General features: G+C 55.2%; 7 protein-coding genes and 1 pseudogene across 18 annotated transcripts; 3 read left to right on the top strand and 5 right to left on the bottom strand.

The window, feature by feature from the left end:
- The first annotated feature begins 3,770 nt into the window (after positions 1–3,770).
- CIST1 (colon, intestine and stomach enriched 1) lies at positions 3,771–5,358 on the top strand. Its single transcript, XM_064280970.1, has 3 exons — positions 3,771–3,903; positions 4,940–5,100; positions 5,203–5,358. The coding sequence occupies exons 1-3, from the start codon at positions 3,873–3,875 to the stop codon at positions 5,248–5,250; spliced, it is 240 nt and encodes a 79-aa protein (XP_064137040.1). The 5' UTR covers positions 3,771–3,872; the 3' UTR covers positions 5,251–5,358.
- An 8,277-nt stretch (positions 5,359–13,635) lies between these two features.
- Positions 13,636–31,261, top strand: PDE4C (phosphodiesterase 4C). Its single transcript, XM_064279908.1, is given in 19 exon segments — positions 13,636–13,659; positions 13,756–13,961; positions 15,951–16,036; positions 16,833–17,164; positions 17,166–17,226; positions 17,229–17,514; positions 24,905–25,096; positions 25,850–25,886; positions 25,970–26,105; positions 26,620–26,732; positions 26,812–26,905; positions 27,502–27,665; positions 27,853–27,951; positions 28,382–28,546; positions 28,626–28,725; positions 29,144–29,298; positions 30,107–30,229; positions 30,455–30,637; positions 30,862–31,261. Coding segments are annotated over 19 exon segments (2,946 nt in total). The 3' UTR covers positions 31,252–31,261.
- A 2,225-nt stretch (positions 31,262–33,486) lies between these two features.
- Positions 33,487–39,946, bottom strand: LOC100664473 (small ribosomal subunit protein uS17-like; annotated as a pseudogene).
- A 144-nt stretch (positions 39,947–40,090) lies between these two features.
- RAB3A (RAB3A, member RAS oncogene family) lies at positions 40,091–46,889 on the top strand. Its single transcript, XM_003413019.4, has 5 exons — positions 40,091–40,241; positions 41,340–41,567; positions 42,826–42,944; positions 44,203–44,327; positions 46,061–46,889. The coding sequence occupies exons 2-5, from the start codon at positions 41,340–41,342 to the stop codon at positions 46,249–46,251; spliced, it is 663 nt and encodes a 220-aa protein (XP_003413067.1). The 5' UTR covers positions 40,091–40,241; the 3' UTR covers positions 46,252–46,889.
- A 52-nt stretch (positions 46,890–46,941) lies between these two features.
- Positions 46,942–50,743, bottom strand: MPV17L2 (MPV17 mitochondrial inner membrane protein like 2). The gene is made up of 5 exons (XM_010593228.3): positions 50,557–50,743; positions 49,216–49,386; positions 47,957–48,033; positions 47,676–47,804; positions 46,942–47,560 (listed from the first exon to the last, which is right to left on the bottom strand). The coding sequence occupies exons 1-5, from the start codon at positions 50,741–50,743 to the stop codon at positions 47,531–47,533; spliced, it is 594 nt and encodes a 197-aa protein (XP_010591530.1). The 3' UTR covers positions 46,942–47,530.
- Positions 50,744–56,131: 5,388 nt separating this feature from the next.
- Positions 56,132–59,713, bottom strand: IFI30 (IFI30 lysosomal thiol reductase). Its single transcript, XM_003413261.4, has 7 exons — positions 59,569–59,713; positions 58,101–58,283; positions 57,936–58,010; positions 57,697–57,789; positions 56,683–56,835; positions 56,433–56,486; positions 56,132–56,348 (listed from the first exon to the last, which is right to left on the bottom strand). The coding sequence occupies exons 1-7, from the start codon at positions 59,680–59,682 to the stop codon at positions 56,286–56,288; spliced, it is 735 nt and encodes a 244-aa protein (XP_003413309.1). The 5' UTR covers positions 59,683–59,713; the 3' UTR covers positions 56,132–56,285.
- Positions 59,714–62,811: 3,098 nt separating this feature from the next.
- PIK3R2 (phosphoinositide-3-kinase regulatory subunit 2) lies at positions 62,812–73,607 on the bottom strand. Its single transcript, XM_023552218.2, has 15 exons — positions 73,229–73,607; positions 70,129–70,221; positions 69,703–69,753; positions 69,476–69,607; positions 69,171–69,387; positions 68,531–68,622; positions 68,263–68,371; positions 68,016–68,114; positions 67,632–67,812; positions 67,418–67,543; positions 66,109–66,251; positions 65,656–65,832; positions 64,847–64,918; positions 64,442–64,612; positions 62,812–64,160 (listed from the first exon to the last, which is right to left on the bottom strand). The coding sequence occupies exons 1-15, from the start codon at positions 73,548–73,550 to the stop codon at positions 63,953–63,955; spliced, it is 2,193 nt and encodes a 730-aa protein (XP_023407986.1). The 5' UTR covers positions 73,551–73,607; the 3' UTR covers positions 62,812–63,952.
- A 3,011-nt stretch (positions 73,608–76,618) lies between these two features.
- MAST3 (microtubule associated serine/threonine kinase 3) lies at positions 76,619–115,292 on the bottom strand. Of its 12 annotated transcripts, XM_023552229.2 has the most exons (29): positions 107,055–107,339; positions 106,732–106,821; positions 97,103–97,191; positions 96,949–97,021; positions 96,760–96,780; positions 96,195–96,273; positions 95,583–95,740; positions 95,377–95,452; positions 94,899–95,108; positions 94,715–94,816; positions 94,071–94,203; positions 92,616–92,674; positions 91,825–91,910; positions 91,242–91,450; positions 90,557–90,695; positions 88,477–88,609; positions 88,139–88,304; positions 87,292–87,393; positions 86,350–86,472; positions 85,485–85,594; positions 83,858–83,994; positions 83,151–83,395; positions 82,300–82,506; positions 81,752–81,981; positions 81,193–81,315; positions 80,132–80,268; positions 79,830–80,011; positions 78,596–79,011; positions 76,619–78,410 (listed from the first exon to the last, which is right to left on the bottom strand). In XM_023552229.2, the coding sequence occupies exons 1-29, from the start codon at positions 107,099–107,101 to the stop codon at positions 78,408–78,410; spliced, it is 3,885 nt and encodes a 1,294-aa protein (XP_023407997.2). In that variant the 5' UTR covers positions 107,102–107,339; the 3' UTR covers positions 76,619–78,407. The 12 variants fall into 12 exon arrangements, with proteins under 12 accessions (XP_023407997.2, XP_023407992.2, XP_023407994.2 ...); XM_023552224.2 differs by lacking the exons at positions 106,732–106,821; positions 107,055–107,339 and adding exons at positions 109,369–109,400; positions 115,244–115,292 and having other exon boundaries at positions 76,619–79,011; XM_023552226.2 differs by lacking the exons at positions 106,732–106,821; positions 107,055–107,339 and adding exons at positions 109,369–109,400; positions 115,244–115,292 and having other exon boundaries at positions 76,619–79,011; positions 96,949–97,018.
- Between the last annotated feature and the right edge of the window lie 1,271 nt (positions 115,293–116,563).

The following is a 116,563-nucleotide window of genomic DNA, read 5'->3' as shown; positions in this document are numbered from 1 at the left end:
ACACAGAAACAGTTCTCCTCTACCTCCTTCTGGTCATTCTCCAGCAGCTCACGAGCATCTACTCTGCGCCGGCTGCTCAGTAGGGCCTTGTCTAACACCACCTCCTCCATCAAGGCCCACCCATTTTCCCCAATTTGCTTTAAAAGTTCAGTTAGGCAGACTTCTGGCTTGCCTTGCCCCCTGAGTCATGTTTATTTCAAGAGAAACCTCTAGTGGTTTGGATTTTTCCTCAAATGGTGGTGGGAGGCAGTTTGGGAAAGCTGGCCTTTTAGTCCCTGGCTCCTTGGAGGTCCTTGAAGGGCCCTCTACCCACCTTCCCAGTCACCTCGGGTCAGACTCTCTACTGCTCTGAATGTCAAGTTGCCCATCTGTAAAATGGGGATGAAGTCAGGCCAAAACTCCACGCCCCTTCTAGACTCATCTATCATCCCCAAAGGGCCGGGGGGACTGGACAGAGAGATGCAATTGTGGGGGGAGTTAGACCCAGCCTCTCCTGGGCTAGGTGTTATTTCCATATTTCTGGTGCCTAGAGCAGATCAGATGAGAAAGGAAGCACAAAGGTCAGCCAGGGCGGAGGGAGCAGGAGTAGGGCAGGTAGGGCAGGGAGCAGCTGATCAATGGATGTGTGAGCAGCTGAGGTGCCCAGTGGCCCGGAAACTGGGTAGGAAATAACTGTGGGAGGTGGCCCACAGAGTATTTACCCACCTCAGCCCAGCCCCTAGGCTCCATGCCTAGAACTGGGTGGGAGCCAGGGAGTGGCCAGAGTGAGGCAGAGAGGTTCCAGAGCCACAATCCACTGATGTCCTCCCAGTGCCCAGGCCTCTGTGCCCCCTATTAAATCTCTGAGTTTAACCTGAGGACTGTCCAGATGGCTGGATTCAGACTCCTGGAGACCCCATGTGTGTCAACAGAACTATATTTCATAGGGTTTTCAGTGGCTGATTTTTCAGACATAGATTGCCAGGCCTTTCTTCCGAGGCTCCTCTGGGTGAACTTGAACCTTCAACCTTTTGGTTAGCAGCCGAGTACTTAACCGTTTGCACCATTCAGGGACTAAAGATTAGGGCTGACCATTCGCCCCAGCACTGCATCTGCTTCCCCCTCTCTGGGAGCTCAAGATAAATCTGTGCAGCTAATCTTCACTGTGGAACCCTGGTGCTGCAGTGCTTAAGAGCTTGGTTGCTAACCAAAAGGTCAGCAGTTTGAATCCACCAGCCGCTCCTGGGAAACCCTATGAGGCAGTTCTGCTCTGTCCTATAGGGTTGCTATAAGTTGGTATCGACTTGATGACAACAGTTTTTTTTTTAATCTTTACTGTGCACCTACTGGAAACCCTGGTGGTGTAGTGGTTAAGAACTATGGCTGCTAATCAAAAGATCCGCCGTTCGAATCCACCAGGCACTCCTTGGAAACTCTATGGGGCAGTTCTACTCTGGTCTATAGGGTTGCTATGAGTCAGAATTGACTCGATGGCAGCAGGTTTGGTTTTGGGTGCACCTACTACCTGCTTGACCCGGGTGAGCTCTCAGAGGCCCCGACTTCCCATGAGCTCCTTCTGCAGAAAAGGAAACTGAGTCCTAGATGGTATAAAAGATTTGGCTGGTGTACCGCCTTAGTTGCTGCTATCCCCCATGTCCCCATATGGGGTTAAGGAGGGCTTGACCTGACTTGAGGAAGCCTCAGTTTCCCACTGAGCACTCACATGGTGTCCTAATAGGGAAAGAGGTGACAAGAGAGAGGCAGGGACCTGCCCCAAGGCACACAGCACTAGAGTTCTCACCTGTAGCCTGTTCCTAACCATCTACTCCCTGCCCCCTTGATGTTTTCTTTCCAGATGTTACTTCATCAGACCTGTTAAGCCAGAGCAGAACTTTCAGCCCTGTGCCCTCTTCCCCCTCTAGCCACATCTCCCCAAGTACAGGGGAAACACCTACCACCCACCCTAGCACCCCCGGTTCAGGGGAACTCTCCACCCACTTGATCCCCTCAAGTTCAGGGACAGCCCCCACCTCCCCACAACAAGAGACAATCTCCCACCCTAGCTCTGGTCCCCCCAGTTCTGAGCTCCCCTCCACTTCCCACTCCAACTCCCCAAGTTCTACCTCCTTGGCCCTACCCTGGAGCACCACTCCTTTCAGCCCTGAAACAGAGACCCCCTCCATGCTCTCGGATACCAGCTCCAGGACTACCGGTAAGTACCAGGAGATTTTGGAGGTGGGAAGTGGGGCGGGGGGGGGGGGGGGGGGACGGTGATCCTTGCACGGGGTGCCAGACTGCAGTTCTTGGAGCGGCCACCAGGGGAGCCACAGAACTGGGAATGTGCTGGGATACCCCTCCACCCCTTTCTAAAGCTCTTTCCATCTTTATTTCACACACATTTATTAAGTGCCTAGTGTGTGCCAGGGCCTGGCCAGGCACAAGAGAGACAAAAATCCCTGCTCCTACAGCAAGTCAGATAATAAATGAGTCATTTACATACAGTACTTGTTTCTAAAAGAGCAAAATAGATCAAGATAAGGGGTCAGAGTGAGGGTGTAAATGATTTGACAATTTTAAGATTAGTCATTTGAAGGAGGTGAAGGAAGGAGCCATGCAGGTATCTGAGGCGAGAGCAGCCCAGGCAGAGGGCACAGCCTGTGCAGAGGCCCTGAGGTGGGAATGTGTCTGGTGAGTTTGAGGAAAAGTGAGGAGGCCGGTGGGGTTCAAGATGGGGGCAGTGAGGGTAGGGAGGATGCAAGATATGAACCATGCACCATCCAGGGACTGAAGATTAGGGCTGACCATTCGCCCCAGCACCGCACCTGCTCCCCCTCTCTGGGTGAAAAAAAATTTTTTTTGCTCAAGATAAATCTGTGCAACTAATCTTCACTGTGGAACCCTGGTGCTGCAGTGCTTAAGAGCTTGGTTGCTAACCAAAAGGTCAGCAGTTTGAATCCACCATCCGCTCCTGGGAAACCCTATGAGGCAGTTCTACTCTGTCCTATAGGGTTGCTATAAGTTGGTATCAACTTGATGACAACAGTTTTTTTTAATCTTTACTGTGCACCCACTGGAAACCCTGGTGGTGTAGTGGTTAAGAGCTATGGCTGCTAATCAAAAGATCCGCCGTTCGAATCCACCAGGCACTCCTTGGAAACTCTATGGGGCAGTTCTACTCTGGTCTATAGGGTTGCTATGAGTCAGAATTAGCTCGATGGCAACAGGTTTGGTTTTGGGTGCACCTACTACCTGCTTGACCCGGGTGAGCTCTCAGAGGCCCCGACTTCCCATGAGCTCCTTCTGCAGAAAAGGAAACTGAGTCCTAGATGGTATAAAAGATTTGGCTGGTGTACCGCCTTAGTTGCTGCTATCCCCCATGTCCCCATATGGGGTTAAGGAGGGCTTGACCTGACTTGAGGAAGCCTCAGTTTCCCACTGAGCACTCACATGGTGTCCTAATAGGGAAAGAGGTGACAAGAGAGAGGCAGGGACCTGCCCCAAGGCACACAGCACTAGAGTTCTCACCTGTAGCCTGTTCCTAACCATCTACTCCCTGCCCCCTTGATGTTTTCTTTCCAGATGTTACTTCATCAGACCAGTTAAGCCCGAGCAGAACTTTCAGCCCTGTGCCCTCTTCCCCCTCTAGCCACATCTCCCCAAGTACAGGGGAAACTCCTAGCACCCCCGGTTCAGGGGAACTCTCCACTCACTTGATCCCCTCAAGTTCAGGGACAGCCCCCACCTCCCCACAACAAGAGACAATCTCCCACCCTAGTTCTGGTCCCCCCAGTTCTGAGCTCCCCTCCACTTCCCACTCCAACTCCCCAAGTTCTACCTCCTTGGCCCTACCCTGGAGCACCACTCCTTTCAGCCCAGAAACAGAGACCCCCTCCATGCTCTCGGATACCAGCTCCAGGACTGCCCGTAAGTACCAGGAGGTTTTGGAGGTGGGGAGTGGGGGGCGGGGGCGGGGGGCGGTGGTCGTCGCACGGGGTGCCAGACTGCAGTTCTTGGAGCGGCCACCAGGGGAGCCACAGAACTGGGAATGTGCTGGGATACCCCTCCACCCCTTTCTAAAGCTCTTTCCACCTTCATTTTACACACATTTATTAAGTGCCTAGTGTGTGCCAGGGCCTGGGGACACCACCAGGCACAAGAGAGACAAAAATCCCTGCTTCTACAGCAAGTCAGATAATAAATGAGTCACTGACGTACAGTACTTGTTTCTAAAAGAGCAAAATAGATCAAGATAAGGGGTCAGAGTGAGGGTGCAAATGATTTGACATTTTTAAGATTAGTCATTTGAAGGAGGTGAAGGAAGGAGCCATGCAAGTATCTGAGGGGAGAGCAGCCCAGGCAGAGGGCACAGCCTGTGCGGAGGCCCTGAGGTGGGAATGTGTCTGGTGAGTGTGAGGAAAAGTGAGGAGGCTGGTGGGGTTCAAGATGGGGGCAGTGAGGGTAGGGAGGATGCAAGACATGAACTATGCAGAGGCCTGGCATTTTGAGGGAGTCTACAAAAATCATTGTTATTTAAAATAATATACTGTCAGCAGTCCAAAATGTTCAAAGAAAAGCGCAAGTGTGAAATAAAATGACCTTTTACCTACAATCACAATATAAACCATCTCCCCAAAGTGCCAAATGTCTCATTCACCATCAGAATATCGCTGCCTTTAGAAACTGAGCTCTAGATTAGATTTTTCTCCCTTTGTGAGAACTCCTGAGAATGCCCAACAGCTGCAGAGAAAACACAGCAGACTAAGTGAATTCCCTGTAGACAAATATGCTCAAAAGCCAAAGGACAAATATGTGCTTTAAAAAGGTCACAGCAGAAATAGGAAAGGGAAGTGAGCATGGCTGACGAGAAGGGGTTTACAGGGCTCTGGGTCCTGGTGGGTGTATCAGTCTTGAGAGCAGGGCCAAGGTGGGTCCGGTGCTGACTCAGGACTCCTCTCCCCAGTTCCAGGTGACCCCAAGGTCCCTGAGTCACACAGAAATCCAGGCGTGGTGGTGGTGGTGTGCCTGCTGGTGTCTGTCCTGCTTATTGGTTCCGTGGTGCTGGCCTTGAGGCGTTGCCACCAGGGGGAGGCCGAGTTCCAGAGGCTGGATGAGGTGTCCATGGTGAGGAAGAGGCTGGGTTGTGCGCTCCCAAACATGGCAATCCTCTGCTGCAGAGCTCACTAGTGCCTGAACAATGCCCCCTTGTGTGTGTTCCTCCTGCAGGAAACCATGAACGAGAGGTCTTCCTTTGCCCACCACCCTCCGAAGTGATCCTCATGGGGCTGACAGAGAAGGGGACATGGATGGGGCTGGGGTCCCTGGGGGAGGGGTGGGGCCTATAATAAATCACCCACTGCTCGCCCGAGCCTCCTGAGTCATGGATGCATGTAACAAACATTTATTGAGTGCCTGCTGTGTGCCAGGAACCATGCTGAGGTCTCTGCCCTCACAGAGCCCCCTGTCTTGAGAACCAGAGGGCTAAAGGAGATCATGTCAGGAGGCGCCAAGGGTCACAGGGCTATGGTTTGGGGCTGTGACTGGATCACAGGGATCCCTGTGTCCATGCTGGCCAGGAGGGCAGGGAGGCCTCCTTGAGGAGGGGATGTTTGGGCCAAGACCTGGAATTTGAGAACGAGGCATGCTGGGGAGGGTGTTCCAGAAGAGGACACAGCGTGTGCAAAGGCCCTGCAGTAGGGCGGTTATGGGCTCTGTGTGAGTGTGATTGTAACAGGGTGAACTTGAGGGTGAGTGGAGGACCCCTGGGGCTGTGGAGAGGAGTGTGGGCTTTATTCCAAAGGTGATGGACTCCATGAGGGGGGTGGGGTTCAAGCCAGCAAGTACTAAGATATGTTTGATCTTCTTAAAGCCTTTGGGAGGACAGACAGCTCCATGGAGACAGGTGCAGTCTGTGCAAAGACTATTGTTAATTGCCGTCAAGTTGATTAGACTCTTGGTGACCCCATGTGTACAGAGGAGAACTGCCCCACAGGGTTTTCTTGATCACCAGAACTCTTCCGCAGAGCTGCGGGGTGTGCTTGAATTGCCAACCTTTCAGTTAGCACTCGAGCACTTAACTGTACCACCAGGGCTCCTGTGCAAAGACTGGGAGGCAGAAAAGCACCAGAGCTCCCAGGAGGCTGGATCCATCCCTCTGAAATATCCCGAGGGTAGACCGGGGGCCCCACTCTCCTCCCTCCCATGAGACAGGTGGGGAAGCTGAGGCCAGCGGAGAGGCAGGCCCATGGCTGAGGACACTCAGCAGATCAGTGGGCTCTTCCCTGGTGCCACTCCTCAACCTTTCAGACTTCTTCAGTAGAGGTGGAAACTGAGGATCCAGGCTGTGTCTCTGTCTTACACCCTATACCGTTTCTCAATGTCTCATGCCTAGGGCTTCCCATTTCAGGGCTAGGTTTACCTGGCTGTGAAATGGGTGCTCAGAGAGGGCCACAGGGTCATGCTCACCCAGCCAGTTGGGGCCAAAGCCCCCCCGACTGAGAGTCATGAGCTCTGATGGCCCTTTGGGTGGCGGGGAGGCGGGGGAGAGGGGACACAGGGCCTCCCAGGCAGGCAGCTGCATGGGTGAAACATTAACTCACAGTAGCGCAGGCAGTGGGGAGGCAGCAGCCACAGGCCCCTTTCTCCTTGGAAGGGACTTTCTTCTCCCCCCTCCCTGCCAGCTGCTCCTCCTGGCCCCTGCCCCTCAGGGTCTGAAGGCAGCTCCAGAAAGGGCTGTCCACTTGCCTGGGGCAGCACAGCCCAGGTGGTGAGGAAGATTTCTCAGGGCTCCTGGGGACCCCCAAAGGATCATCCCCACTCTCCCTCAGCCACATCCCATGAACTCTGTGTGCTACATGTGACCCAGACCCTGAGTTGGGAAAATCTTCCCCCCTTCTATCTGCAAAGCCAGCTCCACCTCTGTCTCCATTTCTCTTCCTTTCTTATATCTCTGGTGGTGAAGTGGTTAAGAGCTACAGCTGCTAACCAAAAGATCAGCAGTTCGAATCCACCAGCTGCTCCTTGGAAACCCAATGGGACAATTCTACTCCGTCCTATAGGGTCGCTAGGAGTTGCAATCGGCTCTGTGGCAATGGGTTTGGTTTGTTTTGGTATACTTATATTCAAAACCACCAAGAATTAGATCCATACAGTGGAACATTAACCAACCCCTTGCCCTCGAGTTGATTCTGACTCATGACGATCACGTGTGTGTCAGAATAGAGCTGTGCTCCATGGGGTTTTCGGTGGCTAATTTTTTGGAAGCAGATTGCCAGGACTTTCTTCCTCAGCACCACTGGGTGTGTTCCAACCACCAACCTTTAGGTTAGTCCAAAAATAAAAGCAAACCCATTGCCATTGAGTCGATTTCAACTCATAGTGAGCCTATAGGATGGAATAGAGCTGCTCCATAGAGTTTCTAAGGAGCACCTGGTAGATTTGGACAGCTATTGCCCTTAACCCCTATGCCACCAGGGTTTCCTTTAGGTTAGTATCCAATTGCAAACCACTTGTACCTCCCGCAACAGCCCTAAAAGGGAATGAAGCTCTGATACATGGTGTAACATGGATGAATCTCGAAAACATGATGCTCATTGAAAGAAGCCAGACACGAAAGGATAAATATTGTATGAACCCGTTCACATGAAATGTCCAGAACAGGCAAATCCATAAGACAGCAGATTAGCGGTTCCCTAGGGCTGTGGGAGGGGGACAGGGAGTGACTGCTAACGGCCATGGGTCTCCTATGGGGTGATGAGAATGTTCTGGAATTATACAGAGGTGGTGGTTGTGCAACATTGTGAATATACCACTGAATTGTGCTCTAAAATGATTACTTATGTGAACGTAACCTCAATTTTTAACAAGTTGAAACAAACTCAGGAACAAGTAACACTCACACCCCTCGGGTTCCCCCCATGCTCCTCCCAGTCCCCTTCATGCCCTCCTGGTCACCACCCACCCCCTGGCTGGTGTCCCCCAGGTGGATTGTGGACTGTGTCTGGGCCTGGCGCTCAGAGAGTTAAGGGGCTTGGCTGGAGGGGAGGGGACCTGGACTTCCCTGTCAGGCAGGTCCAGCCCCACCTCCTCCCTGCTCCCTGGGAGGTCACACTCAGCAGGGCTCAGTGGCCCCGGAGTACCAAGCCTGCTCAGCCTCACAGGGTTTGTGTGAGTTGGGGGTTCTCAAACAGTGGGTTATGGTCTCACCTGCCCCAGGCAGGGGTACCTGAAACTGACAGAGCTGGCCTGGGGGGTTGATAGGTCCCCTATGGCACCTGGACCAGAGGTCCCCCTTTCTGGGGTCCCCAATGCAGCTGAGTGGAGAGGGAGCTTTGGGTGGGGGAGTGTGGGTGGACACCTGGGCTCCCTATCCTGGGAAAGAGGCCCCACCCCGGGAGATGTCTAGGGGAGGGCCCTCTGAAATGTCCTAGATGAGAGTCCCAGGCTCTGGTCAAAGCTGCAGGGCCCTGCAGTGAGCTGCCCTCATGGCGGGTACCAGAGGGGTGTAGATGGGCTCAGGGCCCTGGGGATTTCATGTCTGCCTCCTGCAGATCCAGACACGCCCACGGCATGCGGCGCAGCAGAACAGCTCACTCCTTCCTGCTAAGTGAGGTGAGCAGCAGTGGTTGGGCTGTGGCCAGTGGAGTGGTCTTCCCTCAGCCCAGGCCATGGGGTAGGGGGCCCTAGGATCCCCCAATGCTTAGAAACACCCAAAGCTACTTGAGGACCAGCTTATTGCTGTCATTAGTTGCTGTCAGGTGGACCCCGACTCCTGATGACCCCATGTGTGCAGAGAACTATTCCATAGGGTTTTCAAGACTGTGACCTCTCAGAAGCAGATCACCAGGCCTACCGTCCACGGCACCTCTGGGTGGGTTCAAACTGCCAACTTTTCAGCTAGTAGTTGAGTGCTTAACCATTTGCACCACCCAGGGACTCTAAGGACTAGCCTAGAGCTGGGGAAACTGAGGCCCAGAGAGACCCAGGTGTCCAGCCCAGAACTATGGCTGCTACCTTTGGAGGCTGGGGACCCCTCAGTGGAGCCAAGGCCTTTGATCTCCCAAAGAGGCAGCCTGGGTGCCCCAGCACAGGGCAGGGAGGGGGAGAGGTCCCATTGTACAAACTGAGGCAGGAGGAAAAGACAGGATCCAACATAGATGCTAACAGGAGCTGAATTAGAATTCCAGGCCGGTCACCTCTCTGGGACTCAGTGTTTGCCATGTGAAAAACGGCCTAAAATTGTGTGAACTGAGAGGCCCTAGGCCTACTGCGGCTGGCCAAGAGATTATAGAACAAAGACTATCTAGCTGCTGAGTGCCCCCCCGCACAGAGGTGTGACCCCTTCCATGTTAACTGAGTTCGTTAACACCTACCCCTGTCTAAGAAAGAGGACAAAGATGAAGATATCCCCAGTTTACAGATTAAGAAACTGAGGCACAGAATGGCTAGCCCTCTCCAAAATGAGTGAACAAGTGCATTTGAACATGGGCCAGCGGGACCCCAAGTCCCTGCTCTGAACCTCACCCACTGCTCCTCCACCTGCTCCCCCCAGAGCTGGCACTGTCCTCCCCGCTTTTTCCTCTCTAAAGTGGGTGGGGGGCACTGACCAGGCAGCCCCATGACCCCAGCAGGTGCTTCCCACTCTGAGCTGCACACCCTCCCCTCTAAAGTGGGGATGACCTGGCACTCCCCCAGAATTTGGTTTGCGGCTTCAGTCATTCCACCAACGTGTGCCCAGCACCTACTGTTTGCCAGGCTCTGTGCTGGGCGTGGGGGTCCCAGGGACCACACAGTGATATGACAGGCCCCGCCCACCCACTTGGGGCTCATGCATGGGAGAGGGAGAGAGAGATGTTAAAGAAAAGGAAGGAAGTGAGGAGTGGCTGGAGTGACTCTAGCTGGGCTGGGGGGGAAGGCATCCTCTGAAGGGTTCCCTCAGAGCCGGAGAAAGGATGAAAGCAGAGAGCTGGGGGAAGTGTTTCCAGGCAGTGGGCACAGCCTTGCAAAGGTCCTGCAATGGGAAGGAGCCAGTGGGTTTGAAGATTAGCAAAGAGGCTGGTGGGGCTCTAGAGAGGGTGAGGAGTGATGGAGGGAAAGGAGAATGGGCAGTGGGAAGGGGCTGGGCCACACAGGGCCTCAGGGGAGGTGAGAAGTCTGGGCTTTGTTCTAGGGGCATTGGGAGCCATGGGAGGTTGAGGCTCAAGTGAGGGGCAGATTTCAGGTTTGTCTTGGAGACAACACTTGGGGTGCAGACAGGGCCAGCACACTCAGCATCTGGGATGAGCCAGTGGACATATCAGCTACCGTCAGAGGGGGCTTCCCTGCCTAGGGCCCCCTGGCAGCCTTCCGTCCCCACCTCAGCCCCTCCCCAAGGAAAGCAGTTTGTCTAGAGAGACAAGTTGATTGACAAGAGCTGCTGCTGAGAGGCCTGGAGGGCCCCCCATCCTCCCACCTGCATTCAGTTCTGAGTGCCCTCCAAATCCACCCTGCTCTGAAGAAGAGAGGCCGCCAGGCTGTGTCCTTGGCAGCTGGGGCTCCCTGAGGCACCCCTTGGTCTGTGCTTACCCTAAAACCAACAAACCCACAAGTCCAGGTGCAAACCCAGCTGCCTCCATGGGTTCCCCTGGGAGTGCCATGACATTGAAGCTTCTCCCAAACCTGGCCCCGGATCTTCCCTGTTCAGGTAATGGCGACCTCACCCACCTGCGCATGTAGGTGATGTGTGACTACTAGTTATCTCGACAAATTATCCATCATGTTGTTGTAGCTGCTGTTGAGTCAGCCCCGACTCATGGCGACCCCACGCACAACAAAATTAAAAGCCTCCTGGTTAGGATGTAGGCGTCATCCCCACGGTCAGTTATGGACTGGATCCTTGTGATCATAGGGTTTTCACTGGCTGATTTTTGAAAGTCAATGACCAGGCCTTTCTTCCCAGTCCGTCACTCTGGAAACTCTACTGAAACCTGTTCAGCATCACGGCAACACACAAGCCTCCCCTGACAGTTGGGTGATGGCTATACATGAGGTGCTTTGGGCGGGGATCAAGCCGGGTCTCCCATATGGAAGGCGAAAATTCTACCACAGAACCACCACTGCCTCCCAGTCATCCATGATAACTACTGGTTACCCCTGAGTCCTCTCTCCCTCACATCCCATGGCCACGTCTCATCTCTCAGCCCCTAAAACACATCCCAAATCCACCCACTTTTCTCCATGGGCCCCACAGTGTCCCAGCTGCCAACAGTCCCTACCACATGGAACTTCTTAAAATTATAAAGCAGGTCACATCCCTCCCAGCTCTCAACCACCTCTCAGAATCAAATCGCAACTCCATACCCTACTCCTCAAACCACTGTCCTGTCCCTCCACTGTCCCCTCCCTCCACTCCATCCCAGCCTCCCTCCTGTTTCTCCACCTGCCAGCTCATTTCAACCACATTGCCTTTGCACGTGCTGTGACCTCTGCCCATGATGCTTTTTTTCCCAGCACTCTCTCACTGGTTTCTTCTCTTTCAGGTCCTAGCTCAAAGTCAACTCCTCAGACACACCCCAACTGCTTTCACCAACATTATACAGCCCATACATGGTTTCTAGCATCATGTGGACTACCTTTGTGTGCTTGTTGTTATTTGTACCTTCTGCCTCACCCACCAGCTTGGGAACATGTGTGGTTGGGCTGGGCCACTCCATTCATGGCCATACTTCCAGTCCCCAGGCCAGTGCCTGACCTCCCCAGGGTGATCAGCAATGTTTGTTGATTGAATAAGTGACCAGAGGTAAGCTTGGCCAAGGAGTTTTCTCATCTGGGACTCAGTTTCCCCAGCCAGAAAACAGGCAGGTGATATCTTGGTAGGTCTCCCACTCTGGGAGGGGCCACCAACCCACACCCTCGCTCCCTCTGTTTTCCTACACATTTTCTCAGCTGCCAGAACCCTGTCCTTGGGGATGTCTCAAATCAAGGACTGAGATTTCTGCATTAGAATTCAGGCACCCCTGGGAGAGGGTGGGGACAAGTCATGCTCAAATGGGAGCTAGTCAAGTATCCTGAGTCCTAGAAGTATCCAATACATGCAAAGAGCTGAGTAGGGCATGGCCACTGGCTTTGGGACACTCAGCAGACCCTTTCAGCCTCTCTGAACCTCAGTATCTTCCTCTGTAGAATGGAGTAAGAGAACCCACCCCACAGGGTAATGAGTGAGCCAGGAGTATGTAGGGGCTCAATTTATGTTCATTCCTTCCACTCTCTCCTACCCTTGCCCTGGCTCTGGCCCTGATTAATGAAGTTACTTTGGATCTCAGTTTCCCCCTCTGAATGTTCACAGTTCTGTGGTGGAGACAAATTTATTTGGGAGGCCGAGAGGCAGGACAGCTGAAGGCTGGACTGCTCCTCTGAGCCCTGCCTCTTCCATTTCCCTCTTTGTCTCCTCTGCCTGTCCCTCCCCCTCCCTCCCCCAAGGCTGTGGGTTCTAGGTTTGTGCTAGCTCTCCAGGTCAGCACCACGGAGAGCTCCGAGCCTGCAGCTTGTCCATGTGGACTCCACTGTTTTATTATCAACAACCCCATGGAATCAGTGAACATCCCCATTTCTCAGATGGGGAAACCGAGGCATACTTGCCCTAGACCTCATGGCATGGATTGAACCCTGATCTGTTGGGCTGGAGATCTCATGTTCCCTACTCATCAATTTAATCCCAATTCTGTTTGTTTCTAAAGTATTTTGAACACTTGGTATTTGCAAACACCAGCTCATTTAAATTCTCCATTCAGTCCTTCCTTCAAGCAGTTAGGCACTGTAGTTCAGAATCCAGAATCCCAGCTCAACCATTTGCCAACTACAACCTTGGACAAGTTGCTTCACCCCTCTGAGCCTCAGTTTCCTCATTTGTAATATTGTACCCTGGTGAGGTAGTTAATCCACAGCAGACCCTAAAACAGCACGTTTGAGGAGTGAGTGTGCAATAGATATTAGCTATTATTGCTGTCACTGTCACTGGTGTTCATTTATTTGTTACATGCTATACTCGATGGCATTGGGTTTATATATTTTAATAAATGATATGCTATAATATAATATTATAGAATACCACTACAGTGCATATTGTTGTTACAGTAAATAGTATTTAATATCACGTAACGGAGGCAGTGGTGATTCAATGGATGGTGGAATTCTCACCTTCCACGCAGGAGACCCAGGTTCCTGCCCACTGCCCCTCATGCGCAGCCACCATCCATCTGGCAGTGGAGGCTTGCATGTTGCTATGATGCTGGACAGGTTTCAACAGAGCTCCCAGGCTAAGATGGACTAGGAAGAAAAGTCTGGTGACCAGCTTCCAAAAATCAGCCAGTGAAAACCCTATGGATCACAAGGGTCCGATCCACAACCAATAATGGGGATGGTGCAGGACTGGTCAGTGTTTCATTTTGTTGTGCATGGGGCTACCGTGAGTCAGAGATCGACTCGATGGCAATAACAGCAACATCATGTAAGTTATAAATAACAAGTATATTATTTACTGGTTGGTTAATAAATATTCCTTCAGTGCCTACTGTGGGCCAGGCAGTATTCATACCCCACGAGTTTGAGCTCAACATTCCCATTTTGCAGATGGGCAAACTGAGGCTCAGAGAGGTAAAGTCACTTGGAGGAAGCAGGACTAATATGCAGCTGTCTCGACTGGTCCAGGTATCAGGGTAGGGTATCTCAGAGCCTCACATTTCCCAGGATCCTAGGGGGTCCTATGCCTGGGAAGTGACTTCTGCCTTGACTGTGTCTCCCTAGCGAACCTGGGAGTCAGCAGATTCTGGCTCGGTCCCCGTGAGCCCCCTTGGTGCTGGTGTTATCCGGAGACGTTTCTCAGGGACTCCCTTGCTGCCACCGCTGTCAAACCGCCTCGGGCCCCCAGGTGAGGTTGAGCCTGATGCCCCTGTCCTGTTCACCATCGAGGCTCAAGGGCCAGAGTGGAGCCACGGTCCAGCCCCAGGCAGGTGAGGAGGCAAATGGGGATGAGGGCTCTGGTCCCGGGAGAAGAAGATAGGTAGATAGATGCTTAGGCATATTATAGATAGGTGATAGATAAATACAGTAGATAGAAGATAGATAGATGACAGCCTGACACATAGATAGACAGACAGATGCCATTGAGTTGACTCTGACTCATGGTCAGAATGAAATGTTGCCTGGTCCTTCATCAGCCTCACAATCACTGGCATTTCCATCGTTGTGGTTGTTGTGCCAATCCATCTCACCAAGGGTCTCCCTCATGCTCACTAGCCCTATACTTCACCAAGCACAATGTCCTCCACCAGCTGTTGATTCCTCCTGATGATGTGTCCAAAGCAAGGGAGTTGGACAATGTTCTGTTGTGACCCATAGGGCTTTCATTGGCTAATATTCTGAAGTAGATCACCAGGCCTTTCTTCCTCATCTGTTTTAGTCTGGAAGCTCCACTGAAACCTGCCCACCATGGGTGACTCTGAGGGTATTTGAAATACTGGTGACATAGCTTCCAGTGTCACAGCAACATGCAAGTCAAATAGGTGGTGGATCTCTTATCTGAATCTTTTTCTCATTTGTTCAGAAAGCATTTATAGAGCACCTACTGTGTGCCAATCCCTGTCCTGGGTACACAGCCATAGACAAGTAGGTGCACTCTGTGCAGTCAGATTCATAACTAGATGGTGACAGCCCAGAGTCATCCAACTGTGATGGGGAGATATCAAGGCACTATAAAGGCCAGGGAAGGCTGCCTGGAAAAAGTGGCATCTATGCTTTGCATGAACGATAAAGTGAAGTCAGCTGTGAGGATGCAGGGAAGGGTATGCCCACAGAAGAAACAGAGTGTGCCAAGTCCCAGGCTCAGGAGGATCAAGTGTATGAGAAGCTGAACATAGACCAGTGTGGCTAGGGGGTGGGAAAGGAGGCCGGGGAGGCGGGCAAAGGCTGGACCACACAGGACCTCATGGATCACAATGAGGAGGGCTTTCAGGGGAACGAATTGATCCAACTGGCATTTTTAAAAATCTCCATGGCTATTGTGAGGAAAATCAGCTGTCAGGGCTGGGGCAGGAGTCTTAGGAGACCAAAGAGGAGGCTTGGGCAGTGTCAGAGCCTGGAGATGCTGGTGTCTGAGGTAGGACGGGAGCCAGGGGCTGGAGAGAAGTGGGCAAATTGGGGGATTATTTATGGAGTAGACACACCAGGTGGTGGTGGACACCAGGAAGGGATGCGGGAAAAGGGGGCCTGTCATGGACAGCACCTAGCCATGACATTTCACATTTGATATCTCCTTGCAATGGTGCCAAGAGGTGGAGACACCGTCATTATACCCATTTTCCAGAAGGGAAAACTGAGGCTCAGACAAAGGAAGTAGCAGAGCCTATGTCCCAAATCGCCTCCCACTCTCAACTCTGTGGGCAGGGAGACAGGGGAATGAGAGGGAAGGTCAGTGGGGACTGAGCCACACACAAAAAAGACAGAGAGGAGCTGCTGTTTTCCAATCACACAGCAGGGTGTGGCAGTACTGAGGCTTAAGCTTCTTCCATCTGTCTCCCTGGCCCGCACAGTTTTCATTTCTTTAGCCTAGGGGCAGGGCTGGGACAGGGGACAGGCAGTCTTCATGAGAGGCACTGCTCCATGCCTCTGTCCTGGCTTGGGGCCGGTGGCGGGGTGGCGGGGGGGAGGTTCTAGCAATCCTTAGTGTTCTTTTCCTGTGTGTAGATGTATCTTCACATGGTGTCTGCCCTGTGTGTCTCTCTGTGTCTTTCTGCTCTTTTATAAAACACCACTCAGAAAGGATAGATTAGGACCTGCTTTACTCTGGTATGATCTCACAAACATAACAAACCAAAACTCCTGTTTCCCAACAGGGTCACATTCGCAGGTATATGGGTTAGGACTTCAACAGCTTTTGAGGGGACACAATTTAATCCATAACACCCCCTATGAGCCCCAAATACCTCCCTGTCCCCATCCAGAATCCACGGTGGCCAGAGTGGCCACTGCCAAGTTGTGATCCAGTCTGACTTCCCTCTGCCCTATACCCACCTGCCCAGCCCTACCGGTGTCCAAGTCTACTTCTATATTCTAGATAGAAAACATTCTCCCCCTGGCCCACTTCCGAGGAAATTACCCCCCTGGACCAGAATGCCCGGTCGACAGGCACTGGAGTTTCCAGAACTGAGGAAGGGAGGGGCAGGCCTGGAGTTTGAGGGCCGGAATCGTGTCTGCAGGGTGGGGCCAGGGGAGTCACAGGGTGTTTGAGAATCTGCCATTTCCACTGAAGATCTGGGCGTTGCTGTGGTTATAAAAGGGTGGGTGGGGGTCTCCATGGAGCTGTAGCTGCTTGTCCTGAGCTTCCACAAAAGGTGGGTTCTCTTCTTACCAGCCCATCTCCAACCCAGAAGCACCCCGGGAACAGGTGAGGAGGGTCTTAGAAGCAGAATTAGGATGCTTAATAGAGAGATATGACTTCTCCTCCCCACACATCCCCTCCCTCACGGATGACTCCTCTGAGCCCCAGCCAGCCTCTGTGTGCCCACCCCATGCATGGGAGGTTCCCACCATAGTCCTCCCCATTTCCCTATCCTCCGGAATCCCTTTCCTGCATAGAAGGGGGTCCCAAGGAGACCCCGTCTAGGGGTGAACCTACTCTCCTGGGCTTGGCAGAGACTCCGCCATCTATGTCTACCTCCGAAGACCAGAGCCCTTAACTCTGCTTCCAGATCCTCCTTGCCGCTGTCACTGGGGAGGGTTAAGGACCCGCCACTGTTCACCTCTCAGCTTTCAGCATCTCCTGGGCGGACAGCGCCCTGGTCTGGGGGTGTGTCGAAACCCCTGTCTCTCTGCGCAACCTTCAGCATCAGCCGGGCCCGGACAGCTTCTCGCTGTCGCAACTACTCTGATCCCCCTGAACCTTAGAAGCTTCTCTTTCAGCACCAGAGAGAGGGACAGCGCCGCGGCGCTTGAGGGGGGTCTCCTGAGCCCCTGCCTTCCTGCCCCACATTCAGCCAAAACCGGAGGGCAATTTCTGCCTCTACCACCTCAAGCCCTTCTCTTGAGCCTCTTCCATTCTTGGCCCTGCGGGGGGGGGTGGTCTTCCCAGCCCCTGCCTGCCCCATCCTTCCACCCCTGCCACCCTTCAGCACCAGCCGGGTACGGACAGCTCCTAGGTGTTTTTCCTACCTTAATAAGCCCCTTATTCTACCTTCTCCCGGCTTAGCATCTCCATCGCAGACAGCCCCTCACTGTCGCCCGCACCCCCGCCCCTGGTCGGACCCAGGCGGCTCCGAGCCCTCCTCGCCCCTCTCCCCTCCTCTGGCTCATGGAGACCCCCGGGGTCGGCGAAGGGGCGGAGGCATCCACCGGGCTGAGCAGTGCTCGTAGCCGCCAAGGCACAGCCAGGCCGCCGAAGCACCTGTGGCGGCAGCCCCGGCGCCCCATCAGCATCCAGCAGCGCTTCCACTCGGACCCGGACAAGTCGGTGCGCCGGTCCGGGCTGGAGAAGTCGCGGCGTTCCTGGCCCAACTCCTTCCCCAGGCGGTAGGGAGCATGGGGGAGGGGCGCGCGGGGCCTGGCGGGAGTGGGGGAGGGTCCTGGCTTCTCGGGGGGCGGGGGCTGTCTGCGCTGAGGCCGGCGCTTTGGAAGAAAAGGCTGTTTCGAGGTGGGGTGGGGGCCATGGCTGTTTGAGTCTGAATGACCCAGGGGTGCCCAGGTGTGGTTGGGTCCGAGTGTGTGTGTGTGAATGTCCACAGCTGGCTGCATCTCTGGGGGTGACCAGGCGTGTTTGGGTGTGCGCCTCGTGTGTCCTCCCCCCCACAGTTGTGGACGTGCCTTGGGTGTGTGTCCACTGGCGGTGCTCATGAGTGTGTGGCTGGGCAGGACTGCACTCTTGCTGACCCAGTTGGATGTCCGAGGGTCCCCTGGACCCTAGAGTGCCCACGGGTGTTTGTGGGGGATCATAGCCACTGTGAACATCTCGGGTGATCCTGGTGTGGGGGTATGGGAGGGTCAGGACAGGCTGTCCCGTGCTGAGGGGTGGAGCCTCCCCTATGGCGTGTCCTACCATCCTCCACAACCCCTCCCCCACACTTCCCTGTCTCTCCCACACGCTCCCCTCGGCTCACTCGTGATAGGAAGAGGGGAAGCCCCTTGGGGAGCCAAAACACCGGATGTTTCTTCCAGTAAGAAAGAACTGGAAGCGGGGAGGGAATGGAAAAGCAGGCTGCTAAGGCGGGAGAAGGGGGAGGAGCTGCTCCTGCATTTTTCAAACTGGCCATGGGGATGAGACAGAGACAGAGGAGACGCACAAGAGAACAGGCAGGGGTGGGGGCAGATGTGGGGGTCTCCAGGTGCTAGTGGGTGCTTGAGGACAAGATGGGGTCCAGGAGCCCCAGACCCTCCTTGGGTGAAAATGCAGCATCAATTCAGGCCAGACCTGGAGTCCTGCGTTCTAGTCCAGGCTGGGTGACCTTGAGTGAGTCACTTCCTTCTCTGGACCTTGCCCGCCACCCCCATCGTTGGTCCATGAGCCTCCCAGGGCCACTGGCTTCTTATCTGATCTGCAAACCTGACTGAAGTTCCCCCACCCAGCCCTTCACAGCCCTGGGAGGTGGTCTGGGGCAGAGGGGGCCTCAGGGTGCTGTGGAGTTGGAACTGTGCCCAGATGACCCAACAGGTCCCTTGTCCCCCCCTCTTCAGGCTCCTCCATCCCTCTCCCCTTCCTGGTGAGTCATGATTTTCCATCTTCAGGAAAGAACAAACAGACTTGGTTAGGGCCTGCTGGGGGGAGATCCCGAGTGGTTCTGGGAGGCTGGAGTGGCCGGGTGTGTGTCCCTGTGAGGATGCATGCATGTACATGTGTTTCTCCCATGCATGTGTGCGCTAGTGGGGGTGCTGGGGACCAGCCTGTGGGGAAACTTGGGTTCGAGTCCAGGCCTTAGCACCACCTTCTCTGTACTTCTGAGTGAGTGACTGTGAGATCCAAACATGAATTTGTACTTCTTATGTTTCACGGTGGGCACTGTGTGCCTGGCTGGGGGAACCCTAGTGAGACTGTGTCCAACTCCACCCCCACCCCAGGCAGATCATGTGGGTCTGGGAGGGTCTGAGCATCTGCCCGTGGTCATCTGTGTGTGATGGGCCGGTCTCTCTTCATTCCATACACACTTATTGAGCACCTACTGTGTGCTGGGTGAGGAGAAAACATCAGGGAGCAAGGTAAACCTGGCCTGGTCCTCACAGACTGGTGGAAGAGATGGACAGGATCCATGGAGAGAGGGAAGGGTTCGCTGAGAGGGTTTAACTAGGTGGTCAGGGAGGGCTTCTCGGAGGGGGTGGCACTCTAGCTGAGACCTGAAAGTGAATTCATTCAGGGTAAGAGCATTCGAGCAAGGGCCATGGGGTGGGAGGGAGCCTGGCTGATTCAAGGAACAGTAAGGAGGGGTGGCTGGAGCAGAGGGAGCAAAGGGGTGGTGGTCAGAAAAGAGGGGGGAGAGGTGGGGTCACAAGGAGCCTCAGGGGAGGTATAGATTCTAATCTGGAGGCAGCGAGAAGCCATGGGAGATTCTGGAGCAGGGGAGGATGAGGTCTCCACGTCTAGATGGGAGCAAGGATTCAGCCCTCCCCACTCTGCCCAGCGCTCCATGCGGACTTGGGCAAGTCATCTCTCCTCTCAGGGCCTCACTTCCCTCCTTTGTAGAACAGCACCCACTTTCTGTCTTGCTGGTGCCACCTGTTGGCAGAAAGAAAAAGTGTCTGCTCCAGCAAGAGACTCAAATGGGGGGAATTCAGGCAGTGGTCCTCTGAGAGTGCCCAGAGACCCATGGGTACCTCCCCAGGTCACACAGCATACAAGAACAGCCAGGACAGGGGTTCTTTTGTCCACCTCTCCTTCAGCCCTGGCTACTTTCCTGGAGGGCCTCAGAGCCTCCCAGGGGCAGTCTGGCCAAGCCTCTAATGCTGAGTCCAGCTCTGTGGCTTCCCCTCTCTGTGGCTCAGTTTCTCCATCCAAAAAGCAACGAGTACCACGTTACTGTTCACACTGTTAATAAATATTTTAGATGCAATCTATTAATGAAACATTCATATTAAAACGATTACTAAAATATTGATGTCAACAGTGTGGTCTCTGGGACTTCAGAGCGATGAAGCCAGTTGACACATTAAGGGCAGAAGGATGCAGCCTGCATCCTGCAAAAAATAAAAATAAGCCAAACGAGTTGCCATCAAGTCGGTTCTGACTCATGTCAACCTCATGCGTGACAGAGTAGAACGGTTCCATAGAGTTTTCTTGGCTATAATCTTTACGGAAGCAGATTGCCAGGGCTTTCTTTTACAGCACCACTGGGTGGGTTTGAACCACCAACTCTTAGGTTAGCAACCAACTGCAAACTGCTTGTGCCGCCCAGGGGCTCCATCTGCAAAATGGGGACACTGATAGTACCCACCCTGTAGGGTTGTCTGGAAAACCAGACGACTTTTACATGCAAAGCTCTTGGCTTGGTGCCAGGCGGCGGCCATGCTCTGCTGTATCATGTTTAGTCTTAATCTTGCAAAGAATGCCTGGGAGTCCAGGGAAGTGGCTGAATCGTTCTGTGCCTCAGTTTCTCCTTTGGGACATGGGGCCATTGTGAGCCCGTCTCACAGGCCTGGGGTGCTCTTGGAACTCCTTGGACTCCAGCTCCGGTGTCTCCACCAGGCCAGTCCTGGTGGCCTCAGTCCCCTGGGAACTGTCTATAATTAGGTCCAGCCCCAGCAGGAACAGACAGGATTCTTGTCTTGGGGACAGAGAGATCCAGTTCCCCACAGGTGTCTGGTTGCAGGGCCAAGGGGGTATAATGCAGACCCTGGTCAGACTCCTGAGACTCCTCATCCTCCTGGGCTGTGCAAATGGTCTCCAAGGCTCCCTTTTCTCTTCTGTAAAATGGGAACAATGTTTCCCATCTTAGTGTGGGTGGAAGATCTGGGGAAGTTTGGGGTTTCCTCCTTGTGGTGCTCTCCCTACATAGCCCTGGCCACCCCAGGTTGCATCTCAGATGCCTTCAGATTTCCAGCACTGTGGTAGCCCATCTCCAGAAAGAGGGGTCCAAAGCATTTGTCTGGAGACCCCCAAACTGGCAAGCTCCCCAGGGTGCAGCCTCGGTTGGGGGCTCATTCCACAATAGTGGGCACAGTTGGCCCAGAGCTTTCTGTGCCGCCTCAGCTAGGAGGCCCAGCCTCCCTGGGCCTCAGCTTCCTCTGCTTGTGATGTGGGCATTCTGGGTCCTTCCTGGTGTGTGACACCCTCCTTGACTTCCTTTTCCCGAGTAATATGGAAACACGGCCAGCCCAGCCCCAGCATTCCCAGGGCTAAGGCGCCTGGAACAGCCCCTCCCAAAACTTCTGAGATACCAGGGCCACCTCCCCTTCCTAGGCTCACTCTGTCCTTCCTGGGTGGGGGGAGGCAGATGAGGCCTTCCAGGAGGGAAGACCAGACAGTATGGAGTGCGGATGTTTGTCCAGCAGAGACAGCAGGAAAGGGAGTGAAACGATGCAGAGACAGGAACTGGGGAATGTCACAGCAGGTGGGGGGTCATGCGGACACTTGGGGGGGCTGGGAGAGGGGTGAGCTGGGTCTCAGCCCTGCTTCCCTGCCACGAATCCTCCTGCCTGTGACCGTCTGTCTCCAAGCCTCAGTTTCCCCAGCTGGCAAAGGATTAAGAGCTTGTAGTTTTGGGGTAGACCCTTGCTGGCACCGTGCCTCAGTTTTCTCAACTGAAAAATGGGTAGAGGGGTTGGAAACACAGCGCGGCAGTGTGGGATCTAAGCAGCCCCTCCACAAAGTCCACTGGCCTCAGGGCCACCACATCATGGAGGACAGGGCAGCGGTTTGTCTGCAACACCCTTCACTGACTTGTGCATCTCACTCTTCTCTGCCAGGCGAATTATCAGGCTCGCTGGTGGCAATAATGAGGGAAGTGTGGGCAGGGGGAAGTGGCCAAGGCTGACAAGGCCCAAGAGCCAGTGTCTGAGCCCTACCGGACAGCCTTCTAAAGAGGGAGCACACACATTCAGGCTCTGTCGCGTTCCTCAGTTTCCCTATCTGTCCACACAGAAGGGGGGGGAGCACCGGGAGCTGCTGTGGGGAGGCGCGGGGCGGTGCTCCCTAGGTCCTGTCCCTGCCAGGCCCCGCCCCTGTGACTGTCCAGAAAAGGTCCCTGCACGGCCGGGCGCCGTCTTGCCGCCACCAGGTCCCGGTGATGCAGGGGCCCCCCGCGCCGGCCTCAGGCCCCGGGCCCGGCTCCCCCCGGGGCTCCCCGCGCGGCTCTCCCGGTATCTTCAGGAAGCTCCTGGTGAACCAGAGTATCCGTTTACAGCGTCGCTTCACCGTGGCGCATCCGCTGTGGTGAGGCAGACAGGGCCGTCGCAGGGCAGGAAGCGCAGGGACCCGGACAGCCCGGCTGGATCGCGGTCTGGCCTCCTGACCTCCCTCCCTTTCTCTGTATCTCTCCCCCATCCCTGTCTCCGTCTCTCTCTCCATGTCTGTCTCCCTCCACCCACCTGTGGGCATGTGCCTGGGACCTGGGGTCCTCTTCCAGCTGCGTGGCCCAGAGCAGGCCCACAGCTCAGGCCTCTTCCTGGCCCTGGCAGCATATACGTGAGGGGGGGGGGTAGCAACAGTTCTCCCCCTTGGTCTCCCTGTCCCCTGCCATCCATCCTGGTCCAGCAAGAGATGGCCAGAGGGCCACACACTGAGCCCTTGATGTCCATGGGAAAGACCTGATTCAACTGGGGCCTCTGAGGCAGGGGGCTTGAGGTTGTACAGGGCACCTGTACACCAGAGTTCACCAGTGCTGACAGCGCCCACTGGCAAAATCCTCTGGGGTTAGAGTTTAGGTTAGAGTTAAGAGGTTAGGGTTAGGGGCTGAGTATTAAGGTTTAGGTTAAGGCCTTACGGGATAGGGTTAGGGTAAGGGTTAGAGGTTAGACTAACAGTTAGGGTAAGGGTTCTTAGTCTATCCACTCCTCTGGGTTTGAATGCGGAGCTTGCAGTCAGAGGCTGTGGCCTCAGATAGAGGAGAGGCTGGGGTGGAGGTGGGGCTTGTGGGCAAAGACCGTGGGCCAACTCTATGCACTCGGTTTGCACGGCCTTTGTGCCCATTTTGCACTTTGGCAACCCGAGGCTCAGAAACAAAAGATCATTTCTCCAAATACATTCGGCCAGACAGTGACTGAACTGGGGGCAGGGATCGCAACAGTGGTCCCTGTTGACGTTACCTCAGTACAGGAAAGAGTCCCCGGCCCTGGGAGGGTTTCTGGGGAGGGCTCCTGAGAGAGTGTAGGGGCATCTAGGGAGCGACTCCCGATACCTACAAAAAGTAATGTTTGGGATTGTGCGTCTGTCGCGGGCAGGCCTGAGCCCAGGGCTGCGGCCGGGGACCTCCGAGACCCCTCCGTGTCTCAGTTTACCGGTCTGATCAATGGGCAGCCTCGTTATTCCAACAGCCCGGCGACCTAGCCCCGCGCAGTCCACTCCACGTCATGGAATCGCCGGCCTGACCCGGCTGCTCTCGGCTAAGTTTAGAGCAGAAAGAAAAACAGCTCCCTCTTCCCCAAGAAAACCCCAGCCCAGGCGCTTTAACCCTCTGCGCCCGGGATGTGGATTCCAACTCGGGACCCTGAGACGGCTCTGGCCTCAGTTTCCCCATTTGTCTATAGGCGCGCTTTCCCAGAAGCCTTTGGAGAAGGGCCAAGAGGGGGTTGGGGATCTTCACCTACAGACCTCCCCTCGTGGGGCAGGGTCTGGGGGTATCTCTTGTCGTTAGTCCGTCTCTAAGGGCGTTTTAGGCCCGCGGCGCTCTCCCCCTCACCTGGGCAGGGAAGGGTTAAGAAGCCCCGTCCCTGTGACGTCACGCAGCGGGGGATTAGAATCACTCTGGCTGTGAGGGACTCAGAGTCGCGGAGCCCGCTGGAAGGTCGAGCGCGGCCGGACTCAGCCAGCCCAGCGTGTCCGAATTTACCCGAGTGAGGCCGGACTCAGCCAAATATGCCTGACCTATTCCAAGCGCCACCCAGACTGGCTTGAAGCCGCTGGATCGCGGCCGGACATAGCTGAAGAAGTCCGAAGTCACTCGAAACTGCTCGAACCTGGGCCTGCTCAGAGGTGACCCCGACCCGAGGACAGGGACGAGGTGACCTTTGACTCAGAGGTCACGAGCACGGGACCAGATGGACAGTAGCCCTTGGTCAGGAGGCCCGAGTCCTGGGCAGCCTGTGGTATCTCCCTCTCTCTGCTTCTTCCCCCAGGCTCCTTCTCAAAAGACAGTTACCCACAGTCGGCCTCTCCCCTGGCCACCACCCCCACATCTCTGTCCTTGCCTCAACCGGCCTCCCAAGCTTTCTTTAACCTCTGACGCCAAGGCAGGGGGCACAGACCACTCTGCCTAGTTAGGATGTGGCTGGAGGGAGGGACAGGGCTCGGAGAACTGGAGGTGGGGATTGACCAGAGCAGAGACCTTGGGATCCTACAGGATAAGTGAGCAGGAGGCTCTGGGCAGAGGGCACAGCCTGTGCAAAGACCCTGAGGTAGAATGGAAGCAACAGAGCAAGCTGGGGGCGTGGCTTGGCTGGGGCGAGACTGTATGCCCTGAGGGCGGGTTTAGGTTCCTGAGGGTGGGGCTGGAGGGCTGAAGGAGGGGCCTCTCCCAGGCAGTATGGATCCCTTGGAGGCCTCCAGGGGCCCGAACAGACCCAGAGTCCCCTTCAGGGAGTGCACACCCTGGGCCTCAGTTTCCTCCTTTATAACATGAGTTCTCAGTCCTTGTCCTCAGGCTAGAGGCCTCAGGTGGACAAACCTAGCCCAAACCCCCATGGCCCCAGGGAGAACATGGCCCTCGACTGGGCACTCGGATGCCAGGATCCTTGGCTCTGACTTTGTCTCCTCTGCCTCCAGCTTTGACCTGGAAAATGGGCTCTCATGCGGGAGGAGCGCCCTGGATACTCAGGCCAGCTCAGGCCTGGGCCGGGCCAGCCAGACCTCTGCCCCCCACAGCCAGCGGCGGGAGTCCTTCCTGTACCGTTCAGACAGCGACTACGAGCTCTCGCCCAAGGCTATGTCCAGGAACTCCTCCGTGGCTAGTGACCTGTGAGTCCTGGGCTGGTGGGATGCCACCCCCTTGTCCCTCCCTCCTTCCCTTATTCCTCTCTTCAGCAACCCTCCCTTAACTGGCCATTTGAGCTGGGCTTTGACGTTTGAATAGGAGTTTGCCAGGCAGGTAACTCACTTAGGTAGCCAATCTGTCAGCAAATGATGCCCCATGAGCCTCTGTGCTCAGCCTTAGGCTGGGGTGGAAGTAGAGAGATTAGGTGTCAGAAATATTAAGGCCAGTGAACAGCAACTGAACAATTTGATTTGCACTTCCTGGTAGCCACGAGGAGCCCTAGTGGTGCAGTGGTTAAAGCGCTCGGCTGTCAACCTGAAGGTTGGCCATTGGAAACCACCAGCTGCTCCGCGGGAGAAAGATGAGGATTTACAGCCTTGGAAACCCTATGGGGCAGTTCTACCCTGTCTTATAGGGTCGCTATGAGTTAGAATCGACTTCACGGCAATGGGTATGGGGTAGCCATAGTGAAAAGGGAAATACGATCATTTCTGCTTTGGCTCTACTGTCCCTGGGGCTCAGTTTTCCCTTTTACAAGATGGAGATGAACTGAGTGGTCAGAGGGGAGAGGGAAGGGGAGAGGCTGAGGGAGCCCAAGGACCAGGCGGTACCCAGAGGGAGAGTCCTGAGTGGAGGGCGCCCTCAGCAGATGGCATGGTGTGGGTAGAAGCTGGAAAGTGAGAAGGCGCGGGAAGTGTCCTGCCTGCCGCCCTCCCTGATCGCCTGTCTCCTCGCAGACATGGAGAGGACATGATTGTGACGCCCTTTGCGCAGGTGAGTGTCCACCCCTCTACCCATAAGCCTCGCAGGCGAATCTGACCCCTCCCTCCCTGGCGCTGACCGCCTCCTCCCGCCAGGTCCTGGCCAGTCTGCGGACGGTTCGGAGCAACGTGGCGGCCTTCGCCCACCTGCAAGGCCGCGGGGCCGCCAAGTACGCAGAGGGTGGGGCCAGGAGGAGGGGGCGGGACCGCTCGGTACGGGGGAAGGTGCCAGGTGGAGAGGGGCGGGGCCTGAGGGCTAGAAGGCGGGGGCTGGGCAGGGGCGGAGCTGGGACTTCAAGCATCCAGGTGGGGTACGTTGAAGGGCGAGGCCTGGAGGACTTGGGGCGGTGCTAGGTGGGTGGGGTCGGGCCAACCCTGAGTCGAGTGTCCCACAGGTGGACCTCCAGCGGGAATCCTCCATCCGACAGCCAGCCCCCTCCACCCACAGGTAACATGTGTGGCCCCTCCCTCTCCCCCCCACAGCGGTGAACTTCCTCTCCCTGGAGACCTACCTAGCCCATGAACCGAAAAAATGCACCCTCGGGGATGAAGCCCTCCACACCCATTTTACAGATGGGAAGGCTGAAGCCCAGAGAGGGGCAGAGACACAGCCACTTGAGGCCAGATCTGGAATTTGGATCTTGGAGTCCTGAGTGACCCCAGGGGTAGACTTCCGGGTACAAAGCATGATGGTGTGTGTGGGCGGGGGTATCCCCGCGAGGACCCATGACCCACTGGCTCCCCAGAGGACACTGGGCAGAAGTTGGCATTGGAGACACTGGACGAGTTGGACTGGTGCCTGGACCAGCTGGAGACGCTGCAGACACGGCATTCAGTGGGGGAGATGGCCTCCAACAAGGTGAGGGCAGCCAGATAGCCGAGGGGGCATGCCTCTGCCCACAGCGCCCCCATCCTTACTGTCAACCCCTCTCCCGCAGTTCAAGCGAATGCTGAACCGCGAGTTGAGCCACCTGTCGGAAACCAGCCGCTCTGGGAACCAGGTGTCGGAGTACATCTTCCAGACCTTCCTGGGTGAGCTGTGGTGGTCACTGCCTGGGCAAGGTATAGAGGTAGGATGTAGGAAGAGAAAGACTAGGAAGAAAGTTTCGTTATAGACCTTTCAAGAGATGTCAGGGGCCCTAACAGGCCTCTGCTCTGGGCTTGGCTCTTGAGGAGACGCCAGTTTGCAAAGACAGCCAGACACAGACACACCCAGGCCCATGGGTCAGAGCTGGGTCAGAGAGAGGAACGGGTGGAACTTCCAGGAGAAGGGGACCTTAAAGCTAGGGTTTTGAAGCATGAATAGAAGTTCGCCATGAGGGGCTGGAGGATACCAGATACCTGGATCTTCAGCTTGGGGCCTGGAAAGGATTGTTTGGGGAAAGATGCTGAACCTCTGGTACCCAGGGGCATGCCCAGCAGTATGAGTCACTGAGGTGGGCCACAAATGGGAGAAAGGAGTAGATAAGGCCAGACAGGGGCTTTGCCCCAAGCTTACTTTTTGGTCCAGGTAAAAAAAGGAAATAGATTTTTCCTGGGATTTTTCAAGGTCCAAGACCTGAGGCCATGTTAGGATGATCCTAGTAGGTGAATTGGCTCCTCTGAGCCACACCCCACAACACCTACAGACCAACAGACTGAGGTGGAGTTGCCCAGGGTGACCCCCGTGGAGACCCCAAGGCCCATGTCCCAGATCAGCGGCCTGCGTGAGCTCCCCCACAGTGCCAGCCTCTCTACTGCCTCTGTCCCTCGCTTTGGCATCCAGACTGACCAGGAGGAGCAACTGGCCAAGGTGGGTCTCCAAGGGGAACACCAAGACCCAGGTTTGAGTTCTGGCTCCATTCAGATGCCCTGTCTTGGACCTCAGTTTGTCCACCTGTATACTGGGCAGGTGGGGCTTAATGTGGACTTGGGAGGGTTGAAGCTCCAGAGTCTGGGGAAGCTGGGCTAGGGTTAAACTCCAGCCCTTCCCATTATAGGAGTTGGAAGACACCAACAAGTGGGGGCTTGACGTGTTCAGGGTAGCAGAGCTAAGCAGGAACCAGCCCCTCACAGTCATCATGTTCAGCATCTTTCAGGTACCTCCCCTGTCCTTGACTTCCAATATGACCCCCAGGGTTTCCTCCACCTCTTCCTGCCCCTAATCTTCAGGGGACATTCATTCTTCAATCCCGCACTGACATGCCTCAATGAGGTCATTCGAACAGGGTTTTAAAGGATGGTTAGGAGTTTGGTAAGTTGAAAAATTCGTTGTCAGCAAGCCTCAGCCCTGAGACTGGCACTAAAGAGACCTAGTCTGGAGAGAACAGCTGGGCACAGATACCCCTAGGCCTGTGGGGTGAGGTCTGGGCAAGAGGGGAAAGACGGGGACTGAAGGAGAACAGAGAGGACATCCCAGAGTAGCGGGTGTTTGAGGGATGGATAGAAATTCAGAAGGAAAGGAGTGGGAAAGGTGTATGCTACCACCCCAGGGCTGAGGCCCTGACCTGGAGCCTGTTAATGGACCAGGAACGGGACCTACTCAAGACATTCCGGATCCCAGCTGGCACACTCATCACCTACCTGCTGACACTGGAGAGCCACTACCATGCTGATGTGGCCTACCACAACAGCTTACATGCTGCTGACGTGGCACAGTCCACGCACGTGTTGCTGGCTACACCCGCCCTCGAGGTACAGTCCTACCAGGGGTGGGTGGCCAGGCTGGCTCAGAAAGCCTTCCCCTTACCCTTTGTGCCCTGTGCCCACCCAGGCTGTGTTCACAGACCTGGAAGTCCTGGCTGCCATCTTTGCAAGTGCTATTCATGACGTGGACCATCCTGGGGTTTCCAACCAGTTTCTGATCAACACCAGTGAGTTGGGGGCCCCACCCTACCCTCCATTCTTCCTGAGACCTAAGAAACTGGGGTCTCAGGGAGGCAGAGCCAAACACAGACACTCCCAGCTTCATTGATCAAAGCAGGGCCAGAGGGAGGGACAGGATTCTGAAAATCTTCTTGGAGGAGGGGGCATTTTAGTTGGGGCTTCAACAATTGTGTAGGAGTTTGTGAAGGAGTTCCAAAACCTGCCTTTGGGTGGGTGGATTGGGCGGGCAAGTGGAGATAAAGCAGGGCTAGAGAGAGAGACAGGATCCTGGAAGTCTTCTAGAGGAGGGGGCATTTGAGTTAGGGCTTCAACACATGTGTAAGAGCTTGGTAAGAATTCCCAAAACCTGCTTTTGGGTAGGTGGATTAGGTGGGTGAGACTTGAGACTCCTGGCCTCCCCTACAGACTCAGAGCTTGCACTCATGTACAATGATGCCTCCGTGCTGGAGAACCACCACCTGGCTCTGGGCTTCAAGCTATTGCAGACAGAGAACTGTGACATCTTCCAGAACCTCAGTGCCAAGCAGCGGCTGAGCTTGCGCAGGATGGTCATTGACATGGTGAGGGACTGGGGGACATGTCTGTCATCTTCATTAATGGGGTGGGGTGATTTTGGTGTGGTTGGGGGTTTTGTCAGATTTGGGCATGTCTTCTTTCTGGGCTTTAGCTTTCTCGTCTATAAAACAGGGCAGTGATCATGGTGCGAGTAGCTGGGCCCTTGGTCCTTGGTAGGAGTGGCCAGGCCCTTGGTCCTGCTTGTCGAATCTCGGCTGCAATTTATACGAAGGCAATGTGGAAACTGAGATTCTGGGGTTTTTCTGAACTTAAAGCAGATTTCTCCATTTGATATTTTTCAGGTAAGGGGACACCCATACATTTTGGGGTCTCATTCATGCATTATTCACTTAACAAGCATTTATTGATCGCCTACTATATGCCCAGAGTCCCTGGGTAGGACAAATGATTAAATACTGGCCTGGTAATTGAAAGGTTGATGGTTCAAGTCCACCCAGGAGTGTCTCAGAAGAAATGCCTGGCAATCTGCTTCCAATACACCAGCCATTGAAAACCCTATGGAACACAGTTCTACTCTGACACACACGAGGTTGCCATAAGTTGGAACTGACTCAACAGCAACTGGTTTGGTTTTGGTTTACTGTGTGCCCAGCCCTGTGCCAATGACCAAGATAGTTCTGGGTCCTGGGTTTGCAGCTGAATCTGGTTGTGTTTCCTCTGCCGCATTTTACAGATGGGGACACTGAGGCTCAGATGGCTGAGGGCGGGAGCCAGTGTGGCATCCAGGAGGTGAGCAGTGAGGGGTAGGGCGGGCAGGGTCCTCTCACCTCTCATCTCCTCCCCTGACCCCAGGTGCTGGCCACAGACATGTCCAAACACATGAACCTACTAGCTGACCTCAAGACCATGGTAGAGACCAAGAAGGTAGCCAGCCTCGGCGTCCTGCTGCTGGACAACTACTCTGACCGCATCCAGGTGCGTGGCTCTGGATGAGCTTCAGCAGTCACTCATTCAGCTGCATTTATAAAGCACCCACTGTATGCCAAAACTGAAGAAACAGAGGTGCCGAGAATCACATGCCTATGTCTTAGCCACTCCTGGGCCTCAGTTTTCCTACCTGTGAGACTGGTTGGTCGTGGTACCAGGCTATGGGGAGGGAGATTCCAGGCCTGCTCCCTCCTGAGCTTTGGTCTCCCCCAGGTCCTGCAGAACTTGGTGCACTGTGCTGACCTCAGCAACCCCACCAAGCCGCTGCCCCTGTACCGCCAGTGGACTGACCGCATCATGGCTGAGTTCTTCCAGCAGGGTGACCGGGAGCGCGAGACAGGCCTGGACATTAGCCCTATGTGTGACAAGCACACGGCCTCTGTGGAGAAGTCCCAGGTCTGAGGGCAAAGGCCACCATGGGGTCAGGACCGGGGAGCCCAGATGGGGCAGGGAGGTTTCCTAGAGGATGGGCTATTTAAATAGGGTTTTGAAGGATGAGTAGAAATTGGGTAGTGGCATTCTGGACAGAAAGAACAACCAGGGCCAGGGCCTGGGGGCTGGACTGGGTCTAGGGTCTTTCACAACAAACCCTACACCCACCTCTCCGCTGCCCCTTGCAGGTGGGTTTCATAGACTACATCGCCCACCCACTGTGGGAGACATGGGCCGACCTTGTGCACCCAGATGCCCAGGGCCTGCTGGACACACTGGAGGACAACCGCGCATGGTACCAGAGCAGGATCCCCTGCAGCCCCCTGGCCCCCAGAAGCCCCCAGCGTGGCGGTCCTGACAGGTTCCAGTTTGAGCTGACCCTGGAGGAGGAAGAGGAGGAGGAGGAAGGAGAGCCGGTGGCATTGGATAGGGAGGCTTCAGAGTTGCCTGACATTGAGCTCCTGTCCCCCAAGACCAGCCCAGACCCCCAGATCCCACAGCTGGACAACCAGAGGACCGTGGGCAAGCCTCTCACAGACTGTGAGGGCAACGTGATGGCCAAGCCCTTTGGCACCTAAGTGCCCCCAGGAGGTGAACTTCTCAGGAGGAGGCTCCTGGTGGCCCTGGCCTCATCCTCCCACCAACTGAGGGAGACAATCAAGCATCAGTTACGTAGGTCTAGGGTAAAATTGGAGACTTCTGGCTCAGGTCCACTCTGACCCCAGGCTTAGTTGAGAGAGCTCTCTGGGGCAGCCTCCTGCAGTGCCCTTTCTATCCTTCTTCTGGAAGCCATCCCTGGCATAGAGAGAGGGTTCCTGCCAGACTCCTTGTCCAGCTTTTCCAGCAGTTACTCTTAAGCCATAACGATCACTTTATTCTCACTCTTTTTCAAATATTTACTGAGCACCTACTATGTATTATGTGCCAGGCCTATGCCTGCTACGTGCCTCTGGGGTAGCGATATGTGTGTGTGCGTGAGGAGGGGGAATCTAGCTCCAAGGAGTAATACCCTCTCCCACAAGTGCCTGCCTTTTCTCCTCTACTCAAGCGTGGGACAGCTCACTGCAAGGGAACCTGAAATGGGGGGGTTTGGGGCATGGAACTATCCCGATCCAATTATGGCACTGGAGCTGGGGAGGGGAGCATAAAGGGGGCCATCTCTGAAGACTGATATTTGTGGGTTTAGATTGTTGCTGTAAGCCACTGTGTTTTCTGTCATGTGTCACTCTCTGGGTTGATGTGTCCCCTGCTTTCTGTGGCCCCTAAGTCCCACTGCTGGGTCACCTATGCATTCTCTCTCTTGTAAAACAACCACAAAAGCACAGAATTCCCACATGTGTGGGGTCTCTGTGATGCTCTGATTCCTGAGATCACCCCAGACTCCACCCAGGGGGAGGAAGGCCTCTGAGGCCTTCTTGCAAGTTGCAGCCCCCTGCTGGGCCTCAGTTTCCCCATCTATGCCTGACTCTAGTACTCGGATAAACTTTGATTGGGGGTTGGTGTCCATGACTCCCCACCGCCAAAAAATCTTAGAAATTTAGGGCATCGAGCGTTTTTCTGGGGTCAGATCAGCCGTTCAGGTCTTTGTTACTGTTGCTGTTAGCTGGCATCAAGTCCCCTCCCACCCCCTGACTCATGGCGACCCCATGCACAATGGGATCAGATTGCTGTGCTTCGCAGGGTTTTCATTGGCTGATTTTTGGAAGTTGATCGCCAGGCCTTTCTTCCTAGTCTGTCTTAGTCTGGAAGCTCCACTGAAACGTGTTCATTATCATAGCAACATGCAAGCCTGCACTGTCACATGGGTGGTGGCTGTGCATGAGGTGCGTTGGCTGGGAATCAAACCCGGGTCTTCACACATAAGGTGAGAATTCTACCTCAGAACCACCACTGCCCTCAGTCAGGTCTTAGGACACCCTATTACTCACAATTAGTATTGTGCCCATTTCACGGATGGTGAAACTGAGGGGCAGAGAGGTCCCTAGCAAGTCTAAGGCTACTAGGCTGGTCCCTGGGTGTCGGACAGTAGTCAGCGGCGCCACCTAGTGGCGAATGAGAAACGCAGCTGCCATGGAATTAAGGAGAGTGTGGTTAAGCTCTTGGCTCCTAACCGGGAAAGGATGACGGTTCCAAGCCACCAGCCTGTCTTTGGGTGAAAGATGTGGTGGCAGCCTGCTTCTGTAAAGACTTACGGCCTTGGAAACCTTATGGGGCAGTTCTGCTCTGTCCCACAGGGTCGCTATAAGTCGGAAATGACTCTAGGCAGTGGGGGTTTTTTTTGGTTTTAAGTTCAGGAGTTCTCCTCACCCTGCCGGCGGCCTAGACAGCAATCCGTTGGATGAACTCTTTCTGGGGGTACCGATCTCGCGAGGAGCAGACAGGGCGGCTCTGTGGTCAAGTTGCTGGTTCGATTCCCGCCTTCGGGGATCCCCCACCCCAGTGCCTGAAAACTTACCCCTGACACGATTAATTACGGCAGCCCCTGCCCTGGCTTCGAGAAAAGCCGGCTTCCTTTCTAATTATAACCACGGGTAATTCATTCCCATCATGTTGTCCTTATGTTGTTAGGTGCCCTCGAGTTGGTCCGCCATCATAACTAATCACCGTCATAATTAATGATTAATACTACAGGGGGAATAAAGTCACCCGGGGTTAAGAAGTTCCCTCCAGACTCTTAATGGCTGAGAGGTAGGGGACTTCTATTTAGAATGTTCTTTCTCCCTCCCCTCCCTCCATTCCATTTCCTTACACAGAAACACATGTTCGCTGCAGAGAATTTGGAAACAATAGAGAAGCATAAAGAAGAAAATAAAACTCGGCTATAACCCTACCTATAGATGGTTCACCTTCAGCGCTTATGCTTAATATCGCTCCGTTTTTTTTTTGTTTTTTTTTTTTCTGTACGTATTTATATGAACGGAAACTCTAGTGGCCTGGTGGTTAAGTGCTAGTCTGCTAACCAAAGGGTTGGCAGTTCAAATCGGCCAGGCGCTCCTTGGAAACTCTATGGGGCAGTTTTGCTCTGACCTAGAGGGTCGCTGTGAGTCGGAATCGACTGGACAGCACTGTTTTTTTTTTTTTTTTTCGGGTTTTTTGTTTTTTTGTAATGAACATTCATGTGTTCCCCTACAGTTTGGGGCACGGTCTCCCTCCTGCTCCCCCTTACTGTCTTAGTTACCTAGAGCTGCTGTAACAGAAATACCACAAGTGGGTGGCTTTAGGGAACAGAAATTTATTGTCTCAGTTCAGGAGGCTAGAAGTCCGAATCCAGGGAGTGGGCTGTAGGGGGAAGATCCTTGTCTCTTTTTAGCTTCTGTTCCTTGGTTCGTTGGTAATCACGTGGCATCTATTTTCCCCCATCTGTGCTTCCTCATTTCCATGCCTAATCTGCTCTTTTTGTATCTCAAAAGTGATTGGATTAAAACGCACCCTACTAGACGGCCTCATTAACATAACAAAAACCCTTTTCCCAAACAGGATTACATCCAAGGGTATTAACCAAAAAAATACAAACCCATTGCCATTGAGTTGATTCTGACTCAGAGGACACTACAGGATAGAGAAGAACTGCACCATAGGGTTTCCAAGGAGCAGCCGGTGGATTTGAACTGCTGACTTTTTGGTTAGCAATCAAACACTTAACCACTGCACCACCAGAGCTCAATCCAAGGGTATAGGGGTTAGGATTTACAACACAGATTTTGGGGGGACACAATTCAATCCATAACACAGACCCCACTCCATCTATACTGGCGTCTCACACACCAAGCATGGCTCCACCTCAGGGCCTTTGCACATGCTGTTCCTTCCACCTGGAATGCTTTTCCCCACCCTCATTCTCACCTTTTGGGTCTCAACTCGGCAGTACCTCCTCCAGGAAGTCCTCTCTGACTCCCACGTTTCTCCAGGCGGGCGCCAGTGGGAGCTTTCAGGGTGCAATTTTTGATTCATGTCCACCAACCCCTCCAGACTGATCTCTGGAGGCTTGGGCCAGGCCTGTCTTGTCCACTTTGAAGTCCAAGCAGCCCCCGGAGATGGCCTTTTATAACTTCAAGGAGTCCTTTAACAACCCCAGGTGCGCAGAGTAGAACCACAGTCCATAGGTTTTCAAGGCTGTGACCTTTTGGAAACAGATCACCAGGCCTTTCTTCTGAGGTGCCTCTGGGTGGGTTCAAACTGCCAACCTTTTTTTTTTTAATTGTGTTTTAGGGAAAGTTTACAGAGAAAACCTAGTTCCTCATTAAACAATTAATACATGTATCGTTTTGTGACATTGGTTGCCAATTCTCCGACGTGTCAACACTCTCTCCTTTGCAACTTTGGGTTCCCCATTTCTATTTCTCCAGGTTTCCTGTCCCCTCCTGCCTTCTTCTCCTTGCCCCTGGGCTGCTGTGCCCATTTGGTCTCGTATACATGATTGAACTATGTGTATTATTGTTTGTTTTATAGGCCTGTCTAATTTTTGGCTGAAGGGTGAACCTCACGACTGACTTCAGTACTGAGTTAAAAGGGTGTACAGGGGCCATATTTTAGGATTTTTCCAGTCTCTGTCAGACCAGTAAGTCTGGTCTTTTGGTCTGTGTGTGTGTGTGAGTTTGAATTTTATTCTACATTTTTCTCCAGCCCTGTCGGGGACCCTCTGTTGTGATCCCTGTCAGAGCAGTCAGTGGTGGTAGCTGGACACCATCTAGGTGTGCTGGACTCAGTCTGGTGGAGGCTGTGGTAGTTGTGGTCCATTAGTCCTTTGGACAAATCTTTCCCTTGTGTCTTTGCTTTTCTTCATTCTCCCTTGTTCCATAAACCGCTAACCTTTCAATTAGTAGCCTAGTACCTAACCATTTGTGCCCGCTGGGGACTCCTAATCTCTCTGAGCCTCCTTCGTTTCATGGGTAAAATAGGCTCCCTGCAACTACCAAATAATTCCAATGACAGTTAACATTTGAAGAGAGCTTGTCCCACTCTAGGGACTCGAAGTGCAGAAAAACTCTGCCTCTTTCTTATCCCCATTTTACAGACGTAGAAACTGAACCCCACAGGATTGGGATAAAGCCACTTACAGGCCCACCACCCTCATTTTCTCCTCCTTAGGGCCCTTCCCTGGGCGACACAATTCCTGTCTTTGTGGCCTACCCCAGACCCAGGCAGGGTGCAGGGGCAGGAATGTTCTCAAGGCTCCTCCGAACTTTCAACCTGGTGAACTCCAGGGCTGCCTCTTGTGGTCCCTGTTTGCCCTCTCTTAAGGGGAGAAAAAGTTACCTGTCTTGCCCCCCCACCCCCCAGAACTGGAAAGGGGCTCTTTTGAGATAAAGGAAAGGCTGTCCCTGGAAATTGTTTAGCGAGTTCCTGCCTCAAGATCTTTTCATGGGCTGTTCCCTTTGCCTAGAACACTGTTCCCCAGCTCCTCCCATGGCCGGCTCCTTGTCCTTCGGGCCTCTGCCCAAATGTTATCTCTTCAGAGAGATCCTCCCTGACCTCCCTGGCCAAAGTCACCTTCCTTCCAATCATTCATTCATTCATGTCATATACCATCACAGCACTGGGGACACCAATTCCTGCCTTTTGAATCTCAGAAACAGGTGATTCGTAAATAAGTCAACATGATAATTTCTGATAGGGATGTATGAAGAATGAGAAAAATGGCCATGTGACAGGTGACAGGATGAACTCAGAGCCTTCTGGAGGAGATGACATTTGATCAGAGACTAGAAGAAGGGGAACGAGTCAGGCACATGCAGAGCTAGGGCAACAGCCCTCTAGGCAGAGGGAACAGCAGGTGCAAAGGCCCTGAGGTAGGATGCACCTGGAACAGCTAGGAAGAAGGAGAGTCTGTGGGAAAGCAAATGATGTGGGACCTGGACTGCCAGGAAGACTTTGGATTTTACTCTGACTGGGGCAGGGCCTGGGAGGGTTTGGCACATGGGAGACCAACCCTTTCTCCCACTCCTGCTCTGCCCCCTCTGTCACGCAGGGGACACCCCTCCTCCAACATAACCATTCCTAATTCCAGAGCCTCAGGCCTTGCTTTTTTATTTTAAAATAAAACATCCTCAGTGAAGAAACTAAAAAGCAAAAAAAACCAAACCTGCTGCTGTCCAGTCCATTCTGACTCACAGCGACCCTGTGTATTACAGAGTTGAACTGTGCTCCTTAGAGTTTTCTTGGCTGTAATCTTTATGGAAGCAAATTACCAGGTCTTTCTTCTGTGGCACTGCTGGGTGGATTGTAACCAGAAACCTTTTTTAGAAACTGGTGCAAATTCTGGGGGACTGATCCCCCCAATCAAATCAAAGTGTATTTTTTTTAAATTAGAAGTCACATTATTTTTTATTTTTTTTAATCAGAAAAAATAATTTTATTTCACTGGAGGGGGGCAGATGGGCATCCAGGTTCAAAACTTCTGGAACTGCTTCTTGGTGCCAGCAGCCTTGGTGACTTTGAGCATGTTGAAATGCACGGTCTTGTTCAGGGGCCAGCACTCACCCACTGTGACGATGTCGCTGATCTGGACCTCCCTGAAGCAGGGGGACAGGTGAACGGACATGTTCTTGCGCGGCTTCTCAAAACGATTGTATTTGCGGGTGTAGTGGAGGTAGTCTCGGTGGACGACAATGGTCCTCTGCATCTTCATCTTGGTCACCACGCCAGACAGAATGCGCCCTCAAATGGAGAAGTTACCAGTGAAAGGGCATTTCTTGTCAATGTAGGTGCCCTCAATGGCCTCCTTGGGTGTCTTGAAGCCCAAACCAATGTTCTTGTAATAATGTGGGAGCTTCTCCTTGCCAGTTTCTCCTAGCAGGACACTCTTTTTGTTTTGGAAGGTTGTCAGCTGCTTTTGGTAGGCACGCTCAGTCTGAATGTCCACCATCTTCCCGGCTGCTTGAAAAAGAGTTTTATTGTATTTTAGATGAGGGTTTACAGAGCAAATTAGTTTCTCATTAAGCAACTAAGCACATATTGTTTGTGACATTCGTTGCCACCCCTCACGATATGTCAACACTCTCCCCTTTTCCACCTTGGGTTCCCAGTTACCAGCTTTCCTGTCCCCTCCTGCCTCACATCCCTGCCCCTGGACTGGTGTGCCAGTTTAGTCTCTTTTTGTTTTACAAGCCTGTTTAATTTTTGGGTTGGTAAAACAGAGGGTCAAGGAAAAAGAGGAAGACTCCCAATAAGATGGACTGACACAGTGGCTGCAACAGTGGGTTCAAGCATAGCAACAACTGTGAGGATGACGCAGCACCAGACAGTGTTGTGCATAGGGTAGCCATGAGTTGGAACCGACTTGATGGCACCTAACAACAATCTTTGGCTGAAAGGTAAACCTCAGGAGTGACTTCAGTACTGAGCTAAAAAGATGTCCAAGGGCCACACTCTGTTTCTCCAGTCTCTGTCAGACCAGTAAGTCTGGTTTTGTGTGTGTGTGTGTGTGTGTGTGTGTGTGTGTGAGTTAGAATTTTGTTTTACATTTTTCTCCAGCTCTGTCTGGGACCCTCTATTGTGACCCGTGTCAAAGCAAGCAGTCAGTGGTGGTAGCTGGGCACCATCTAGTTGTGCTGAACTAGGTCTGGTGGAGGCTGTGGTAGTTATGGTCCATTAGTCCCTTGGACTAATCTTTCCCTTGTGTCTTTGCTTTTCTTCATTCAAATCAGAGGGTATTTCTGAGCTCCAAGCAGTTCAAAGCCCGAAGCTGGGCATGTGTTTGAGGGTTCAGGGAGCCCAGTGGCCTTGAGGCTCGTTGCCCATCTCGCGGGCCAGTCCCGGGGCCACCGGCTTCTGGAGCCCCACCCAGAGGCGAGGACTTGACCTCGGTTTAAGTGGGAGGAGGAGGGAAGGAAGAGGATGGAGGTGGATCTATTTCTATTTTCTTGTTTTTCTGAATTTTCCCAATTCTCCGCAGTGTGTTTGTGTTACTTTTATAGTCCGAATGAGGGAGGGAGACTAAAATATTAACCTGGGAAAAAAATTAACTTCCCAAATTCCACGGGGCGGGAGGAATGTCCAGGCACTTCCAGGGCGCACGGGAGGGGGAGGAGGGCGAGGCGTGGAGCGCGACCTCGTCAAGCGAAGTTATTCTGGTATCTCGGCGCCTCCACAGCTGCAGAGCTTTTTATAAACAGGACGAGGCCCCCCCCGCCCCCACCTCCTGATGGGGGATGGGGAATCAGGATACTCCTGGGGCCAGTCGCTCCCTGTGGGGTAGGGAGCACGAGTGGGGTCCTGGAGGCTCAAAATGGGTACTGGGGTCTCAAGCTCCTTCCCTCCTCGATTCCGACTTTTTTGTCAAGATTTTGGGAATGATGCATCTTAGCTTCATTGATAGAGCATCTTAGCCACCAAAGTCTCATTTCTTTGCCTCTTGTTTCCCAGGATGAATGGGGGAGGGGTCTCTCCTGTTCCTGTTTTTTTTTTTTTTTTTAACCTCAGGAACCAGGAAACCGGAGAGCGACTTCAGCATCCCCTAGCCTTCTTGTCTGTATTGTTGGGTCTTTTTAACCCAAGGAATGAAGGGCTAGGCTAGCGACCTCGCGCACCCCCTGCCCTGTTTTCCTGGTCTTGTATTGCAGGCTTTGGGGGCTTAGGGGACAGGCCGTTTCTCTGTCCCTGTTCCACCTTTTCTTGGAATTTTTTCTCAATAGAGACGCAGGAAGGGAAGGGGTTCCCGTAGCGTCCAGAGCCCCTTCCTTATTTTCCAGAAACTGGGGAGAGGGGTGGCTCTCTTGACTCCTATTTCTTCTTCCTTTTAGCCTCAGAAACGGGGAGGCGGGGAGCCGCTACCAGCCACTTCCCATTTGGGGTCTTATAATCAGAAATTGTACGGGGGTCCGTCTTGACCTCTATTTCCGCTATTTCTTCTTTTGTATTTATTTTAAACCTCATAAATGGGGGGAGCAAGGAGTATCTCTCGGGCTCTAGCTCCCATTTTCTGAAATTGGGAGTAAGGGGCGTTTAACGAGAGGTCACAGAGCTCCGGGCGGGCGGGGGTCGCGGGAATCCACATCCCCGGGTGGGCGCGGGCAGGGAAGGGTCAGCCGGCGAATCCACGGTCTCCGCCAAGGCCTCAGACGCTCAGCCCTTCAACCACCCGGGAGCCACCATTGGACGGTAGGAGGGAGGCGGCGGTCTTTTATTGGTCATTCTGCCAGTCGTTCAATTGCATAAGCTAGTGAGAGAGCACCAAGCAGCCCCACCTTCCTGACACTGACAAGAGGCGGAGCCTGCAGGCATCTCCCGCTTGCACCGCCTTCCTCGCCCCGCCCCCTCGCACTATTGGGTGCAAATGCTGGGGCCCGCCCTATTCACGCGTCTATCTGCGCCGGAGCCCCGCCCCTCCTGCCTCTGCGTGCGCCGGCCAGCCCAATCTCCATGCGCGGCCCCGCCCCTGGATGGCGTCACGGCGGTGTCTGCATGCGAGGCCCCGCCCCACTCTTTGCAGGACGTCACCGCGGACTGCAGGGGCCTGAGCCGCCTCCGCTGCCGCGCAGCCCCACATCAGCTCACGGGGCACCCAGTCGCCGCCGCTACCAAAAAAGTCGCCACCGCTAGGGTTGCCACCGCATTGGTGCAGGGCAAGGTAAGCTCCCGGGCGGCCTGGTACGCTGCTGCTCCGCGCACCTGCGTAACCTTCATTTGACTGATGCGCCGGCGGGATGGGGGACGAGGTTGGCGGAGCTTGAACAGGGGATGGATGCGACAGCCGGGGATCTGGGGAAGGGATGGAGTCAGGCGCCCCCACCTGCCGATCCTCACCCACCCCCCCACCCCAGCTCTGCGGCGGAGGGGGAAGGGAGGCAGGTGCAGCGCGGGAGGCTCTGTGCGTGCGCGTTCGCGTGGTGTGCACACGCATGTGCGCGCCCGCCTGTGTCGGCGGTTCTGTGTGTCTCCTTTCGTGTGTACGTGGATATGTTCCCTTATCCCTGTGGGGGTCTGGGCGCAAGAGCGTGCGTGCAGCACGCGTGTGGAGGGAGACACGTGCACTGTGCGTGTGTGTGCATGGCCATGTCACACGGGGCTGCGTGGGCCTGTGGGTGACGTGTACACTCCTGCCTGGGTGGAGGGTGCCGTCTGCTTGGGTGGGTTTGCACATTTGTATGTATGAGTCGGTGTGCAGGCAGGTGCTTGCGTCTGCGGCCTGTGCACCCAAGTGTCTTTGCACGCTCTTGTGCGTGCCTATACAGGTGTGGGTGTGTCCGGCTGTGTGCATGTGAGCATGTGACGCCCCACCCCATCACATGATGCAGCTGCCTCAGTCCTTGTGCTCCTTACCTGGGGGGGTTGGGGGAAGGGGCTGCGGACCTGCGTTCTGCGGAGCCGTACAGGCCTGTGCGCTGGCACCGGCGCAGCTCCGCTCTGAGGACCACGAATGATTGATGGGGGGTGGGGCCAACTGCAGTAACTCCTCTGGTCGTAGTGGTAGGGCTTAGGGTTACTGCGGGAGGGGGCTGCAGGGTGACCCCATCCCCGTCGTTCCTCTGAGCTCCTCCCCGGAACCTCCCGCCGTTCAAGGTCACCGGTCGCCCGGTGCTACGGACACCACTGTTAGTGCTGGGGCTTCTGATGGGACTAGGGTGGTCTCCGCACGCCTGTGCCTTTCTGGAGCTCTTCATCGTGGGTTCAGCCTTGGGATCTGGAGGGAGCCCCCCTCAGGCTCGCCTCCGCTCCATACCCCCAGATGGCATCAGCCACAGACTCGCGCTACGGGCAGAAGGAGTCCTCGGACCAAAACTTCGACTACATGTTCAAGATCCTTATCATCGGCAACAGCAGCGTGGGCAAGACGTCCTTCCTGTTCCGCTATGCCGACGACTCCTTCACGCCTGCCTTTGTCAGCACTGTGGGCATCGACTTCAAGGTCAAGACCATCTACCGCAACGACAAGAGGATCAAGCTGCAGATCTGGGTGAGTCTGGGGGAGATTCGGGGGGCTCTCAGTTTCATCCCTGTCCACTCCCTGAAACACAGCCCCAGTTCTGGCCATCTCTGCCTTGGCTGAATTCATTCATTCACACCCCAGATATTTATCAGGCGTCTGCTGTGCACTAGGGGATGGACGTACAGGGGAGAGCACCCCAGCACCCCCATCACTTCTGGGAAAGGTGCAGGTGACTCGCTCAGGGTCTCCTGGCCTCCTCCATCCCCCTCCCCCCATGAAGGTGAGGGCCGGTGGAGAATTAAAAAAAAAAAAAAAAACCCATGACTCAAAGTGATCCTGTAGGATAGAGTAGAACTGCCCCACAGGGTTTCCAAGGAGCAGCTGCTGGATTTGAACTGGTTAGCCACTAAACTCTTAACCACTGTGCCACCAGGGCTCCTGAATGCCTGGGGAGCCTGTTAAGTCCTAAGTCAGAATCATCCCTCCTCTGTGCTGGTGGCTCCTGAGACCTTGCTCACTGTAAAACACACCCAGGTCTTGATTGGTGCAAGCAGTTTGTGACTGGCTGTGAACCTAACAGTTGGTGGTTTAAATCCACCCAGAGGCACTGTGTAAGAAAGGGCTGCTGATCGCCTTCTGTAAAGATTACAGCCAAGAAAACCCCATGGGGCAATTCTACTTTGTAACACATGGGTCTGCTTGGCCTGTCCCCACTGCCACCCCCACACTCCTCTCCCTTCACCTCCTCTTCCACCTTCCTCAAATCCAAAGGCATGGTCCCACCTCAGGGCCTTTGCACAGGCTCTGCCCTTTGCCCGGAGTCCTCTTGCCCCTACATGGCTCTTCCTTCACCTTCAGGTTTTGAAACTGTGCTCTCCCAACGCTCCCACCCTCATCTGGCTTTAGGTTTTGCCTCAGCCCTTGTCACTCTCTGACATAAGATATATATTCTTCCTTTTAAGTGTTTAATACCTGTTTACCACACTGGACTGTCAGCTCCACAGGGGTGGGGATTTCTGTCCATTTTGTTAACAGTTATGTCCCCAGTGTCCAGCACAGGGCGTGGCACACTGTTGAGTGGATGAGCGAATGTTCCCTGAGTGGATTCTGTAGGTCATGTGACTCAGTACTAGTTTTTTGCTTTCACTGATCCACTGTGCTCCTGGTCAAGCCCTTACCCCTTTCTGTGCCTCAAGGGGTTTGGACTGGATGATCTCAGAGCCCGCGTTCCTTCCAAGGGGCATATGTATGGGTCCTCTCTGACCCTCTATCTCTTCTTCCTCAGGACACGGCAGGGCAGGAGCGGTATCGGACCATCACCACAGCCTACTACAGGGGCGCCATGGGTTTTATTCTCATGTACGACATCACCAATGAAGAGTCCTTTAATGCCGTGCAGGACTGGTGAGCTCTGTCACTGCCCCCTCTCAGGCTGTCCCCGTAGCCAGGTTTGGGGCAGGGCAGGGGGCACAGACAAAAATGAGGAAGCCGCAGCCTGCCAGGCATAAATGTAAAGAACAATATTGGGTTTCCAAACTTGCTGCCATCCTATAACCATTGAAACAGTGTGACACCAGCTCAAAATAGTGGGAAAAAAAGGATTTCAGACAAAAAAATGAAGTATGTAAACAAACAGTAAAAAAAACATTTGGGTGGAGGGTAGAAACTGTAAGGATATTTCGCATAGTGTTAGAGGTTGTAAACCTTTAAATTTTCTGCCCAGAAATAATGATAACTTTTTAAAAACATTCTGTATTTGCTGCGTAGGGAGAAATGATCCCCTCTGTGGGGCGGGGGCCTGGGGAGGTTGGGAGTGGTTTCCAAGAGCTGGGAGTCACTGGAGCAAGACCCAAAGAGGTAAGAGCGGATGAGGAAAGGCCTCACTTTTGGGGGCTCAGGAGACTGGGGGTCCCAGGAGGGACTCTTGGGGAGTGAGGCAATATTGACGGATAAGGAGAGAAAGGAGAGTGTTCTTGGCAGAGGGGATAGCCAGGGCACAGGCCATGAGGTGGGGCCAAACCTGGCGTGTTCAAGGATTAATGGGGAGGTAAAAAAATTTGTTTTTTTTAAAGTTCCTGGAAGGAGCTCTGGTGGTACAATGGCTAAGCGCTTGGCTGCTAACCGAAATGTCACCAGTTTGAACCCACCAGTGAGGGTTCGCTCTGTGGGAGAAAGATGTGGCAATCTGCTTCCATAAAGATTATAGCCCTGGAAATCCTATGGGGCAGTTCTACTTTGTCCTATGGGGTTGCTATGAGTCAGGATCAACTTAACAATGGGTTGAAGGTCCCTGGGTGGTACAAGCTGTTTTCAGTTGGCTGCTAAGCTAAAGGCTGGTGGCTCAAAGCCATCTAGCAGCACCATGGAAGGAAGGCCTGGTAATCTGTTTCCATATAGAGCACAGCCAAGAAAACACACTGGAGCAGTTCTGTTCTGTAAGCCATGGGATTGTTATGAGTTCAAATTGACTCGACAGCAGTGGGGTTCTTTTGATGGCCTAGTGGGGTGAGCAACAGGGAGATGAAAGCATAAATGGGTGGGGACCGACCAGTTGTGCCTCAAGAGTCTTTTTTCTAGGGCAGAGGGGCAGCCCTGGGCTGAGGTGTGGGGCCAGGGCTCAGATGCACCAAGACCCTAACCCACCTGTCCCTGCCTCCTCCAGGTCAACCCAGATCAAGACCTATTCGTGGGACAACGCACAGGTGCTGCTGGTTGGGAACAAGTGTGACATGGAGGATGAGCGAGTGGTGTCATCAGAGCGTGGCCGGCAACTGGCCGACCACCTCGGTGAGTGCCTGGTGGGCTGGAGACATACAAAGCTAGAGACAGGAAACTAAGGCCTCGGAGGGGAAGGGATATGCCCAAGGTCTCACAGCAAAGCCATGTGTACAAATGGCGTGGTGGGGGAGGCGTCCTCTAACTTCATGAGGGAGAAGGAAAATCATTCTCAGCATCACCACCCCAAGGTTGATTCCTATGAGGCGGAAGTCAGACATGCCTCCTCCCTCCAGCCTTTTTACCAATTCTGACACCAGCCAGACATGCCTCCACCCTCCAGCGTTTTTACCAATTCTGACACCAGCCGTCCCTCCCATGGCCCTTTCTCCTTCTCTGCTGGCTTTGGTAATTTGTTGCAATAGCCATACAGAACTCACAGGCAGTACTCATGATTATGGGGTTTATTAGGGAAGTAACAGGTTACAACTCAGGTTCAGCAAAGCTCAGGATACAGTTGTCCAATCAGGACAGCTTCTTCTCAGCTGTGCCTGCAGGCATGCCTCTCTCTGGCCCCCCGGCCTCTGCTCTGCTTGGGCAGGTGTTACAGGGCACTTTTAGCTCTCTGCCTGGAGACACCTCACTCTGCCAGCAAGCCTCCTGCCAGCCTTCTGGTTCTGCAGCCTCTGCTGCCAGCGTTTCCTTGCCGCTGCTGCTTGCTGTCCTTGGCATTACAGCTCTGTCTGTCTGCTGGGTCTAGGAGGGTCTCAGCGCCAGAATCCCAGGTCCAAAAGATGCGCTCCACTCCAGTCTCTTCTTAGTGATAATCAGGTCCCCTCTCTGCTCTACATCTGGCTTTTAAGCCTAGCAGGATGGCAAAACTGACCAATCCCCTTGTTAAGGTTCCATACACCTTATTTGCGTGGCCCCCCACTCACGAGAGTGCCATGTACCTTATTTACATTATTAGCAAGTTATCGAATCCCCTTGGTGGGCCACAAGCACCTCATTCGCATAATCCCACGCAGTCATTTGGTGGGAGTTACAAAAGCATGGTAAGAAAGGCTATATAAAAGGGATCCATCGCACCACACCAAGATAGGGCCTGGACCAGAATCCAGGCAATTCATGCTTTAAGTGGCCTTGTTCAAGGGGCCAGGGGAGGTGGGTTTGATGGATGTGTAAGAGTTCACTATGCAGAAAGTCATTAACGCATTCCAGTACTCTCACTGCCCAACCCCATCCTAAGTGTTACTGGGTCCCTGAGAGGGCTCCAGCTTTGTGGGGCCAGGTTGGAAGGAGGAGTGTCCCAGGCCAGAGGAGCCTTTGGGTGAAGACGGGCTCTGCCTGGGTGTAGGTAAGGCTTCCTGGAGGAGGGTGTTGGATCTGATGCTTAAGGAAGGGCCTTTCAGGCAGAGCAAACAGCTTGGGCAAAGGCCCAAAGATGGGAAAGACCCTGTGTGTTCTGGCAAATAGTTTCACCAAATTGTCTAGAACATGAGGGTCAATTGGAAGAAGTAGAGATCGGGGAGGGTGTGGCTAGATCTGAGTGTCAGAGGCTCCAGGGCCAGCATTGGGCTTGGGACAGTGAGAAGGGGATGTTTGGGGAAGGAGTAGGGGAAACTCAGGGTGGACTTAGTCTAATCTTGTTTACGTGCAGGACTTGTCAGTGCCTTTAATGTCCCAGTTGTCCTTGGGACTATCCAGGTCCCTCCCTTTTTTTCTCACCACCCCGTTATCTGGGAGTGGGGGCCTGAGGTCCCACCCCAGGGTACTTACTTCTTCCTTCTCCAACCTCGCCACAGGGTTTGAGTTCTTTGAGGCAAGCGCCAAGGACAACATCAACGTCAAGCAGACCTTTGAGCGCCTGGTGGACGTCATCTGTGAGAAGATGTCTGAGTCGCTGGACACGGCTGACCCTGCAGTCACAGGCGCCAAGCAGGGCCCACAGCTCACGGACCAGCAGGCGCCCCCGCACCAGGACTGCGCCTGCTGAGAGCTGCCCGGCCCCTCTCCCTGGCCCTGCCCCATCCCCCTGGGCCTGACCCGGCCCCCACAGGCTGTGGGCGTGAGACCCTGCCCCTGCCCCCCCTTATTTATTATCCTAGCTATTTATTTATTTATTGGAGATGTCCCCAGGGCTCAGGCTCGTTCGTCTCCCATACAGCCCCACCCACCGTGCCCAGCAGGCCCACCCTGTACCTACACCCTGCCCTGCCTGTCCCCTCTCCGCTCTGCCGTGTCTTGGCCCCATGAATGCACCACCTGCTCTCCTCTCTAGACCTCACTTTTTTAAAAATTCATCTCCATTAACAGTTGTCAATCGTGACAGGGGCCTGATGACACCCCAGGGCAGGCTGATTGGTAGTGGGGGTGACAGGGCCTCGCCAGCCCCGAGTTGGACACGGTAGACAACCACCATGAGGTCTCAGGGTGGACCACGGGGGTCAGAGCCCAGCAACCCTCCTCCACCTCCTCTCCCCTGAGGGGGCTGCTGTGGGTGTCTGCCACCCTGGGACCCCCCCCCACCAGACCTGTTCTGATGTCACGAGTGTCAAAAATGCCCCCTAGACCCCCCAAAAGATGTCACAAGAGCCACCACACACAATCCAATAAAGCAGAATGGACAAGGCAGTGTCCAGTGTGCACCTGTCCCACCCCTGCTGGCTGGGGTGAGCCGCGAGAGTTCCAGTTTCAGAGAGAATTTAATAGAATTTCTAGTCATTGTTGATCAAAGATGAGAGCTGTAGGTGCCCCCCCCACCCACATTGCGGACCCTGCTCCAAGGGGACAGGGGATGATCCCACCTTAGCCCCAGGGCCTGAGGGAGCCCTGAGGTCGGCTGTTTGGCTTGGAGCCTACCTACTGCGGTGTGGAAGGATTGGCACTCAGGGCTGGGGCCCCTCAGTCATGGGTCATGAGGCTCTCATAGAGAAGGGCTGGGACATGACTGCCCATCTTTGTGGTTGTGTTCCAGATGGGGAAACTGAGGCCCGGCCGTGGGCTTGGAAGGGACAGCCTGGGAGTGGGGGTGAAGCTGGCCCTCTGTGGGGGCCAGTCCCCTTCCGATCAGGTAGATACTCGTTGAGGGTCAGTGTTGACCTCCTCTGATGCTCAGTCCTGCCAGCAGCTCAGTGTGCAGGTGCCAAGGGCCAAGCGGCCTGGGGCGCCGGGGCCGGGATCTGCCCACACAAGAGGGTCCATCATCACACCACGCCTGGTCCGTCCCTTCTGGCCATCTCACCGAGCGTTGTCCACCTGTCCTCCCTCTGAGGTCAGCCCCGCTCCACAGCTGCGGCAGGCACCTGGCCAAGGTCACATCCACATCAGACATGGGCCATCTCCACCGCGCTAGGGACGAACCCACCATGCGGGAGAGGGCTGGGCCTGGACTTGGTGGCCTGGCCCGCTCATGCTCACCCGGTACTTCAGGTAGGAGAGGTAAGTGTCCCAGCCTAGAGTCACACCGTTGATGTAGGTGACCCGGAACTGGGAGGGCACGAAGAGGAAATTCACTAGCTGCGCAGGGGGCCAAACGCACCAGTCAGCCTGCAGGGAGAGGAAGGCAGTGAAGCGCGGAGCAGCTTGTGGGTGGAGCCAGGTGGGGCTGTGAGGATTGGAGCATGCAGGGGTGGGCGGGGCCAGCCAGCGGAGAGGCAGGGCATGGAGGGGGCGGGGCCTGGGCCAATAGACTCCCCCACCTTATAGAATTCCCAGAACTTGTCCCGAAGCTCCTGGCAGCTCTCGTCCAGCGTCTGGCCCTCCAGCCAGCCAAGGCCTGGGAAGGAAACCAAGAAATGAGTGTTACAGGCCAGGGAGGGCTGGTGATGGAGGAGGTGGGTGGTGGAAGTGACACCCAATGGACACCAGGGAAAGTGTCTCAGGCAGGAGAAGCAGGACATTAACAGGCCCTGAGGTGGGACCTACCTCTGAAATGAAGCAGAGGCGTGTAGGGGGGATGAGCAACTGCCCAACAGCCTGGAGGCTGGGGCTAGAGCTGGAAGCCACTCCCCAACTAGAGCCACTATTGCCCTTTGCTCCTCCCACTTATCCTTAGCGCCCCATCAACCCTAGCCTTCAGGTCTCAGGGCCATGCCCGGGCTGCTTCCCCTGCCTGACCGAGTCTTCTAAGTCAGCTGAGTGTCCCTTCCTTTGGTAAGACTTCCTGACCCCCTTGCCAAGAGCAGCCCCATCCAACATCATTCTCACCCTCCTACACTCACACCCCCACTCACACCCACTATCACTAGCTCCCTGAGGGCCAGACCAGGTCTGTTCAGTCACCATTGTGACCAGCCTCAGTCCAGGGCCACACACAGGAGGCTCATCAGAAGAGCACCTTGGCATCCTTCTTAACAGAAGGCTGGCTCTGCTCCTCCCAACCAGTGAGGGACAGAGCCAAGTCTCACAGGGTGTTATGGATTCGACTGTGTCCCCCACATACATGTACTGTATGTATTCAATATAGGTACTGATGTCCTGGCCCCTGTACCTGGGAATATCATCCTGTTTGGAAATAGAGTTTTGTTATATTATTAGGGTATACCAGTGTCCTAAACCTAATCACTTCTGAGGTCTAAGAACAGACAGAAACACACAAGGAGAAGAGGAAGACAGACGACTGAGGCAGATGCACCTACAAGCCCAGGAACACCAAGGATTGCTGGCAGCTACTAGAAGCTGAGTGGGACAAATGGTTCAGTGCTGGACTACTAGCTGAAAGATCTGGTCATCTGCTTCCAAAAGGTCACAGCTTTGAAAATGCTATGGAGCAGTTCTACTCCACCTGTGTGGGGCTGCCATGTGTCAGAATGGACTGGATGGCAATTAACAACAAAGCTGAAACACATAGGAAGGCCTTCTCCTGACTGTGTGAAAATAAATCTCTGTCCTTTAAAGTCCCCACTCGTGGTGTTTGTGTTGCGGCAGCCCTAGATAGCTAAGACACAGGGCTTCTTACCCAAGAAGTACCAGACACCTAACACAGGTGTGGCCACCAGCTGGTCCACCAGAACCTTCCTGAGGATGGTTGGGAGGCTGCGGAGGCCAGAGGCGGGGAGCAGGCGGTCCAGCCACAGGTACCAGTAGTGCAGGAAGGGGCCCATGCTGCAGCCCATGGCAAACATGCTCGCTGAGGGCAGAAGAGTGCAAGAGTCTGGGCATTAGGGCCAGCAGAGCTTTCAATCCAGGCACTCTCTCTGAGCCTGAGTTTCTCGGCCCAAAACAGGGAGAGCCCACCCCTGTGTTCTTTCAGGTCCTGTCCAGACGCTTCTCCTCTTCTAGGTTCATCCCGCCCCACCCCTGCCAGGAGGTTCTATCAGTGCCCTGCTTTTCAGAGTGAAACCCAGCCTTAGCGGGTTGGAAAGTGTAGGGCCAGGGAGGGGCGCGCACGCTGGCGGGATTCTACCATAGGGAAACTGAGACCAGGGGTGGGCGGGGACTGAGCAAGGGGATGGGAGGGGACAGAGGCCCAGGGAGTGGGAGAGGATGGAGACCCTGGGAGTGGAAGGAGATGGAGACCCTGGGAGTGGAAGAGGACGGGACGGAGACGCCGGAGAGGGGACACCCCGGCGGTGGGAGGGGAGGAGATCCTAGAGGTGAAAGGGAAGATCTCGGAGAGAGGAGACCCCGGGGGTGGAAGAGGACGAGGACACTGGGAGCGGGAGGGTATGAAGATGCCAGGGGTGGGCGGGAACTCCGGGATGAGAGGGATTGGAGGATCCAGGGGATGGATGGGAATTGAGACTCCGGACAGGGGAGAAGATCCCGGTGAGAGGAGGAGACCCCAGGGGTGGGAAGGAACCCCAGAGACGGGCGGGGACGGAGACTCCGGAAGTGGGAGGAGATGGAGAGCTCCGTGGTGGTAGGTGACGAAAAGCCGGGAGATGGGAGGGGAGGAGATACCAGGGGTGGAGGTACCAGAGGAAGCCCGAGGAAGAAGATCCTGGGAGTGGCAGATGACAGAGTCCCCGAAGAGAAGAGACCCCGGGGGTGGGAGAGGACGAGAATCCCGGGAGTTGGAAGGCAAGAGGAGTCTGGGAGTGGGAGGGTATGTAGAGGTGAGGAGACTCCGAGAATGGGAGAGGACGAGGACCCCGGCGGTGGGCAGGGAGGAGACCCCTGGGGTGGGCAAGGACGGAGGCTAGGGAGTAGATGGACTCAAGTCGAGGTCAAGGGTCCGGCCTGAGACTGAGGTCAAAGGTCAGGGGTCACGGCCAGCGGATACAGTGCCGGGTTCTCTGATTCTAAGGTCGGGGTCAAAGGTCCCATGGGGTCAAGGGCAGCAGGTGGGCCAGCTCACCGGAGCGCCGCAGGTTGAACCTCTGGCCTGGCCTAGCTCGGATTTCCCAGGACTGGCGCACGCCGTCCCCAGCCGCCATGAGCGCTCCGCAGCCTAGTGTGTTGGTGACAAGCAGCACTCGACCTTCAAACAGCGGCTTCCCAGCCGCCCACAGTCCGCGCACCAAGCGCCAGCCGCCCGGCGCCATCGCCGCGCGGAGCCCAGGAACCGGCTCGTGGCCCTGCAGACACGTAGGCCAATCGCGAGCTACCGCCGCACCGGAATGGTCGCCCCATGCCAAACCGCCAATCGCAGGCTGTCTTCACTGAACTCATGCCCCGCCCCAAGCAACTCTCACCAATCGATGGCCGCCTCTGCGGTCCACTTCCCCGCCCCGAGCCGTTTTGGCCAATAAACGACCGGCATTCCATTCCGGGGCCAAGCGATGTACGAAGCCGTACCCCGTCTTTTCGCGCCTCACGGAGCGATCACAAAGAAGCCTCGAGCCACACCCACGCACGCCAATTGCTGGCGTTCACGCTCGATTCCCCCACCCCGTCCAGCGGTAGCTCGTGGGAACCGTCCGCACACCTCCCAGGACTACACTGGCCAGTCGTAGTAAACATCGTCCTGGCTCCCTCGTTGCGATGGCCAATCCTAAACAGCTACTGGGCTCTACTAGCCAATCGCCCTTCAGATTCTCCCGGGATTCAGGAGAAAGGGGCCGAACTGAGTCCGTGATAGCTACTTGGGCGGAAGTCCGATCGCGCAAAGACTCACGGGGGGTGTGGGGTGGAAAGGACAGCTCCGATGCGCGAGCAGCCCAATTGCGTCTTAGTCCAGCCGCTGACCTTAGTTCTGACCTTAGCTGGGCGGCTGACTCCAGTTCCAGAGTAATAATTGTAAAGTTACTGTTACCTGTATTAACTCATTTTATAGCAACTTTATGATGCAGCAGAAGTGTTATATCCTTTTTCATCTGCTATACGCCTGTAGAGGAGAATGTTCCAGTGAAAAACTATGGAAGGAGTCGCAGATAAAAAAAATTTTTTTTTTTTATACGCCTGTAGAGGAAAATGTGTTCCAGTGAAAAACTATGGAAGGAGTCGCAGACTACAGCCCGCGGGCTAAATCAGCACACTGCCTGTTTTTGTGGCCCGTGAGTTAAGATTTTTTTTAAAACACTTTTAGATAAACTCATTTAGAAAAAAAAAAAAAAACGTTGCCATCTAGTGGATTCCGACTCGTAGCGACCCTATAGGACAGAGTAGAACTGCACCATAGAGTTTACAAGTGAGACAGGTCTGGGATCCTGAGGTAAAATTAACCCTCTTGTGAACAGGGGCTGTAAAAAAATTCCAAAGCAAATAAGATACGGCGTAGGCCCGAGAGGAGGAAGCAAGTATCTCAACCTGAGGCTAAATTCCAAGCAGTCAGCAACCAGATTTTCCTTAACGCTTCCTTTTAGGATTGTTTTTCAGGTAAAGCAACTAAAACCAGGATCCTGCGCAGGCGCAGAAACAATTTGCTTGACCGCCGGGTGTCCCCATCCCATAATGAGTCCTGCCTAGGAACCAAGACTGATGCCCAGGAACTAGTCAGCGGATTTGCCTCATTTACTTGGATCCATTTCAGAAGGAAGAGGTCTACCAGCTGCTTCCTGCCAAAAGCCTGACCAACTACTTTTTTGAATATGTATGCTATTTCCCAGAAGTTTAAAAAAAAAACTTTTTTTCTATATGCTATTTCCCAGTTTAATAAATATGTATAACTTCCCTTTTACTACAAAGTAGAAAACTTCTCACAGCCTTTTGTTCTGAGAGACAGTACTTTGAGAGTGTTTTCCCTGCCTCCTACTGCCAGTATTAAACTATAAAACCCCCAGTGCCGTCGAGTCGACTATGCCTGTTTTAAATCCTCTTGACTCTTAGTTATTCTTAACGAGAGTACAGCTGCAGACCTACTGCATTTGGTAACACAGCAGGGCCTGGTGGATTTGAACAGCCGACCTTTTGGTTAGCAGCTATAGCACTTAAGCACTACGGATGGCACCTGCTAACTGAGAGGTCTGCAGTTCCAGTTCACCAGACTCTCCTTGGAAACTCTATGGGGCAGCTCTACTCTGTCCTATAGGGGGTTGCTCTGAGTCAGAATCAACTTGATGGCAGTGGGTTTGGTTTTTCTACATTTTTAGATGGTGAAAAAAAAAAATTTGTGACAAGTGAAGACTATATGAAATTCAAATTTAGGTGTTGATAAATAAAAACTTTATTGGAATACAGCCATGCTTTTTTGTCTCCTTACGTCTACTTTTACACTACAGTGATTAGTTTCTACAGAGTCTGTATGGCCTACACAGACTATTTACTATCTTGCCCTTTATATATAAGACTCGCTGTTTCTGCATAAGGAGCCCTGATGATGCAGTGGTTAAGGCACTCGGCTGCTAACCAAAAAGACTGGCAGTTTGAACCCACCAGCCGATCTTCGGGAGAAAGACGTGGCAGTCTACTTCCATAAAGACACAGCCTTGGAAACCCTATGTTCGAAATAGACTCAATGGCTGTGGGTTTGGCTTTTTTTTTTTTTTTTGGTTCCCTGTATAGGAGCCTAGGTAGTACAGTGGTTAAGCACTCAAATGCTAACAGAAAGGTTGGCAGTTTGAACCCACCAGCTGTTCTTCGGGAGAAAGATGTGGCAGTCTGCTTTGTAAAGACTACAGCGTTGAAAACCCTATGGGGCAGTCCTTCTCTGTCCTGTAGGGCCGCTACAACATCAACGGGTTTGGTTTGGTTTTGGTTCCCTGCATCAGAGGGCCCCTTTCAGGGTTAGCTGATTCTGATTCTATGGAAGATATTTTACAAACTCTGTAGTTATAAATAGCTGATAACAGTAAAAAAATAATTCTTGCCTATAGAAATGCAAATGAATTCTGCCCCGTGGAGGGACATCCCCCCAAAGAATTTTTTTGCCTTGATTTCCGCATTCATTTCAATATCCCTGATCTGTCTGTTCTTTGGGGTATAAATACGATGCTCCATTACATGTCAGAAGGAAATTTGTGGATATAATTAAAGTCTCTAATCACTTCACTGGAGTTAATCAAAAGGTAGATTCATTAATATTTCTATTTGTGAGAATCCTGGTGGTGCTTTGCCGGACGTTAAGCAACCACGATACAGCGTTATCAGTCATAATTTCAGTTCTTATTTAAAGTGTTAACTTGGCCAAGATCCCACACTGCATTTAGTCAGCTCGTCTCTTTAATTTCCTCTGGTGTTTAACAGTTTCTCAGCTTTCCTTGTCTTTCATGACCTTGACACATTTGGACAAGTATTTTGTAGAAAATGCCTCCATCTGGGTTGTCTGATGTTTTCTCCTGATTAGGATATGGGGTTTGGGGAAGAATCTCACGGAAATGAGGGCCTCTATTATTTTTTATTACATCTTATCGGGGGCCACCTGGCATCCACACAACTTACTATGAGTGACTTCAGACTTGATCACCTGGGTAAGGTGGTATTTGCCAGATGTCTCCATGGTCAAGTTATTGTTTTTTCTTTTCCCTACTTTATTCTTTGGAACTCAGTCACTAAGTCCTGTCTACCCTCAAAGTGGTGGTGGTGGGCAGAATTCAGTTCCATCCCCTGGAAGAGGGCAGTGTGTATATGCATAGTTTGACCAGCCACTTTTAAGAACATAATTTGACTTTCCACCACCCGTCTGTCAGTCTACCACAGTATGGTACCGCTGGTATTTCAAATACCAGGAGGGTCACCCATGGTGGACAGGTTTCAGTGGAGCTTCCAGACTAAGACAGATTAGGAAGAAGGGTCTGGTGATCTACTTCCAAAAGTCAGCTGATGAAAATTTAGTGAATTACAATAGAACATTTTCTGATACAGTGCTGGAAGATGAGCCTGCTAGGTTGGAAGGCACTCAAAGTACACAGCGGCTACTACAACGGACTCGGGCGTGCCAACCATCGTGAAGACGGCACAGGGCCTGGCAATGTCTCGTTCTGTCGTACATAGGGTTACCATGAGCTGACTCAAGAGCAGCTAACAACAACAATATTGACTTTTGGGAGCCAATGCTTACAAAGTCTTTCCAGGAAAACTGGCCTGGTACCTGGCTTATACAGTCAGCTTTACAGGTGAATGAGTAAAGCGACTTCCTGTCAGGCCAAGAATCTTTTGGAGATGGCCAGAAGAGAAGAATTTGCCCAAACTCTATGTAAACCAAAAAACCCCAAACCCGTTGCTGCTGAGTCAATTCCGACTCATGGCAGCCCTGTGTGCTACAGAGTAGAACTGCTCCATAGAATTTTCTTGGCTGTAATCTTTACAGGAACACATCACCAGGCCTTTTTTCTATGGTGCCACTGGGTGGGTTTAAACCGCCAACCTTTAGGTTAGCTGCCGATTGTGAACAGCTTGTTCCTTCCAGGGACCCAAATCCATAGGTTCTGCTGGTGAAAACTGGTAAGAGTTTTTCACCACCAGTTAGCAAATGAAGAAAACTTTTCAAAACCCCAATCTGAGGTTTCTTCTGGAAACTTCCAGCAAAGCAAACTGAAGAAGGCTTGCTGAAGCTATGTAAATTACCAGGGCAAACCCAGTGAGACCCCCAAGAATAATTCTTCTTTCAGGCTATTTTTCTGTGAAAAAGTCAACTTTGCCTTCATTTGCATGTTCATGTCGGTATTCCTAATATTCCTATAAGGAGCCCTGGTGGCACAATGGTTAAGTGCTCAGCTGCTGTTCGAACCCACCAGTGGCTTCACAGTAGAAAACACCTGGCGATCTGCTCCCATAAAGCTTACCGCTTAGAAACCCCTACAGGGCAGTTCTACTCTGTGGAACATCTCACCACTTTCTCTCATTGACAATGAGTTAAATAAAATCTTGAGTGCATGTTCATTTTACTTGAGTATAAGCATCATGATTTTCTTTCTTTGAAAATCATCCTTTAAGACGCCTGTCACTCTCATATGCCCCAGCCTGGTATTCCAGCCCCAGATTTTACTCTTGACCCATTGGGTGGCCCCTCAAACCCACCATCTTTGCCTATCTGCATTTGCATACACTGTTCCCCTTGCCTGGAATGCCCTAATTTCCTCCCCCAGAGAACACATTGTTCAGCACTGTCCATATGAGGTTCCTGCCTCATCCTCTGGGATCCACTAGCCCCAGTTCCCACCCTCTGGCTCAGCTATGACCATGTGGGGTTGGAAGTGTCTCGGGCGCCTTAATATCACCTGGTGTGGGTTCAGCACAAAGCGGGTGGCTAGGGATGTTCATTGAATTGATGAATAAATTTTTGCCTGATGGATTCCTTCAAAACCCAGCCCTAGTGCCCTACTTCCCTAGGCAAAGTCCTTACTGCCCCTCCAAATTCCTTCAGTGCTGAGCCCCACTTTCGGGCCCATCTCTGACCCCAAGGGACTCGGGATGTCTGTCTGATTCTGCATCCCTTGGACTGGGAGCTCCTCAGGGACTGGGCCCAGGGCTGAGGCCTCTCAGGGGCCCCAGCACTGTGTCGGCCGAGGGGGAAATTTACTGACTTGTCAAATGACTCACAACCTCCGGAAGAGTTTATTTAAGGAGTTTTAATTTAGCACCATTCTCAGAGGGGCAAGATTCTTAACCTTGGGGTGAGATTCTGAGTCAAGGCTTCATACACAGAAGTTTTCCAGGTGCCGTGAGGTGGGGATCAGAAAAAGGGGGGCAGCCGGGTTTTCACCGAAGTCACTGCAAACAGACTTCCCTCTGAGACCTGGCTCCAATTTGGCAGACATCTGGCTTCTCACCCTGGAGGGGATGGCCATGAGTTGGGGTCCTGGAAAGAGACCCATCCCCTACCTGCTGAATCCCAGTGCTCCCCGCCCAGCTTACCTGGTACAAATGGCAAACAAGGCTCAGGAGCTCGTCCTGTTGGCCCATGGGCTTCTGCACAAAATCAGACAGCATAGGGTCAGGGTCAGGTTCAAGGGCACAGACCCACCACCCCAACCCATTCACCCTGGTTCTGGCCCCAAAGGGGCTGCAAATGGCCCTTGCCTGATCCCTGCCTCCCAGCCCAAGGGGTGCTTCCATCACTACAGTTCCCGCCTGGGGACAGGGCTGAAGGCTACAGGGTTCTTACCCCATTGACGACGACCCAGGGCACATACTGGTGCGGTGGCTGCAGAGCATCTGTCAGCTGGGCATTGGCATGCATGAGCTGTGTGCCGCGGTCCCCCGTTGCGCACTCTGTGATGGTGTCTGAGGACACCTCCGGGGCATAGATCTGCAGGCACTGAGGGTGCAGGAGGGTGGGTAAGTGGGGCGTTGCTTCAACTTCCTCCCTGTTATCTCCCCAACGGTCCCCCAGTGGCCCCCCAGCCAAAGGAAGGGGGGACAGTTGGCTCTGCAGCATGCAACGATGCACATAAGCAGTGGCTGCTTAAAATACACACCTGAATGGAGGCCCCCGAGGCACAGGTGCAGGCTGCTTTACCTCCCCATCCCCTTGGCCCTCTGCCCAAAGACCAGACCGGCCGTCCCTGACTTTCCTCAGAACTGCCGTATATGCTGTTCCCTCCACCAGGAACATCCTTTCCCCTCCTTCCCCAGCATCTCCTGAAGGTCCCTCTCCTCAAGAGCTCCCTCCTCCTCTGGACTCCTCCATTTTGACCCCACAGAGTTGGGGGTGCCTTAAGGTGAGGCCTCTTGGGCAGCCCAGGTTATTATTATTTTTTTTTTACATTTTATTATGGTGAAAAACAAACAGCTTGAGTGTTTGATGAATGAATAAATGATTGGGACAGATAAGGCACTCCTTTGGGAGTTATTCTTCACAATCTCTTGGGGAAGTAGGCAGGCCCATCCTATCACCTCCCTGTGCCACGGGAGGCCCCCCATCTATAACCCTGCAACCTCCTATTCATACTTCTAAGCCCAGCTCAGAGGGCCCTCCTCCAGGAAGTCCTTTCTAATACACCCATGCTCCCAGGAGACCATCATCCTCTGATTCCCTTTGAGAGATGGAGGCTTTGAGGGGGGGTTTATTTTCCTGGGGCTACAGAGCAGGTGGCATTTGGAGCCAGGAATTGAACTCTAGGTCTGCTGTGGTCCCTGGTGTCTTTCCCCTCCTGGTGTGCACAGAGGGATGGCTCACGGGCTTCAGGTTTTTTTCCATGTCATCCATTTCCTCCATGCAGACGATGGTTAGAAAGGCTATAGTCTTCTCCAGCTTGTCCAGCAGGCAGGCCTGGGGGGTAAGGGCAGGTAAGGGCATGAGAACAGCCCACGGTCTTCCAGAAACCATTACCAGCACTCACTACCGACTTGGTGAATGGTGTTGGTATTGAATGGAGGACAAAGCCAGTTCTGATGCCCGCCTCTGTAGCCACTCACCTCCACCTTGTTGAGAAAGCACTCACGCTCCCCATGCTGGCACGTGAACTCCCACTTGCCGCTGACATTTTGTTCCTGAAAAGCAGTGGGGTAAGGAGTGGCCGGCCAGATGGGCACATATGCCCCCCCACCCCACGTGCCTTGATTTCCCTGGTGTCCACGCACCTGGGCGTTCCCGTAGGGCACCAAAGTGACATTGATGATCTCCATGACCATCAGCCATGTGGGGAAGAGCTCGCGGACCAGGAATCCCCGGCAGCCACCACACAGTGACTCATAGTAGAGGCTGATATTGACAGGCTGTGGGTCCGGGTTCTTGACGGGCACCCGTGGGCACAGGACGCCAGCCTACAGGGAGCAGTGGATGTGAGGCAGCGCAGTTCTGGGAGGCTCCAGTCATCTCTGAGTCCACTTGGTTCCCATGCAGAAAGGGAACTACAGAGAGTCAGAGCTCCATCTCACACTCTTTCCAGACCTAACCCAGGGGAACCCTAGCGCTGAGGCTTTACCGTGTCTCCCCCCCAAAAATGCAAACCTGTTGCCGCAGAGTAGATTCCAACTCATGGTGGCCCAATGTGTTACATGGTGACCCTACATGTTACAGAGTAGAACTGCTCCATAGAGTTTTCTTGGCTGTAAGTTTTATGGAACCAGATGATTGCCAGGTCTTTCTTTCATGGTGCTGCTGGGTAGGTTCAAACTGCCAACCTTTAGGTTAGTAGTCTAGCACAAATTGCTTGTGCCACCCAGGGACCTGCTATGCCCCCAAACCTCCCTAAATCTCAATTCTTCTGCAAAAGGAGTGGGACACAGACTTGGAAAGAATAGACACAATGTGTGCACAGCCTTTGCTTTCCACCAGGCATCCTGGCTGCAGGAGGAAGGAGAAACCCCTTGGTCTGCGGGGCTGCATGCAGCAAACTCTCATACACATTTCTGGCCGCCGCCACCCTCAACCCTGCCTTTTTGGAGGTGCATACCACAGGAGACTAATGCATGCACATCTCTGCCACTTCATCTCCAGAGCCTTGGTGAGCTGGCTCCTTGTTTACTCCTGCTCCCAACGGGCCCACGTGAACACCTCCCAAGCCCGACTGTACAGAGGCGGCGCCTAATAGGTGCTGACTTCCACTCAGGCAGGGGGATGGCACAGAGCTGGTGTATGCCGGCCATAAGCAAGTCCCTGAGCCTCTGAAGCGTCTGCTTGCGCCGCACCAGAGATTCGCGGAGCCCTTCCAGGTCGGAATGCACCCAATAAGCGTCTCCTGCATGCGAGTGGTCTGGGGTAGGCTGCTACCCTTGTCTGGGCTTCCCCTGGGCCCCAAGCGGAAGGCTTCTTCGGCTTCTGCCCCGTAAGTACACAGTAGGTGCTCAATGTAGCCTCAGGAGGGGCGGGCAGAGCAGCAATGGGGACAAGACAGAGAAGTGAAACTACTTTTAGAGGGTGTGGGCGCAGCGCAGGGGGAGGGGTTGAATGTGGAGGGGTCTGTAGGCACCGGGCGCCGCAGCAGGGTGGCCTGCGGCGCGTCCCCTCGGGCCCTGGGTTTCCCCGGCTGGGTCCGGGAGCGGGGAGGCGCCGCCTGCCCCGGACAGGGCGCAGGTCCCCGCCCGCCCGCCGCGTCGCCGTCCTTACCTTGCAGGCGGCCGCCACCTCGGGGAGCGCTCCTGGCGGGGACGCGCGCGCCACCTCGGGGACCTCGAGCAGCAGCAACAGCGACAGGAACGGCAGGAGCCGGGCCAAGACCATTGCGGCGGGGTGGCGGGGTGGAGGTGCTGCCGTCCGGGGAGCGAGCGGCCTTTGAACCCGGCGGAGGCCCGGCCCCCCGGCCGGCCCGTCCCCCAGTGCCCCCGCCTCCAGGTCCCCGCCTCCCGGTGCCCCGCCCCTCAGGGTCCGCGTCCTGCCTCGCCGCGTCTGCCTTCAGCTGTTGTTTCCCGTCCCCTGGTCCTGACCCCCCCGCCCTTAACCCCTCTCTCTCCCCTGGACCCCTCTGGCCTCTCCCCCTTCCCTGGCTCAGACCCCTTGGCCCCCCGGGAACCATCACCTGTGTTCACTTTCCACCGCGGCTCCGCCCCACGCCCATCAGGTGCCTGGGCCCCGAGTCACGCGCTGTCGAGTCTCTTTTCGCCCCCTGTCCTCCGAGAATTAGCTCCTCCCAGTCGTGAGACGCTAGGGGCTTCAGGCCCCTGAGGAGAAGTAGGGTGGAGGCTTCAGAGGCAGAGACGGAGAGAGATGGGGGAGTGGTCTCCTTAGCCCACGGCCAAGGTGGGGCCTCGCTCCTAGTCCGGGGACCCCTGGGGGCTCGCCCCTAGTTCGGGGACCCAGTGCTTCCACTATCCGGTTCCCTCCTCCTCCCTTGGCCCAGGCCCCCCTCGCACTTCCCCTCCTCTGCCCCCGGACCTCCCTCGTCCTCCCCCTCCCCCTCCCAGACTCCGCAACCCTGACCTCTGGACCCACCACCGCAGTCCCGAGGGGCTGACTCAGGCTTGGCCGCAGCTGGGCCAGAAAGCAGAAGCCAGTGCAGGGAGAGATGCCTCGCTTCCCTAAGGATTCCCCACCTCGGGCTGGGGGAAAGGAGGAAAGCTGGGGGTCCTCCATTCCAACCCAAGGCCTGGGGGTACTGGGGGCATGCCCTAGCTGTGGGATGTCTGCTCTACCTAAGTGGGAGGGGTGACAAGGTAGGATGCAGACCCATGGAGTCAACCAGGTCCAGGTTTGACTCCAGACTGCTGGGCAACCTCAGGCATGGGACAGAGCCTCAGCCTCCTCTTCTGTAAAACAGAGAGAAGAGTGAGAATGAGGTTTGGTGGATAAAACCCGCCCTGGAGGGCTCAGAGGCAGCAGGAGAGTTGCCCCAGGCTGGGGATGGGGGTGGGCCTTGTGAGGTTGAGAAGGAGTTGGACACAGGACAGCAGAGCAAGCAAGAAAATAGCCCAGAAAAAGGCATGGAGGAAGATGTGTTGGGGGAATAACTGAGATCTTCAGATTTTTTCAAAAGGCCCAGGGAGCCCTGATGGTGCAGTGGTTAAGACTTCAGTTGCTAACCAAAAGGTCAACAGTTCAAATCCAAACAGCCGCTCCTTGGAAACCCTATGGGCAGTTCTACTCTGTCCAATAGGGTCGCTATGAGTCGAAATCCACTCAATGGCAATGGGTTTGGTTTGCTTAAAAGCCAGCAGGAGGCTGAACTGGGAGGGGAGAAAACCCCCAGCTGCCTTGGGGTTGTTCCCCCTGCTCAGTTCTGGGGAAGCCTCAGCACGTGGTGGTAACAGCAGTTTCAGACACCAGAGTTTCCCTGAAGTCTCCGGGGGCTGAACGAGTCCTCTGCCCCTTGCCCCAGCCCTTTGTAAAGCCCACTTTCTCCTGGAAGCCTCCCCCAGACTTGGAACAACAGTTTGATTTTGGATAGGAGTGTTCACCCTATGCTGAGCTCCACTGAAGAAATAACAATAAATCTAAGTGCTACAATTTTCCCAGTGAAAATGTAATAGTAACTGCAGGATTTAGTGCCCACCTGCTTCAAGCAGGACCAACTGATGCTTCGAATCATGATGTTGGCAAAGAATATCGAATATACCACAGACTACCAGAATGAAGAACGAATCTGTCTTGGCAGGAGTAGAGCCAGAATGCTCCTTAGAAGTGAGGATGGTGAGACTGTCTTTGGACATGAGGGACCAGTCCTTGGAAAAGGACGCTATGCTTGGGAAAGTAGAGGGTCAACAAAAAAGAGGAAGACACTTGAGATGGATTGACATGGTGGCTGCAACAACCGGCTCAAACATAGCAACAGTTGTAAGGATGGCGCAGGACCAGTGTTTTGTTCTGTTGTACGTGGGGCTGCTGAGTCTGAGTCGATTGGACGTTGACAGCACAAAACCACTTCTCTGGGCACAACCCACATTTTATCAAACCCTCAGAAGGTCCTGATGGAGAGTAATGACTACTGGCAATGCGGAAATGTTGGATCAGAGGGGAGGCAGCTTTCCCAAGGGCACATAGCTGGTGGTTGAGTGCAAGGACTGGGAAGAGGCCACAGTGGATTATTGGTGGCCCAGCTCAGCCTGGCTGAGGTCAGAGAGCTTTATCCTGTGTCTTCTACCCAGGGCATCTCCTAACTAGGAGTAGGGCAGGGGCAGAGGCCAGGAAGGCTCAGGAGCTCTGAGGCCAAGGGAGGAAGCTCCTGTCCCCAAGAGCCCAGCAGATAAGCTGGGCCAAAGGTCATGAGAGGCTGTCCTTTATTCGTTCCTTTGCACCTTTGCTGGGTGTGCTGGGACAAGAGGCCCATCTGGGAAGGGGAAAAAAGGACAAAAACTTGGCCAGGGCAGAGGGAAAGGGACCCTGGGGTGGGGGGAGAGCTAAGCCAAGGGACAGGAACCCTGAGGAGAACGGAGAGTGGTTAACCAGAGTCCAGGTGGAGGATGCTGTGGGGCAGGGTGTGCCAATGTGACCCAGCTCGGGCACCTCCTGGGACCTGGTGGTAGCATGTGGGGGCCAAGGGGCAGGTGTACAGAGGGGGTCAGAAGGCCAGGCGGGGCCTCCAATGCTGGGTAGAGGGGCTGAGGAAAAGGGGGGCCCATGAGGGCACAATGGCCCCTCTGGGCTGGCATGGGGCGGGGGGAGGTGAATTTAGAGGCCCTTGAGGAGCCAGGCAGGATCTAGGTTACCCTGGGCAGGCCCGGGCCTTAGCTCAAGGTTCGGATCTCTCTCCTTTGTGACCCCAGGCAGGTCCCTCACCTCTGAACTCTCAGCTAGATGGGGTATATGCGTATGTGTCAGCCCTCAGAGGCAGGTCAGTTAAACCCCAAGTCTAGGTTGTGGGACCCCACAAATGGCACCCCCCCACCCCTAGTGCAGCTGCAGAGAAGGCCCGTCATGAACATGATCCAACAGTTCTGGGGTTTATTCATTGTGACGCCAACGTACCGTACAAAATGCACCTGGGCCGGCAGCATAAAAATCAAGATGCTCGTCCCAGAAGAGGAAAGAAGAGATGGCTTGACCGCCAGGGAAAAGTAAAATCAAATCACAACATGATAAAAGAAGCAGGCCTGAGTCGGCTCCAGTGGAGGCGCTGTGGGCAGTGTCGCAACCACGTCTGGCGGCAGGGAGGCCTCCATTCCTGTGACCAGGCCAGCTGGGGCTGGCGCCCCAGTTATTTTTAATGATTTTCAGGGTGGGGATGGAGGTGGGATTTCTTGGTAGAGGTCCTCTCGTGGGGGAGAACCTGGTGGCAGGTTTCACTTCAGGTTTGGAGGGGAAGTTGGGGTACCTGGGGCGGGTCCCGCCCGGCCCCAAATGTCACAGCAGAGGCTCTTGGAAATGGCCTAGCAAGGTTCCTTCTTGCCCGGGCCCTGGGTCTATGGCTTAAAAATCAGGGTGCCCGGCTGGGGCCACGCAGCCCAGGGGCCTCTGTAAACAGGGCAGGCGCGGCCAGGAGGGGTTTCAGGGACCCCAGGGGCCTGCAACAGGCAGCGCATGGGGCCGGATGGCCAGAGGCATGGGAGGGCAGTGCCCATGGGGGGGATGAGTAGGGGCAGAGGAACCCCAAAGAGATGGAGAGAGAGACTCAGAGAAAAAGAGGTATGGAAAGACTGAGTAAGAGAGAGACAGAGACAAAGACAGATACCAGAAAGGGATGAAAAAGACAGACAAAGACAGGTAGGGAAAGAGAGAGAGAGAGATTCAGGAAGAAAGAGAAAGAGGAAAAAGAAAGAGGAAGACGAAGGACAGACAGAGAGAAGATACTGAGACAAAGACAGAGATAAAGAGTGATAGAGAGACGAAGAGAGAAGAAATAGAGGCTCAGAGAGACAGAGACAGACAGACTGAGACAAACAGAGAAAGAGAAAGAAACTCAGAGAGAGACGAAGAGAAGGCCGTCAAACTGAGAACACCAGGGAGAAGAGGCAGAGAGGGAAGCCAGAGCCACAGCTGTGCGGGTCCATGGCTCCATCCCAGCCTCTGTGCACAGGTGGCTTGTGGCAGCTCAGCTCGGTGGGTGCTGGGCACAGGGTGGTCAGCGGGCGGCAGGTGGGGGCCCAGGCCCTGGGGCACGCACAGGGTGGGCCAGTGTGACAGCGAGGGCATCATTGTGCTGCACCAGTGAGGCGTGCTGGTAGTGCAACACCAGCTCCTTGAGTGACCCGTACAGGTTGTAGGGCTCTGCAAAGCCAAAGCCAGTGGCTGTGCGGTAGATGACACAGTGCTTGGTGTCGCCGTCTACCCTGTGGATACGGGCCAGCCGGTGTGTCACATGGGGCCCTAGGCTCCCCAGGCCCTGTCCCACCGCCCTGCTGCCATCCCTGGTCATCCAACCCTCCCCAGCCCCCCAGGGCCCAATCTCCTGCCTGGGCACCATCCCAGTGCCTCCTCTCCTGCCCTGACAATCTCTTATTCCCTGCTGTCTTCTCAAAGCTCGGCACGCAGCAAGTGCTCAATGAGTGCTCAAAGAAGACAGGAATAGACCCCTGCCCCTCTGGTCCCCTCTTGGGTCCCTAGCACTCACACCACAGAGCAGGCGTAACAGCCCCGCTGGCTGCTCTCACGGATGAGGAAGGTGCCGTCCCGCTTGCCGCTCAGCATCTCCTCGGCCTGTGTGCGGTTGATCTTGCCCACATACCACGTCCGTTCCTCATGGTGTGGAAGGTCGTCCTCGTCCTCCATCAGGGAATACTGGCTGGGAGGGCAGCAGAGAGGGGGGCCACCCTGGTCATTCACCCACTAGCAGCCAAGGTATCCCTGTTGCTCAGACAAAAACTTTTCCTCTCTGGTGAACTCATCCTTCGAAACCCATCAAAAATGACTCCTCCTCAAGGAAGCCTTGGCGAACTCCTATGCACCCTTCAAAACCCATTAAAAATGGTCCCTTTCCAAGGAAGCCCTCCTTGCCCTCCTCCAGATGGTCACTTACTCTTCAGTCTCATTTTTGATCCCCAACCACTCGTTGATTTTCTTTTGCCGGGCACCTTTTTGGGTGAGCCACCTGAAAGAAGAAAGAAAAACTGGCTTCATGTCACTTCTGCCAATACCGAAATCAAGGCTGCAGCAAGGCAGGCGCTGACCTAGGAAGGCAAGTTCTGGGGACGATACCCTCGGTGGCCACATGGGGGCAGCCTCCGCTTGGCCAAGGGCAGCTGAACCTTGATAGGTTCCCCCGCCCCCACCAGAAACCAAGTTAGGATGGTGTTGGAATCACTATTCTGCCTCTGTGAACACTCAGTGACCTAGAACATGCCAAACCAGACAAGGCTTTATCATGAGAGGCTTAGTCCTGTTGGCCTTTGCACAGGGCAGCTGTCTGTTCCGTGCCTCAGTTTCCCCGGATGTAAAGGGGAAACTTTACAAAGGGTTTCAAGAACACAAAATCAGCTAGCATGCGCCTGACACACAGCGGGTGCACATCAATGTTCCACAGCCCGAGAGGAGGGGGAACCCCTTGCTGTCATCCATAATGGGTCAGTGGACAGAGCCGGGATTTACACCCAGGCCACGGCTACTGCAGCCTCCCAGTCAGAAGGTGCAGCTAACCCACGGAGCCCTTCCAAAGGGCCCAGGAGGCAAAGGCTGGGGCTGAATTCCAAGAGCAGGGGCTAGTGGACAGAAGAGGAGTCACTGGGGCTGAGCAGGGCTGCATGGTGGAGGAAGCAAGGGCAGGCGGCTGCAGGGATCACTGAGTGCCCTGTGCTAATGGAGGGTACACAGGTGAGCATGGGCACTCACACAAGGTACTGGTCTCGGATCTTGCGCAGCTGCATGAGGTCAGGTTTGAGGCTGTTCATACGCTTATCGATCTCCCGGTTGTCTGAGGCCTGCGCCCGCAGCTCCTGCTCCAGCTTCGTGCGGCTCTCATGGATCTCAGCAATGCGGGACTTGAGCCGCTCTGAGTTCAGCAGGATCCTGTGGGAGGGCAGCTCAGAGGCCTCAGACGGCTCCCAGGGTGGTTCCCTTAAGGACACTCTTTTGCACCAAACTATGTGTTTCCAACCTCTAAACCTTTGTCCTCTTTCCTGTGACTTCTCTTTCCGGCAAACTCCTATTCATCCTTCACAGCCCATTTCAACCGCCCATTCACCCAGGCAGAAAAAGCCCCGGCTGCCTCCATTTCTTGCCTTTCCCCATGTGCCCTACACCAGATGAGGATGGAGAGGAGCAGGGCAGGAGTGCCAGACTCACCTCTGCATCTCCTTCTCGTTGCCCTCACGCCGAAATCGCTCCAGATATTCCTTGCTGCATTTCTCTTGCGTCTGGCCCTGCTCCTCAAAGATCTTAATGGTTTCGTTGAAGGCCTCGATTGCGGTGCGCTTCATTTGTAGCTCCTGGAGGAAGGGGTAGATCTCAACATCTCCTGGGTCCTCTCCACAAGCTCCTCATGGAGGGTGAAAGCAGATCCCAACTCTGCCTGGAGCCTTTACTCAGGCTGTTCCCTCCACTAGAAGTGCCAGTCCTCTGGCTCCTGCAGCATCGAGCGAACTGCTATTCAGCCTTCAAAACCCCCTCCTCCTTTATGCCCTCATTTGGGCACCCGTGAATACTTGGACCTGCAGCATTGCTGAGAATTAACAACACATTTAACACCTGCCATGCATCATCTCATAGAACTTTCCAACAGCCCACCACAAAGTTAAAACTATTAACGGGGAAACTGAGGTTCAGAGGGCCTACGGCACGTCTGAGGTCGTAATATCTATAACCGACCTGGTTGGGCATCTCATCCACTCAAAGCCTCCACTGACCCGTCAGGGGCTGCAGGGGGGACTCAGCGATTCTCAGCCCAAGATGGGGCATTGCATCTGAGGTTGCTGCGTCTTGATTTGGAAGAGAAGTTTATGAACATGACCCTTGAGTGATGAAACCTGGCACCATGTTAAAACACACTGCCCTTTCTGATGAACTCTGTTCCTGTGTCCCCACTGACCCTTCACCAGGTTATTATTGACATTTTGAATAACGTCCTGGTTGAAGGGAATGAAAAGGTCAATTGCTCCATTTGACAAGAAGCCTGGGTGGTGCAAGCGGTTTGAGATTGGCTACCAACTTCAATGGTGGTGGTTCAGACCCACCCAGCGACACCGTGGAAGAAAACCTGGCAAACTGCTTCTGTAAAGATCACAACCAAGAAAATGCTATAGAGCAATTTTACTGTGTTCTAATGGGGTCACCATGAGTTGGAGTCGACTCAATGGCAATGGGTTTGGTTTTGGTTCCACTTTACAGATTGGGAAACTGAGGCCCAGAGAGATGCAGAGGCTCAAGCAGGGCACCCCCAGGTACCACTCAGCTGTTCCTATTAACCTTGGTGAGTTTTTCCCTGGTACTGTTTCCTCTATGTATGTTTATGACTAGACTTTTAAAGCAGCCTCCAGCGCTAACGGTTGGCTCTGCGACCTGTAAGTATATAGCTTGTTCCCACAGTCTCAGAGGCTGGCAGTCTTGCTTCTGGTCTCACACTGCCCCTCTGTGCCTCAGTCTCCCCCCAGGGTACCTGAGAGGTACGTGTGTACTCCTCATACAGCTGGTCATACTCGCGGCTCTTGTCCTGGTACTGCTGGTGGTAGACCTTGAGCTGGGCGCCCACCGCCTCCACGCTGTCCTCCTTGACAATCTGGTCCTGAGGGCATTCGCAGGGGTCACGGGGAGACTCAGACCCAAGGCCTGGCCAGGCACATCCCTCCCAACCTCCTGCTCCCGGCCCAAACCTGCTGGTACTTGGACACGGGGTACAGCAGCCGCGTGTCCAGCTTGGCATTGTACTGGGCCAGTGACTCATGGCGGTAGTGGGTGATGAGGTCCACCACGGAGCAGAAGGTGAGCGGCTCCGAGAAGCCATAGTGGCCATCACGGTGGAACACCTTGATCAGCTTGTTGTTGCCGCCTTTCCTGAGGGGAGATGGAGCGTCAGTGCCCAATAGGACCCACCCAAAGGCTGACCTCCTAGGCTCCCACCAGACCTTGTCCCCAGGTCTCCTGGCTGTGACACCACACACGTCCCATGCCCTATACAGTTTTTCTGACCTGATGTCTTCCTGCCCCCTTCTGTGACCTCTGACTCCAGGGTCACACCTGAAGGGACAAGCTCCCACCTGAGTGTCAGCGTGTACTCTCCCTGGATCTTGCTTGATGCATCTCGGACCAGGAAAGTACCGTCAGGTGTGTCTCGGAGTTTCTCGTTCACCTCCTCCCTGGCAAGGAGACCCAGGATTGGGGTTACAGCAGAGACACTGCTCCTCTAGGCCCTGCCCACCACACGGCCTCGCACACCACACGGGTCACCCCTCAAGGCTCTGGATCCACCCATAGCTCTCCCATAAGCCCCACTGGCTCCCTTACCTGGAGATGTCCCCCCAGTACCATTCAGCATCCTGCAGGGAGGGTGGGCTGCCCCCATTGGCCAGGCCCCCGGGGGCCGGCTTTGCCTTGGGAGGTTTAGGCGGCAGTGCTGGGGGACAGAAAAACAAATGCATATTGAGCACTGACTGTATATTTCAACCACCTCCTATTATGACCAGGCCTACTGATAACGGCAGGGCCCTGGACCCAGTGTTTACGCCACCACCCCCAGCCGATAATAAGAGATAATAACAGAATGGAGGGTCACCTGGGGGAACGACCTCTTGCTCCTCCAGGTATTCCTGAAGCAACTTCTCCACCAGCCTCACAGGGAAGTCTGGGCTTGGGTTGGGCTCAATCCTGGAGAGAGGGGGTGCGGTTAGCGCTGGGTAGCACGTGTCTGCACACATGTGTGCACACGGGTGCGTGAGCTCGAACACCAGGGGATATGCATGGGTGACGATGTGAGTGGTGAAGAGGGGAACATGCTGCTGGCAGTATGGGGGGGTGGAGGACAACTGTTAGTTATGTGTACTTAATAGGTACTCATCAAATTCTCATACAACGAACAAAAATCCAGGGCCTGAGGTGAGGCAGTGAAGTTGAGGGTGCTGTAGTACTACTGGGAGAGACCCTGAGTAACTGGGGGTCCCTGGGTTGAGGGCGAGGAGCCCCACCCCCATCCCTCTCTCTGGTCTAGGATCCCTACTCCGGGCTAGAAATCCCACCCCTTGTTTTATTTTCTCCTTCCCCAAGTAGAACCCCGCCCACTTGTGGGCCCCATCCACGCCCCCTTTTTTAGTCTTACAGCCCCTCCCCTTCCACGGCTAATCAAGCCCCGCACCCCAGCTGGACCCACTCCTCCGTTTGCGCGGCCCCGCCCCTCCCACGCTGGCCTCCTTGCTCACCCGTCTGGTGCACCCCCTGGTGGCGGCGAAGGCGGCGGCGGCGCGTGCAGGAGCAGCAGCGGCCCGAAGACAGCGGCCAGGGCGCGGACGGCGGGACCTAGGGCTGGGGCGCGCCTGACTACACGACCCAGGTGTTGGAACAGGAAGCGCAGTGTGAGCGCGCGATGCAGCGGCAGCGTCGGTGGCTCCAGCGCCGGGCCCACGGGCCCCGCGCCTTCTGCGGAAAGAAGGCGGACGCCCTTTGGTGAGCCGCAGCTGCTGCAGCCCGCCCTGGCCCCGTGCCTGGACCACCCCTGTAGGCTCACCCCGCAGGGCCCGGAGCGCCTCGGCCGCGACTTCGGGCGTCACCAGGGGTGCCGGGAGTGCCAGCAGGAAGCCCTTGACGCCGTCCGACAGAGCCACCGCGTCCCACTGCTCCACATCGCTCAAGGACCAGTCTGCGGGGGCAAGGAGCACATGTCCGTATGTTCCTGGGTCGCCGCCAGGCCATTCGAGGGCGGGTCCTCCCCTGCCCATCGACACCTCCCCTCACCTGTGCGCGGGGCAGGCAGCTCCGGCCTGTAGAGGGAGTCACTGTCCAGCCCTGTGTGGGTAGGACAGAGGGTGAGCTCCACCCGAGATGGCAAGGCCAGCTCTCAAATCCTGTCCCCCACCCGCGTGGGGCCTGGGGTGGCTCCTCAACCCCCTCCCCCAGTCTAACTTTGGAGACCAGAAATAACAAAGCGAGGTGAGGGAGACCCTGGCAGAGGGCTGGATAGGGTGTCCACGTTCCCTTCTCCCTCTTGGGGTTGTCATTTGTCTCCCTACTCAACATACGGGCCCAGAGCATTCAGGCTCAGCCTCAGGAAGGGAATCTTCCCACACAAAGTGAGCCAGGCAGCCCTGTGAAGGGATGAGTTGCCCATCACCAGAGGTATGCAAGCAGAATCCAGGGGCTGGTCCACAGCCTGAGGCTCACCTGTCCGCTCAATGGCCTCCACGAGCTTCACCAGAATGGGGGGTGCCACGTCGGGAGGGGAGAACTGCTCAGGCAGGTCAGGGAGTGTGAGGCCTGGTGGGAGGGAGGGGATGGCATGTTGCTGAGGTCCCTGGCAGGGCCCAGCCCCTCACCCTGCCTGTGGTACCCCTCAGTTTTCCAGCTGGAAGAGTGAGGTGGGCTGAGTTGGTGGGCAACAATGTTCTGGGTCAAAGTATCAGGAGGTTACATAACTTCAGAAACCAGGGTGGTGGGTTAAATTGTAGCCCCCCAAAAGATATGTCCATATCCTAAACCCTGGTACCTGTGAATGTGATCTTATTTGGAAATAGGGTATTTGCCAACAGTAACCAAGTTGATGTCCTGTGCCACCAAGTCAATTCCAACTCATAGCGATCCTACAGGATAGAGTAGAATTGCCTCATAGGGTTTCCTAGGCTGTAATCTTTATGGGAGCAGATCAGGTCTTTTCTCCCATGGAGCCGTTGATGGATTAAAACCTTGTACCTTTTGGTTAGCAGCCCTGATTAACCACTGCTCCACCAGGGATCCTTGTAATTAAGTAAAAAACAAAAGCCAAACCCATTGCCGTCGAGTCCGCTCCAACTCACAGAGACACTATAGAACAAAGTAGAACTACCCCATAGGGTTTCCAAGGAGCAGCTGGTGGATTCCAACTGCCAGCCTTTTGCTTAGCAGCTCTTCATCACTGTGCCAACAGAGCTCCTGTAACTAAGTCAGGGATCTCAAAATGAGGTAGATCATGCTGGCTTTAGGGCAGATCTTAAACCCAAGAAGCAGTATCCTTAGAGGAAGAGAAGACACGGAAACACACAGAGGAGAAGGCCATATGAAGACAGAGGCAGGTACTGCAGTGATGTGGCCACAAGCCCAGGAATGCCTGGAGCCACCAGAAGCTGGAAGAGATGAGGAGGGATCCTCCCTAGAGCCTCCAAAGGGAGCGCAGCCCTGCCGACACCTTCAATTTGGACTTCTGACCTCCAGAACTGAGAAGGAATACATGCCTGTTATTGGAAGCTGCCCAGTTTGTGGCACTTTGTTATGGCGGCCAGAGGAAACTCATATGCCAGGGTCTGGGCTCCGCTAGTGCCCAGCTATGCAGCCTCGGGCATGAGGCCTGCCCTCTCAGTTTCCTCAAATGAGAAATGGGCCAATGGCATCATCTTTCCTTCTTGGTGGGAAAACAAAGGAGTTGAAAAGGAATAAAAGGGAAATATCCTTGTGGACTGAAACACCTTTTCCTAAGGATCTTCCTCCATTTTCTTAGTCATTTTGCTTTTAAAAAAGTATTCCCCGCTCTCTTTCTAAGCCACTGAACTCACTCCCAGTGGCCAGGCAGCCCTGGGCCCAGCCCCTACTTGGCCTGTATTTCCCGCTCTGAGCTTCTGCCTCCACTGCCACCATTTGATCCAGCTCTGGCCCTCGGCAGGGACGCCCTGGGACGCAGCAGGGGCAAGCCGGGGCCTGTGGGGCCTCCTGAGTGATGGGCCAGGTGGCGCCACAAGCTGGAGAAGGGCCCAGCTGCGCAGAAAATGCCAAAAAAAAAAAAAAAAGAACAAGGCAAAGGGGGGAGGCGGCACCCTGGATGGGGGCGGGGTAAGGACGGTTCTGATAACTCAACCCTGAAACTTGTCTGTGATCAGTTTGTAAACCAGTGGGGAGTCCCTGCGGAACAGGCATCACCCTCATTTTAAACACAACAAGCTGAGGCTCTGAGTGGGACAACCTGCCTGTTGTGACACAGCCCAGGCGACACTGAGGCTCTGCCTCAGCTCCCCACGTGGGGCTGAATGGCAGAAATGCAGGCAGCCTCAGCTTGTCCCCAGATCCCAGAGCAGCAGAAACCCTGTGGTTTCCAGATGAGGAAACTGAGGCCTGGAGCAGGCTGACCTGGGCGAGGTCACATGGCCCTGGAAGGATTGGAGGGCGGGCTGGGCGGCCACCGCCGTGGGGCTGTGTGCGGTGGCTGGACCAAGGCCAGGCTGGGGAGGGAGGCGGCTGTTACCAGGGGCAGAGGCAGATTCTGGCCAGGAGCCCAGATGGGGCCTCCTGCTCCTCAGGCTGAGGCGGGATACAGGCCCAGGCCCTGGAGATGCCAGATGCTGAGCCGCCACAGAGTCCCCACTCTGCTCTCAGCTGGGGGATTCTGGCCCGACCTTCTCTGGGCATTAGTGTCCCTCTTGCATGAGACCAGGAGGACCTCGGTGTCTCTCAGCCTCCTGGGTACACTAGGTGACCCTCTTGCATCTGTTTCCCCCTCTGTGCACGGAACCTCATGAGACTGCTGGACGGTCAGGTCAGACCAGACTGGACCCATATACGTGCTCACCATGCATCAGCCAGGAGGACTCCTCACCCAGGCCTCAGTTTCCCAAGCTGGAACCCACACCGTTGCCTGGCATATGGCAGAGTTTTGGGGCATGCTGTTCTCAACTCCCTGCTCTCAAAAGCAACCCTGGAAGCAGGGATACCTGAGCTTCGGGGCATGGGGGTCCTCATGCCTCACTGCACTGTGTGGCCTCAGCTGATTGTCCCATCCTGAGCTTTGCAGCACTCCTCATTTTGGAATCCGGGGTAAAAGAGAAGGTTCCTTGACAGACTGCAATGAATCTCATGCTCTTCCCACAACTCCTGGGGCCCAGCCGCTGCTGCCTCCACTTCCTCATTCCACTGTATCATATGGGGCCTCCTGCCAGCTGGTCCCTGAACGTGCCATTCTATCCCACTTCACGGCCTTCATCCTTGCTGCTCCAGAACATTCCACCCCTAGCCCTCCCCATGCATGGCTCCTTCTTCATGGCATGCGTCACATCCTAACCACATCCTCGTTATTTCTTTAACCAGAAGTTCCATGAAGGCAGGGCCAGGCCTGTGTCCACTGCTAGTCTCCAGCACCCTAAACTGGGCCCAGCCCTCGAAAGCTGTACAATCAATTGGCAGAATGACCCATGGCCTTACTCCTCCTCCTTCCCTGACAGAGGCACCATCACCCCACTGGAAAGAACTGAGAGTCTGAGGGGAGAGCCCCAGGCCAGGACCCCGCCATTATGTGGCTGCTCACCTGACTCGGAGGGCCCATCTCGGGGCCGGGCAGGTAGTGGGCGGGGGCCACGTGGGCGGGGGCCAGGCCGAGCCAGGGTCACAGGCCCCAGGAACTCGACGTAGGTGCCAGGGAAGTCACCGCGCTGCCGTGTGCGCTCATTGACACCGGGCATCCAGCCCACGTTCTGTGGGCAGCGCTCGCCGCCCTCAGCCACGCCCAGTGCCTGCAGGGCCGCCCGGCTCACCACCAGCACATCCCCTGGCAGCAGCTCCAGATCCTCGGGCCGCTCTCGGCGGAACGGGTACAGTGCGCGGTATTGGAAGCCCTCAGCGCCTGCCATGGCTGGGCAGGATGGGGTCCAGACAGTCAAGCAGCTGCTGGGGGCCCTACTGGCCCCATTGGCTGGTTTAGGGGCCGGTAGGGCCTGCTGGGCTAGTTTGGGGCACTCAGACCCCTGTGTTTACCATGAAGTTGAGACAGTGGAATTAAAACCAGGTGAGGCCAGGTGGGCTGCTCACACCTCCCTTTCTACCATTGCGCTACGACCCTGACCAGGGTCCCTTGTCACTGGGTCCACCATCAGTCAACAGGTGGGAGGGGTCTGCAGTGTGTTTCAGATCACTCGGCTGCTGAGTCCCCCATCAGTTGGAGGGGCCGGGATGGGCCACTCACTCCCTCACGTGTGGGGCCATCGGCGCCTGAGGCTGGTGGCTCTTCCAAGGGAGCCAAGGGCACAGGCAGCCACCATGCTCGGCCGGGGACGTGGACCTGGGGGGAGAAGGGCAGGGCAGTCAGCTGGGCTTGGACCCCTCACGCCTCAACTCAAAGATGGGTCCAAATCCTGGGTTCAAGTCCCCTGACTCACTGAGCGCCCTTGGGTTACTCCCTACCCCTTTCTGGGCTTCAGTTTCCCCATCTGTAAAATGGGTACAATAGCAGCCCCCCTTTGGGTCTTTGGGAGCAGAGCTTTTGGAACTCGCCCAGGGCATGCTACATGCTCAGTAAAAAAGTGCCTCATTGCCTTTGTTAGAGATGGGGGAAACTGAGGCTCAGAACACAAAGATATTTGTTCAGGGTCAAGAAGAGCCCAGAATTCAAACCCAGATCCACCCCTGACAGAGGCAAAGAAGGGTGGGTCATGTGTGGCCAGAAAGTTGTAAGCAGTGGACAGAACTACAGTGGTGGAGGGGTGGGGGGGAAGGGTTAAGGAAGCCCTAACAAGGGGTCAGGTGAACTGAGGCCCAAAGGAGGCAGCAGGGGAGCAAAGTGGAGGGAAGGAGGTCCTGGTGGAGTCCCCCCCACAAGCAAAGGCCTAGAGGTGAGTTCATGCTGGTGGATCTCAGGGCTCTGTGGGGAAGGAACAAGCTGGGGGGCAGGACGGTCCTCGGCCTGGCTCAGCACAGGGGGTCCCCAGTAGGCTGCTTAAAACATGCAGGGTGGGGTCGGCAGCCTGAGGGGAACTCAGACCCAGAGCAGATGGCAGGGGTGCACTGTGGCTCCCAAAGGGGGTGGGGTGTGCTGCCAGATGAGGGCGATGATCAACCCAGGACCCCCTAGTCTGGGGGAGACAGAGCTGAACACAGACATGCCACCCTGCACGGTCTGAGAGAGGGGGCTGGGAGCACCCAGGTGGGGGCAGGGTCCTCGGAGGCTGGGAGGGTGCACCGAGCAAAGGGAATGTTCATGCGAAGGCCAGGTGGAGGGAAGCTGCTTGCCAGGAGTTCATGAGGGCTGGTAAAAAAAAGTGAGAAGCCCACCTATGCAGGGCCTTGAGTACCAGGTATAAGTTCCAGTCAGTACTCGCCGGTCACCAGGGGTCCCAGGAGGTGTACGAGCAGAAAGCAGGGTCTCCCCGCTCCCCAGTGCCCAACTTTTTTCCACAGGTGGGGAAACTGAGGCCCAGGGAAGGGGCATCGAAGAAAGGGCCTGTAGCCACCTGCCCAGGACAGCCCGGGACCAATTGCACCCGCGTCCCGGTGTGCACACGTTTGCACACGCCCTGGTGTGCGCGCCCCGAATCCAAGAGGCGGGGTAGGGGAGCGGGTCAGCAGGCCTGGCTGGGACTCAGGGCCGGTGCGCGCTCACGCGTGTGCAGACATGCACTGCGGACTGCGTGGACCGGAAGTGGGGTCGACCCCCGATTCTCCGCCCCCAGTTATGCTCCACACAATGCCTGGGCGCCCCCTATTACGGCTCGGCGCTCCCACCATAGGCAGGGCCACCTTCCATTAGGAGCTGCGGCTCCAGCTCCCCCCGTCTCTGCCTGGGGCCCCCACTCCGTCCCCACTGTCCCGGGCAGGCTGCATAGCCGCCGAGTCGAGCCGAGGCCTGCGCCCCACGCGGCTCCCCCTCCCTGCCGCCCCCTAATTCCCGCGGGGCCGGATCCAGCCCAGCGCTCCGTCCTGGCCTCCACCGGGCCACACACTCGGCCTGCGCGCCCTGCATTCCAGCGCACAACCACCCCTAACTGCCACGCCGACCGGCCGGACTCACCTGGTCGTGCCGCCACCGCCGCCGTCAAGGCGAGCCGAGCCCACCCGGTGGCTCCACCGCGGCCGCCGTCGCCGCAGCCGCGGGATCCCCGCCTCCGCCGCCGCCGCGGTTCCGAGCGGCCAGGCCCGCCTCCAGCGGAAATAGCCGAGCGCGTTCGGGTCTGGCGCGGGTAAGCCGAGGCTGAGCCGGAGGCGGGGGACGCCCGAGTGATTCCGGAAAGAGCCGAACAGACTCCCCGGGAGAACCGAGCACTTCCGGAAGCAGCCGAACACCACCAAGTCGCTCGAACAATCCGAGGCTGGGCTCGGCTGGGTTTAGAGAAGCCGAGCGATTCCGGAAAAAGCCGAACGTATTCCCGCGGGAGCGGCGGAATAGAGAACGTCCGGGGACAGCCGAGCACTTCCGGAAATTACCGAGCGCCCTCGGGTCCGGCTAACGCCCCGGGGCTGGGCTCTGCTGAGTTTAGAGACAGCCGAGCGATTCCGGAAATAGCCTAGCGTGCTCGTCCCCAAATGGAGGCCAAGGGAGTTCAGACCCAGAAGCTACCGCCGGTTTCCGGAAATTGCCAGAACAAAGACCGCTCCACAGGGCGAGTGAGGCGGCCCGGAGCTTAGGGAACGGGAGTGAGGGAGGTGCCCGCCCCAGCAAGTTGAACTTTTCCGGAAATAGCCGAACAAGTCCACGTCCGAGAAAGAGTGGGTTTGAAGGTATTTCCATGGCAGCCGAGAGCGTCCGGAAACAGTAGAACGATCTGGGGCCCCAGATGGGCCCAAATGTGACCGATTGTTTCCGGCAATAGCGGAGCGGAGTGGGGCGCGGGTGGTGAGGAGCGTGCCGAGACCGCTCGAAATAGCCGAACGCGCTTGGGGCTGCGCTGGGTTCGGTTGGCGAAGTTTTAGGGCACAAAATCCAGGATGGAAAAAATAAAGATGGTTTATTTTATAAGCACAGTTAAGGGTTCTAGGGGCGTGTCTGGATGAAACCTTTCAAGGCAGAACCTAGGAAGGGTCCTCGCAGGGGAAGGTAGCGAGTGAGGACCAGAGAAAGCACCAGGGAGCATCTCAATGACGAACTCCTATATAGCCTTCAAAGTTCACTTCAAACGACCCAATAGGAAGCGTGATGGAGCTTTACTGCATGAATGAGAGGGCTGGAGCTGACGGATGAGAGGCTCTAGGTCCACTTTGCTGAACCAAGGGGCTGTTTTCGTCCCACCCCTTCCACTGTTCGTTCCGCCCCTTCTCAGGTCCTCACAAATCAAGACATTAGACCTCTTCTTGTAAATGTAGGCTTTTATTCACTGCCATCTCTAGGATGGAAGGAGCAGGCGAGTCATGCACAGCCTCAGTCTTGCCTCCAACACCAGACAGCACTGGGCTGGGGTCTAGGGAGGGGGATGCTGAGTGGGCTGCAGCGCCTAGAGAGTACCCTCACCAAGTGGCGCAAAGGATGTCACCGCTGCCTCCAAGTGGGGAATCAGAGGCTCTGAGATGCCAAGCAACTTCTCCTGGGTCACACACCATCACCAGGCAAAGCCAGACCTGAAGTCTGGTGTATAGGGCACTGGTTTCTCAAGCTCTCTCAATGACAGCAACCAAACAGGGCCTGACTGATGCTCCCTTCTGCCAAGACTCACCAGGCGATCGTGGGACAAGTCTCTGCCCTGTGTCAGCCCTCAGTTGCCTCATTTGTAAAATGGGGATGATGCCACCACCTCCAGCCTTCTCCAGGCTGGCTGAGGAAGGGAGAAGCCACGAGAAAAAGCGCTTGGCACAAAGTAGGTGCTTAACAGTCATTCGAATTAGTTTTGTAAACACAAGGAAACTGAGGCACAGAATGGGAAAGCCACTTTCCTTGAGCCACACAACACAGCTGACATTCACACGTATGCCTCAAGGTCCCCCAGTTCAGGTCTCTCACTCTGACTTCATCCCCCAGATGCGTTCCAGATGAGTCACAGTCAACGGCTCACCCTGGTGGGCCTCAAAACACGTGGAAATTGTGCAGGGCAGACATTCTCCTACCTCGGCAGTGACCTGTGGAGTGGATGACCCCTCTGCCTGGATTTGGTGAATTCCTACTCATCCATCAAAGCCCTAGCTCCCATGCCCACTCCAGGATGAAGTCTGCAGGATTGGTGGCCAACTCCAGCAGGGAGTGGCTGCTAAGACAGTGGGAAGTAGCCTTCAGAATTCAGTCTGTCAGGGTTACATCGTTTTATAGGGAAAGGGAAGCATTTACGAACTTTCCAAGTCATGCCCGACCTGGGTCCAGACAAGGTAAGCTCAGCCAGGTCCCCTCAAATTGGTGGGTCTTGGGTGGGGGAGAGGCCAGGGAACACACACAAACATTTAAAAAAATACAGAAAAACTGGAACACAAGAACACACACGACTCGTCCAAAGTGCTTCCTTCTCATCTCAGGAGGCAGAGTCTGCAAACAGGGTCCCAGGTGTGAGGGGCAGGGCTAGGGAAGCCACCAGCGCAGGAGGGCTCAGTCTGGCAATCGCTTATAAAAAGTAATAAATTAATCACAGGGACTTGCTGCTATTTACAATGCCATCCTTGCCCCTTTTTTCTGCCCCTGTGGCTCCGACTGGCACTGGAACATGAAGTGTTGTCTCCATCTTCCAGCGAGGACCAAGAGAACTTCCTGCCTTCAAGGTGCCTCAGGCTGGTGGCTCGGTCTCCACTCGGGTGTCGCTTTACTGGAAAAACATTGCACAAAAAAACGCGCAGCTTCGAGGCCAGGAGAGGCTGGGGTGGGAGGGGTTGGTCAGTCCTTGCCAGCGGTTCCGAGGGCTCCTGGAATGGCCTCGGCACCCTCCACAGCAATCTGTGGCACTGAGGTGGGCGGCCCAGTGGCCTCCTCTGGGGGCTCGTCAAAGCTCACCTCCTGCACTGCCTCCTGCTTCTTGAAGGAGTCTCGGCGCTCCGACAGGTGCAGCCGCCGCATGACCACCAGCTCTGCATCTGGCCCGCGGCCACGGCGCCCCAGTTCCCCATCTAGCCGCTCGCCTGTGCCCAACTTGTCAGCTGACTGGCCCCGGCGCAGGCGTGGGGAACGGGCAGTTGTGGACTGGTGCCCAGGCAGGGGCGAGGGTGAACGGGGTGTGGATGCGGGCACAGGCGGGCAGGCCAGTGGGGAGGGTGGGATACTGCTGGTGGACTTGCGGCGACCGGTTTTAGGGCGGGGAGGCCCAAGCTTGGCAGCCAGGCCATGCAGGGAGCTGGGGCGTGCGTGGCCAGCAGTGGCTGGAGAGGTTGGGCTGCTGGAGCTCGGGGATGCGCTGGGCGGGGATGCGGTTTCTGTGGGTGACACGGGTGGGTCAGGGTCACCCACTTCAATGTTCCCAGCCCTGAGTTGAGGCCCTGGGACTGACTACACCTGCCAAAACTTTCCTGCCTCCTGTCATTTGTATAGGCTGTTTCCTCTGCCTAGAGCTGGTGAACTCCTATTCATCTGTCAAAGTCCCAGCTCGCACACCCCCTCCTCCTGGAAGCCTTCTCTGCCTTCCTTCTGAGTTTGCTGAGTCGTGGTCCCTCCCTGCAGCCTGGCCCTAAGGCTAGTGAACTCCTACTCACCCATCAAAACCCCAGCTCCCACACCCACTCCTCCGGGAAGCCTTCTCTGCCTCCTCTCTGAGCTCCCTGAGTCTTGGCCCCTCCCTGCAACCTGGCTCTGACTGAGTGGTGCTGAGGGTGTCTGTGTCTGGCTCTGGGTTCTCAGACTAGCTCCTTAGGGGCTCCTCTTTGCCTGCCCCGGAATGATCTTTCCAACACTCAGCCATGACCATGCCCTCCCCAGATCACATACCCTCCATGGCTCCCCATTGCCCCCTAATTGAAGATCAGTACTTTGGCCCAGTGTTAGAAGCCCTGTACAATCCATCCTTCAAGCCCCTACCAGCCTCACTTTCACACCCCTCTACCCAGTCTCTTTTGCACGTGATATTCTCTCTCTTGGGCACACCCTTCCCTTTCCCTGCACCAGACTCCAGGACACTGGCAGGGCCCTTCCAGACCTCTAGTTCCCTACATTCTGTCCTCCATACTCTTCTCCCTCCCTCCCAGCCCCTGGCCCCTACTGGCCCTTTCTCCCTGGGTCCTCCCAAGCACACACCTACCTGCAGGGGCATCAGGAGCAGGGCTGCGGCAGGGTGTAGTGGGGCTTGGGGAAAGACTGTGGGTGGGTGAGCCCGGGAGGCTCTCACTAGAGGACAGGGAGTGGTGGAGGCCAGAGGAGAAGCTGCGGCTGGTATGCAGCACCGAGGACTGCTTTGAGATCTTCTTGAAGAGCGACTTCCGCCTGGAAACAGGCAAGGAAACCCAGAGAATCAGAAAGGGGACCAACCCCGCCCACCGCAGCCCAGAGGAACTTGACCTTGCTGCGGGCCCCCCACTAGCGTTCCTTGCCTGACCCACTCACCGGTCTTGCGTCTCCCGTCGGCGACTGCGCTTGCTGCGCCGGGCCATGCGGCCCTTGGCCACATTCTTACGGGCAGGCCCCACCTTGATGGATGTGTTCTCCAGTGCTGTGGTCCGCAGCGCGATCTTGCTGCCACTCTGTGAAGGGATGGCCAGGGATGGCTAGGGGTTGCTTGTGTGCCCCCTACCCAAGGAGGATCTCCTCCCATCCCTATAGTGCAGCCACCAGCCAGGATCAACCACCCAGTGGTCCATTCACCCACCTCGTCAATGACCCACCCAACTATGAAACCATTGCCCTGTGAGTGTCAATCTCCATTCCCCACCCAGACCCATTACCCAATATCCAACCCCCATAGCCCTTCCTTCCAACTCACATCTCCCAGAATGCCCCCCACCTTCCACCCAATGCACAGCACCATCGGCAAAGGCAGCACAGATACCCCCAGCCCTGCAAGTAAGGGTGGTGCATCTGGGGGACAGGGAGAGCTTCCTGGAGCAGGGCCATTGTGGCCTGGCTTGGAGAGGTGACATCAGGGGCTAAAGAAGGGGGTCCATCCTGGGGGCAAGGGCAGACCAGGTCTGGAGGTAGGGCCCAGTGTGGGCCACTGGGTGGTGTGGGTGGAGCAGGAGGACCACAGAGAACCAGAAGCTGAGGCTGGGGAGGAGTCCTCAGGGTGAGCAGGGTAAAAGATCTTGGGACTCCCTGGGAGTGAGCAATGGGGGGTTCTGGGAGCCCCGAAGGTGGGCAGTGTTGGGGAGCTCCTAGGAGTCCGAAGAGTGGTCATTGGAGGAGTCCTGGGGTCCTGAGGGTGGAGGGGATGTTAGGAGTCTTGGGAGCCCCAAGGGTAGACAGTGGCGGGGCATCCTGAAGCTCCAGGGTGGAGGAGATGTTAGTGGTGTGAGATTTCTTAGGGATCTGGAGCCCTGAGGATGGGTCAGGGGGAAGATGTTAGGGGGTCCTGGAGCCCTGAGGGTGGGGGAAAGGGGTGTTGGGGTCCTGGGGACCAAGGGTAGGGGAGGATATTGGGCATCCTGGGCCCCAAGGGCAAGGGGGGGCACCTTCAGCAGCAGCTCCACCACATCCATGTGCACCAGCCCCAGCACCGACTCTCCGTTGATGTGGGTGACCAGGTCCCCAGCTCGCAGGCCTGCCTCCTGGGCAGGGCTGCCATCCTCCACGCTCTGGGGGAGCAAGGCAGAGTCAGCGGGCCTGGGCCCTGCCTCCAAGGTCCCACGCCAGTTGTGGGACCCTGGCAAACTGTTGCCTCAAGCTGCCTCAGTTTCCTGGCTGCTGAGGGACTGTTCAGTGACTGAACAACAGGGGAAGGGCCAGGGCCCTGGGGCTGGGGGTAGGGAAGACAGCACAGCCATGGTGTGCCAGCCAGGAGTGGGGTGGTGGGGGGGAGTTCACACCCACTTGAGGGTTCCCCACCCCTGTAACTACCAGGGACCCGGCCCTGGGCCCTGACACCTCACAGGTTTAATAAGCATTGACTAGATTTGCAAGAGGAGAGAGAACACTCAGAGACAGAAGGGACTTTGGACTCGGACCCAGTTCTGCTGTCCCTGCCCAGCCCATGCCTCGCAGGCTCGGGGCTTCCTCCTGCACAGAACTCACCCAGACCACATGGTGCACGGTGTAGACGTCACTGTCACCCATGTAGACGCGGATGGCCCGCAGGCTAAAGCCATACTTCTTGCCTGAGCTGTGGATGACGATAGGGGGGCGTAGGCTGCTGCACACGGGGGATGGGTCGCGGCTCGGTGAGGAGTCGCGGGACGATGGGTTCGAGGACAGCGAGCGCGGGGACAGGGGGCTCATGAGGGGGCCACCACTGCTGCCGTCATCTATAGGAATGGGAGATGGGGTTTGACTCCCTTGCAGGGCCCCCAATGGGGTGCTCTCACCTCCCACCACTTTCCTGCTTTAACACCCCAAGCACCTGCCTGGTCTCTACCAGGAACGTCTTTCCTCCAGCTCTCCTGTGTCCCCAGCATCTCCCTCTTTCCCAAGGCTCAGTCCCAACATTCCCACCCTCGGGGATGCTCCCAAGTCCCCTGGCCCAAGCAGATCCTGCCCCATCAGCAAATGCGGGAAGAGAAAAACAGCCTGATTCTGTCTGATGGTGGATGGAGAAAGAAAGGACTCCTGGGCTTCGGGGTTACCTGCTGTGATTATGAGTGACAGAGCGGACACCGAGGCAGATTTGGGTACACGGCCCCCGCTAGGGGAGGCCCTGGGCTTCTCAGGGCCTGGGTCTCTAGGGCCCCCGAGGCGGCGGCCCCGCCCGGAGTCCAGGGCATACTGTGCGGAGTGTCGGGCACCAGTGCTGTTGCTGCGCAGGCGGGCGTGACTGAGGGCAGCTGTGTCGGCTGGGGGTGGGCAGTGGAGTCAGGTCAGCCATCAGTCTTACTGCTTGACTCCTCCATCCTCGGGTGCCCAAGCCCCTTTCTCCCTGGTTGGCATGTATAGTCCCTTCTCTCAGTTCTGCTCATGCAGTTCCCTCTTCCTGCATACCCTTCCCGCATTCCTTTCTTTGGAATGCCCCACTCTTCAAGTCCCCTCCTCCAGGAAATCTTCTCCTCACCTGAGATAGAGCCATGGCTCGCCCTCTCTAGGCTCCCCAGCCCCCATTCCTCTCTTTACCCCTGTCCTAAACCTATGAAGCTGGAGCCCTGGCTTTTCTATCTTAAAGCCTTTGTTAGATAAGTGGATGGGTTTCTCAGGTGAACTCCTACTCATCCTTAAAATCCCATCTAAAATAGCCCCTCTTCCAGAAAGGCTCCCCTCCATTCCAGAAAGAGCTGAGGTTCCCTCTCTCTGGGCTCCCCAACCCCATCCCTCCCTCCAGTCCTACCCTGGCCTTACAAAGCTGGGGAGGTATGAGTCTGGTAGTTCCTTGAGAGAATGTTCTCTCTAGTGAACTTGTACTTATCCTTGAAAACCCATCTCAAATAGCCCTTCCTCTGGGAAGCTTTTCTGATAAAATAGTCCCCCCAAACCGGGCCCCACATACCAGAAAGGCCTGAGGCCTTGGGCATTGCTGGGGTGGCTGCTGGAAGTGGGTCAGGCTCCCCAAGAATGAAGATGGGCCTCTCGGCACCCACAAGGGTTGGGCCCACTGCTTCATCTTCAGACGAGAAGGCAAACTTGGGCATTGTGTCCAGGCTGATGGTGCTCCGGGGAGATGGGCTGGGGCCCCGCTCAGGCTGGGATGAAGATGAGTGGCAGGAGGAGCCAGAAGATGTCCAGGACCGCAGGCTGCAGGAGAAGGGCCTGTGTCACACTTACTGAATGCCAACACCCCAGAGCACCCTGTCCCCCCTTAAGGCCACGTCCCAACTCCTCAGCCTGGCATCAGAGGCAATTTGTAAATACAGGGTGAGTTCCCTCTGCCTGTACCATCCTCCACGTCTGCTTGAAGAACTCCTATTCATCTTTTAAAAGCTCGTTCCAATGCCATTTTCTAGCAGACATTATTTCTGTTGAGTCTGGGCTTTGAAGGATGAATAGAAGTTCTTTAGCAAATGGCTTTACAGGCAGAGGAAACTGTAAGCAAAAAGCCACCACCCAGGGTGATAGTGCATGACCTGACAGGCTGGTCAGTACCTTTGACCCTTTTCTACAAGGCTCCTGGGAAGCTCCCTTCAATGCCAGATTTTGTAGTTACACCTCGCAGCAGTCTTAGAAGCTGGATCTGCCCATATGCCCTGGCTTACGTACCGGACTTCAGTGTTCAGCCGGTGGCTGGTCTCCCCCTCACTGCTGCGCTCCCAACCCTCCTCCCGGTCCTCACTGAAGCTCCTTTCAGCAAAGGTCGGGGTGGGCTGGGCAGCTAGGAACTCAGAGCTGCTGTAAACCTGGGCAAAGAATAAAAATAACAGTAAAAGCAACAACCACAGTGGCAGGTGGCCACACCCATGCGTGAGAGGCAGCTTAGTTGAATGCTTCCTACATGCCAGATGCATCCACATGAGTCACTTCCTTAAATCCTTGCTCACCACATCCCTAATGACAGCAAAGTCTCTAACTCATGTATAGACGAGGAAACTGAGGGTCAGAGTGGCCTAGCAACAAAGAGGATCATAGCCAGGGCTTCCACTGCTGACCAGGGCGTCCTGCCTGGGACGGGACGGATTTTTGATCACATTTTAAGTGAAAAAGATATTTAGGTTAAGCTTTGTAAAGTTATAAAATAACAGCAGGCATGGCAGTTCTATTCCCAATTGCCAAAAGGTAGAAACAGCCCAAGTGGCCATCAGCAGGTGAACAGATAACAAAATGCAGTCTATTCATACACTGGAATATTATTCACCCATAAAAATTAAATTTTGATACATGCTACAATGTGTATGACCCTTGAAAACATTATACTCAGTGAAACATACCGGATGCAAAACGTCATATATTGTGTGACTTCATTTACGTGAAAAGTTCAGACCAGACAAATCAAGAGTAAAACGTAGATCAGCATGGCTGCCTAGAGAATGGGGGGAGTTCCTGGGTGGTGCAGTCAACACACCTGGCTGTTCATGGAAACGGTGGAGGTTGCAGTCCATTCAGAGGTGACTTGGAAGAAAGGTGGTCTGGTGACCTACTTCTGAAAAATCAGCTACTGAAAGCCCTATGGAACACAGTCCTACTCTGACACACACAGGGTTACTACGAGTCGTGGTCAACAAACGGCGACTGTTTTGTTTTTTCTTTTTCAATGTTTTATTGTGGTGAAAATATACACAATAAAACACACCAATTCAACAATTTCTACATGTATAAATCCGTGATACTGATTACACTGTCCAGGCTGTGCAACCAGTCTTGCTATCTTTTTCCAAATTATTCCACCACTTTTAACGTAAACTCAATGCCTGAGAAGCAAAAACACCCCCCTTCGCTCTCCCACCCACCCTGGGTAACCACAAATAATCTTTGGTTTCTATATATTTGCTTACTGCAAATAAGTGAGATCATACAGAATCTGTCCTTTTGCGACTGATGTACCTCACTCAGTATGATGTTTTCAAAGTTTATCCATGTTGTGGTATGCATCAGGACTTCATTTCTCTAATGGCTGAATAAAAAATTTTTTTTTTTTTAGCGGATGCGGGGAGGTGGAATGGAAAGTTACTGCTAATGAGTACAGGGTCTCCTTTTGGGTCGGTGAGAATGTTTTCGACCTAGACAGAGGTGGTGGTCGTGCAACATCACGAATGTGCTAAATGCCACTGTTTACTTTAAAATGGTGAATTTTATGTGTATTTTACCACAATAAAAAAAAAATGCAAAGGAAAATAAATAACACCGGGTACCATTTCCAGAGCACTAACTCCATCCAGGGTCCCAGACCCACCTTGCTGAACCGGTGGGAGCAGGAGGAGAACTGGGGGATCTCCGTGGACGACTCCTCATCATTGGTCTCGTCGTCCTCGGAGCCCAGGTGGCGGTACCGCTCTGAGCGCGCTACAGGAGGGAGAGCACAAAGGCCCTGAGGTGGGACCCGTGCCAGGTATGTTTAGGGACCACAGGGAGCTAAGAGGAAATCCCAGCTGCGTCCCTAGAAGCTGTGGGACTTCAGGCGGGGCTTCTTGCTTCAGTTTCTCTGTCCTTGAATTGGGTCACCCGGAACTACGTGAAATTGTGTGTCTCAAATATAAAACATGTTGCCCATTTTACAGAAGAGGAAACAAGGGGTCAGAGAGGACTCCAGGATCACACACTGCGAGTTCTGGAGGCGGTGCTGGAAACCGAGGGTGTTTACTCTGTGTCTGGCCAGAGCTCTGAGTGGGGAGAGGGAAACTCGTCTGAGCCCATCCACCATATCGCTAAGAAGGCCCCACCCTTCTGTGTTGACAAAGGGGCCCAGAGAGGCATGGGATGCCCCAGCTCTTGTACCTGACCAGGGCTGGACCCAGGAGCCTGAACCCATTGGGGCACCCCAGACAAGGGTCTTCCACACTTGGTGCCTTGATTTCCCCTTCTGCAACCCAAGGGTGGCTTTGGCGTCCACCCAGAGGCACAGGAAATCCCAGCCAGGGGGGTGGCGGCAGATGTGCCCCCAGCTTCTGGGAATGCTAAGTCGGAAGCTCCAGTCCCAACCAGGCTAGGTGCCAAGATTAGGCGGGGTCCCTGGAAGACACCACCCTCCCGCCCTCCCCCCTCCCCGGGGATTGTAGGATAGCAGTGTATCCTGCTCTAAGGCCCCCGCCCCTGCTTACTGTCGAAGTAGCTAGTGTCGTCTTCGGCTTCCAGCTGTGGCACGAACTCGGCCTTGTGCCGCAGGAGCCCTGCCCAGTCTAGGGCATGGAAGAAAGGGTGCTGCTTCACCTCGTGGGCACCACCTGTGGACACACCCAGCTGAGCCCCATGGGCACCCCGACTGCCACCCCTCCCCCTGCTGCTTCCCCAGCCCTGCTAACCCCCCAGCAGATGACCAGTGAACCAGACACGTGACAGGAGATGAATCTTGGCCAGCAAAGAACTAGAAAGATAAGAGTGAAAACCAGCTGCCATTTGTGAGCCTGGAGAGGAACCGTGCCACAGCCAAAGTGAGTGAACGGGGCTCGATCGCCGACCAACCCAGTTCCCAGGGCGCTGCCCTTCCTTCGGCTGAACCCTGAGACCCCACCACTCAGAGAAACCTGGAGGACTTGGGAAGGCTTCCTTCCTGGGTCTTTTCCACGTTTCTACTCCCAGGAGCAGGAGCTGCCTGCGTGAAGCTTCATATCGTGTTGCCCAACCCTGGGCCCAACAATCCTCTCTCCTGGTCAAACCTCAGTCATAAATGTGACCCACAGTGGCATGGAAAGGGCAGCTGCGAAGTCACAAACAGTCCCTTAACCACTTGCCACATGGCAGGGGAAGCTGGGACAGCAAGATCCACTGGGCTTTTAAGGACATCAGGACACAGCCCCCAGATACCTCACAGCCTCATGTATTCATTCACTCAGCCTCACTGGCCCCTGTGTGTACCAGGCTCAACCACCTGCTGCTGTTCCTTCAAGATCTTGTGCTATTTCATGCCTGATTCCTGGCGAACTCCTACATACCTTCAAAACCCCAGCTCCAAGCCCTCTTCTCCATGCAGCATCCCAAGTACATCTATTATCTAACCCAGCTCCTGTCCTTTCATTCCTTGGGCCCTGCCCGTGCCCACATACCAGTGCCCAAACGGTCCAGGGGGCTCTGCCGGAGCAGCCTAGTGATGAGGTCTTGGGCATCTGCTGGAAGGGCCTCATCTCCTTCCGGCCACATTATCTCATCTGAAATGACGGGAGTGGGTAAGGGGGCAGAATGAACTTTCCTATCACCTCCCACCACCTTGCCTCACTCACTGTGCTCCAGGTTCCCCAGGCATTGATCCTTGACCATGCCAGCTCCCACATTCCAGCCTTTGTCCTGGCTGTGGCTCTGTTCAGGGTGCCTTCCCCTCTCCCACCCCTGTGGCTCCTTCTCTCCTTCCTTCACACGTCACCTCCAGGACCCCTTCCTGTGCAGCACCCTGCCCCCTCCCCTCTTCCTGCCTCTTCTCCTCAGTGCTTTTTGCCTCTGTTGTTGTTAGTTGTCGTCACGTCGACTGACTCATGGCAACCCCATGTGCACAGAGGTAGAACTGCTCCACAGGTTTTCAAGGCTATGACTTGTTGGAAGCAGATTGCCAGGCCTGTCCTCTGAGGCACCTCTGGGTGAGTTTGAACTGCCAACCTTTGGGTTAGCAGTCAAGCACTTAACCATCTGTGCCACCCAGGGACTCCTTTTGCCTCTGAGTCCTCCATAATTTCCTTATTCATCTCGCTCCCTCTCTGTCCTCCCTGTTAGATGGTAAGAGACAAAAACTTGTGGATATCTGTCTGTCTCACTCTTGATTGTGTCTCCAGCTGGAACCGGGCACGTGGTAGGTGCCCAATCCGCAGGCAGGACTGCTCCTCTCCCTGCACAGGTCAGGGAACTCCTGCCCAGAACCGTGGTGGGGCTGAGGCTCGAACCCGGGGCCATGGGGGAACGCACCACTGACAACCTGGCCGAAGAGCTCCTCAGGCGTGTCCCCAAAGAAAGGCACGCAGCCCACGAGGAACTCATAGAGGACGATGCCCATGGCCCACCAGTCCACTGGTTTCCCATAGCCCTGGCGGAAGATCACTTCAGGTGCAATGTACTCGGGTGTCCCGCACACCTAGGCCAGTAGAACAGGGAAACTGAGGCCGGGGTCGGGGGACCGATATAGCAGAGACGTGATTCTCTCTGCTGTGAGGTCTCCCCATGCCCGCGGGGTCAGCTCCAGGCAGACAGGTGGGTCCTGCACCCAGGACTGCCCTACCTGCTCATCTGCCCACCCACTGACGCACCTGCTTATCCAAGAACTCGCGGGCGTCCTTCTCGATGTGGCCCTCGTAGAGGTTGGTGGCCATGCTCATGAGCCCGATCTTAGACAAGCCGAAGTCAGTCAATTTGATGTGGCCAAGTGAGGTGATGAGGAGGCTGCGGGCGGGAGGGCGGTGCGCTCAGGCTGGGGAAACCGAGGCATGCCTGGCTGCTCCCATGTGTGGGCCGAGAGGGGATTGGAGATGACCTACTATGCATAGCCACATTATCAAAGGAACAAACGGGACTTAAGGAGCTACTGTATTACAAAGCTGACCTCACTGGGCACCTACTGAATGTATCTGGTCTTGTTATTGAGTACTTACTGTATACTTGGAGTCCCTGGGCGGTGCAAATGGTTAACGTACTTGGCTGCTAACCAGAAGGTTGGAGGTTTGAGCCCAACCAGAAGTGTCTTGAAAGAAAGGCCTGGAAATCTATTTCTGAAAAAGCAGCCATTGAAAGCCCTATGGAGTGTAGTTCTACTCTGACACACATGGGATTGCCATGAGTCAGCTCGACTCAATGTCCTCCAAAACCCACTGCCATCGAGTGGATTTCGACGTATAGTGACCCTATAGGACAGAGTAGAACTGCCTCATATGGCTCCAAAGGCTTTAAATCTTTACAGAAACAGACTGCCACATCTTTCTCCTGCTGAGCGGCCAGTGGGTTCAAACTGCCAACCTTTTAGTTAGCAGCTGAACGTTTTAACCATTGCACCACCAGGGCTCCCCTGGACTCGACTGGCAGCTGTTTTTTTTTACTGTATGTTCAGCTGTTCAAAAATATATTTCTTGAGAACCACAGTGTCTACGTATTGTGTGTTAAAACATTTCTTGTGTCCTACTGGGTGTATGTGCAAACCCTGGTGGTGCGGTGGTTAACTGCTACAGCTGCTAACCAAAAGGTTGCAACAAACAGCATTTTGCAAGCACCTACTATTTACCTTCCCTGTTGAAAAACAGACATATCTGAGCGCCTGCCGTATAAAGAAGTATTTCTGTGCACCTCGCATGTGCACATACTTTAATGTATTTTTACTGCACACACTGCTGTTTAAAACTTCCTGCAAACTTAGGCGTATGAATGTTTTATTAAGCGATAGAATCAAACACTCCATCTTTATCAAATCATATTTTCGTGTACACCTCCTGGGTCCACCTGCCACTTAAAAATGAAACACAACAGGTGCTCACTAAAGGTTAGAATAAAATGAATTTTCCAAGCTCTCAGCAAAGGTGTCTTCTTCCCTTGTTCCCTCCACTAACACACAGCAGGTGCTCAAAACGTGCCTGGTCCTTTGCCTCCCCTATGAGACGGGCTTGCAAAATGTGTGTCCTTGTTCCCTGTATACAGCAGGTGCCTCCTAAGGCCACATCCCCTCCACTGATAAGGTACACTGAGTGCATGATCCCTTTCCCTGAAGACAGTTGGTGGTTCCTAAGTGCACATTCCCTTCCCTTGCCTGGCAGCACCTCCGTAAATGTACTCTTCTTCCCCTGCATATAGCAGGTGCCTGTTAAGTGTCTGCTCTTCCAGTCTCTGTACACACCAGGTGTTCAACACATGTACATTCCTGCCTCCGTACCCAGCAGGAGCCTGGTGATGGCAGGGGAGTCCAGTCATGGCCAGCTCTGGCCTGACCTCCCATCTCCTTTTCCAACCACCGCAGCCATCCTAGGCTCTGCCCATGACCTCCCCGCAACCACTCCGGGCCCTTTCACCTGAGATCTCCTCCTGATCCACCCCAAGGCCCCGCCCCAGCTGCATCAAGCCCCACCTACTCCAAGCTCTCACTCTGATCTTCCCTAATCCTCTCCCAGGCCCTGCCCACTTCTAAGGCCCCACCCAGTTGCTCAGGCCCTGCCCACCCCTGATCCAAACTGGTCCCAACCCTGCAGCCCTGCCCCTGATCTGGACACCACCCACCTCCAGGCTCCGCCCTGCCTAGACTCCACCTTCTGGCTGTCCTGAGACTGGGACCCTTAGCCAGGCCCCACACACTCCTAGGTCCCACCCTGAGACTCCAGCCTCCATGCAGCCCCCACGGAGCAGACTCACTTGTCTGGCTTCAGATCGCGGTGCACAATGCCATAGTTGTGCAGGTACTCGAGCGCCAACACCGTCTCAGCAAAGTACATGCGGGCCATGTCCACAGGCAGCGGGCCCATGTTTTTCAGCAGCGTGGCACAGTCGCCGCCTGGGGAGGGAGGTGGAAGGGGCTCACTGGACTGGGCTGGCAGGCCCTACACCTTTCCACTGACCCTGCAGATGCCTGCACACCCTTCCACCTGGTGCAAAGTGTCTCTGTTTATCAGTCAGGATGGAGAGCCAGGGAGCAACCCTGCCTGCATCATGATTCTCCTGACCTAACCCTGCCTTGAATTTTTCTGAAATCTGATCTCACAACACCTAGGCTTGGCCCCCAACCTTTCGCCTTCCAACCACACCTCCCAAAATCCTCATTTCCTTCCTTTGAACATCTGCCTTCCACTTCCTCCCGCTTGGATCGATCCTCCTCTCCTGGCCCCTCAGGGTCCTACCCTCACACTCCTCTTTCAGGCCCGCTCCCTCCATGGGTGGGCCTCCCAACCCAGACTAGGAGCTCCTGATGGACCCACACTGGTGGTCTGGGACCCTGCAGTGGGCAGAGCAGACACCATCTTGGTTCAAAGAAGGAGTTCTCTCAAACAGGGGATAAGAGCCCTGTCTCTGGAGGCATGCAAGCGAGTACTGGTGCCCGCACCTTCCACGTACTCCATAACCATGCAGAGGTGGCGCCGGGTCTCAAAGGAGCAGAACATGCTGACCACGAAGGGGTTCTCGGCAAAGGTGAGGATGTCACGCTCCACGAACACCTGCTGGATCTGGTTACGCAGGATCAGGTTCTGCTTGTTGATCTTCTTGATAGCAAAGCGCTGCCGTGTGTCACGGTGCCGCACCAGGTAGACGGCACTGCAGGGAGCAAGGAGTGGGGGCAGGGCTGAGCCTGGGTTCAGTGTCCTTTGCTTGGGCTGTGCCTCCGTCCAGGACATTTTCTCTCTTACCTGGCCCCTCTCCAGAGCAGCCACCCTACAAGTTTAAGCTGCCACCCCCTACACCTGTCTGGGGTGGGTAAGAGCTTGGATCATGGACAGAGCTGTCTGCAGCCCCTCCCTACTGTGTTGTGTCTCCACTTCTCACTCCAGGCCTCAGTTCCCTGTCTGTACACTCAGGGGCCAACGTGCAAGCTCTGCTTGGGAGCGGGGAGCTGACATGGAGCTGGCCCGAGCCTCAGTCATTCCCATGGGCATCTGAGAAATGGGCCTCTGGCAGACCCGAGGACTCACCCATAGGCCCCGTTGCTGATGAGCTTGATGGTCTCGAAGTCATTCTCGCACGGCTTCCTCCGAGAAGGGCCGATTAGGGCCCGACTCTGTGGCGGGCAGCAGGGGCTCAGTGTCTTGCCTCACTACGGATGCTGCTGCGGTTCCCCAGTCTCTAAGTCCAAATTGCTGATCCTGGGGCCTGACACTACTTTCCAAACCACTCGAACTCTGCTTCTGAGTTTCTGAGTTTTCACTCAAGCCATGCCCTTCTTCCTAGCAAACTCCTATACGTTCTTCAAAACTCACCTTACCTTCCCAGTGCCCCCTCCAAATTGCTCATCCCAGCACCTAACACTTCCTTCCCTCAATCCAAACTACTTCTGAGTTTTTGAGCTTTTGCTCAAACTGTGTCCTTCCTCCCAGCAAACTCCTACACATCCCTCAAAAACTCACCCTCCCAGCGCTCCTTCCAGCAGTTCAAAAAATTAATCCCTGCACCCAACATTACTTTCTCTGCATCCTAACAGCTCAAACTCTGCTTCTGGGTTTCTTAGCTTTTGCTCAAACTATGTCATTCCAACAAACTCCTACACATCTTTCAAACTCAGCTTCCCAGCGCCCCCACCCCTCATCCTGTCCTGACCACCCTCTATGGGGCAGTCCTACCTACCCTCACCTCCTCCCAAAGTCACAGGCACTTTATTAATCGCCGACTACATGCAAAACTTTAGCAAACTCAGCCCTCCTGGTGGCCGCCTGATCTACCCTAGGGAGGACAAGATGGGTGGGGACCCCAAAGCTGTGAGACTCACCTCCGGGGACTCAGGTGTGAGGACCTGTCCATCGTCAAGGTGACTCAGTGGCACCATCTCTGCAAGACAAGGGAGGGATCAGTTATTGCCCTTCTCAGGGTCATACTATCCATCACCCAGAGATTCCCTGAGGCCTCGAGGCACGTCCTGAACTGGAGACACTGTGTCTCCCTCCCCATCGATGTACCCAGTTCTCAGCCAAACCCCAGGAGGCTGGACTAAGCAACAACTGAGGAACCTTCTAGAAGGGGCATTGCTCAGCCGTGACCAAACTCTGGCTCTAAGCCTCGGGCCTGTGACACATGCCTTCTGCTCTGCCCAGGGCACAGCTCAGGAGGAGGTCCTATTATTTTCCGTTCCCCAGGGCTTAGCAGAGGGACATAAGCCATGATGGTGGCCATCAAGGCAGCGTCTTGTAGCCACAGAGCAAGGCTGGGACAGGGTGGCAGAGCCTGGCAGACAAGGGAGTCCTACATTCGAAACAAGCCCCTCCCTACTCTCAGATCCCCTGGCCCCACAGCCTCAGCCGTTGTCCACCTAGCCAATTAGCCAATTCCTGCCTCCCCTACACCCAGGCTGACCTATACCTGCTATCCACATTATATCCATTTGACAGGTGGAAGAACTGAGGCCCGGCAGGGCAGTGTGGCCACCTAGCTTGTCCACACACAGTCTGACCTCTGGCACACGTGGGTTTGAACCCCTGCTCAATCTCATCTGCTTGAAGCCTCAATTTCTTCAGCTTTAAATGGGACAACAGCCCCATCCTGGGATTTAACACAGCAACAGTGTTACGGCCGCAGTGTGTCTGGCCCCTGCCGATGCCCTCAGCTCCCCTAGCTCCCCTCCTTCCTCTGCTCCAGCCCCACTGCCCCTCACTGCTCCTCCAACACGCCAAGCATAGTCCCATCGCAGAGCCTCCACATGTTCACTTCTCTGTCTGATTCACCCTCTCCCCCAGATCTGTACCAGGTCACCTCCTCCTCCAGCTCCAACAGCACCTCCTCTCAGACACCTCCTGGCCACCCCCAGACCAGGCAAGGTCCACATTTATGTTCTTCTAGCACCACGTCTCGGCTCCCCTAGCCTGGAATTTTGGGGATTCTTTGGCAGAGCTTGTCTCACCCATGGCTTGTCCCCATCCAACTCTGAGTCCCTCCTGGGCCAGTGAGATGAGGTTTGTGAACTCACAGAACCACTGCTAATGGATGTCCCCCAGCATTTGGCATTTGAGGACACTGAGCTCCCTGAGGCCTAGGCAGGTCAGGGGGTCTACCTTGGGGCTGCTGGACCTTGGGATCCCACTCAGTTTGCCCCCACAGGTGGCTGAGGGCTGAGCCATAGAGATGAAGGACAGTGTGCGAGGCTGTGGAGCTGGACAGGCCTGGGTTAGAATCCCAGCTCCATTCCTGCCTCTCTGGAAAGCGACCCCATCCTGTTCCCACCCCAGCTCACCTTCAAGAGGGTCCTTGGTCAGGCCCAGCTGCCCAATGATGTACTGTGGCAGGTCTGTCTTGATGCCATGCCCCTCACGTGCTTGGCCCTCGGCCGCCTCTAGCAGGTGGTAAAACTCCTCTGGGTCGAACTCCTAGGGGTGCAGGGGAGCCAGTCAGCCAGGCCACTGGCCACATCGTACCACTGAGCCTTTGCACATGCTGTACCCTCTGACCGGGTCTCAACTCCTTGCACATGCGTGCTGTTCCTTCTGACCAGGTCTCAACTCCTTGCACATACTACTCCCTCTGTACACATGCTGTTCCCTCAGTACACATGCTGTTCTCTCTGACCAGGTCTCGACTCCTTGCACATGCTGTTTCCTCTGTGCATATGGCATTCCCTCTGTCTAGGTTTCAACTCCTTGCATATGTTGTACCCTCTGTCTGGGCCTTTGCAGCACATGCTATTTTCTCTGTGTACTTGCTGTTCCAGCTGTCCAGGACTCAGTTCCCCACCCCACCTCCAGGAAGCCACTCCCAGCCCTGCAGCATCCTGTGTCCCTCTCAAAGCTCTCCATGATGAGAGTTGTCTTGTGGATCTTAGGGTGTTGACACAGCAGGACTGTTGGGGGGCCCTGCCCAGCCACACGCCAAGGGACTCACCAGACACTCGAGGAGCCGCGCTGGCCGCGAGATGATGATAAGCAGCTTCCGCACAAGCTGAACCACGAAGCCAACTTCCTCACTGTCTGAGCGCTCGTGGGCCTGGGGGCAGGCAGACGGCAGCGTCACCCACAGGACCCCCAGCTCTGCCCCACCTGCCCGGGACCCCTTTCCCCCGACGCACATCCAGAAGCAGGCGCTCCAGCTTCTCCTGCATCTCCAGGAAGTAGCGGGAGGTGATCAGTGCCTCAGCCGACTTGGCCAGGCAGTCTCGGGCCAGCTCGACGAGCTGGTGGTGGATGAAACCCAGCACGCCATCGGCCAGCGCCAGCCGGTCGCCGGGTGCGAAGGCCGCCAGGAACTCCTGCAGGCGGCCCTCCATCTGTGCTGTGGCCTGGGTGGGAACAGATGGGGGTGTCGGCATCAAAGGATGGGACCAGCGAGTGATGCAGATAGACAAGGGCAGGAGAGGCACAGTCGGGGAGACAGACTGAGGGACGGATGGGGGCTGGGGAGTCGGAAGATGGGGGACAACATGCACAGATAAAGTGTTCAAGACAGAGACAAGGGAAAGACAGAAATGGACAGATGGGGGACACAAGTAGAAAGACAGCGAGTCATGTTGGGGGTTGGGGCTAGCCCAGCCGCTCAGCAATGCCCACCTTGGGGAACCTCTCCCGGTACACGTGATTCATCATGACTATCTCGTTGTCGAAGTTCCCCGATGTGCGGCCCGGGCTGAAGAGGGGAGGGTTGGCTCATGATCTGGGGCCTGAGACTCAGCCCAGGGTGGGAGATCAGAGGTGGAAGCAGAACCAAAGCCAGTGTAGGGAGGGGCTGGGGCCCAAGGTCAGCAGTCAAGGCCCACCTGAGGCTGCGGGAGCGTGGGCGCAGGCGGGGCGAGCGGCCACCCTCCTCATCAGCCACACTCTCTGAGCTGCGGAAGTGCTTGGACAGGAAGCACAGCTCGTCCGGCGTGGGCTGGAAGGGCAGCTGGTGGAGGCGCTCCCGGGAGGATGAGCTCGACTGGGGGGGCAGGGCCGTGGGTGCATGGTCAGCATCACAGCCAGGCCCCTGGATCTTCCCTGCAAGGCCCAGACTGCCTGCCAGCCCCTCATATGGTAACATACTTCCTCCTGCATGACTCCTATGCATCCCTCAAAACACCTGCTCCAATGCCCCCCTCCTCCAGAAAGCCTTCCATGTCTGCTCTCCCCTCCACTCTGTCCTGCAAAACCTAGGCTGCCTGTCAGCCCCTCAGACGGTAACATACTTCCTCCTGCATGACCCCTATGCAGCCCTCAGAACTCTAGCTCCAATGACCCCTCCTCCAGGAAACCCTCCGTGCTTGCCCCTGCTGGCCAGGCCTTGACTCCATAGGCTGGGGCTGTCTATGTCTCCCAGACTGGGGGCTCCTCAGGGCCAAGGCTGGGCTCTCCCTTGCTGCCTGTCCACCTTGCTAAGGTGGGGCTGCAGGTACCGAGACGGTGGAGCTGGGGGTGTTCGTTCCATAGCCAGATGATGGGAGGGATGCGAGGGACCATCTTCTGCCGTCTGCCCTGGAGGGGGAACAAGAACAGTCAGAAGGTACTGCCCCCATGGTTTGTACAAACTAATGGTAGACACTGAGGCAGAGGGATTCTGGCCTTGTCTGAAAAAGCTGTGAAGAGGACCTTAAGCAAGACTCATCCTCCAGGAAATCCTCCTTGACCCAGCTGCCACTATGCCCCCCATCAAAGCTGTGACCTCTCTGGGTTTTAGCTGCCCAGTTGGTTAGGCTGGCTGCCCCCAGCAGACTGAGGACACCCCAAGGGCCAAAGCTCAGCCTCCTGTTCATGGCCATGCGCTTGGCCCCCAACACAGGGCACAGCACACAGTAGGCACTAAATAATATTATTGAACAAATAAGTAAAATTTAAGTGCTGGTACACAGTAAGTGTACGATCAAGGTTTTGTGGAGTGAATGAAGGTTTTTGGTAAATAAATGATACTTGAACTGGACCGAGTGCCCCTCCTCCGCCTCCCCAGGAGCTGACGGAAATTACCTGTCACTGCGTGGGAGGTGGCTGCAGGTGGCCGAGCGTTTGCAGGGGTGGGAAGCCAGAGGGAGAGATGGCCGGTCAGGGGAGGGGAAAAGGGGAATGAGAAAGTGGGTCCTGCCACCGAGCACATGTCCCTCAGGGTCCCCTTGCCAGCTGGGCCACCACTGTCCCCCAAAGCTGGCCACCACTCACCTCCGGGCAAAGGGGAAATTGATGGCAGACGCGGCAGAGAAGTTCCGGGGACTGTCCAGTGGGCTGCTGCCTGCTGCGGACAAGGCAGGGGAACAGAGTCAGGGGGGTGGGAGGCGGAATGCCATGCCCACCCACCTTGTGCCCTCAAACTCACCCGTTGGAACCGACAGCGGCGACAGGGGCCGAGAGAGGGTCGGTGAGGGCGTTCCTACTACAAGGCTTTTGCGGTTCCCGCTGCGGCAACTGTGTGTAGGGAGGGTAGGTCAGGGGCTGCACCGGGCCCTGGGCCTCAGAAGTCCTGGTGTCCAACCTGGAGCCCACGTGCAGCCAGCTTTGGAAACTGGGCCCCACTTTGCCCACTCAGCCCACCAGGTGACTGCCCGCAGCCCTTAGCTCAGTCTTCAAGGCCCAGCACTGGACAAATATGACCTATTGCTGACGTGACTGTTGTTGTTAGGGGCCGTCAGGTTGGCCCTGACTCATGGCAACCCCAAGCACCATGGACAGAAACGCTGCCCAGTCCTGTGCCACCCCCACCATCAGATGTGGAGGAGATCACTGTGATCCATAGGGTTTTCATTGGCTGATTTTTGGAAGTCAATGGCCAGACCTTTCTTCCTAGTCCGTCTGAGTCTGGAAGCTCTGCTGAAACCTGTTTGGCATCACAGCCATATGCAAGCCTCCACTGACAGATAGGTGGCGGCTATGTATGAGGTGCACTGGCCAGGAATCGAACCTGGGTCTCCCACGTGGAGGGCGAGAATTCTCTCACTGAACCACTACTACGACTGTTATTAGCGGGTGGTGGAGTAGGGGGCGTTGCACACGGCCAGGAGCCCCTGGCCAGCCTCTGCTGCAGTGTTCCCAATCCTATCCCTCCCATCTTTGCCCGCACTGCTACCCCGACCAGAAGCACCAAAGGACTGCTCCTAGGCAGAAGGTGGAGAAGATCCCAGAGCCCATAGGTGGGTTGAGGCTCCCCACCACTTCCATTCCATGCACCCATTTCCTGGGTTACTGCCCCAGTCTCTTCACAACCCCTCACTCTCCTTTAAAAAGGCTTGTTGCTATCGAATCAATTCTGACTCCTAGCTACCCCATGTGTCATAGGATAGAACTGTTCATAGGGTTTTCTTGGTTGTAATCTTTACAAAAGCAGATCGACAAGCCTTTCTTCTGAGGTGCCACTGGGTGGGTTTGAACTGCAAACCTTTAGGTTAGCAGCTGAGCACAAACCACTTATGCTACCCAGGGACTCCCCCCCCCAGCCCCCCCCCGCCACTAAATGCCAATCTGCCCCAACTACAATCCTAACCTCAACATCTTGTACAGTTAGGTCCTTGGTCCTTCCCGTTTTGCTTAATTTTTGCCACTACATTTCCCTCTCTGCACCCAGTTCCCTACCAGACCCCCAGGCCCAACCACTCCTCTTTGTGCCCGCCCTGGCAGAGGGAAATCAGGAGCAACATGTCTCCCACCCCCAGCGCAGTTACCCAGCAACGGCTCTGCTTGCTCCCTCTACAAGGCATCAGCCCACACAGCCCTAGCCGCCAACACCAACGCAGCTATGCGCAATGCGAGAGCCATGAAGGGAGAGAGAGATAGGGCCACTGGGGCCTCAGGGAGCAAAAGGGTGTCCCAGGAGGAAGACGCAGTGCTGGGCAAGGGGAAGGGGAGAGTGGTCAACAGGTGACATGGGGACACAGCTGGAAAGGCAGGGAAGGAGGGAGGAATGTCTGTGTGAGCCTTGGTTTCCCAATCCATAGACCTTGTAGGAGGGAGTCCCTGGGTAGCACAATGGTTAAGCGCTCGACTACTAGCCAAAAGGTTGGTGGTTTGAACCCACCCAGAGGTGCCTCGGAAGAAAGACCTGGCAATCTGCTCCTTACAGAGCAGTTCTACTCCAACACATGGGGTCGCCATGAGTCAGAATCGACCTGACCAACTAACACAACAACAACCACAGATCTGGAGGGATGGAAAGAAGATTCAATACACCCAAACACTGGTTGGGTTGCGCTCAGCTCTGAGCCTAAAAAACTAAATCAAACCTGTTGACATCAAATTGACTCCAATTCATGGCAACCCCCCGTGTTACAGAGTAGAACTGAGCTCCACAGGGTTTTCTTGGCTATAATTTTTGCAGAGAAGATTGCCAGGCCTTTGTTCCGTGGCACCACGGAGTAGGTTCAAACTGCCAACCTTTTGGTTAGTAGCCAAGTGCTTAACCATTTGTGCCGCCCAGGGAGGGACCTGTTGGCCCCGGGGAAATTGGAGTATGTACATATGTTGCTGTCTTTCTCCCGACAGCGCTCACGGACTAGAATAAGTGAAGAAAGAGAATTCAGCTGCTTCTTGAGAAAATTAAGCCACCAACAGGTGCCAACCCCAACAGGCCCCACAGGCGGGAATGAGAGCAACTGCACCCATTTCTCAGTTGGGGAAACTGAGTCCCTCAGATGTCAACAGCCTCTGGACTATTCCCCCGCCTGAGGTGCAGAAGAAGCAAAAGTGAAACCTGAAGGTTCCTGCAAAACTTCCTGCCCACACCCCGTCCTCTACATCCTCACCAGGCCCCTCACTGGGGGCCTCGCTCCCATGCTGCACACCACAGCCCTGCTGCTTCCAGCAGCATTTGGGAAAAATACTGGTTGCCCTCCCTCTGGCTCTCAGGCGAGGCCTCCTTGAAAACACAGCCAAAGTTGAGGTCTCAAAGGGGAACTGGGCCTCATCCGTTCACTCCGCAAGCATATAACCAGTGCTGAACATTTGCTCAGCCCTCCCTGAGCTAAACCTCTAGCTTTGCAATTCAACAATCACCAGAGTGGTACCCAGGACACAAGAGAGAATGAGAATATTGCAGAAAGCGGGGCCTGGAACCAGATTCCTGCACCCCACCCCTGACCTGCTCACACATCCTCTGTGGCTCCCCAGCACCTGGACTCGGAATTTGCAGCCTTTCCGAAGCTGGTCCCACTGTTAATCCTTTGCCTGTGTTCCACCCAGAAAGCCCAACGACCCTGTTTCTGCTCTTCAGAGCCTGAGCTTACCCCTCCACCCCCCTCCAGTCCTGCACTGATGAGAAAACTAAGCACAGAGAAATTGAGGCACTGCCTGATGTCACACAGCCTGGGAGTAGCCAGGCTGGGACTCCAACTCAAGCCTGGTAATAGTCTACAGCTCTCCCTCGTAGCCTCTCTGCTTTTCAGATGGGGAAACTGAGGCTCAGAGGGGCCTGAGATCAAATGCCGGGCGTGATCTGAACTCCTAATAACCACCCCCACGCTGGCCTTGTGTAGGAAATATTTGCTTCTGAGCCAACATTTCCGCTGGCTGTGCCCCCTGGGCAGACCAGCCTCAGTTTTTCCAAGAACCCCGTCCCCGTTTCTTCCCAGCGCTAGAGACCTGAGTTCAAATCCTGACTCAGCCTCAGCCTCAAGTCACCACTATCTCTCCAGTCCCACCCCTGCACCGGGAGACACCCCAGGCTCCGGAGCCCCAGTTCGGGAAATGGGGGAGGTGCAAAAGGAGGGTGCCTGGGACGCCCCCATCTCCTGCCGCCACGCACTCTGGCCCGCTAGGTCCCCACTCGCCATCCAGAGACACTTGTGCCCGCGCCGCGCCCCTACCTCTTGGAGCGCTGCAACAGCGCACCTTTGGCCAAGCGGCTCCGGTGGCCGGGCGCCGCCACGGCGGTCCAGTAGCTGGGGTCGGACATGCCGCTTCCCTTTGTGCCGCCGCCGCCACCGCCCGAGGCCCGGGGACTCAGGAGGCGCGGGGCGCCGGCTGCGAAACTTGGCCGGCGGGCACGACCTAGGAGCAGGGTCCCGCGGTGGGGAGGGGGCGGCGCGCGCTCGGGGCAGGGGGCGGGCGGGGGAAGGAGGAGGAAGCGCGCGCCAGGCGCGCGGCTGGGAACGGGCCCAACGAGGGCGGGGGCGGGGCCTGGGGGACCCACGTGTCGGCCAGGGGGCGGGGCGTTGCCATGGCCGCTGGTGGAGGGGCGGGACGCTACAGGGCCGAGGGCGGCGAGGGCGGGGCGTTGCCATGACCGCGGCCGGAGGGGCGGGACGTTGCAAGGCCGCAAGCGATGGGGGCGGGATGTTGCCAGGGCCGCGACCGGCAGGGGCGGGGCGTTGCTAGGGGCGGGGGCGGGTGCTGGCTGGCAGTCCCCTAAAAAGTAAATCCAATCACGCCTGCCCCTCCCCGCCCCAGGGCACTAATCTCTGAGCAAGGCACTCAAGATCCACCGAGCAACCTCTGCCTGGCTCAGGCTTTTTCTCCCGCTGGATCACTCTGGAATCGACTGGACGGCAACGGGTTAGGGATCACTCTGTAGAAGGCCCTTCGTACCTGACAAAAATCAAGCGTCCCCCTCCTCCAGGAAGCCCTCCAAGATTCCTTTTACACACCCCTAGCTGTCCGTCCACTCAAACCTGAACCTTAACCTGACGGGGCTGGAGGTGTCTGCTGGCTCTGTTGCCCCAAGCCTAGGGGTTCCCTTCTTGGGGATCCCAGTATACCCCAGCATTGCACTGGCACAGAGGAGTGTTTGCTGAATTAAGTCACGGCATCTTGCCCCTATATGATGGGAAAGGGCTTCAGCCTGGGTAGTCAGGAATCAGACCCCTGTGTGACCCAAAACTGAACCTCTCCAGCCTCAGTCTGCTCATCTGTTAAATGAGAAGGAAATGTGGGCTGACATGAATGACATGAAGATTTAAAAAAACAAGCCCGTTGCCCTGGAGTGGAAATCTGACTCATGGCACCCCATGTGTTACAGAGTAGAAGTGCCCCATAGTGTTTTTCTTGGGTGTAATCTTTATGGAAGCAGATTGCCAGGCCTTTCTTTCTTGGCACTGCTGGGTGGGTTTGAACTGCCAACCTTTAGGTTAGCAGCCGACTGTGAACTGTTTGTGCCACCCAGGCTCCTCTGTGAGGATTACACAAGATTAACTCAGAGATCGGGCAGCACCTGCAACAGTGCCTAGTAAGCCTTCAATAAATGTTAGCAACAAACTAACTTCCAGGCCTCGGTTTCTCCATCTACAACCTGGCTCCATTGTGAAAACGGAATAGAATCATGGGCCTGGTTTGGGGCTAGGGATGCGGTACTTTTTTACCATGGAAGTCTCTATGGAAGGAGGAATATCTCCAAGCATACAGCTGTTGTTTTTGCGAGGTGTGGTCAAGGTGATTTTCGACTCATAGAGACCGCATGTGTTTCAGAATAGAACTGCCCCATGGGGTTTGCTAGGCTGTAATCTTTATGGAAAGGAGCTCTCGTGGTGCAGTGGCTAAGTGCTCAGCTGCTAACTGAAAGGTCGGCGGTTCAAACCCACCAGGTTCAAACCCACCAGCCGTTCTGTGGGAAAAAGATGTGGCAGTCCACTTCCGTAAAGATTTACAGCCTTTGAAACCTTAAAGGGACAGTTGTACTCAGCCCTATTGGGTTGCTATGAGTCAGAAACAACTCAACAGCAATGGGTCTGGTTTTAACGAGTTTGATCTTTATAGAGGCAGATCACCAGGTCTTTCTCCTGTGGAGCTGCTGGATGGGTTCAAACTGCCAACTTTTCAGTTAGCAGCTGATTGCTTAACCATTGCACCAACAGGGCTCCTTCAGGCATACAGTAGGCACTGAATTAATGCTTCCTCCTTTCTTGATGATGCTGTGAAGTCGGGGACAGCGTCACCCTGAGGGCAATCCCTTCCTAGGCCACATGGTACATTGGGAACTGACCCCGGCCTGACGCTAGAGCCCAGGCACCACATCCAAGAACAGGAGACAAGCAGGGAGATCAAGGAATGAAGGGGATGCCGCCATCTCCCAACCCTCTCCCCTGACCTGCCCATCCCTCTCCCCACTAGCGTTGCTCCCCAGACCCACCTGTCCCCTCCACGTCCAGTGCCACCCCCAGGTGTCCCTGCCCTGTGGTCCAGAACTTCCTGGGTGTCTCCCTATGAACACCTGCCAGGAACCTAAGAAGCCAGGCTTGAACACCCATACCTGGCCATTAATTCACTCAACAAACACTTTCTGAGCACCTACTGTGTGCCTAGCACTATGCTGGACTCTAGGGCCCCAGCATAGGCTCAAAAAGCAAAAAAAACAAAACCAAACCCATTGCCGTCGAGTCGAGTACAGACTAGGACACGCAAAATCCCTGCCCTCAAGGGGCTCCTAGTTTCATGGGGGAGGTGGAAAGTAAAAAGGAAATAATTAAATAAACAAGACAATTTCGAACTTGGAAGTGGAGGAAAGAAAAGGTGTGGTGACAGTGGTGATGGGTGACTTAACTGGGAGACCTCTTGTGAGGATGTGACACTACAGCCTAGACAATGAGTAAGAGGAGGCAGCCATGGAGAAAGTGTCCCAGGCAGAGAGCATAGCCTATGCAAAGGCCCTGAGGTGTCAGGACTGTAGGGGAGATGCCAGCAGGCCAGTCAGGTAGGCCTTGAGGGCTGCAGTTTCGTTGTAAGAGTAACGGGGAGTTATGAAGGGTGTGTCAGCAAGAGAGGATCATGATCTAGTCTATGTTTGTTAAACACCCCCATGTCTGCCATGGGGAGCAGGAGTTGTCAGTGTTAGGAGTGGAGGTGGCAAGAGGCCAAGCAAGGGCTGGGACAGCATCTGGGAGGGAAACATGGAAGCCTGGGCCAGAGTGGGGCCATAGAATAAAGGTGGTAGATTCAGACCTTTTGGGGGGTTGAGGGACTGGCCGTGCTGAAGGTCTGGACATGGAGATGAGGGATAAGGGACAGAAAGAGTCACTGACAGCCTCCAGGTATCTAGCCTGAGTCCCACGGTGGAGGAAGGGGACATGGGGTGTAGACAGCAGGTCTGGGGAAATCAGGATCCCGGGGCCATGGTGAGTTTTTGATGCCCACAAGCATGGGGACCCAAGCGGGGACAGAGGCAGACTCATGCCCATGAGATGTCCCCTCCCAATGTGTATGTGTATAGGGACACACCTCTGCATGCATGCAGTAAAGGAGCTGCCCCCACACCCCCAGGCACACTGCCACCCAGCACTACCTACACGCCCCCTGTATGCCCACTGCCCTGGCATCCCCAGCAGCTGCGTCTCCCACGCCCATCTGGCCTCATTTCCCCCTGTGCAGAACAACACAACCCAGAGGTCTGTGACCATGGGTTGGCGGAGCCACCGTCCGCTAGATCATGCCCTTCCCCTGTTCATACACCCACCACGGCTCCCTGCTGCTCTTGCAAAGCCACGCTCCTGGATGAATACCTCTCCTGGGACTCAGGTCCCAACTGTCTTTGACCCACTCTGTAACCTCAGGCTCTGTCTCTCTCTGTGCTAATAGCTATGCAAACGGAAAAGCCCCAGGTGGGTGTACAGACGACCACTCCCAGCCCCTCCTTGGTTGGACCACCCCAGTTCTTTCCAACTATGCGTGCACTGTCCACACCCATCCCGGCCCCACACTCTGCAAGGCTTGCAATATCCTCAATAGAAAATCCAAACTCCTCCCACCTTTGGCATTTGAAGCCCCAAAGGGAACACACTCCTGACTCTGCTGTTCCAGCCTGGAATGGCCTCTTTGTCACGTCTTTGTTCTTGAGGGCCCCAGTTACAACTTTCTTCAATGAGAGGAGACCTCTCATTCCTACTTTGTGCCTCTCCAGTTGCTTTCCATTTATCTGGACCACATGCATTAATTGAGCGCTTGCTGTATACTAAGCTCTGCCCCAGCAACACAGCATGATCAAGACAGATGTAGGCTCACAAACTTCTGGGTGAGAAAAACCACCACCCAATAATCACTCAAGAAAATATGAACTCACACCATGACCGGGGCCAGATGAGGGAACAGGGTGTAATGGACATAAATGGGGCCTGGGGGACTTTGGGGGCAGGGGTGGTCAGGGAAGACTCTTCAACTGAGGGTTTGACAGAGAGCTGACAGATAAGCAGATAAAGAAAGGAAGAAATGAAACGGAGCTCCAGGCAGAGGTAGAGCACGTGCAAAGGCCCTGAGGCTGAACCACTTTGCATTCTGAAGGAACAGCCAGGAGGCCATGGCTGGAGCAGAAAATGCAAGAGGGAGATGGTGGGAGTGAAGGCGGGGAGGCTGCAGGGGCCAGGCCTAGGAGGACCACAAGGATGGATATGGGTTCATCCTAGGTGCTTGGAACAGAGGAGGCCAGGACTCATTTCCTCTCCTGGTTTAAGGTGATGTGCCTCTGCTGCCCCCTGGTGGCAGGTGAGGCAGCCCGGGAGGCCTCTTTCAGAGCCCCAAACTCTTCTCAGCTGCCAGTGGCCCCCCCAACCCCACCATCCCACACAAGGATGCCTCCCCTCATCACTCAGTTCCTTATCTGGGTTGAGGCCAAGGACTCAGTGTCACACTTGGCTTGCCATTCCTTACTAGGGTGCCCCTGGGCAACACACTCGAAGGTCCTGTGCCTCAGTTTACATCCCTGCTAAATGGGGCAACAGCGGTCCCTACATCCCATTGGAGGCCCTGAGTTGAAGCCCCACCATCTCCTACCTAGATCCTGCCCCAGCTACTTCCCTGCCTCAGCCGCTGCCATTCCTGCCCTCAGTTGACCCTCTTACACCAGGGCAGCCATGGGGGCTTTAAAAAGCTAGTTCTTGCCACAGGGCCTTTGCACACGCAGTTCCCTCTGCCTGGTAGCTCTCTTCCTCTACCTCTGCCCAGGTCTTGGCTCAAAGATAACCTCCTCCTAGAGGCCCTATCTGAAAAGATCTTGCTCATCTTTTCACTTGATCACCATCAACCTCTCCAGGAAGACTGACAGCTCCATTGAGGGAGACACCATGTTCATTTTGTTCAAAGCCATGCTCCCAGCACCTGGCACACAGTAGGTACCTATAATAAGCACTTGTTGACTGACTAAAGGTAACTGCCTTCTCCCCAGCACCCACTCTAGGCTCCATAATATTCCTTCTTCTACCCATTGAAGGCCTGTGGAGAGAGTCTGAGCATTTATACTAAGGTGTGAATGACTGAAAAGGAATCAAATTTTAGGTAGCACAGACCCTCATATCTGTCCCCTCCCTGAACCTTTATCCCAACCTTGCAAGAAGCCTACAATAACCCTGATCATCCCTCCTATACAGGTGCAAGATTCTGAGATCCAGTCACACAGGGTGGCTCAACCCTTAACAGAGTTGGATGGCAAAGCTGGCCCTGATGCTTGGCCCTCAGATGTACTGAAGCAGGAGAAGTGGCATCTCCTCTCCGAGTCTCAGTTTCCTCAGCTGGGGAACTGGCTGGAGAACAATGTCTCCCTTCTGTGGTTGGAGACAAAACACACTGCCCCTGGTACATAGTTGGCACTCAGTCAAGTGTGGTCCTTCTGTCCCTCCACCCCTTTTTGCCTGTTCCATTCAATGTCCGGGGCTCCAATGCTGGACTCTCAGGCTTGGGTGCATGTGTGCTCACAGGGAGGAGCTTTCTGGTCAGCTGAGCTGGGCATGGGGAGGCTCCCTGAGGTCACAGCTGGGCAGACCAGGCTGATTCAACCAGGAAGGTCCTGAGAGGCCTGGGAACCCAGCACCTGTCTTGGGGAAGTCCTTGGGCAACAGCTCAGGTTCTGGTCTTGCCTCAGAGACACCTGTCAGATGGGGTACCTTCCTGGCCGTGGCTGAACATGGAATTTCCCCAAGACGGCCTCAGTGTAGACTGCGGCGCCATTTTATGGAGAAGTAAACTGAGGCTCAGAGAGGTGAATCACCAGAGGAGGGAGAGCCGGGGCAGGTCCGGGCCCTGCCCCCGCACGCTGTCACTCACCTCCAGGGGTGCAGGCCCAGAGAGGGGCTGCAGGGGCTGCAGGGGCTGCTGGGGCTCAACAGGGCCGGGCTCTGGCTGCTCGGAGACAGACTGCAAAGAAAGAGGCCCGGGACGGTGAGCCTGGCGGTGGACGGCGCGCGCCCAGACCCGAGGGGAGGGAGAAGAGGCTCAGGCCCGGGATCCTAGGTCTCTGAGCAGGACTCGAGGGCGGGGCCAGACCGATGGCCCGGGAGGGCTTCCTGGAGGCGGCAGTGCGTGAACAGCGACGCGGGGGGAGGCCCGCCGTCATACTGTTCCCCGCCCCCGCCCAGCCCGGAACTCACTCGAGGGTCAGCGCCGGGATGTGCAGCTTGTCCCTGCGGGATTTCATGCCGAGGCCGGGGCCGCGTCTACGCGGCCGGGAACCGACGCTCCCTTCGCAGCTCGTCAGTCCTGGCCGCGGCGCGTAGGGACCGACTGACCGACGCGGACGCGGGCACTGCACGCCTGGCGGGTGCGGAGGACGCGGCGCAGGGTTTGGGCAGCCAGGGGCGCGGGGGACGGGCGTTCTCCGCCTCGGGGCGGGGCTCGGTGCCCGCACCTGCGCGCAGGCCCGGCCCGCAGGAGGGATGGGGGTCTGCGGGACGCCGAGGCCGCGGGGTCTGGAAACGCCTGGCTGCGAGGCCGGAAAGAAAGGGCGGCCAGTGCCTACTCCGCCCGTATTATTGCTCCATCCCCTGGCCACGCCCCAAGCCCCGCCCCCCTGCCCCGGAAAGCTCTTGGACCCCAGAGCTGCGGTCACCACGCCCCTATCCCTCCCCCAGTCCCTCTGCGAGACGTTCAGGGTCCAGCACGGCGGGTCTCCTCATTATCCCAGCGCATACCGGAGGTCCAGAGAGGACCCAGTTGGGCATAGAGCAAATGGCAGGGAGTGGGCAACCCACAGAGAGCCTTTGGCCCTGTTCTGTCCCGTGACCCGGGACTTTGCCCCCCGAGGTCCAACTGATTCGCTGTCCACCACCATCTCTCCGGCCTGCACAAAGGCCGGGGTCAGGGCCTGCCCTCAGGGCAATGTCCGAGCACCACCAGGACTGGGGCCCTTAGGGCCCTCCCCACCAGTTGCACCATCTCGACTCCATCAATGAGCACATGGCCTGAGCTTGGGACCCACTCTGACTCCAGCCCCACCATAGGATTTCAAAGCTTCATCTGACTCCTACGACTTCCCGTTCTCCTCTCTCTCCGTCTCCCCGTTGCTGTTGCTTACTCTGCTCCAGCCACCCTGGCCACCATGCTACTTCCCACCAAGCTTGTTCCCACCTCCCACCTTTGCCCATGCTGTTCCCTCTGTTGGAATGCTGTTCCCACCAGACATTCCACCTGGCCGGCTCCTCTTCCTCTTCCAGATTTTGGCACAAACATCACCTCCTTTAAGAGGCCCCCAAATCACCCAGGCTAAAACCAACCCCCTTCCCCTCTCAGTGTCTCTTAATTTCTTCCCCCACAAGACCTGGGTCTGGGCAAGGTCTGGGATTAACTAGTCTCCATGTCTCCAGTGCTGGAACAGGGCCCGGCAAGCAGTAGGCGCTCAAAAGATGTTTGTTGAATGATTTTATTGAAGGGCAGTGGAATTCCCACCCCCAGCCCAAGAAAACATGACTCCCAAGGAGTGGATGTCTGTATTCACACACCTGCAAAACCACCAAACCAAAAACCAAACCTGTAACTGTTGAGTCAATTCTGAATGATGATGACCCCATACGTTTCAGAGTAGAACTGTGCTCTATAGGATTTTCAATGGCTATAATCCTACACAGTAGATCACCAAACCTTTCTTCCGTGTCACCACGGATTATGAACCATCAACCTTTCAGTTAGTAGTTGAGCACAAACCATTTACGACAGCCAGGGACCAAGACCACCAGCCAGCACAATTCTCTCGCCCTTCCTGGGCCTTGGTTTCCTCATCTGCAAATGGGCAAAGGCACTGAACAAAAAGTTCTGTATACTTCGGGATCCGAAAATGCCAACCTAGAGGAACAGTGATGTGGTCCCTGAAGGAGATGAATTTCATACCCCATGAAGGAGCCCTGGTGGCAGAGTGGTTAAGTGCTCAACTGCTAACCGAAAAATTAGTGGTTTGAACTCACTAGCAGCTCCACAGGAGAAAGATGTGGCAATCTGCTTCCATAAAGATTTAGAGCTTGGAAACCCTATGGCGCAGCTCTACTCTGTCTTACAGGGTCACTATGAGTCAGAATCGACTAGACAGCAGTGGGTTTTGAGTTTGGGTTCCCTGTGAGGCAGTGAGTTCCTTGTCACAGGAGGCATGCATACTGGTTCTAGGATAATGCGGTTGGAGTTCTACAGTGTAGACTCTGGATTCCAGACAAGTTTCCTTCCTTCCCAAGCTGAATGTCCTTGAGCTGGTAACATAGCCCCTTTGTGCCTCAGTTTCTGCATCTGCAAACTGGCACTGGCCTCCCATGGGAGGGCCTGGTGAGGTACTTTGCAAACACCAAGGCAAGATCAAAGTGAGTGGCAATGCTGTAATCATTAAATAAATTCACAATTCGGTGGCTGCTGCTGAAATATCTGCACCCAGAACCACAGAGCCCCACCCAGCCCAAAAGCCCCCCAGGCCCAAGGTGAACTCACCCACGTCCCCGGCGTGGCAGACTCAGCTCCTTCTGAAATGAGACGAAAATGAGGGTTATTCCCCCAGGAAACAAGCCCTTTGTGCTCCCCCACCTGCCTCTCCCTCCATTCAGCCCCCAGTTCACCCAGCTTCAGAAAAAACCTTCTTCTTGCTTGCCCCACATGCTGGGCTGAGCCCTGCCTCAGGACCTTTGCCAGGACCTCCCTCTCTCCCTTCTGCCCCTAGTTAACTGCGGCTCATCCCTCTGCTAAAGTGTCTCCTCTTCCTGGAAGCCTTCCCAGACTCCCAATCTACCTCCCCACCCAGTTCTTACCCCACTTGCACTAAAAATAATTTTGTTATTTAAAATAACCAGTTGTCTGTGGGTGATGCAAATGCGTAAGCTCTCAACTACTAGTGGAAAGGTTGGCAGTTCAGATCCGCCCAGGAGTGCCTCCGAAGTCAGGCCAGGCAATCTGATTCTGTAAGGTCACAGCCCTGAAAACCCTAGGAAGCAGTTCTATTCTGCACACACTGGGTGGCCATGAGTCAACTCCATGGCAACTAACAACAACAAAGTAACAAATTAGTTGTATTTATAAAGAAATTTGTCAACAGCCGCTAAATCCTCATAATCTGTTGAGGAAAGATAGATCACGAGTTGGCTCGTCTCTCCGAGATCTGAAAGCCACTCCCTCCCCACGCTCTGCAGAAAACTGTGCAGATTTGGGTCCTGGGTGGCCTGTAGGGGGAAGGGTACTACCCTGTGACCTACAGCTCCCCTGGATGCCCCCACCACATGCAGGGCAGAAAGCCCTGGGCATGGGGTCCACTCTGACCCCAAGTCCACCTCAGACAACTTACCCAAGAGAGTTTCTAAATTCTCCAAGGTCCTGGAGCACAAGTTTAGAGTCAGGATCAGATCTATTATCTGTCCCTTCCTGGCCATGCAACCTGGAGAAAGTGACTTGTGCTCTCCATGCCTCGGCTTCCCCATTGGTAACTTGGAGGTGAGGATCCCTGGTGGCAAAGTGGTTAAGCGCTTGGCTATGGAACCAAAAGGTCAGCGGTTGAAACCCACCAGCCGCTCCAGGGAGAAAGATGTGGCAATCTCTTTCTGTAAAGATTCACAGCGTTGGAGGCCCTCAGGGGCAGTTTTACTCTGTCCTATAGGGTTGCTGTGAGTAGAAATCGATTCTAAGGCAATGCGTTGGAATTTGGAGGTAACATAGGAATGACTCTGGGGTAAGAATGATCAGCCATTACTATTGTTGTTGTGGAACCCCGCAAGGGCCTCCGCGGAAGCCATCCTGATATCTGGGCTATACTGACCACTTTGACTAAGTTGCCCACTACAGTCAGGCAAGGGTCATTTTACAGGCTGGAGAAACTGAGGCCTGAAGGGAAGCCTGCAGCCTATGTCTCTCGGCGGAGGGAGGGCCGGGAATCCGAGTCTCTGGCCGCCACCACCACCACCACTACCGCCACCACCGGGGTGCTGGCGTCAGGGACACAAGACTATTTTTACATCTGTGGGCCTGGGGCTGCCCACATCCCAAGCGGGGCGTTCACCATGGCAACCTGTGACGTCAACGCCCCCGCAGCCAATCGGAGGGGGCCGGAAGCCGCCAGGCACGGGACGACGGTGCGGGAGGGGTTGGCTTGGTCTAGGGAGGAGAGGAGGGGTTGGTAGGGACCCGGCCTATCTTCCGAGGCCCGACCCCAGCTACCCAGCTTTCAGAAAACGGAGCCATTCAGGGTGGGAGGAGGTTGACCTGCCACGCTGAGGTCGCCCTGTCTGCCTGAATACTTCTGGAGATGGAGAGCTCACTACCTACAGTACAGGGCAAGAAGCTACAGGCTCAGGAACCACCACCACCGTTAGGGTCTCCTTTTGCCCCCTCCAATCACTGTGGGATTTTATACCAACTCCTGCCCCCTCCCCCCACATGCACACCCAATGTGAAATAGGGCAGAGCTGGGATTGGAACTCAGGGGTCCAGCCATTTCCTTCCAAACCCCACAGTCCTTGCTTGCCAGTGTGGATTCACCACATCTGGGCTGTGTGACTCTCTGCCAGGTGACTTAACCCCTCAGTGCCTCAGTTTCTTCATCGGGGAAGCAGACAAATTACATAGAGTCCTGGGAGAAATTGAGTGCCAGGCTCAGGACCTGGCACTCAGGGAGGCCTCAACAAATCAGAGCCAAGACTATGATTTTGTGAGTTTAATAATAACCACCAGTTTAGATTTGCTTCCAAAATACAAGATGATGTAAAGCCATAGAGGGAGGCGAGGGAAAGCCATGGACATTGGACCCCGCCCCCGGACCCTCTGCTCCCGGAACCATCTGCTTCCGCCCCCAAACACCTCCTTGCCAGCTGTCGTTCCCAGGGGGAGGCACCCCCTTAGGCTGGAATAGGGTTGGTGGGGGCGCAAACCCCCTAGAACCACCCATAAAAATAATATTTACCGCATCCCCATCTGTGCACAGCTAGGCTGGGCAATGCTGTCCAGCCTCCCAAAGCCTCAGTCAAACCCCAAAGACCCCCAGTCTGGAGGAGACAGAGCAGAGAGCATGGATTCCCCAAACTGGAGGAGTTAGGGGAGGGCAGAGGAAGAGACCAGGCTGGAGGCACCCAAGGGGCTTCCTGGAGGAGCGGGTGTAGAACTGGGGCAGCAGGAGCAGAAGTGTGGTGGTGGCACTCAGCCCCTGGGATACAAAGCCCCATAGGAGGTTGGGTACAGCTGGAGAGAAGGGAGAAAGAAGTATGCAGGGGCCACATCGACCAGCCAGAGGGCTTCCTGGAGGAGGAGTAGAACCCACCCATGAGGAAGCAGTGCCCCCTTAAAATACAGCCCTTCTAGGGAGCCTCCCCAGTAGCAGGCACCAAAGTCCAGGCCCCAATGAGACACAAGCTCTGGCTGCTGTCTCTGTTCCCATATCCTGTTTGGGGATCTGGTTTTAAAACATTTTTTTCCGGTATCTTCCTTAAGCCAACCTAGGAAGAACAAGGCCCCATACTGGGGTCTGCAGGCCGGGACCTGCCCTGTATGCCTCACACTGCCACGCCCTAATTGGCCAGGTCATCAAGATCTATTGTCTTGATCAGTCCTGGGCTTCAGTCCACTGCACTTTCTCGGGCTTTTGTGAATTGACTCTTCAACTTTTGGTAAAGTTCGGCAGTCAGGAAATCTGATTGGCTGCAGCTGGCAGGCTGCCATCTGATTTGCCGGGGTCCTCCCAGGGCAGGTAACTGGGGTGCCAGTTAGGGGAAGCCTGAGTCTGCAGCTTCTGCTCAAAGACAGAGGCCCTCAACATCTGTGTACCCTCAAGTGCCTGGTGGGGTTCGAAATCCAGGTTCCTGACCTCCTGGCTGTTACTTTTCTTCTCTGACCCTCAGTCTCCTCCTCTGTAAAATAAAATAAAAAAAAACCCAGTGCAGATAGGCTTAATAATGGCACCAACCTCTTGGGCTGTTAGGATGATTATACGCATATATAGTGCTTAGCATTTGTAGGTACCAGTTAAGATTAAAAAAAAAAAAAACTGCCCCACACGGTTTCCAAGGAGCATGTGGTGGATTCAAACTGCCAACCTTTTGGTTAGCAGTCTTAGTTCTTAGCCACTACGCCACCAGGGTTTCCCCAGTTAAGATAAGTAGTTATTATTACTTTGGTTGTTGTTAGCTACTGTCTGGTCAGCCCCCCCCAACTCATGGCGACCCCATACTTCTATTATTTTATTATTTTCATCACGTCCCACTTGGTTCTCTGTTTCAGGCTCCCCCTTTGCCTTCAAGACTCTCATTTTCCCCCTCACACTAGCCCCAAAGGAGTCTTTCCAGCTTCCAGATCTGAACATGTCCTCCCTTGCTCCATCACCTTAGAAAGAAAGTCTAGTCTCTTCAATGGGTGCTTGAGACCTTGTAGCAGATGGTCCTTGTCACCTACTTGAGTCACCCCATTTACACACCCAGCTCTGTTTAGGAAAGAGCCCCTAGTTTCCACATACAAGTACAGGTTGATTCCTCTAGGCTTTGCAGTGCATGTCCTCTACCTGGAAGGCCCTCACCCGCCTGGCCAATCCCTTCATGTCCTTATGCACCCCGCGGCTGCTCCCCCCCCACCCCCCACGGAGACCAGACTAGGCTTGGTCTGGAGGGGCGCTGGACCAACCTGGATTCAATCCCGACTCTGTCACCTACACGCTGTGATACCTGGCCAGGTGGTTATGCTTCTCTGAGCCTCAGTTTCCCCTTTTGTAATGTGGGACTCATCATCAAAGAACGACCCCCCCATGTGCCAGGTTCCTCTTCCTGACGTCAGTAGCGCCCCTACTTGCTTCCCCGGGGGCGGTTTGGTTATTTTAAGAGGCCGCGGGCGGGCTCGAGTCTAATTGGGGCTCCACCCGGCCTGGGCCCCCCCCACAACACCCCATTGCTCGCTAGTCCTACCCCGCCCCCTCCTTCCCACGCAGGCTCCCCACCCCGACCTCTGGCCACAGCCCCTCTAGTCAGATACCCTTCCCGGCCCGCTACACCCGCGGAGATCTCTAAACTGCAGCCCTGCCCACACTCTCCCCAGCTTCCCCCAGCCCCCCATGGTTCTCCATTGCCTTGGCCCAGTTCGTAGCCCCACAGCCAGCGAAGTTTCAAGGCCAATCCGTCCCCTCAACCCCGTGCCAGCCTCACTTTGCGCCATCCTCTAGGCCCCAGCCTCCCTCATCTTCTTTCATTTCCCCAAATACACACCCCACCCTGTGCCCGGCCATCCGTGGCTGCCTCCGCTGCCCCAGGCGCCTGGGTCAGGCACCTCCTTCGGCCGTCACAGCGCCTGAGCGACCTCCATCACAGCTGACCACTCCATGGGGTTGCTGCTGCTCACACGTCCCCTTCTCCTCCAGGCTGGAGGCCCCAGAGAGCCTAGAACATCTACCAGCCTCTCCCAGACGGGCACACAGTAGGACTTTAATAAATGCTTGTTAGGTAAACGATGAATCCCAGATTCCCCACCCGCAAACCCAGTAGCTTCTCAGGGGTGTGGTTCAAGCCAGAACTTTTTAATTCCCATTTCACAGTTGGGGAAATTGAGGCCCAGAGAGATCAAAGGAGTTGCCACGCTGGGGGTCACGCGGCCCCTAACCAGGGTTCGAACCTAGGCACCTGCAGGCTTTAGCGCCCATGTTCTTACCTCCGGGCAACGCAGACTCCCAAACACAAACCCGAGGGGCCAGTGTCAGAAAGGAGGGGTCGTATGACAAATGGGAAAATTGAGGCCAGGAGAAGCAAGAGTGCTCCAGGTCACACAGCCAGTCGACAGCGGCTTGTGCCCCGAGTGGGGCTGGTTGAGAACGCAGGATTGAATACTGGCTGCACAACCTCTGGCTACTAGCCTCCACACCCGAGCCTCAGTTTCCTTATCTGACAAATGGGCGTCTGAATGCACAGTCCCAACCTCCTCGGGTCACCTTAAAGGTGGGCTGAGGCGGGGACCGCGGCGGCGCAGCGAAGGCACAAGGCAGGAGTTGATACATATTAGTATTGATATGTCATTAATAATAGTATTAATACAGCAATGAACATATGGTGCGTGCTCAGGCTGCTATTGATTTTATTATCAGCTTTGGAGGGGGTTGGGGGGAGCCAAAACCCTTAGCCCCTTCTTCCCACGCTATGCTCCCAGCCTCAGTTTCCCCATATGTCAAATACGGACGCCCCTCCCTCCTCCCAGAGTAAAAGCACTTTTAGAAGCAGATGGTCCGAGGGAGCTAGCGAAGCGCCCCCCATCCCGGCCTCAGTTTCCCCGTGCCCCGCGGAGGCCCCGCCCCCGGCGCCCTGGCCGCATCCACATGGCCGCGCCCTCTGCCCGCCCGCCCACGGGTGCGGGGCCTCACCTGGAGCCCGCGGCGTCGCAGGAGGCTCGGCTCGTCCATGGCCGGGGAATTCTAGCAGCCGGCCAGCCTCCGGCCCCTCCCTGCCCGGCAGACCCCGCCCCCTGGCACCATTGGCCACTGTCGGCTGACGCGGTCTGACTCTGCCCCTCCTCGTGAGCCTGGCCGGGAAGGCCCCGCCCCTTGGGCCCCGCCCCCCCAGCACAAAAGTAAACATTTTACAATTCATCCTCCTAGAAATAGGGACCATCATCATCCCCATTTTGCAGATGAGGAAACTGAGGTTCGCAGAGATTAATCCGTGTGCCTTCATCAGGGGCGTAGTCCAAGCTCCAGAGGGAAACAGCCAGAACTTCTCATTTCACAGATGGGAAAACTGAGGTCCAGACAGATCAAAGGAGTTGCCACCTAGGGCCATGAGGTCCCTAAGTGAGTTTGAACCTAGGGCTCCGCTGGCCTCGGCACGACAGAACCGCCAGACTTTTCCAAAGCAGCCACCTAGTTAAATTTGAATTTCGGGTAAATAATAGGGACGGTCTGGGTCGGAATCCGCTGAAGGCACACAACAACAACCACCACCACCACCTGGGTGGCACAAACAGGTAAGTGCTCGACTACTAGCTGAAATGTTGGTTGTTGAAACCCACCCAGAGACACATGGGAAGGCAGGCCTGCTTCCAAAAGGTCACAGCCTTGAAAGCCCTATGGAGCGATTCCCATTTGTACACATTGGGTCGCCATGAATTGGAATAGAATGGATGACAGCTAACAACAGCCAAAACTAGCCACTGATATAAATAATATTTTAATGCAGTATTTTAAAAAATCAAAATTAATGCCAAAATTCAGGATGCGCTAAATATCAAAATTATAAATATTCATGAGCCAACCCTGATTTTGCACAGCCCTGTCTCACTCACTCACCTCACCCAGATCCCAGCCCTGGTCCCACTAAAACTTTATTTACAAAAACAAGTGGTGGCTGTAGTTGCCGGTTTGTGTTTTGAGAGTGGCTGAGTGCTTCGTGAGCACTGTCTCTCACAGCTGTCCAATATTGTGTAGCCCTGCTTTGCAGAAGGGGAAACTGAGGCTGGGAAAAGCCCAAAGTCACATGATGGTACCCACTTTCTCTCTTCCACTGGGACTCCCATGCTTTCTGCCTCTGCAGGTTTTCTCGGCAGCCCCACTGTTCACCTGGACACTGGGCTATGTACTTAGGTGGCGGGGGATCCTAGGGAGAATCACTGGGCCCAATTTCCTAAGTGGTACAGTAGATTCCCCCCATCTTAGGTTTGCCTGATTTAGCAGTTAAAATACAGCATG

This window comes from Loxodonta africana, chromosome 3 (genome assembly GCF_030014295.1).
Source record: "Loxodonta africana isolate mLoxAfr1 chromosome 3, mLoxAfr1.hap2, whole genome shotgun sequence".
In the NCBI taxonomy this organism is placed as follows: Eukaryota; Metazoa; Chordata; class Mammalia; order Proboscidea; family Elephantidae; genus Loxodonta; species Loxodonta africana.
This window is presented reverse-complemented; position numbering and strand designations above follow the sequence as displayed.

What these genes read in the sequence shown, in the direction of transcription:
- MAST3 (XM_023552219.2), bottom strand. Translation starts at nt 107,101, where the DNA reads ATGAAATCCCGCAGGGACAAGCTGCACATCCCGGCGCTGACCCTCGA. An exon ending in ATCCCGGCGCTGACCCTCGA is followed by an intron (nt 106,822 to 107,054) that starts GTGAGTTCCGGG and finishes CTTTCTTTGCAG; the next exon opens with TCTGTCTCCGAGCAGCCAGA. An exon ending in GACCAAGGACCCTCTTGAAG is followed by an intron (nt 92,675 to 94,070) that starts GTGAGCTGGGGT and finishes CTTGTCTTGCAG; the next exon opens with AGATGGTGCCACTGAGTCAC.
- IFI30 (XM_003413261.4), bottom strand. Translation starts at nt 59,682, where the DNA reads ATGGTCTTGGCCCGGCTCCTGCCGTTCCTGTCGCTGTTGCTGCTGCTC. An exon ending in GCTTTCTCAACAAGGTGGAG is followed by an intron (nt 57,790 to 57,935) that starts GTGAGTGGCTAC and finishes CTTACCCCCCAG; the next exon opens with GCCTGCCTGCTGGACAAGCT. An exon ending in TTGTTTGCCATTTGTACCAG is followed by an intron (nt 56,349 to 56,432) that starts GTAAGCTGGGCG and finishes CATCCCCTCCAG; the next exon opens with GGTGAGAAGCCAGATGTCTG.
- MPV17L2 (XM_010593228.3), bottom strand. Translation starts at nt 50,743, where the DNA reads ATGGCGCCGGGCGGCTGGCGCTTGGTGCGCGGACTGTGGGCGGCTGGG. An exon ending in AGGTGTCTGGTACTTCTTGG is followed by an intron (nt 48,034 to 49,215) that starts GTAAGAAGCCCT and finishes TTTCCTTCCCAG; the next exon opens with GCCTTGGCTGGCTGGAGGGC. An exon ending in TCTCCTACCTGAAGTACCGG is followed by an intron (nt 47,561 to 47,675) that starts GTGAGCATGAGC and finishes GACCTTGGCCAG; the next exon opens with GTGCCTGCCGCAGCTGTGGA.
- RAB3A (XM_003413019.4), top strand. Translation starts at nt 41,340, where the DNA reads ATGGCATCAGCCACAGACTCGCGCTACGGGCAGAAGGAGTCCTCGGAC. An exon ending in GGATCAAGCTGCAGATCTGG is followed by an intron (nt 41,568 to 42,825) that starts GTGAGTCTGGGG and finishes CTTCTTCCTCAG; the next exon opens with GACACGGCAGGGCAGGAGCG. An exon ending in TTTAATGCCGTGCAGGACTG is followed by an intron (nt 42,945 to 44,202) that starts GTGAGCTCTGTC and finishes TGCCTCCTCCAG; the next exon opens with GTCAACCCAGATCAAGACCT.
- PIK3R2 (XM_023552218.2), bottom strand. Translation starts at nt 73,550, where the DNA reads ATGGCAGGCGCTGAGGGCTTCCAATACCGCGCACTGTACCCGTTCCGC. An exon ending in GGCGCTCCGGGCCCTGCGGG is followed by an intron (nt 69,388 to 69,475) that starts GTGAGCCTACAG and finishes TTCTTTCCGCAG; the next exon opens with AAGGCGCGGGGCCCGTGGGC. An exon ending in CCGTGTCCAAGTACCAGCAG is followed by an intron (nt 67,544 to 67,631) that starts GTTTGGGCCGGG and finishes GAATGCCCTCAG; the next exon opens with GACCAGATTGTCAAGGAGGA.
- CIST1 (XM_064280970.1), top strand. Translation starts at nt 3,873, where the DNA reads ATGCTCTCGGATACCAGCTCCAGGACTGCCC. An exon ending in TACCAGCTCCAGGACTGCCC is followed by an intron (nt 3,904 to 4,939) that starts GTAAGTACCAGG and finishes TCCTCTCCCCAG; the next exon opens with TTCCAGGTGACCCCAAGGTC. An exon ending in GGCTGGATGAGGTGTCCATG is followed by an intron (nt 5,101 to 5,202) that starts GTGAGGAAGAGG and finishes TTCCTCCTGCAG; the next exon opens with GAAACCATGAACGAGAGGTC.